The 144,179-nt window shown below is 40.1% G+C and overlaps 2 long non-coding RNA genes across 3 annotated transcripts; one reads left to right on the plus strand and one right to left on the minus strand.

Annotated features, from left to right (window-relative positions):
* Positions 1-1,241: 1,241 nt before the first annotated feature.
* LOC123289141 (uncharacterized) lies at positions 1,242-16,992 on the minus strand. 2 transcript variants are annotated; one of them, XR_011506542.1, is made up of 4 exons: positions 16,788-16,992; positions 15,987-16,088; positions 7,787-7,902; positions 1,242-2,718 (listed from the first exon to the last, which is right to left on the minus strand). It is a non-coding gene; the product is annotated as an uncharacterized lncRNA (long non-coding RNA). The 2 variants fall into 2 exon arrangements; XR_006532914.2 differs by having other exon boundaries at positions 1,242-4,470; positions 16,788-16,960.
* On the plus strand, positions 16,867-79,391 carry LOC139046448 (uncharacterized). Its single transcript, XR_011506543.1, has 4 exons — positions 16,867-16,997; positions 18,591-18,652; positions 20,588-20,685; positions 75,519-79,391. It is a non-coding gene; the product is annotated as an uncharacterized lncRNA (long non-coding RNA).
* The last annotated feature ends 64,788 nt before the right edge of the window (positions 79,392-144,179 follow it).

The following is a 144,179-nucleotide window of genomic DNA, read 5'->3' on the forward strand; positions in this document are numbered from 1 at the left end:
AAAGTTAGCTAACACATCCATCACCTCACACAGCTTCAATTTTTTTGTGTGTGGTGAAAACTTTTAAGATCTACTCTCTTAGCAACTTTCAAATATAAAATATAGTATTGTTAATTACAATCAGCATGCTGTACATTCCGCCCCCAGAACTTAATCACCTTATAACTGGAAGTTTGTACCTTTCGATGACCTTTACCCATTTCCCACCCCTCATCCCCAATACCCCCCGGCCCTGACAACCATCAATTTATTCTCTGTTTCTATGAGTTCATTTTTTTTAGGTTACACATATAAGTGAAATCAGACAGTATTTGTCTTTCTGGGGAAATCATAGCTCTAGGGGGCCCTCTCCATGCATTGCAGTGTCAGCCTTGGGGAGGGGTGATGTGGTCAGAGTGTATCTGCTCCTCCTGTCCTTCTCATGTGGTCTTTCTTGGTCTCTGTGGTCCAGGGGGTGCTTCCGCCTCATGCCGGGGTTCTGGGATTTTCTCAGTGGTGTCTTATCTATAAATAGATGCTAATTGGTCCTCTTATGAAGAGGCTGAAGTCAGAACAACCTATGTTACCATCTTGATGGTGCCACTCTCTGATTTTGGATTATTAAGAAAAATTTTGACGTTGCAGACTTCCCAGAAGGCTTTTGGGAGCCCAAGTTTTCTCCACACTATGCTTTAGAAACTTTTGTTTTAACCCACCATTTTGGTGTATTTGCTTGGAAGGTGTGCATCGAAAAGTGGAATTTTTAACATAGATGGTTTACCAATCCCAGCAGGTCTCCTTTGGAGATAGTAACAAATACCAAAATTCATACAGAAAGATAAAGAACTCAGAATAACCAAGGCCATCTTGAAAAAGAAGAATAAATTTGGAGACATTTACTCTTCATTTTAAGACCTTCTATAAAGCTATCATATAATCAGGACAGTGTGATTCAGGCATAAGGATATAATCTAGACACTAGATCTATGAAACTGAATAGAACCCATAAATAGGTCTGCATATATGCAGCAAAATTAATTTTGACAAATGTGACAAGGTAATTCAAAGGGGAAAGGAAATTCTTTTTAACAAGTGATTCCAGAACAACTGGATATCTGTATGCAAAAAACTGAACCTTGATCTACACCTAACGTGAAAATTGACAGATACTGTTACCGAGCAAGGGCTTGCCACCCAATGTGCACAGAAGCCAACGCCATGGCATACCAGCTTTTGAGGGAAAAAAGGCTTTATTTTGAGGCTTTGAGGGAATAAAGGCTTTATTTTGAGGTTGATTCACAAGGAGAGAGGAAGCCAGCTCTCAAATCTGTCTTGCCCGTCCAAAGTCCAAGGTATGGGGTAAAGTCTAAGGGATTATGGAGGGCCGTCTGGTATGCGGAAGCACTGGCAGGATGAGTCTTGATTGACAGGTCAAAATTTTCTCGTCTGCGCATGCTTCTGGCTGGCTCCTAGCCCCTGAAAAATAGCTTTAATATCCTGTTAAGATGGGGTCAGTTATGAGAAATTATTGGGAAAAGTACAGTAAACAAGGATAAAGTTGTCATGCAGATTTAAGTCATTGCCTTCTCCACTGATAAGAGTTTCTAGAGATTCAGAGTCATCCTCCTCTTCCTGGCACAGAGTGGGAGATGTTACAAATGGAGGTTTCTCCTGTAAATGTAAATTTCCCTTACAAAAGGGTAACTTCTACTAGGTTTTCAGAGGTTTTCCTGTTTCTGTTGTTTTTTACTCATCATCAGCTTAATATAGGTGTTGTGGCAAAGAGGCATGCTTTGGGGTGGTAAATTCTGTTCCTGGTCCTGTGGTTACAGCACTGATAGATTCCAGGCAAAATTTAAAAGGTAGAATTATAAAGCTTCCACAAAAAAAAAAGGAGAATATCTTTGTGACATGTGTAGTCAAATATTTCTTAGATTGCAAAAGCACTAACCATAACAGAAAAAGAGAAAAAAAGGTAAACTGTACTTCATCAAAATTAAAAGTTTCTACTCTTCAGAAGACTTTGTGGAAAAATAAAAAGGCAAGTCACCTTCTAGGAGAAATATTCACAACCAATATATACGACAAAGACTCAAATCCAAATTATAGAAAGAACTTTTATATATCAAAAGACAAGCAATCCAAGTAAAGATTGCCAAAATCTTGGAGACATACTTCACAAATGAGGATACAAGAATGGCCAATAAGAGACATGAAAAGATGTCACTGCACCAGAAGGGGGTTCTCTGCCTGATGCACATAAAAAACCGATAGTTATGCCACTGGCTTTTGAGAAAAGAGAAGGCTTTATTGCAAGATTGACCAGTGAAGAGACAGGAGGCAAGGGTCTCACATCTGTCTCCCTGATCCAGGGTTTGGGGCAAAATTGATGAGGTTAGGGGAACAGGCTGGTACACGGGAATGCTGGTGGGACAGGGTTCCACTGGAAGGCTTTCAACATTCATGGTAAGGTGTGGAAGGGGCGTTAACACCAGGTCTTCCTAGACAATGTACCCCTCACTTCTGATGACAGTCCAACTTTCAAGTTCCAGTCGAGTCCCAGTCCTTTGGTTCCATGGCAGGGGGGGACATCTTTGGTTCTGGGTGTCATTTCAAGTCAAGATTTTCTCCTTTCACATGCTCTGGCTGCACGACTTGCATTTTTTTGACTTGCCCCTGAAAAACAGCTTTAGCCTTCTGTTGAGAAGATGGGGTCAGTTTGAACTGGTCCTAGAGAGCCTGTGGTTACAGTGTTAGTTATCAGGGAAATGCAAACTAAAACCAGAATGAGATACCACGATACGGCCCCTAAAGGGCTTTAAATTTAAATGACTCCCAATAACAAGTGCTGGAGAAGATGCAGAGTGACAGGATTTATCTGATGCTTGCTGGTAGGAGTGTAAAATAGTACAACCAGTGTGGAAAATTGTTTGATAGCTTCTGATAAAAATTGAGTGTACACCTACCTTGTGATCCAGCAATTTCACTCCAAGGTATTTTTGCAGCAGAAATGAAAACATATTCCCACACAAATATTTGTAAAATAGTGTTTACTCTAGGTTTATTCATAATAGCCAGAATTTTAAACAATTCAAATGTCTATCAACAGGAGAATGAATAAACAATGTAGTATATTCCAACTATGCAATATTAGTAGTAGAAAGAAATGAGCAATTGATGTACAGCTGTGGATGAATGTCAAAAATATCATGTTGAGGGAAGGATGCCAGACATGGATATATACTGTATGTTCCCATTTTTATGAAGTTCAAGAACTATTTTGTGGGAATGTAACTCACGATGGTAGCTGTTCAGTGCTTGGGGAGAGAAACATAGTATTAAGAGACATGAAGGGACTTTCCAGGATGAAGGCAATACTCTATGTCCCGCTGGATGTTGGTTCTATGGGTACATATATTTTTAAAAATATCACAGAGTGCACTTAAGATCTGCGGATTTTAGTATATGTAATTATACCTCAATAAAAATATGAAAATGCATACCCTAATTATCACAACTGTTATGAATATTTTCTTGGTTTATTAAATGAGGCATTCAATCAAATATTCATTTTGATTGCATTATGAATATGAAACATGCTGATTACTAATTCATATTCCTTTGGAAACCTAGAGGCAGAAGCAAAAACTACTGTGTGTGACAGGAAGATGGACTCACTCATCCCTCAGCATTTTCAGTTTCAGTCTCTTGTCTATTAACATGGTAATTGCCTTTAATGACTTTGTTCTCCTCAATGTAATCAGACAGGAAACTTTAGATGGAAAAATGCATAAATTATTCTAACTCCTGCCAGGAAAAGAATCGAAGACTTTAATCAGCTTCTGTGCATTTTATTCTCCATGTTAGGAAGTTTTCTTTACCTTCATACTTAACTGGCAGGGCCTCTGTCTGGAAGGAGCAGTCTTTAGTTCACCCATCAAGAGGACAATGTTCCCAGCACGGGGGACAGATGGCATTCCTGTGCAAAGAGGGTCATCTGTGCTACAGAAGTTTGTGCAACTCATTTGCCTTTTTTCCTGAAGGCTTCCTAAACAGATCTTTCCTTACTTCTTGCAAAACCTCCACAGTCCACGTTCTCAGTATTTGGGGCGGCAAGGAGTCTGTGCATTTAACTCCTCCATCTAACCCAGTAATCCCAGCCAGGAAGCAGGCGGGAGAGCTAGGTGGAATCCACTCAAGAGTCAAGGTGGATAATAACAGTGCACGATTTTGGTGGGTCCTGCTTATGGTCCAGTCCAGGTGCCATGGAGAGAGAGGAATAAAGCAAACTGAACAGTCTTCCTTCCGGTTTTGAAACAGGCCGCCTCTTCTGCTGACGTGCAATTCAGCACTTACTGAGTGAAGGAAACACTGAGCAGAAGACATTTTGTTTGATTCTGAACTGCATCAATCGAAATGTTAGTTGCAAAGAGATCTCCTATGCAGAGCCGCTTCAGCGTTCAAATATTTCTGGAGGAACCCAGTGCACACCTACATTATAGGCAAAAAAGCAAGTCATCCAATGGTAAAATTTGTGGTGCAAAGACCTGTCACAGGTCTAGAATAGAAGTTTGGGTTTGGAAAATGTTTGGGGTCAGGAATGAGGATCCAGTTGTGAAGGCTAAAGCTGAAACAGATTCAGATCTGGAACGTGGGCATGTAACAGCCCCAAATCTCAGCTTCCTCATCTGTAAGATGAGGATAAAGATACCCTGTCCTATCTGCAACCCAGGAGAGCCTTTCTGTGAATTGGAAAATAAACAGAAAACACTTTTTGGAGAGGTAAGAGGTATATACACCAGAAGCTGTGGTTGCCGTGGCTACTAGCCGCTGTTCCTCAGCCTCCCTTTGAGGTTGATGATAGGTCTGGATTTCTTTTGGACTCATAGCTCGGCTCACTTTCATCCTCTTAAGTACCAGAGCCTTCTCATCATGAATTTGCTTAGAGAGCTATTGCCGACCTGTGCTCTTTTGGGCACTTCTATTTTATCTCATTCTTTTGAATGCCCCATTCGTACGTATGAATGCCCATTCTGGCAGGAATGGTATGTGTGTTTGTGTTTGATAATTGGAAAAGAGAAAATACATATCATTTCCTTCCCATAGAGGATTCTGAGTTGCACGTAAAACCTGAAGAGGAGATGTCTCGGTCCACTTAGCTGGAGTATAAGGGTCTCCACGACAGGACCCCAGACTCAGAGGACGTCACGGAGATCATCTCAGTCTTACTCTCCTTCTTTTCAGCTCTGCTTTCTTTGGCATTCACTTCATTTTCAGAAGAACTCAGGCTCTTCCCTAATGGTCTCAGAATGGCTGCTCTCAGCTCCAGGATGACAATCTATCTGTCTTAGTCAGTTCCGGCTGCCATAACAAAGTACCATAGACTGCGTGGCTTATAAACAACAGAAATTTCTTTCTCACAGTTCTGGAGGCTGGAAGACTGAGATCTGGGTGCCAGCACGTTAGAGTGAGGGCCCTCTTCCAGGTTGCAGACTTCTCCTATGACCTCACGTGGTGGAAAAGGCTAGGGATCTCTCTAGAGCCTCTTTTGTAAGGACATTAATTCCACTCACGAGGACTCCACCTTCATGACCTAATGACCTCCCAAAGGCCCCACTGCTAAATGCCATTATATTGGGCTTAGGGTTTCAACATGTGAATTCTGGGGAGACACAAACATTCAGTCCATTGCTCTATCTTATCAGCTGCCCAACAACAGAGAAAAGGTCTCTTTCCTGATGGCACAAATGAAAGTATGACGATTAAGTCTCATTGGCTTGGATGGTCTGCTGGCTACACCCTACACCAAGCATGGTGACCAGGGCCAATTCAGGACTCTGGTTGTCTCAGGTCTGGGTCACATGAACAGTAAGAGGAGCCTGAGTGGGTCTCAGGAAATAGCAGGGTGCTATCAACAGAAGAAGAATGCTGAGCACACAAGATTAACACATATCTGCTTCTCCAAGGCCTGGAGCTCACTACTGTCTTATTCATGTGTAGACTACCAGGCTGATATTGATGTTGTGTGTGGCCCTGTGAGTGCTCCATTGGGAGCAACATGGGGGCTTCCTTGCCCCTGTTAAAAGATGCTCCATCAATTATTCTCTTCTCCATCTAACATGAAGCCTCGGACTTGTGATCAAGAAGTAATTCCATATGGAAATTCCTCAAAAAGTTCTTTTCTTTGGCTATTCAATGAGAAGCATATTGCTTCAACAAAGATAGTCAAGCAGTAATTTGTTTTTCAGACTTTTGCATGTTTTAATTTTGATTGACGTATTAGTTTCCTATGGCTGCTGTCACAAATTACCACAGCCTCAGTAGCTTAAAACAACACAAATGTATTATCTCAGGGTTCTGGGGGGTCAGAAGTCTGACATGGGTCTCATTGGGTAAAACCACTGTGTTGGCAGGCTGCACTCCTTCTGCAGGCTCTAGGGGAGAATCCATTCCCTTGCCTATTCTAGCTTCCAAAAGCAACCTGCATTCATCGGTTCATGGGCTCTTCCTCCATCTTTAAAGCCACTTTGACAATCCTGCCTCCCTACTATAAAGACCTTGGGATTGCATTGAGGATAATTGAGGATAAAGTTCCCATTTCAATATGCTTAACTTAATCATATCTGCAAAGTCCCTTCTGTCATGTAAGATAACATAGTCATGGGTGCTGGGTGTTAGGACATGGACATCTTTTGTTTTTTTTTAAGGTATGCATTTTGGTGAGGAAGATTAACTCTGAGCTAACATCTATTGAGCTATTGCCAATCTTCCTCTTTTTTTTTTCTCCCTGAACTCCCAGTGCATAGTTGTATATCTTAGTTGTAAGTCCTTCTAGTTCTTCTATGTGGTACGCTGCCACAGCATGGTTTGACGACAGTGCATAGGTCCGTGCCCAGGATCTGAACAGGAGAACTCCAGGTCGCCAAAGTGAAGCATGTGAACTTAACCACTATGCCACTGGGCCAGCTCCACATGGACATCTCTGAGAAACTATTATTCTGCCTACCACAATTGGTTTCAGGTTCTTGGATTCCTACTTTTCATGAAAATGTCTTAGCATCCCCTACATTATTATTCTTTTTTCTCAAGGTCTATCTTCTAATTTTCATATCTTTCTTAGATCTTTGAAAACACATGCTTAACCCCTTTCTCAACTCCAGCTCAGGTGAAGTCTCTAATATTGCCACCGCATTTTGCCAAGTATAATTGAAAATAGAGAGTTTATTAAATTTGTTTAGACTTGCATTCTTTTAAGCCTAGGGTGCATAATAATTTGATAAGATAGAGGCTGACCACAGAAGCTATGTGTTGTAAAGTAATTTAATACATTTTTTCCCCCTCAAGCCAAACTATGAGTTCAAGTTCACAGGAAGAATTTAGTTTAATTATAAGTTGCAAAGAAGGAGCAAGAATGTTGAACTGGAAGATGTATGAGAGAGCTTACACTAATGAATGTGATATTTGTTCATATCTTCATTTTCAGTAGAATTCATTTGTTGCTGAAAAGAACGTGGTTATTTATTAGACACTGACTTTACACTTGTCTTTGACATGATAGGCTGAAGTTTTCTCAGGTTTACTTTATTCCCAATGACTGATGTGTCACATCTATCAAATGATGCCTATTCTCATACCTTTATTTTTTCTTTTGCTCTTGGAAGCTTTTCCAGGAATCCTTTTCAGGAAATGCTATTGGATTTGACTCTTAGCCTTGATTTCTTCCTTAGTACAATGCCTTTTCAACATTTAGAGATAAAGTGAGAGTGACATGTTTGCATTATAAAATAAAACCAAGCAAATTACTTACCTCTATTGAGGTAAAAGACATGCATTACTGTTTTCTCTTTATTTTATGTGGAAGACCTTCAAGTGCCTTAGAAAATGTCAAGGATGAAACATCCATAGATGCCAAGGTCAGAAGAGCTTGGAAAGAGAAGAGAAAGACAGAGTGAGCACCATAGCCCTAGACGATAAGCTAGGTCCTCAATTAACTAATCAATTGATCATTTATTTGAGCCTCCATCGAGTGAGAAGATATGTCTTGGTAGAGTAAAAATATATTTAAAGCTTGATAGTGAAATTGCAAGACCTCCTATAGTGTTGTCCTTCTACTTGTCCATTTTTCAGTGATTTTACCTTATTTAAAGTATTTTCACTAACTGAAGCCTAGGTATCTTTGCCACCAATATGGAAAATATTAAAACAGAAATAAATAGATTTAACCATTGTCACTTCTTTTATTATAAATTTCTCCCAAACTGCATAGTTAATATGATCTATAAGCACGAAAGTAGTGTGTTAAAAATTGCCTCAGCTCAGAGAACATATAAGGCAAAAACAAGGATTACGTAGCTTTCTACATAAAATTGTGTGATAGGAGGAGGAATTTGAGGAGGAAGTGTGAAAATTTGCTCTTTTTTCTTTTTTAGAGAAAACACCCAACAGATGCTTTGAGATTTTAAAAATGTTTTTCAGTTGCACAGGGAACAGAGTTTCTGCAGAAAGGTTGAATTTACAGAGCAGTACTCTAAAGTGGGCAACTTTGTGGCCAGGTTCAGCTGGTTCTGCAGGGCGTGAAGGTTTGTACAAGGGACATAAGCTTCTGACTCTAAAGGCAGACACAGTCTAGGATGCAATAAAACGCAGGCACATGCTTATTATGATGAAATAGTTTAAGAAGCAATAATTAATCTTGGGTGGCTCAAATACTTCTTTAAGGCAACATTGTAATGGATCAACAATTGGAACAGTGGTTCTTAATCCTTCAAATATGATGGTGACTGCCCCACCCTCTATCCACAGCTCTCCCCTCTTGTTTTGGTGGCTGGCACCGTGGATGGACCTTGGCCTCTGTCGTTCAGCAGCAGCCAGTAATTCCACCTCCATTTCCCACTCTTCCTCAAATTCCCACGTATGACCTTTCAAAGAACTGGTCACTCCTGGGCAAAGAATCTTGGTCCTAAGAATGCTCTTTGCTTCAGTATATATGGCATGGATCACTTCTTATTCTGGAGAATCATTTCTACATCTATCATGTAATGTAGTCATAGCTACAGTCGATATTTTCCCCTGGGTATTGGGAAATTTGTTCAAATTTTGGAGGATGGGCTGTACACAGACAACATTTTAGTATACTGCTGAGAGCCAAGAATAAATGCCTTAATACTTATGTCTGAGTCTAAGAACATCTACTTTAAAAGTTGCACATTTTCGTCATGTTAACTTATTTCCTAGTTCCTATAAGGTTGAATGAATTCCTGTCTCATATTCATGGTGAAATTTGTACAGAAGTAAAAGCCAACAGGATGAAAAATTTCATACTTGAAATAAATGATACCAATATACGCAATAAAATATCACAGAGGTTGTTGAGATGTCTTTTCTAGAGTGATGCAAGGGCTTTATTCTATCATTTCTTATTAAAAAAAAAAAACAGATGACATAATGCATGTGCTGGACAATGTCTTACTTGAGCAGTGGAATTCTGGACAGTTTCCAGTAGCCTGTGTTTATATTCTTTGGCAAGCCACTCAGGTTCAGTACTGTGGGTGGGATCTCCATTAGACATGTTTAGCAATATAGTAGTATCTTTTCACTTCCAAGCTATCTTCTCTGTCCTTTCCTTTCCATTTCTCCTTTTTTTGGTAATTGTATCAACCATACATTCTCTTAATTCTAAATTACACAGTGTGGCAATGATAATTATGTTGTTGACTACTTTTGCCAGAGAACAAAAACACCTCCCAAGAGTTCTGGTGATCATTCTCACAGTCTGCCTTAGGGTAATGTAAATTCGGAAATCATTCTTTGATGATGACTCTTGACTCACGCTCAAAAGCATTAGAATTTACATGTACAGTAGCCATTACCCACATCTGAAGATTTGAGAGAGAAGCATGCACAAAGTGTGTAGTTCTTACTGCCTTTATCACACTGCTCTCCTGCTGAAAGGCTTTCCTATTGCTTTTTGGCTCAAAGCTAAAATTCTCCAGTTCCGACATCCAGGTTATCATTAAACACATCTGACAACCAGCCAATCTCTCCTTTATGACTTCCCTTGATCCACTTTTAGTTCTAATCAAACTGGTCTCCTATTCCATTAGACGTCCTTCGAATCCCCAAACCCCAGCCTTGGCTGATCTCCCACTTCCAACATCCATTTTGGACGGCTGTCAACTGCTCTCCCTCTGCCAATTCACATCTTGCAGGTGCTTTTAAAGCCAGGCTGAACATTCCGACCGGATAAGCAGACTTGTTAAATTAACCTCGATTCAGGATCACCTTTCCCTTCCTTCGAACTCTTTCACCATCCACGCACACACTACGTGCCATGCTTGCTCTTCCTCATCTTTGTGTTGGCCTTTTCATTTCTATCTGGCTTTTTTGGTACATGTATTTGTTTCTCCAGGGGAAGATAATCTCATCTATTTCTTTTGACTCTCTCATAGCAGCTTGTGCGAATCTTTGGTACACTAGGAGTTCAGGGTATTCTCATTAATGGATTTTCTTTGTACAGTGAAAAATACTATCTGGTGAACGACATTTTATTAATCTCTTACAACTCCCCCAAACATAGCTTTCTACAGAATTTTTAGTACTAACTTGAAAATGAGCAAAATAATAAAGATGATTTATAAAAAGTAGTTTCTAGGAAACCACCTAGTGTTAGATTCTAGATACATTCCCCTCCCTTACTCCATCTGTACTTAGGTTCTCAGTGGAAAACCAATGTCCAGAAGTTAGTGCAAAGTCCTTATTCAGACGTGGTTACTCAGCAGCATCGATGAAAAGAAATGAACGCATTGAATAGAAATGTTTAACTATGATGGGGACAAAGAGGACCTTTCATTGCAAGCCTCTGTTATCTTAATCATTTTTTTGATCCAAACATCTACACATTGATAGATAGTTCAAATCAAAGGGGATTTTACTGGATAAAAATTTTATGAAGATTAAAATAACATTTAATTTGTATTTTTAGACATTACCACAAAGGAAATACAAACCTGCTTGAGAAAATCTTATAATAGTTAATTTAAAGATAATTTCATAGAATCACACTTCTTAACTATCTGTAGGCAAAGACCAAAAGTTTCATGTCCTACTGATCATGGAGTGAAGATTTTGTAAAATACAAAACCATGCCCATGGCTGCCACAGTAATGTTAAGTTTCTAGAAAACTTTCCAAATGCTTACCCTCACTTTCCGTACTTATCTTGTGGGTGGATAACTAGTGCTTCATGGGTGCCAACAATCTGTGGACCCCACTTTGAATAGCAATGTTATGGACTTCAGTAAAACAAAAGACTTAGGCCAGAAAAGGATTGCTATGCTTTCTTGCAAGAAGGAGAAAGGAAAACTTTAAAAAACCATATTCACGGGCTGGCCCAGTGGCACAGTGGTTGACTTCTCATGCTCTGCTTTGGTGGCCTGGAGTTCGCAGGTTTAGATCCCAAGTGCAAACATAGCACCACTCATCAAGCCAGGCTGTGGTGGCATCCCACACAAAATAGAGGAAGATTGGCACAGATGTTAGCTCAGGGCCAGTCTTCCTCACACAAAAAATAAATAAACAAAAAATAAAAACTCTATCCAGTAAAAATAAAGTTTTAGCAAGAAAGTACTTATAGATGAAGGTAGGATAGTTAGGAACCTGTGAAAGATATAGTGACTTGGTTGTATTCAATGCAAAATGTTCTAGGCAGCAGATTCAGTTCACTTTGAACAATGGTACCAATGCAAAATGAAATGGGCCAAGAAGTCTAGAAAAGTCTTCCAACTTTTCTTGTGAAAATTTGTTTTGCAGGAGAACAGATAAATGGACAAGATGAAGTTGATTGGTCAACAGGAGATAGAAGTCAAACATATGAGTGCGTAATTCTAAACATGCTTTGGTGGCTGCAGGAGGGTTAGGGCTCTGACTTTCTACAGTCTTTCATTTTCTTCTCCACTTCTCAGGATACACCTTGGGGCAGTGACTAAAAGGTACAAGAGGTGATGATAACTAGGGGACAGAGATGGGCTGAAGTCAGAGCAGACCTTCCAGGGTATCCAGCCTTGGAGGGTGGTCACTGTCCAGGGTCCGATCCTCAGATTTGCAGGTGCTGAAATCAATTTTCATGAGTGAACTTAGGGTTGGAGGGAACCAACAACCCTACAGCATTCAGACAGGACTGATGTGTAGACCAGAAGGCCAGGTCATTAACTAAAATTGGCACCAAAATAGCCAATAAATTGCCACTTTTCTGTTAGCAAGTGGGTGCATGTTCTCCCTGATGGAAATGCTATACAGGAAATCAGTAGAAATTGGAAGGTATTTTATGAGTGTGATATTAGAACATGAAGAAATGAATACTATTTGGATGACATTAATGTCCAGTGTCATCAACCAATAAAAATTTGATGCATCAATCTCTCTCTGTCTCTCTCAAGATACACCTATAATTGGTTTTGCTCTTCAGGTTGTTCTCCCCATTGGAAATGCCAGGGACATGCTCGTAAGCTTCAAGGCTTCCCTCTCTCTTTGGAATCCCACGCGAATAACCCCTTCTTCGGATTTGTTAATGACGTTGAGTTGGTTATATTTGTCTTTTACATTTAGTTAAAAGTTTACTAAGGATTCTGTTTTGACGTGAAAGATGTCCTGTCATTTAAGGGAACTGTGCAGTGACATAATCTCTACACTCTAAGTATGGATTTCACTAATTCACCTCTCAGTGGGCAATGTTGTTCCCAAGTTCTTTGCAGGCTTCAAAAATATTGATATGATGCACCAACAATCTTTTTTCCTTAAATAAATGTGTACATCTGTAGGTGTATGTATACCTATCCCCCTGTATCTTATGATCATAAATATTCCTATGATTTTCAGCGCAAAACATGAATCTTATATCTCACTGCTCATTGTCAGTTTGCTATCAGGTTGTATTATTCAACTTGATTTTGCTAAAAGAAAGAGAAATTCCATTTCTCTTATGTAAAATATGATTAATAGATACTCAGCTTAAGTTTCATATGTGTATAATTATATAGTTAAGAAAACTTATGCCTCAACTGCTAACCATTAATATTAGGACAGTAAAAAATAAGAAAGAAATAGTAACAGAGCAAATTTATAACATTGATGTTGAGTACAGGCAGAATAAATTATATCTAGCTTAGATTTTGCTACTCTAAGAATAACGTAGGAAAATTTATTTCTGACTATGGCAAATTATAAACCTTCAATTAATAACTTAAGGTGTGATGAGTTTTTACACTATTTAAGTAAGATACTGCAGAGTTTTGTCCTTTTGTAATATATATACACACACACTGTATGTTTATATGTATATATAGAGCCCCTGAATATATGTGTTTACATGTATGTGTGTATATATAGAGAGGCATGTGTGTGTGTCTTTACTTTCCAAACTCATGTAGCAATTAGTATATACAAGAAACTAAAAATTTAGAGTATGCTTATTCAAAGACCCAAAACAAAAAACAAAACTGAGTAGATTTCTTAAACTAAGTCTTAAAGCAATTTTAAAAATTCTCTTTTCATAGATTAATGGAACAGAATACAGAACCCAGAAATAGACACACACAAGCATAGTTAACTGACTTGACAAATGTGTGAAAATAATTCAGTGGAGGGGGAAGAGGGATGGACCTTTCAACAAATGGTGCTGGAGAAATTGGACATCCATGGATGAAAACTGGAACCTCAATTAAACCTCTCACCTTATACAAATTAACTCAAAACGAATCTTGGGCTTAAATGTAAACCCTAAAACTATAAAACTTTGGAATTAAGGCAAACAGTTTATAGACTTTCTGCCAAAACATAATCTATAAAAAGAAAAATTGCTAAATTACACTTCATCAAAATTAAAAACTTATTGTCTGAGAAAGGCCATAGGAAGAGGATCAAAAGAGAGACTACAGACTCAGAGAAAATACTTGCAACCAACAAAAGACTAATATCTAGAATATATAAAGAACTTTTAAACTCAACAGCAATAAAACAAACAATCCAAATAGAAAATGAGTAAGACACTAACAGACATTCTGCCAATCGGGATATATGAACGGCAAGTAAGTGCCTGGAAAGATGCTCAACCTCAGTAGCCATCAGAGAAATGCAAATTAAAACCACCATGAGCTATCACTGTGCACCTATTAGAGTGGCTAAAATAAAAAGTAGAGACAACATCAACTGCTGACACAGACGAGGAGAAACTGGATCACTCATGCGTTGCTGGTGAGGTGTAAAATGGTGCAGGCACTCTGGAAAGCAGTTTTGCATCTTCTTATAAAACAAAACATGTAAATGCAATACAACCTAGTGATTGTACCTGGGAGCATTTAGTCCAAAGAAACGAAAACGTGACACCAAAAACTATACACAAATGTTCGTCAGAGCTTTTTTCATAACAGCCCCAAACTGGAAACAGCCGAGATGTCCTTCAATAGATGAACGTTAAGCAAACTGTGGACTGTCACTCAGCAGTAGAAGGGAACAAACTGTCGATACACACAACAACTTGGATGAGCCATCAGGGAATATATTGAGTGAAAATAGTCAATCAAAAAGGTTACATACTTTGTGATTCTATTTACATAATATTTTTGAAATAACAATTTTGAAATGCAGCACTTATTAGTGGTTGCTAGGGGCTAGGTCCTGGGAGGGTAGAGAGGGTAGGCAAGCAGGTGGGTGTGGCTTTCAAAGGAAAGAAGAGAGATACAAAACTATTCTATCTAGATAGTGGTGGGGATACACGTGTGATAAAACTGTACAGAACTAAACACACACACACAGACTAACAAGTAAAACTGGGGAAATCTCAGTGATTGGTGGATTATACTGATGTCAATATCCTGATTGTGATATGGCACTGTAGTTTTCCAAAGGGTTACCATTGTGTGAAACTGGGTGAAGGGTATGCAGGATCTCTCTGTATTGTTACTTGCAAGTGCTCTGCATGCACAATTATCTCAATAAATATTTCAACTAAAAAAAAAAACGCTCTCTTTCCATTGATTTCCTTTAGATTTGCCATTTTGGGTTGCCCTTCCACTGAGTAGAAAGAAATGGTTGCCCTTGGTCAAGGCTGGCCCTAACCCATTGGTCAGTTTTACATGAGCTATGGGTCACAAGTGGACTGCAGCCTGCCCATTTAACAAAGCCCAGCCTTGATGACATCATCTTCTCAAAGCTAACCATCCACGTGACGTGTACAGATGTTTTTACAGCTCTCTTTTTCTGCTGGATTCTTAAAATAGATCCCGTGAGGAGCTACCTCTCCCCTGAGGTCATGTCCAAAGCTCTGGATGTCCCACCAGGGCCGTGTTCTTGGTTGGATTGCCCAGTGGTGCTTTCTCACTATTAAAAACAAGTTCCTTTTTAAAAGGATATGAAAGTTTGAATGTGTTTTCAAGAGTCCATGAGTGCTCAGGCACATTAATTTCACCCAGAATCAGAATGTACGTTTGTACTTTTACATCTATAACAAGTTCAAGGGCATTCTCAACACTTTCATGATTATAATAGTAGTAAAAAAAATCCTTGTCTTTGATCCTACAAATACAGGCTCTGAAACTTGTGGAAAAAAATTTCTTGCAGTAATAAATATAACTGCAGAGTAAGCCAGCCTGGAATAATGCAATTACTGTTTTAGTTACATATTTCTTCTACTCCACAACCCTCAGTTTTCCTCTCTTTTCTCTTATCTCATGAAGAAAAATAAGAAATAATATTCCCCTAAGTAATGTCCTATTCTTCCTATTTAAAAGCAGGAATATGACCATCCAACAGAGGTCCCTTCAGGGCTTCAAGGATATCAACTGATTCAGCAAGTAGGCAGGGTTTTCCGTGAGGGTTACTACATAGCGTTGAATGAGCCGTCCTCCATCGGGAGGGCTGAGGGTTAAATGAAGGGAGATACCAACAGCTCCTGACTTATCACAAACTCAAGTGGGGAGAATTAAGACACCCCACCGTTCACTGCTCAGCTGTTACCTTGCTCTGATGATCATCAGGAATCTTCCAGTCTCTCTCAATTTTGCTCTGCTTTGGCTCTTCTTTTCCTGAAGTTCAGATGCCTCAGCTTCCATCCTAAAACTTGGGGAAAAAAAGAAACTATAAATATCTTTAGTGCCTTGCAATTACTTTGTGAAGGTCTGATCTGGCCCCTGCTGGCTCTTGAATGAACCTTCCAGCAGGCATTCACTACTCTGCAGTAGCCAGCGTGAGCCTTCAAAGACTTGTAGTCTTACATAACCCCAGTAGGTTAGTGAACTCGAACAAAAATGCTGCATAAATGCTGCCTGCCTATTTTGTACCTGTAACACCTCTGCAATTTCTGTGAGGATGGGAGTGAATCTGGGAGCTCTCTAGTTCGTTAAACAGAATGTGTGCATACGAAGCTACCAGGAAGATATTTTATAAATGAATGTCAATATTTCCCCTTCCAATGTAATTAGATATTCTGTTTCAATTGAAGGTCCTTATTACATCCAGAAAGGAAGAATGGAGCTTTCAAACATGCTACAGCTGGGCAGAGTTCAGCATCTGCACGGAAGAAAAGCAGGCCCAGCCACCCTCCAGCTTCAGAAGGAGGCAGCACAGAAGATGAAATCTGACTCCTTGGGGAGGGAGAGGCTCTGAGGAACTCTCGGTCCAAAAAAGAAAGCAGGTAGTGTTAGCTGCTTGATGTCTAAAATTTAAACAGGCAAAGCAGGATTAAAATGAGGTGTAAATCAGAATAGGTGAGAAAATCCCCCTACTGCTTTAGGAAAAGAATCAACTAAATTCACGTACGGTTTTATCCACTTGTTTCCCATCTCCACAGACTTCACAAGATGTGCAGAGAATTTTGATTGCACAGTAGGAGAAAGATGTTGACACTCAGCTCCAAGGATGTTGGAACTGCCCGAACAGAGCGGAGCTGCTGGAAGGAGGGATCTATTCGGAATCCTGGAGGTCCTGGAGAGGCTCAAAGGCTGTTAATCTGACGCAATTTAAAGAGAGGTAATATACATGACAGGCAAGAAGATTATGCAAAAGCCGGGCTGTCCTTGAGGATGGGCTCCAGCTGCTCAGTGGGATGGGCAGTGGGGGCTGGGCTTCTTGGAGGGCAAGAGAGGCCGGGATGGGGCGATGCACACTCAGAACTGTAATCCCGACTCCCCACTTTGGCTGTGTAATATGGCCTAAATTATTCGACTACTCTGAGCATCTGTGCCCTTTCCTTAAAATGGGTATGAAACCTACTGAGCTAGGTTAATGCAGAATTTAAAGAAGAAGGTTGTATAAACTACCCAGCATGTGGTAGTGATCAATGAATATTAACCCCTGCTCCAGACTTGTTTCCTTGACACACCCGCCACCGTCTAAATCAGTGCGTCATTAATGTGTACATAAAGGACACGAGAAGCACTTTATATCTCAGGAAGAACTTAGTGTACATTTTATATTCTTTCGGTAATTGAGGAAGGGCTCTTTAGTAAAGTTAACCTAGATTTCCTGATGGATTTTGCATTAGAGACTTGACTGAAGGGAATGCACCAACCAGTCCCCTTTCTTTTTTTTTTTCTGCTTTATCTCCCCAACGCCCCCCTTCCCCCCCATACAGTTGTATATCTTAGCTGCAGGTCCTTCTAGTTGTGGGATCCCCTTTCTTATCTTTGGGTGCCCAGTGCTTTTTGTCCTCTGAGCCCTCAATTTAACTACTCAGCACAGAGCTCATAGGAGCCATGTGACTCCAGCCCTGGGTCAGCCAGCTTCCTGAAAGTAAGTAAGTAAGAATGAGGAGGATCATGCCTCTTCTCTATGTTCCACTCATCCAGGCTGGGGCAGTGGTCGGGGGCCGGTGAGGAGGCGGGTATGGATGAAGACGGGGTGCAACTGGCCTTCCTGTAGAGACTTATCCACTTCACACCTCGATTCTCTCTGTTAAGGAGTATACAGAAAAAAGTGTGTTTATAAGAATAGACATCTGAAAAACACAAGATTAATAATTTGCAAAATATCTGAAAAATAATAACATCAACATTTATCAACCGCTGGTTACATGCCAGGCACTGTTCTCAGCACTTTACACGGATTACGTCACACCATCTGCCAACAGCCCAGTGAAGGAGGTACTATCATTATTCTCATTTTAGGGCTTAGGAAACTCAGACCCGAGGGGGAGGGTCAGTGAATTGTTCAAGATTCCAGAGCCAATGGCAGGTGTCTGGATCCAAGGCAGACCAGCTCCTGGGTCTGGGCTCTTGACTGTTAATTTGTCTCATTGATTGATAACATATGGATCATTTGTAAATTTTCTTGCTCGGAGAAAAGCCCTTTCCTAATCCCAGGCTTAAACCCTTGGATTTATTTGTCACTGTTGGTGCAGGGCATTAAGTACCAAGAGTAGTCTCAGCAAAAAGCAATTATGACTTCATTTGAAATTCAAGTATATTAAGCGTTGTTGATTTTGTTTTCAAGTGAAATAACCTTTCAGTTGGGTTTATTGGTCATTATTTTTCAGCAATTTGTTCAACGGCAAATAAATCCCATTGATGTTAGTCATGTTGTGCAACAGGAAAAAATCTATTACTCTCATTAATTGTCTCCTAGGTTGGAAAAGCCTAACTGCAGAGCATTCCACAGATACCACCCAAGGGGAAAGAAACAGAGGGGTAAGCTTCGGGTGAAAGCAGAGCCCTTAGGTGCCCACTTAATTGTAATTTCAGGAGCACAGAGAAACAATAAGAGAACAACTATCATAAAAAGAAAATAATGCAAGTAATATCAATAGCCAGTGTTACTGGCGCTCACTGCATCCAAGCCTGTTGTCTGCCCTGACTTGGGGAGACTCATTCAACCGGGCCCCAGGAAGAAAGAAGGTCTGATTCATACCGCATATTATTGTGATCTTATAATCTTACAGAATTCTGGAATTTATGCCCATTTTACCCAAAGCAAAACACTTTTATGGTCATATGGCTTTGGTATAGGTCTGGATGTCACCAGTTACTAGTGGGATGACCGTGGACAAGTCAGTTCAGGTCTCTGAACCTCAGCTCCCCAGTTCCGGCTCCTGTAAATGGCAATACTGAGCCCCCGTGATGGTACGGTGGTTTCTCCTTATCTGAAGTTTTACTTAGTGTGGTTTCAGTTACTTGTGGTCAACTGCGGTCCGAAAATATTCAATGGAAAGTTCCAGAAATAAACAATTCATAAGTTTTATATTCTGAGTAGCGTGAAGAAACCTCCCAGCATCCTGCTCCAACCCAGCCAGAATGTGAATCATCCCTCTGTCCAGCGTATCCACGCTGTATCCACTACCTGCTGGCTAATCACTTAGCGGCCATCTCGGTTAACAGACCAACAGTCACAATATAATAGTGCTTGTGCCATGTCACCTTTACTTTCCTTAATAATGGCCCCAAAGTGCAAGAGTAGTGATTCTGGCAATTCAGATACGCCAATGAGAAGCCTTAAAGCACTTCCTTTAAGTGAAAATGTGAATGTTCTGTACTTAATAAGGAAAGAAAAAGAAATCGTATGCTCAGGTTGCTAAGATCTATAGTAACTTTTACCACAGGATATTGTATAATGGTTCTATTGTATTAATAGCTACGTTACAGCACAAAAAAGGAGTTCTCTGCACGATGTGCATTAAAAAAGCCAATTATTGCGCCACTAGCTTTTGAGAAAGGAAAAGGCTTTATTGTGAGGTCGACCGGCAAGGCGACAGTGGACAAAGTTTTCAAGTCCGTCTCCCACATTCAGGTTTTGGGGTAAAATTTAAGAGATTAGGGAGAACAGGCTGGTACATGGAAACTCTGGTGGGGCAGGTTTCTATCGAAGGGCTGTAAACGTTTATGGTAAAGCTTTGAACACTGATGGCGAGGTTTTAAACATTTATGGTAAGGTATGGAAGGGACTTTAACACGGATCTTCCTAGACAACAGACCCCGATTCTGGTAAGAGTCCCACTTTCAAGTTCCAGTTGTGTCTGGGCCCTTCGGTTTTGTGGGAGGAAGAATCTTTCATTCTGAGCGTTATTTCAGGTCAAGATTTTTCCCTCTGCATATGCCCTGGATACATGACTTGCATTTTGGCTTGCCCTGGAAAAACCTTATGTTGATGAGATGGGGTCGGATTGAACTGGCCCTAGTGGGCCTGTGGTTACAGTTATTGTTGTTAATATCTTACTGTGCCTAATTTGTAATTTAAACTTTATCATAGGTATGTATGTATAGGAAGAAACATAGTATATATAGGATTTGGAACTCTCCATGGTTTCAGGCATCCATTGTGGGTCGTGGAACATATCCTCTCAGATATGGGGGGGTTACTGTGCAAGGGTTCCATGAAATAACGCAGGGAATGTGCTCACACAGTTCCTGGCACAAAGTGGTCAATAAATGGGAGGCGTTATTATTGTTATCTGGAATGCCCTAAAAAGTGATCAAGCTGAGACAGTTATTTAAATTTTACCTGAAGCCAGATTTTTCCCCTGAGCAGCTTTTGGCAGTAAAAGCAGGGGCAGATGCTGTATTAGTCTCCTAGGGCTGCCCTATCTTAAACTGAGGGGCTTATAACAACAGATATTGATTCTCTCACAGTTCTGGAATCCAGAAGTCCCAAATCAAGGTGTTGGCAGCGTCATTCTTTCTCCGAAGGCTCTAGGAAAGGATCTTCCTCCAAGCTTCTGGTGTCTCTGGTAAGCCTTGGCGTTCCTTGGCTGGTGGCTGCGTCACTCCCATCTCTACCTCTCTCTTCACATGGCTTCTCCTTGTGTGTCTGTGTCTCTTCTCTACCTCTTATAGCGACACCAGTCATATTGGGTGTGAACCACTCTAATGACTTCATCTTAATTTGATTACATCTGCAAAGACCCTATTTCCAAAAAAGGTCACATTCATAGGTACCGGGGGTTGGGACTTGAACATATATCTTTGAGGGGCTCAATTCAACTCACAACAGCTGCCCTGAAGATTTGGCTAACACACCTGTCACTGATGCATTGGGAGATATAAATCTATGAACTAAATTGTTTCCTATTAGCTCTGTGGAGTGAAAACACCAGTTTGGGATGACTCCGTCTGCCAGTTCTTGCCTAGTTTATTTTTTCTGATTCAGATGTATTCTTTATCAAGAACTACAAAACCACAGCATAATTTTTGGAAATCTCAAGATTACATTGAGAAAAGAAAACATTGCTCAGTTATTAACTTTAAGGAATGCTCAAGGCTGAAGATAGCGCCATGAAAGCCAATAACAATAGAGAGCGTTCAGTCAATTCCACCCCAACCAACCTTCACATTTTGATGCGTTCCTATTTGTTCTTTGCCCGCCTACCAGGCAGCGCTTGACTGTGGCGTTTAGAACACCTGGATGCAATTAGCGCCAGTCTCAATCCACACACGCAGAGAAGAGAAAAATGAAGGCATTGAACAACTTTGATCTTTACTGGAATTTGTATAATTAGTCCACAGTAATTACTTTTTAAAAAAATCCAATGCTGAAAGCCTTTCCCCCCCTCCATTTTTACATTGATGATATTGTAGAACATCATTATTGATATCTAGGAAGCAAAGGGTTGAACGAAGTTCTGTCTACTTAAGAGATGGTCAGCACAACCCTTGGCAAGCTGCATCTTGTGGGCCATTCTATTTTGAGTGGGGGTTCATCTTCTCCAGCTCTTTACTGCTAAACCACAGTGCTCATTGCTGTTAGAAGGGAGAGAGTCCATCCTCTGGAAGCACAGGTGGGTCAGAGAGCTCCCCAAACATTCAATTTACTTATAGGGAAACCAAAGCCCAATCAGACAGCTGGAGTGATGACAGGTCTGAAACCAAGGTTTCCTGATGAATAGAAACCCCATTCCCCTCCTTAACTTCCCTTCTCTACCAGCTCTAAGGAGCCAGTCATTTGCTTTCTGTCCCTGTAGATTTAGCTATAGAGACAGGATCACCATGCCATTGATGGACAGTTCATATACATGGAATGGATGATTATATTCGAGGTTCTTTTTCCACTAGGGCTGTTCCCACATTTCATGTTATAGTCTGACCTTTCAACTAGTGTTTTCCAATTGACAGTCGGTAACATAAGACATTGCAGTTTGTATACCACTTTTATATTGCACCTGATGAATTCTGTTTCAGTTAGTAAGTATTACATGAGCTTCTCCCAGAGCCAGGCTCTCCACTCATCATAGAGACGTCACGATGTAGGAGATAGAGATGAGAGCTCCCACAAGAAGCTTAAGTTCTATGAGTGACACACATGATCGAGCGCTCATCATTGCAACATGGCACAGTGATTCACAAGCCTGTGTTTGATAGGTCATCCTGTGTGTGTCAAAATCCTGATAAAGGGATATTCAAGAAAGACATTTCAATGAAGATAAATTTGAATCATTATTCATTCTAATTAAATGAGTATTTTGTTTTGTTTTTAAAGACAGCACACAGGAAGAAAGTGGTGAAATAGAGCATACTTTTATTTTAGTGATTGTTAACTTTTGCCTTTAGTAAAAATAAAGGATAAGTGAGTGGAGTTTTCTTAGAACTTCTCCATCATTAATTCATTATGCAAATATTTATTAAATGCTTACCAGGTGAACCGTGCAGTCCACAGATCCCTGAACTTAGAAGGGCCCCATGCTCGACTTAATGCTCTGCTGTTACTGTCTTAAAATTCTTAATAATCTTGAACAAGGAGCCCTGCATTTCCATTTTGTACAAGGCCTTACAAATTATGGTGCAGGTTCTAGTCAGGCCCTCTCCTGGACCTGGAGGACTTCAGGGTTAGACACAGTTCCATCCATGAGAGACTCCATCTCTCCTCGGCTATCTTTGCTTTCCAATGGCCTCTGATGAACCCAAATTGCTTTCTTAAAAAAGAAACTTAGTTGCTTTTATTTAAAAGGACTTATGCTTTATAGATAAATAGATTTTGACTTGAAAATATTCAACAATGTAATTTTAGTAAAAAAAAGGGGAAGACAAAATATATGCTATATACGTAATCCCTTTTCTCTAATTATATAATGTATATTACACAATGCCTGAGTCCTGAGGGGTCATTCTCTTGTTTTTTTCCCTGAAAAATTTCTTAGAAGATGTTTTCTTCATCTTTGAGGTTCAAAAAAGTAACACAGGATCTGTCTAGACATGAATCTTTTCTTTCTTCACTATTTTCACTGGAATGTGGCGACCCCCTTTAACTACGCATGCATCGATCTTCAGTTCAGGGATGTCTTCTCTCTCTCTCTCTCTGTATTCACGCACACAGAATGTTGAGATGTAATTCACATACCACACAATTCACCCATTTACAGTGTAAAATTCAGAATTTTTAGCATATTCACAGAATTGTGCAACTGTGACCACTATCTAATTTTAGTACATTTTCATCACCCTAAAAAGAAATTTTGTACCCGTTAATAATCATTCTCTATTCCTCTTCTCTACCACCATGCCCCCCGCTCCCCCCAACTCCCAGACCTAGGCAACCACTAATCTACTTTCTGTAGATTTCTGTATATTTGCCTATTCTGGACATTACGTATAAATGGGATCATGCAATATGCATGGTCTTTTCGACTTTTGTGACTGGTCCTTTCGTTTGCCATATTTTCAAGGTTCATACATGTTGTAGCATTTATCAGTACTTTGTTCCTTTTTATTGCCAAATAATATTTTATTCTATGGATATATCATGTTTCCTTTATCCATTCACCAGCTGAGGGACTTTGGGTGGTTTCCATTTTTTAGCGATTATGAATCATACTGCTGTGAAAGTTTGTGTACAAGTTTTCATGTAGACATATACTTTCATTTCTCTCGGAAGTACACGTAGGAGTGAAATGCTGGGTCATGTAGGAACTCTGTGTTCGACATTCTGAGGAACTGCCAGACTGTTTCCCACAGCAGCTGCGCTGTTTTACACCTCCACCAGCAAGGCGCGAGCGTTCCAGTTTCTCCACATCCTCGCCAACACTTGTTACTATGTCTTTTTGACTATAGCCATCCTAATGGGTATGTAGTGGTATGTCATTGTGATTTTTTTTCTTTTAAAGAATGCACTCTCTTTTGGTGAAGAAGATTGGCCCTGAGCTAACATCTGTTGCCAGTCTTTTTTTTTTTTCTCCCCAAAGTCCCAGTACACAGTTGCATATGCTAGCTGTAGGTCACTCTAGCTTCTCCTTATGGGATACCGCCGCAGCATGGCTTGAGGAGCGCTGCGTAGGTCTGTGCCTTGGATCCAAACTGCGAAACCTGGGCCACCAAAGCAGAATGCGCCAACTTAATGACTCAGCCATGGGGCCATCCCCGCATTGTGGTTTTGATTTACGTTTTCCTAATAACTAATCCTGCTGAGACTCTTTTCATGCACTTACTGGTCATTTGTATATGAAATATATATTCAAGTCATTGCATATTTAGAAAATTGTGTTATTTGTCTTTTTTGTGATCCATATCATATTTTTAAAATTATAGCTTGTGTTTCACCTATTCTGCTGTTATCTTCAGCATCACCAGTATCTATGCCTTGACCTTCTATTTAGCATGTTGATGTTATTGGAGATGTTCTGCTGGACAGAGGAGTGGGCCGTTTTCAGAGGGAGGTCTTTCCACGTGGTGCTCTGTCATGGACCTCAATTCTGCAGGCAAGATTGTATTTGTTAACAGAAAGGGGACACTGGGCCCTGCTTTCTGTCTACAGAAGAAACATTATGATTCACAGCTCAAAGCTGTCACTGTGCACCTGTTTCCTGCTCCTTGTGGCTTCTCTCCTAGGCCAAGTGTCTGGTCATCTCAGCAGAGCCGTTCCTGTTGCCACTCCTGCCCACTGCCTTTGACTCTGGGTTCCTTGCTCTCTGCCTGGTTGGCCACTCTGATCACCTGCCAAGAGTGGGGCCTCCATGAGCTCCTGGTGGGTGCATCTGGCAGAGGTGGGAAAGGTCTCTAGGCTTTTCTAGGCATTCTCTGTTTCATGGAGTGAGGCGTGGGGCTACAGTGACATGAGGCCTTAAAGTTAATGTGATGTTGCCCAAGATTTGGCCATTAGGCTGTCTCTCTTCATTTTCCATGTTTTGGGACTTTTCCTCTTGTTATTAGTTTTCTGGTGTCTTTAAAGGTATTTGGGGAAAAGTTTTGAGAGGGTTGCTAGGTAGGGACCTATGAAATTCCAGTTCACAATGTAAAGCACATCTTGGTATTCTAGTAAGAAAAGAAATGGGCCCTCTAGTGCCCTAAAAAATTTATAACATGGTTTTTCACCCTATGGCTAAGCCAGGGCAGATGCCTTGATCATGAGGCTGTCCTCTGTACACTGGCACAGTCGTATGGGGTGAAGCGGTTTGTAATGAGGTCCTTCTGGGCCTTTGAGAACTAATCACCTTCAGTGAAGTAAAAGAAAGAGCTGCCACAGCTCTTTGGAAAATAATGTTATAATGACGCGCTAATCTTCAATCCTGTTTGCTAAGTACTGGGTGAAGGTTTTACGTCCTTGAAGCCACCCGGAGGAACAAGCCCAGAATTAGAAGTGGAGCTTCTTTAAATGTAAATGTCTTCAGAGCCATTTTCCAGCTCCGAAAAAATTGTACTGTCTGCTCCAAGAAGCTGCTCTCTCCTTATGGATAATTCTTGGGGTCATTTGCTGCCACCAGTAACTGAGCTGTTGAGCCCATCTCATTCGTCCACCAGCAGGCACATGGAGCGGTTACTGGGATGGATGGACGTTCCCTGTCTGACAGCGTGTGCTGTCCATTCGGCATAATTTTAGCGTAAGCTGTAGAGCCAGGCTCCAAGGAGCAGCTATTCATCAGCAGAGAAGGGAGCTGGAAGACATGTTGTCCGTTTTCTAGAGGAACTTTGATATATAGATTTCTTCTCTAGCACAGGCCCTCTGTCACCAATATCTCTCTCCCCACTCCCTGGATCCAAGGATTAGGACCTGGAGATCCTTGGAGGCCATCATTCAGCCTGACACACACCCTTAGTGCTTTGTCTTTTAAGACACATGGTAACTCGCCCATATTGGTCTGTGAGCTCCAGGAAGGCAGGCGAGCTCATCCGAGTTTTACCTTTAAGATGAGCAAATGTCATACACACATGGGATCTTCTAAAAACACTTACAACATTGAATCCACAGCTTATTATCCTTACTCCAAAGGAGGAACTCATATGAGGAGCTAGCAAGCTGACAAGGGCTCCTGTGGGAGAGAGGCTAAGATGAAGGATGCTTTTGCTCTTTGCAAATGTAGGAGAGTTGCTCGGGGCCATAGTAGTCTTTCCGTGCACTACACTGGATTCATGGCCAGTGACAACCCCACCTTCAGTGAGTCAGGGGGCTTTTTTGCATGAGGTTGAACCAGTGAACAAGTGTGAATTTGCAGGCTTTTTTTTTTTTTTTTTTGCTTACATGACTCCCTAATTCCACCTATAATTTTACACACCAAGGCACTAGTTTCTTGCTTTGCTCTGTGTCGGTACAAGGTAGGTCCGTAAAAAAAAATTTCTTTTTAATATTTAGGCCATTTTAATTGGCTCTTTCTTAATTTAAAACTTCAAAGACTGAAGCAGCTGCTTTGTCCTCTCTGATTTTAGCCAGAATCCCTGTCTTAGTGCTGTTTACACAGTGGACACTTACTAAGCAGTGAAAAAAGTAAATGAAAGAAAGAGTGAATCACTAAAAAAAATTCTTTCAAGAAGAAGCAGCAAAATAAATTTGACAAAGTAGTTTGGATCCTCCTGGTGACACAAGTGATTATGAATATTGGTTTTGGGCCCAAGAAGTAAACTCAAAGCAAACAATTGCTCAACTGACTGGTGCAGTGCAGGCAGCAGGAACCTGTGCACCAGGACCTGTTTCTCTCCTTGACACATCAGCCTTTAGGGCTATTGCTCTTCTGTCTGCTTTGAGGAGCACGTGTTCCACTGTGACGATGCAGGCTGACAAAGAAGAGGTCACTTGGTAGCTCCCAGCATTAGAAGCTGAGTTTACTCTTGTAAAGGCGTCTTGGCAAAGATGAGTTTTGACTCGAGCCTTGGGTTTGGGTAAGATTTGGACACCAGGACATCATATCTAAGCAGGGGCGCAGATGAGCCAAAGCCAGGGAGCTGAAGTGAGCCCAGAGTGGAGCAGGGGTCTGATGAGGAAGGAGCACCCGCAAGATGCTGTTCTGACCAGAACAGACAGCTCAGTTTAGGGTCTCTGAGGAAGAGGGGATTTCAGGTCACAGAGAACATGGGATTCTAGAATGAGGGATGTGCTTGCATCTGAGGTTTGCTTGCCTTGAACTCCATTTCCTTGGAGGACCTACGCTTCTCCTAGTGGGGAGTCCAGCTGAAGGATGGTTTGTTATGCTTGGATCCCAGGGCTGCAGGGAGGCCTATGACTGGGCTGGCCAGTCTTTTCAACCCATCCCCTTGACAAGTGTAGATTGTCCACAGCGGGCAAAGGACCTCAGTGGGGCCTATCAGAGTCTGTCCATGGGTAGCTTTATTGATATTGGGGGCAAGAAGGCCCTTTGCTACTGGGCTTGCTGAGTCAGGAACTGGAATCTGGATCTCTAGCTGATGCAACTTAGTATCTGGAGATTTTTCTATAAATTCTCTACAGTTCCACCCACAGGCCAGACAGAGCTGATTTCCTTCAAGTATATAACAACCTCCTGCTCCCATCCCACGTGCTGCTGCCAGTTCCACACTCTAGGGCCTGCCATTTACAACTCCCCATTTCCCAGCACCACAAGTATTTATCCTACCAGCATTTATTAAGTGTCCAGGGTCTACTAAGTGCAGGGCCCTGCAAAAGGTCTTATTAAGAAAGAAAATGTGTTGCTTCCTTGACGTTTGCAGGCTGGACAGGAAAGACAAGACAAACAACTTACCAAAGGAAAGAAGTTGAATCACACAAGAAAACTCAGCTTTGCCAAGAGAGATTTTAGATGCCAATGTGTCAGATACTTATCAAGCTGAATGCATTTTATCAAGCTGAATCCAATAGGTTATGGCCACTTCGAATATGCTTCTTCCAGGCATTCTGGGAGATGAACTCAGTGTCTGAGGCTAAAAGTAAAAAAAAAAAGCACACCACAAATTGCAAAGTAAAATACGGTTAGGAGAAAGAGGGGACAGGCGAGGAAGAAAGGGATAACTTGAGATAAGATACAGTTCATGAAATACTAATTGGTTTATAAAGCTTTATTCGAGTATTGTATCTTATAAAGTTAGCCTTAATGTGAACACGCATAAGAAGTTTTTCCCTCAGTTGAGAGAAATTCACGCTGAGTCCTGCAAAATCGGTAGCAGCCAGGATTATGCGATTCCGCGTTCTAGCTTCTCAGGCCTGTTTCCCACTGGGCTGCTTTCATTCGGTCGATCTTTTAGCTCACACGATGATATCTAGTTAAGCACCTAAGGCTAAGAACAGCTTCTGAAATAAGCAGCGACAACACATTGGCGGCTCTGTTCTCTCTCTGTCTCTGGAGGAAGTGTTGTGATAAAGCCCCCAGGAAACCAAGCACAATAACTTTGAAGATGAGCAGGCCTTATGCTTCATAATGAGGCCAGCCAGACTCATCAGAACAATAGTCTGAAGTTGCTTGTGTTCCATCACAGGGCAGCTTGAGTCTAGGGCTCACTCCAGGGCAGCCTGCATCCAAGGCAGGGCCCACAGAGAGCACTGCGGTGCTCGGGACACTTCAGCCCAGCAGAGAGAGAGTGCACACACTGTGGGGAATTCTGTGGAAATGAAGAAAAATGGCTTCAAATATTTAACAAATTGCCTCTTGTTTCTCCCATCAAAGAAAAGGCAACACCAAGACTGCATACTGGCCTCAGAGGGGAAAAAATAAAACACCACCAAATCTCAGGTTCAAATGAAATGCAAAACTTTTGGGAGAATAGAAGTCCGAAAAATATTGTTTACACTAAAATAGCAAGAAGAGGGGCTGGCCCAGTGGGGCAGCAGTTAAGTTTGCATGTCCTGCTTCGGCAGCCCAGGGTTTGATGGTTCTGATCCTGGGTGTGGATCTACACACCGCTTGTCAAGCCATGCTGTGGCAGGCGTCCCACATACAAAATAGAGGAAAATGGGCACAGATGTTAGCTCAGGGCCAGTCTTCCTCAGCAAAAAAAAAAAAAAAAAAAAAGAGGTGGATTGGCAGCAGATGTTAGCTCATGGCTAATCTTCCTCAAAAAAAATAGCAAGAACATTTGTACTGAAAGACCTAAAATCATAATAATTAGCCTGGTTTGGATATTTATAATGTTTTTGGAAACGCAATTGGAGAAAAAATAAAGAGAGAATTTAAGAAGAGTAGGAGTAGAAAACATTTTCCACTCTGAAAAATCGAAGAGAAATGTCCCGTGTTATAGCTTTTAATTTGACGGGTAATGTGTAAGTAAAATTCACATGTAGAAAATTATGATGTCTTCTGATACAAAAATACAGTGAAGAGTCAATACATTGTAGATTTTCTTGTATGAATTCATTTTAAGTGGGTTCTAAATTTCATGAATGTAGTGATTCAGTGGCATTTTTGCTTTATTTGAGCATGTTCTAAATTTGCACGGTGAGCAGGAGTGCTTCCTGAGAGTCCTCTGTGACCCAGTGCAAGGTCATGTTCATGCCTCGAACCCCTTGGAAAAGGACCTCTTGCCCTTAGAGAAGAGGAAGAGTAACTCCCAACACAGTTGGGAGAATTTCAAAACCTGTGGTTCACAGTCACGGTGGCCGTTCTGGGTGGGCCCTAACACCATTCCGGAGGACAGAGGTTGGCCACTAAACTGAGAACTCTATTCCCTTGGCTCCTTTGTCCCTCGGTTGTGCCAATTCCATGCCCTCAAGGGAGACTCTGAACTGGAATTGAGTTACATGGCGGGAGACAAGGTGCTAAGTCCCCATTTGTTGGTGTTAGGTGATGATAGAAGTGGCACGGACGTGTAGCCTGAAAATATAGCTGCAGCTTCTGAATTCAGTAGGTGGCTTCCAAATGCTTCAGCAGCAGTGGTAGGAATTTTCCTGATTTGGGCAGAATTGGTGCATTTCTACAATCGGCAGCGGCGCTAACAGTTACCTGATTTACTGCAGAAGGGAACAGTTCAGTGACTGCGAGTTGCTCCTGGGAGCACCCCTAGAGTCTGCTTCTCCAACCTGCCTAGTGATTTTGCCATCATCCTTGTCCCTTTTTACTTAAACCTACTAGAGTGGATAATGTTGGCAGCAACTAGACCCTAACTGGAGCATAAGTGAAGAGCTGGCCAGATATGAATCCCAAAAGACCGAAAGATATGCCATTCTTGCTGTACACACAAATTTCTTTATATAAAGAAGGTGGATTATGAGAAGCACAGACCTTGTTTAAAGGTACTAGGGCGCATCCGTTCATACACACTTAGTGAAACATAAGCCGTTATCATCACAGTTGAATAAGGATGGAAATCTCCAGGCTTCTCCATGAATAGGAGGAAGAGCCACTGATCTTTCTTCAGAAAGCTTGCTGCAGACCCAGCAGATCTCCATCCAGAGAAATATTCATGCCAGTGTCGTAACCTTGGGGTCTTTGTGGATTACAGAAGCTGGTTTAAAGATGCTGGAGTATTTCAGCTAGAAATTACATGTGAGCTATTAGTAGGATGTTCTTCACAAAGAAGCTTCTAGCCAGTTTAATGCTTCCAGCTACGAGGGCGGCCCAAAGTTGGGATCATGAATGCCCTCTTGAGAAGATAAAATGCACTTTCTAACTTTTAGAAAGTCAGAGCTTACTTATGGTAAGGTTCACTTTTCCACATATGAGATTAATGATGGTAGTTGCAACTAGTTGAAGCAGTATTCTAGAAATTGTTGTTTAATATATTTTTTTGCATAGAGATCAATTTCAAAGTACACAGGAATTTTAACTATCTAGGGCTTGTGTCACTCGCCTCATATATTGTGAAATAGGGGAGGTTGCATTGGATGAGAGGGCACCAGGCTTCTAGTTGTGGTTCTGAATCTAATTATCTTTCTGGTCTTGGGATAGCCACTCACCTGTGTAAGTCTCAAGATTTTTATTTGTAAGCTGTGTGATGTACAAAAGTGACAAGGCCTCTTTCACCTATAAAGTTCTAAGATTTGTCACATGTATACATTTGAAAAGTCCTTACTTTTTAAATATGCTTCTAAAACTTTTGATCTCTTAGGTGAAAAAAAACATAATGTCATCGAGTATGGAAAAATTGATCTTTTAGTGAAAAGAGAATTGGCACTTGACAGTATGACCTGAGGTCAAAACTTAGCTCCTCAATGAACTTGTTTTGTGAACTTGGGCAGGCTAATCAAATGCTTCAAGGCTCTTTTAAAAACAATAATAGTGATATCTGTTTCATGGGGTCATTGTGCTGAGTAAATATAACATGTATTGACAGTGCTGAAATTAATAAAGTTTATTAATTAAATGGGAAGGGGAGGATACAAGTTACATACTGGGAGAGAAAATTTACAACACACAATTGACAAAGCAAAAATATATAAAGAAGCAAATTAAAAAGAAAAGCAAAAAACAAAAAGAAGGAAAACAGAAAAAAGTAAATAAAAGAAAGGGAAGTAAAATCACCCAGTAGAAAAATGGGCAAAAGATGTGGAGCAGCATTTGACAGAGGAAGAAAGAGATGAAGAGATGTTAAACGTCATGAGTGACCAGGAAAATGTAAACCATGATGAGATGTCATTTGCATCCATTTGTTTGGCAATACTTTAAAAATCTGAAAATAGCAAGTGCTGAAGGAAATGTGGATCCACAAGATCGCCTACCTTAAGACTGGAAGGTCGAGCCAGCCTTGACGGCCTAGTGATTAAGTTTAGTGCACTCTGCTTTGGCAGCCCAGTTGAGTTCCCAGGCGCAGAACCACACCACTCATCTGTCAGTAGCCATGCTGTGGTGGTGGCTCACAGAGAAGAACTAGAAGGACCTACAACTGGAATATACAGCTATGCACTGGGGCTTTGGGGATGGAAGAACAGAAAAAAGAGGAAGATTGGTAACAGATATTAGCTCAGGGTGAATCTTTCCCAGCAAAAAAAAAAAAAGAAAGAAAAAAGGAGTGCAAGTGTACAGTGGTGCAAGCATTTGGAAAACAGTGCAGCAGTATCTCTAAAGTGGAACATCAACATACCCTATATCCCAACACACACAATTCCACTGCCCACGAGAACGCCCGTCACATGGACAAGAGAAGACATGTACAAAAGTGCTGCCCTGTTCACCATGCCAGAGACTGGAAACCTTAATAAAAGAATGGACGAATAAACTATGCACCGTGGGACACACTACCTCAGTCAGAATGAATGAGCTGCAGCTGCACACAACAACAGCCAGGGACGTTAGCCGTCTGATATGAAGTAAAAAAAGTAAGTACCAAAAGTTGACATAAAACATACCTTTTCATAAGGAGAAAACAGCTAAAATTATATATATATAAAATTTATATTATAAATATATTTGCAAATTAAATATAAATATATAAATTATATATATAAACTTTAAGAATACTTAAAATTGCCCTAAAACCACTAAAAGGTAATCAAGGGAAAATCAACCATAGGATTCAGGGGTATGGTTATTCTGAGTGGGAAACTGGGAGCCTATGGATGCCAGGTGAAGATTATTGTTAAGGTCTTAGGATTTTTAGTGGGTGGAAGTGGAATTGTGGGTGGATATGACATTGTTAAAATGAGTAACTAAATAAAAACTAAAAGCAAACCATGTATGGGCTAATGATAAGAGTGTGTCACGAGGCAAAAATTATGGTTAATCCAATTCTTGCACCTGGAATCCAAAAGAAGGAAATTCCTATGTAGCCTTTAATGGCACCTGCTCATATCAGTTGTTTGAAATCATTCCCATTGCCATCCGCCATGAAACTATGACTGCTTCAGACACATCCACAATTCTGCCAAACAGGTGAAGTTTAATTTTGTAAATGACTTCCTCTCTCTTCTGTTGAAGTGTATTTTGTCTGCACGCATATGACTTCAATTTTGTAAAAGCAGGCTTTGAGAATTGCTAAGTATGCATGTTCTGAGGCTCTTCTTAAGGGTCCACACACTCCAAGACTTTAGAGGTGAATTCAGACCAGACGCAGCTCCTGCAGCTAATTTTGGATAAGGAAGGACCCACCCTTAAAATCTGACCTGTGAGGGAACAGGGAGCAGATCAGAACCAACTCCTTACAGAAACTTGGATCACTACCTCCTTTTTGTCTTAAGACTTTCCTTTTTTTAAAGCACTTTTAGTTTACAACAAAATAGAGAGGGAGGTACAGAGATGTCCCATACACCCCCTGTCCTCACATGTGCGTGGCCTCCTCTATTATGAGCATCACTCACCAGAATGGTACGTATTTTACCAAAGATGAACCTACACTGGCATAGTTTATCTTAGGGTACCTTAGGGTACCACCTCCTTTTAAATCTCTGCTAGAACTAGAAGCACCCTTTCTCCACCCACTAGTGGAGATCCACCCACTATTTGAATCAGACTCCATTAGCTCATCTCCTCAATCACTGAGCTAGTTGGAGGATGCCCGGATGCACACTAAATGGTGCCCTGAACCTGAGGTCCCCTTATCACTATCTCATCCTTAAGACAATGGATCTCATGTATTCTTTCACTTTAACAATTATTTGAATGTAGGCCTTGTGCCTGCATCTAAGCATGGCACCACAGGACCTAAGAAATGAGTTTGCTCCTTCCTAAAGTGTGTGGTAGAGGGATGGAGACACACGTGGAGAGTGTAAATTGCAATAAGTGATCTTGAAACCCTTGGTCAGGAGGGCAGTGTGAGCTGTATGTAAGGCATCATGTTCCCATTGGGAAGACTTGTGACATAGGGATGAGCTACACTTAGACCCTGTCCCACAGAAGCAGGTTCAGTGGGGCTGGTGGCTCCTGAGCAAGTATCCCCGCCAGGGAGGTGGCCGGACCCAGGAGCACTGCCGAGGAACAGAGCCCCGGGGCAGCCTCAGGCCATCTCTGCATGGACTTCTCTGCAGTGCCTCACAAAGTTTCTTTTTATTTGTTTGGGTTTTTTGTTTGGATCATGTTCATTAAGGCATAATTTGCATAATAGTATCTTAATATTTACATGGAGTAAAATTTACTCCTTTAAGTGTACAATTCTATGAATTTTTGATAAAAGCTTACAATCACATAACCACCACCCAAAGCAAGACATAGAACAGTCCGGTCACTCCACAAAGGTCCCTTGTGTCCCTCTGTAGTCAGCAACTGATCTACTTCCTGCCTCTATAGGTTTGTCTTTTCCAGCATGTTATATAAATGGAGTCATACAGTGTGTAGCCTTCTGAGTCTGGCTTCTTTCACCTAATGTTACACATTTGAGGTTCATCCATGTGGTTGCCTGCATGAGTAGCTCATTCCTTTTTATGGCTGAGTCTTATTCCATTGCATGGAAGTACCAAAAATTTTTATCCATTCGCTGCTTCATGGGCATTTGGGTTTCTTCACAATAAACCTTTGGCAGCTGCAGGTTAACTACTGTCATTCCTTCACCTGAGATCTTGCATCTAATGTCAGAGAATAAGCTGTCACTTTTTGTCATCTGTCCAGGCCCTCATCCAATACATAGCTTAGAGTCAGGAGCACATGAATTGGAGACATTTCCTGTGAGCTGGACTCCGGGCTACGCACTTGTGTTGTCTTCTTTAGTCCCTACCGCATCCATATGAAGGAGGCACTTTTCTCCATTGCACAGATGAAAAATTGAAGCTCGAAGGTTAAGTGATTGCCCACATTCACCCAAACTCTGAGTGGACTTGCAAGGCCAACTTGAATATCTGACACCCTTGCATATATAATTAAAATGTTAACCCAAATGATCCCACGTAGGTCTGCTAACTTACCAAATGAGAGAGGGATTTCCAGCCATTGTTTCCTCTGAGCTTGCAGGAATCCTGCACATCATCTGGTCTCTGGGTTCTCAGTACCAGCTGGCCATGCCTTTTCTTGGGCACCATGATGAGTATCAGGGAACTCCATGAGTTTCACACTCTCCCAGGTTCCAGACACTGAGACATGGGTCTTCCCCCATCTCAGTTCCAAAATTGGTCTAGCAATTCTACAAAAAGTATTTTAGAGTGAATTATAGAGTTGGCCAGAAAGTAAGGATTCCACAGAGAATAAAAAAGAGTGAAAACAGAAAACCTTGGAGGTATGATCTGGGACACACTCTCAGCCAGCTTCTGCTCAATGGCATTGACAATCTGATGACTTTTGCTTGGGTGCCCAGCCACCTCATGTTCATACCTCAGATTCAGCTCATTTCCGCCAATCTCAGAACTGAATGACGTTAGGTTCATTTATGTGTGGGTACGTGATCTATCCTTGTGCAAATATACATTAATCCTAATTATGTTTTAATAGTTGGTTATCTGCAACAAGTTGACAAAGAGAATCTTGAATTTAAGTTTATCCCTAAAACTTAAATCCATGGAATTTCATCACTATCAATATTGACGTGGAAAGAGGAACAGATTTACTCCATGAAAACGTACTGAATGCCTGCACTAGTTCATACTTGATCCAGGAAAGAATGCTGAAATTCTTCTGATGCGTCTTGAGGTAAAATTTCGGACCCAGCCCAATTATTTTATCTTCCTTTTGTATAGGAAGTATTTGTCGCCTGCGGTGGAAGGTTATTTCCCACCCAACACTGCCAATGCTGTGATCTAGAATGGACAGATCACCACTATTTCCTCAGGCTTGATTATTCAATTATTTCTCCTAGTATTCTGATAGGGCTTCAAAGAGGAAAATAATGGCAAGGATAACATCCCTAATGTTGTGTCCATTATTCAGTGTACTAGAACATGGATTTGTTTTATGACATACAAAATAGCCATGTATAAGAATGTTGTTTTCTACCCAAGTTCTTAAAATAAAAGAAATATGCTCCCAAGGAAAAGAAAGCCAATAACCCATGCAAAAGATCCGAGGGCAGAATTTAAATTTAAGAGCTCCTTTTTTTTTTTTGGCTAAATCCATTCTATTTCTGGAGAAAATCTAGAGCACTCATGTGAAGATGGTTTAGATTTGATTTCAGATTTTCAGGACACTTTTTGTTACAGAAATTGTGCTACCGTTGTTTGGCAAAATAACCCAAGTTCACTGATGTATCCATTTGGTCCATAAACAGTAAATGTAATACTCCTGGAGTGGGAAATAAAAGTGCGGCAAACTGAGCTAAACGTAAAGGAAGTGATCTGGAGTAGGATGTTAAAGTTTACACCTTAGAAAGCCAGTCACAGACGCCAAAAGTGGAGTGTGTCGTCACAGGTACACAGTTGTACATTCGAAAAGTGTCTTCTTGTAAAAGTCATGTTACCAAGAAGTGAGAGCAGCTGTGTGTGTGGACACGTAGGGCTGCTGATGGCATTATCACAATATGTCCAACAAACAGGCCCAGGGTCTCTCAGCAAACTTCTGTCACAGGGCCAAGGCTTGTCACATGTTTTTTTCATTTTTGTTTTTTAGGTTGAAAACTCCCATCATCAGCTTTTTTTTTTTTTTTTTTTTTGAGGAAGATTGGCCCTGAGCTAACATCTGTTTCCAATCTTCCTCTGTTTTTTTTTCCTTCCCAAAGTCCCAGGACATAGTTGTATATCCTAGTTGTAGGTGATTCTAGTTCTTCTATGTGGGACACTGCCACAGCATGGGTGGGGTAGTTCCCCATGCAGGATCCAAACTGAGAAATCCTGGGCCTCCGAAGTGGAGCAGGCGAGCTTAACCACTCGACCATGGGGTGGACCCTGAAATATTGTTTTTAATCGCTCTACCTTCAGCTTCTTCTGTAGATCTGAGGAGTCTCTCTTTATTTTGATAGTTCTACTGCATTCACTTATTTTCCTAAGATAATCTGTTCTCCATATACTACTTAATGAGTTCCCTGAAAGCCTGTCTAAGGGGATAAATGCTATACTGCAGATGCTACGTGACTCTCACCCAAGCAACCTCATTCATAGCAAATTTGTGACTGGTCTGTTTCATAGTTCTAAGAGTTGTGAGGAAATGTGTGATTTCTCCGTCTTCATTACACCCTGACTACATCCTCAATCCTCGGGGGCAATCCATCATTTAGGAAAGGATGATGGGAGCCACTTGCCTATAATAAATGTGTCTCATCTGTAAGCTCGCTATAAATATCTGTTCTCAATTTACTTATTTAGAGTCACCCACGCACTGGGGCACTGAGTGTCATTTTCATCAGTCATTGTTGAGTCTTGTGATCCATGATGTTCCCATTTAATGTCAAACAATTACTTTTCCAAAATATCAATCTACATGTTTCTGATAACAACAAGAACAACCAAAAACTTTAATATACCACTATATTATCTACTGTTTTACGCATTAAAACGAATGCTATTTACGTTCATGGAAAGAAAGTTGTTTTTATTTAATTAAAAGATTTTTATTTCAGTTTGACAAAAAATGTTAATAGGAGTAGGAGAAATTTAAAAACTATGTAAGATACATATTCATCTCATGGTTTACGTAATATCTTAATACTTCAATTTTGTAAGTACAATAATTTCTGAATAGATAAATTTCAGTTCCTCTGTTAAGATTTCTTGACACCTATTTACATTTTGGACGGATAATTCTTTGGTGTGCGGGGCTCTTCTCTGCACTGTAGGACGTTTAGCCACATCCCTGCCCTCTACTCACTGGATTCCAGTAGCAAGCTCCAGCTGTGACAACAAAAACGTGTCCAAACGCTGCCATTGCTAAATGTCCCTTGGGGGACAAAGTCTCCCTTAGTTGACAACTGCTGATATATACACTTTATATATGATTGTTTTGACTTTGATATTTTTCAGGGATATAAAATTGTAGCTGGAAAAAAATACTCTTATTTAAGGTAAAAAAGAGCTGGCATTCTTAAATAAAATGACTACATACATATACACGAAAGTAACAAAGAACAAGACACTCCTTGATTTAGGAATAGCACTGAGTTGGTTTCTGCTGCTTAACAAATTATGCCAAAACTTAGCAACTTCAGCAATAAACATTTATTATCTCAGTTTCTTGAATCAGGAATTCAAGAGGTGGCACAGCTGGGTGGGTAGTTCTGGCTCTTAGGTTTCCACAAAGTCATAGTCAAAACGTCAGCCAGACTCCAGTCATCTCAAGGCTTGACTGGGGCTAAAGGTTTCTCTTCCAAGGCACTCATGTGGGTGTTGGCGAACTTCAACTTCTCTCAGGTTGTTGGACCACCTAGGACTCAGTACTTCACCAAGCCCTTAAGGCTTCTCTGTGGGGCTGTTCCCACAACATGGCATCTGGCTTCATCCAACATGAGTGATCTGAGAGCCAGAGAAAGCACACCCGAGATGGAAGCCACATACTTTTTATAATCTGATTTTGGAGAGATATCCTATCACTCCCTCCACATTCTGTTGCTTAGAACTGAATCAGTATGACCTACCCACACTTGGTGGGAGGGAAATACATCAGAGCACAAATATCAGGAGGAAGGGACAACAGGGAGCCATCGAAGAGGCTGCCAACCGTTGTCTCCTTCATATAAACGATTAACTTCTTTGCAAAATAAGGATAAAGACCCTCCTTTGCTTTGCTGATAACCAATTCCATAGCTTGGGACCCTTTTTCTCAGCTGAATCAGCATTCCCTCCGAGGGCCACCAGCTCATACTCAACTCTGTCAATGAATCTCTTGAGTCCTTTTTGAGTCAAAACGCCCTACCCCACCCAACTAATCTCTGTCAGAACTCCTCCTTGTCAGAACATCAAACGACTCATAGAAATCACTTTCAGCGACCTGGCAATGGCGGAAAATCCTCCTTCCTATTACTGAGGCAGTAGCCAGGGAGATGGTTCTTAACTCCCCTATTGAACTCTGGAGGCCTAGGTGGCAGGGAAATGTCCTTCAGTTGGCATCCCCATTTCCAATCCAAGCTCCACCTCCCACTGTGCCTCTTTGAGCTTGCTGTTCTGACCCTCACATTTTTCTTTGTAGGGTAGGACTGATACCACCCACCTCTAGGATTGTTGTGGAAACGAAATGAAGAAACATATAGCAAGTTCCCAGGACATGGTAGAATGTTTTGCATGAAGATTTTTTGATATTCAATGATTTCTATGAGGAAGCAATTGTTAATGGTGCTTCACAAGCAGGATCTATTTGTGTGGAATTACAACTAAGTATAGCTTATCAGTCCAGCCTGTGTTTGAACTAGGAGTGAAATTTGAGTTACTTTGGGAAAATTCTCTGAGTTTCGAAATGGCCTACTTGGAATGAACTTTTGAATAATGGCTTATTTTCATTCGAGGACAGCCTGTGAGCATTAGATTTGCTTCCTTGTACTTACTAACGATTTTAACTAGAATTCCTGACGGAAGCATCCTTTTAGTCAGAGTGTGGGAAAGATGCCTGGAAAAGGAAACAAGAATTCTGGAACCAGGCCTTGTACCAATTGTTGGGGTCATTTTGTGCAGGTGGCTTGATTTCAACTGGCCTCATTTCCCTGAGTTCACAATGAATGAAGCATATGGATGAGGTAATTTCCAAGGCCACATCTGATAAAATTCTATGCTCTTCATCTTGTTGTAAATTCTAATTTCATGAGGAAAATCATGTAATGAAGCAGAAAAGATTTTCTAAACTATGCCCATAACTTTTTCATGTCATTTAGAAAGGACTGCTAGTCTCTATGCTGAGACAGACATAAAAATGCATTGAACTCTTTGATTTTCCACTCCTTGCAAATCTCAATGGAAAGTCGTAAAAAGTCTTTCTTCAGTAGGAATTGGTAACTGTTGGAGGATGCTAGGGCAAACATTTTGAAACCAGGTAAGTAAAGTGGAAGAAACCAACATTTATTCTGTTTATCCTGGGTGAATGGTATCGCTAGCCAATCAAATAGTGGATGAAGACAAGTTTAACTTATAGTATTCCAGCTAATCAATGAGGAAGGTATGACAGAATTAGAATAGGACCATTTTGTAATCACAATGATTAGTGCATCTAGTCAATGAGCAGCAACAGCAGCTGGCATTGGAAAAAGAGAGACAGTCAGATCCCGTGAACCTCTTTCTAGAGGTCCACGATACCACCAAAGCAGCACTCTCGCTGTACAAATTGAACCTGAATCCGATCGAGCTCATCTAAATCCAATTATCTTCATAAAAGAAATACAGGAGGCAATGCAACACATACATAACAGCATGTGGATGCAAACGGCAAAATCCAATCTGTGGAAAACTCTGCAGGACAGATTGACCTGATTTCTTTTGCAAATATATTATAAGGAGAAAATGATTTGGAGAGAAAACTTTACTGATTAAAAGAGACAAGAGATTTATCAATCAGTTATACTGTGTGGATTGCAGCTAAATTCAAACTATAAAAAATATAAAGAAGAACATTTGTGATATTTGTGAGACAATTCAAGTTTTGAGTACTGGCTAGAGCAACTTGATATTAAGAAATTATAATTTTTTAAACGTTATAATGATATTGTAGTTATGTTAAAGGAGAGATTTCCATATCTTTTAGATACACTCTGACATATTTATAGATGAAATGATACATTTTCTTCAAAATAACGTTGGGGTAGGGAGTAATGTAGGGGGCACATAGATGCAAAAATGTTATAATGTGGAGGTGGGGAATAAAATTTGGGGGAGGGGGCGATAGATGAAACTAAAATGGCCAGGAATTGAAATAGTTGAAAGTAGATGACAGAAACAGGAAAATTTATTATGTAATTTTATACATATGTTTGGAATTTTTCACAATAAATAGTTAAAAAATAAGTAAATATGCACAATTGAAAAAATTAAAGAGGCCTCTATTTTCACATCCATTCCATATTTATAAAAGCAACTGAAAATTGAAGTTAGTTGAGTATTTAAGTGTAGTCTAAAATGGACTTATTTTATAAATATTCAACTTTATAGCCAATAATAAAATGCTAACTTTCTACCTAGCTTTAAGAGTGGGAAATGGCTGGCTCTAACACCAGTTTATATCCCATTTTGCAATTATTTTACTGTACTTTTCCATTGTCTATGCTCTTAGATTATTTCCATCTGTTGTGTGTATGTATGTGACAATGCTGTGTAATGTAGTGTGTCTCTCTGCAACCCCATTTTCAGTGGTATCTTGTTGGTTGCTTGAAACTGGCCATGATGAGAGTATCTACACCATGGAAATTGGCCAATATGACAAACCAGGGCTGTTTTGTTTCCCCTAAGAGCCAGTTGTTAATCATTTACCAGCACCTCACTGACATAAGGAATCATTCATTGGGTTCTAATATGAATAACATATGGTTATAGTACTTAAAATTTATTGGAGAAATACTAGAGAATTGAGTATCTCTCTCACTAAGGCTCTCATTCGTTTATACCTATGCATTTGTGTCTGTCTCCTCTACCCTTCTGTGAGCTCCCGGAGTGTAGTGATTGCACTTACTCATCCATCTATACCCAACACTAGCAGAGTGGCTGCCAGTTGGCTGGCTGAATGATGAATAAATGAATTTCCATTTCTTTAGCATCTTCAATTGTGCTCATTATTGTGCCAGATACTATGGAGATTCAGAAGGATAAATATTATCTTTCTCCTCAAAGTAGTTTTAGTCTAATTGGGATAACCTCCTGGTAGATTACACAATAGTATCAAGGATTACTGTTACATACTAATTTATTAGATAGAAACTATAAGTTCTAAAAGAGATCAATGGACAAGAAGTTCAGGGAGGGCAGGAGTATTCGGGGAAGTATTACTTATCCTGGATAGAGGCTCATCAATCTCAGTTCCTTGTTTAGGAATTTACCGTATACCAGGTACTATGCTAAATAATTTATATATAATTCATTTAAGAACTTTAGTGATACTCTGAAATAGACGTATTACCCCCATTTTATAGATGAGGAAACTGAGCTTGAAAAAGATTAAGTAGTTTTCAGTGGGAGATAAGGCTTAGATTTTATCTCAGTTTGTCTGCTTTCAAAGCTCAGGCTCTTAAGTGTTTCACATACTGTCTTAAAGAAGGGGAAGAACAGAATTAGTTCTTGAAAGACTGGTAAAATTTGAAAAGCAGAGAGAAAGAAAGGATATTTCACATAATAGGGAAAGAGGCATCATCAAGGCAAGATAGCAGGAAGAAAGAGGTATTTATGGGCCCGTGAGGAGTCCATCCTGGCCGAGCGGCTGACTCCTCCTTGAAAAGATTATGAACGTGTGGCTGGCCAGGAGGTCTGATTTTCCAGAAGGCGTTGAAGGCCAGGAAGAGAAATTTGGCTCTGAAATAGGGAGCCATCAATGTCTTTTGACTAGAGAGTGCTATAAAAATCACAGAATTCAAAAAACATTAGAAAATATACCAGACGGATTGAAAGAGTAAGAATGGAAACCAATGTTGCAGTAATAAATGTATAAAACAACGTTGAATTGGAATAGAATAATAGACGTTTTCTTTGGAGTTTGGGAAGTTTTTCCTAAATTATTGCTCATAACCAATGATAATGATGAAGCCACAAAACAAATTTCCATAATTGGACAAGTAATGACTTTTTTCTCCTGGTAGTCATAGTACAAATCCAATATCCTACCTTAAAGCAGGTTGACTATTCTAGCAGTCTCCAGTGTTCAGCGTAAAGGAGGTACTGTCAGCACATTTTGAGTGAAAGGGCTTGTTCTGCAGGGTGTTGAGCATCTTATGCTCCAGGACACTAAAAGCCAGTAGCAAACCCACTCATAGTGTTTGCCAGTGCTGCCCTGGCACATTTGCAAATGTAGGGGAGCCATTCCCAATGGACAGCCACACAGATAAGCAGACCATCTCTTGAATGCAGTTTAATCTTGTTTTTTTCCAGAAGCACCTTCTCCATTGAGAAGGTTTTATGTCAAACAACCTGTATTTTATTTCCAGGAAAGTTTAATTAGTCATCACATTGACCTTCCAAGTCTCTGACCAGATGAATTATTTGAACTCATTTGAAATGTGTCTCAACTACAAAAAAGAATTGCATACAAGGGCATGCATACCATCTCAGAAGACTAGGAAAAAATTATGAAAAATCATTCATAATAGTGAAATCACAGCTTATTCGGGTTGTCAAAGATTTGAGGTTAAGACCACTTTAGTATACATTCAATAAAGCAGAAGAAAAACAACAAAAGCGTAAATTCCTCTGATGAAAAAGAAAGATGAATGCAGGATTGAACAAGACTGGTAGGTTTTTAAATAGCTATTAAATCATTCAGTGAGAAACTGCTTTTATGCCTTTAGTCCATGGGGACTGATTAGATTTCCAAAGTCACATTCAAAATTTGAGTTTTGTGAAAATGAGTGGGTGGAGGTGTGTGGGTTTTATTGACCTCCTCTGGTCCATCTCATTGGCTGCTGTAGTTCTCAGGGAATTTCCCTGCAGCCCAGATCTGCCCCTTACAGCCTCTGAGTTCAATAGTTATGACAGTCAGGACTCTCAAGGGAGGTCTTCCTCCTTCCTACTGAAAGTTCCTCCCCTAATTCTCTCAGTGGGTCCTCAGTGGAATTACAAGCAATAATTTGGCAGGGGACAGGGATCAAAGACTGGGGAAAGAAAACCGTATCACACCAAGGGGTTTGGAGGGGGAGAGGCTGGAAGTCCCCAAGAGGAAAACCAGAGGTTGAGAGCCCCTGCGGGTGAAATGAGCTTCTGGAACCCACTTGTAGTGGGACTAAAGGGCAATTCCAGGGAGGTCAGGGAAGCTTCTGTGTAGATGGTGGACTCCAGTAGTGTAGACACAGTTCTGACATCACCAGGTAACTCTAATTAGTGCAATATTAGATTTTGTTTAGTATTTGAATACAGTCATGGGCCACATAATGACGTTTAAGTCAACAATGGACTGTATATATGACAGTGGTCCCATAAGATTAGTACCACTCAGCCTAGGTGTGTAGTAGGCTTTCCCATCTAGGTTTGTGTAAGTACACTCTATGATGTTTGCACAAAGATGAAATCACCTAAAGACACGTTTCTCAGAATGTATTCTCGTTGTTAAGCAACAATGACTGTGCATAAATTTGAAACACCTAATTCTATGAAAATATTTAATAATAATGGCAAGTTTTAGAGTGACCTGGAAATCTCCAGTTGAATCTATCTCCTAACTAGTTTTCCTGCACCCGCCCCCATTCTATTTTCAACGCAGCATCCTGTGATCCTCGTAAACGACAAGTCAGCCATAACTGCTCCCTTAGTCCCTCCAATGGCTTCACATGCCAGGGGGAGCAACAGCTAAAGTCCTTACAGTGGCCCCCAGGGTCCCGTGTGATGGGACCCCTGTACCTCTCGGATTTCATCCCTTCTACCTCCCCCTCACTCGGCACCACCCTCACTGGCCTGCTTGCTAATCTTCTCACATATCAGACACACATTCTCTCTAAGGTCTTGGCACAGACTGTTCCCTCGTCCTGGAACGCTCTTCCCCAGATAGCCACTTGGTCCCCTCCTCCACCTCCTGCAGGTGTTTGCCCAGGTGTCACCTTCTCAACTCCTCTCCCTTCTGCCCTCTATGGAAGAGCAGCTGAGAATTTCCCGTGCATTCTCAGCTCTCCTGTTCTGGATTTTCTATTTTTTCCCCCAGAGCACTCATCATCCCAACATAATATGAATTTATCATGTTCATTATTTACAGTCAGTTTGTACCTCCTAGGACAAAGAGATCTTTTTTTTTCCAATGAGGAAGATTCACTCTGAGCTAACATCTGTTGCCAATGTGCCTCCTTTTGTTTTTCGCTTGAGGAAGATCACTCTGAGCTAACGTCTGTGGCAATCTTCCTCTATTTCATATGTGAGGTGCCACCACAGCATGGCTGGATGAGTGGTGGAGGTCCATGCCCAGGATCTGAACCCCCAAACCTGGGTTGCTGAAGTGGAGGATGCTGGACTTAACCACTACAGGGGCTGGCACTCAAAGGGATATTTTCTGATGTGCATGATGTGAGATCAGTGCCACACACAAGTAGAAATGCAATACCTGTACATCAAATTAACTAATTCATTCATCTTCCCTTTGCATCTAATGGACATGATGATGATGTCGAAGGTTAAGATGTAGAGAATTGCAGTAGACTTTAGTCTGTGCAGGGCTACTTTTAATAATGATGACATCTTCTAGGAGACAACCTCCTTTTTTGCAGCTGAATATGAACATCATTAGAAACCTCTACTCTCAGGTTCTAATTACCTTTCTATTTTATCAGCTGCACTCTCTTCAGCAGCTCATCAATCGCTTACTCTCCCTTTCTCGCAGAATGTATAGTGCTGACCAAGCCCACTCTAACTTGCATCATATCTACAGTGTCTAATTTTTTTCTCAAATGATCACCTTAGCATGCATAGATTTCAGTCGTATTATCATACACAGCCTCCTTTGCTAACATGAGATTTGGAAGTGAAGAGGAAAAATGAGGTGCCCACCTGCCTTGGGCAAGCTACGGTAACATGTAACAGTGGCAGTGGGAATTGATTTTGTATGCAACAGTGTACATCATTTGGTTAGGGAGTGACTGCTACTTGCTTATCTGACTTGCCAGTACTCAGCACCACAGTCTTGACTGCAGCTAATTAGGCTTATTTGTTCAAGAACTTCTCCTTAAGAACTCCTTAAGAGGTTCTTGAGCATGTATAATAACGACAAAATGAATTACATTTCAGCAACTGAATGTAAAGATAGAATGAACTAATGGTAATTGAATGACATTATCCTTAACCCCACTGTAAATATCCAGCCATAAAAACAGAGTGATTCTGGTGTTTACCTGATTGTACTATCAAAATGAAACCCTGGTGAGGACAGGACTGGGTTTGTCTTGTTCATCATTAGGTCTCTGGGTGGTAGATAACAGGGGCTGAGTAACTATTGCCAAATGGGTAAATTGCGCTTCACTTGTGGGGAAAGCCCGTGTCCTTACTGGTTATGCACGTGGGCTCTGAAACCTTGTGGGCTCTTGTGCTTGGCTGTAAAGGTTATGGGGACATCAATATGGCAAGTTGATGAAATTAAGGCACCATAAGACTAAGGTAAGCCCTACTCTCCACTTATGCCTGCCAAAAGTGTGCTCTTCATGGTCCTGCAAGTCAAGCTCCATGTACATAGCCTGGGAGAATTGGTGTGTAAATTCAGGCACATCGTCTGTGCTCTTATGCCTCAGTTTCCTCACCTATGAATTATGGATAATACCGTTTCCTGTTTCACAAATGTGTTGTGAGGGCCAGATGTGTTATTGCATGTGGGACCACTCAGGACCATGTTCACTCTTGCTAATCAGGCATTATCACTGGGGCCACAGGGATCTTTTCAATATGCTTTTCAGAAGGCAGCCAACATGGGGCCATGAAGCAGCCTTCCACTCAGTGGAAAATTGCTAATTGGAGGCTTCCAAATGGTCAGAATAGGATTCCTTGCTAGTGTTTCAGTTTCCACAAAACTGGCCCTTGTTCCATTCATGGTGATTGGCCCCTTTCTATCTGATTGCCAATTGCGACTCATAAAAATGGCGCTCATGATGACACTGTTTATACCTTGGACTGTGTTGACCTTAGATTGTGATGGCTACTTTCTTCCCATCTGATGACACTGATTGGCCCTTGATTTCTCCTTGGCCATGCTCCTGTACCTTTGCCATGGTGCCATGCTGAGACCATGCTTCTTTATGTCACCTGTCATGGGTGGCCTTCCCCCAAGATCTCAGTGCTTCTCTTATTCCAGCATCTGGTCCTGCCATCTTTCCATCTGAGCTTCTCGCCAACGAGTGCTTCACACTATATTGTGCCAGGATGGCCTTTCCCATGTGATGTGGCTGATATAGCAACTGTAGTGCCTTCTTAGCTCCCTGGTCTAAAATTTATACTCTATTCAGACTTCAAATAAGCAGTTAACTCCAGTAGTATTTAGTGCAGCTAGTTCTGTTTCTAATTGTTACTTTGTAATTAGCACTGTCAGTTTTGACCTAGTAAAGAAAAAATTTCTGAGTTTGAGTATCTTTAACAAGAATGTCCCTTGCCATTCTGAAGCCGTTTACAAGAAACACAGTTCCAGGATCTGACTCTCCCAGGCTACATACATGGAGCTTGACTTGCAGGACCATGAAGAGCACACTTTTGGCAGGTGTAAGTGGAGAGTAGGGCTTACCTTGGTCTTATGGTGGCTTAATTTCATCAACTTGCCATAATGATGTCCCCATAACCTTTACAGTGTTATATGATATGAATTCAGAGAAAGCTTGCAAATCATATTAGTATTGGTAGGCATTTCCACCACTAGTATAACTGAACTTGTTAGTACAGGAGTACATGGAAATTGGAGTGACTAATATCTTCAGAAGCAACCAAAATTCTATTAATGACTCTTGAAATAATTGGCATTCGTTAGTTAAAAATACTTTGGGAAATTATGTGTGGTACTTTATGAATATTATAAATCGAGTATTTGTAAAAATATATTCTATTCCTAAGGTTAGAAAAGTCTTCCAAGTAATATATTCAAAGACTAACTGGTGGACGAAGATATATTAAGTGCTTATTCTTGAATAAATTGTATTAAAAATATCCACCTACAAAACAAAAATGTTTGGGGAACCAAGAGTAACATTAGCAATGAAGACTCCTACTATCAATAGCTTTTAAACTTCTTTCAAAAATTGAAAAATTGTCAAAAGTTCACAAATATATAGTATTTATTTGAAAATCAATTAAATTATTCATTATTAATTTTATAGGCTTTTAAGTGTCTATAATTTCAAGAAAAATATTTTATAAATAATATCTGACCTGTTAGCTAAAACTAATCATTTGCAGTTTGGAATCAATGCTTCTATTCTCTCAACATGAGATGTTCTGAAATCTAACACAACGACAACAACAAAAGATTAGATAAATGTATAGTTGGTTGAAGACTTATGTAAGAAATTTAATTTGAATTCTAGAGGGTTCTAACTTGGGTCCATCTTGAAGACAGAACGTAAATAATACAATTAACTTACTGTTTTGTGAGTTTCATTGTGTGTCGGGGGTGGGTAAAGGGGATTGATGCTCAAGGAGTAAGTCATTGAAGGATACAATAAGAATGAAAACCACATGTCAAAATGTGGAAATATTACTACAAACAAGCACAGTACTAACCATGACAGAATCTACATCTGCTCATAGCGGGCCATCACTCTCAAAAGCACTTCATAGGTGCTGACTCATTTAAGCACAGAAAGAAATGATCTTGCAAGAAGAAAGCAGAAAAATGCCTAGGAATAAGATAGTGCTTTGTAAAAAGAGAGATCAGGATCAGGGTAGCCACAAACAGAACCTTTGGGAATGGAAACCAGGATGCAGTGGCCCAACGGCAAGCCCTCCTCATGACAATACAGAATGTATTCCAAAAGAGGGTGTTCTTCTTGCAATCCTATTGTCCAGTAACATGATCATACATCTGGAGAGCTGGAGGTGGATCAGGATTCCACAGCTTAAGAATGACAAGAAACACTGGAAAGATTTTGATGGAGAGATCTAAAAATTATTCATGGATTTAGAGGAGAAAAGGAGTAGATTCCTGAAAGAGGAAAAAATTTAGCCTTAAGAAAAAAAGACGGAGGAGATAATAATGTACTCTTACTACATTATATATCTCTATCTCTATCTAGCGATCAATCTATCTATCGATCGATTTATCTGTTTGTCTATCACCTATTATATCTCTATCTATCTAATATATATGTATTATAGCCTTTATGTGCACAAAATAAATACAAACTGCATATATGTATTTTGTTTATATTGTATATATATCTTATATGTCTATATCTCTATATCAAGGTCAGGGGGTAAAAACCTCCTATTCTGAGAATGAGCAGACAGTACATTAATAAATTAAGCTGGCAAATGGTAGAATTTCTTCCTCTCCATCTGTGTCTTTAAAAACAGGACAAAATCCCATTTGTCTGCTGTAGATGTGGGTACACCCTGAGACAACAGAATGGCCAGGATGACCCTTTCACACCCTTTCTCTCTCTCTGAACTTGTACTTCTCGGGTATACATTCATTTTATTGGAACAAGTCAATAAATTGGCCATAAACAAAAGCAAGCGTCCTTCCCTGACTACTTTGGCTCAAGTGGGAAATATAACTGCAAACCTAACATTCTTCTTGGTTCCTTTTTTGGAATTAAAAAAAAAAAATCAATATCCAGAAGGATATTCTTTTGGCTAGCGTGAAACACCTCAACCAACTGTAGGAGAAAAACAACTTCCCCAATATAAGCTGTTTGAGAACACCCTGAAGGCTGGACGGTTTGGTGTGTGACAGTAGGATTCATTTTCTCCATTATTGCCAATGTTTAGGCATACAGATATCACTTCTATGGGTCAGAGGGGGAAGGAAAAGGAAACTCTCATTAATGGAGTCAATTCCTCGACTCTGTCAAGTGTCTAAAGGTCTATTTCCCACGCCGGCGCAAGGAGAGTGTTCTCATCGGAACGTGAGAAACCAAGGCACAGAGAATGAATGGGATTGGGTATTGAGTGCACCTGTTTCTGCCTCTGAAACTAACACTCTTTATACCACTGTGGCTTAAACCTACGGTGCTGGCTAGTTACACACAGGTTCTGCAAAACATATGGCACACTGATGACTCATCTGTGATTGCTTTATGCTCCAGGGAAAGCACTGGTGCATTATGATGGCTGCTTTGTCGTTTACCATGTCACCCAGGACACCTTAGCCTTTGCAGTTTGTTACTGTAGCCTGATCCCCGCCCCCCAAGTTATTGCCAGGTAACCCTTTAGGCTCTGGTGGTGAACTTACCTTCCTGTCTTCTCCAGAAGACTCTCCGATTTTACTGGGCTCCTTTAGCAGTCTTCCCACAATGTAAATGTGCTGAACCATTCATCTGAACATTGGTGGGAAGGACAATTCTATGGGATGTGAATTACTAACAATGTGCAGATTTCAAACTTCTATTTTCACCTCTTTGAGAATTCAATTTACTTCTGAATTAGTCTATTGAGAATTAGGTCTGTTACTGAACTAGAACCCTTCGCAAGAAGAATCACAGGTTGAAAAGATAGCTAATCAAGAAAAAAGAATGTATATCCACACTTGAGATGCAAGCGAAAATGCACATCACCCGGGGAAAAAAAAATCTCCAAAATAAGGTAACAATGAGTTATAGGTATAGCATAGACACAATTACAGGATTATAAAGTTAGGAATATAAACAATTCATTTTTTTCCTAAGAATTTTTGAATCATTGTGCTTTGTTTTCACCAAGATTCTATTTTACACAGTTTTTCCCTACTCTTTTACCTTAGACAGTGAATCTTTTTTTTTAGTTATTCACAAAATCAGCAGCAATTAAATACTCTCACTCCATTAAAAAAAAATTGTTGTCTATAGAATAGGATTTATTCCAAAATCATTAATACAAGAGAAAGCAATGAAGTTAATTTTTGTTTTCTATTGATTAAAGGTTGGAGTTTTAATTTTTCTCTTTACATGTTTTCTAAACCCTATTTATTGTTTTTAAAAAATCTGGGAGTCAATAAAAGCCAGCTTTCCCCTGGATCTGGGGGAAACATTTTTAGAGTCTGCAAATGTGCAGAAACCTGTAGTTTGCTCTTTTTCTGGGTCTTCGGGAAGTGGGCAGCAAGAGACAAAATAAAGTGCGACTTATTGCATCTGGTACCCAACAGAGAAAGCAACACTGCCCACTCCATCCTCCTGGATGAAAGGCCAGCCTCGGGATCAAGCAACATGTGGGTGTGGAGAGAGTAACTTGGTTTCTTACATAAGGAAAATTGACATAATTAAGGATGAACTTAAAACACCTGACCAATCTTAGGGGCGCAATTTGAAGGCAACGCGTACTACTCCCTTAGAGTCTTGGTGAGATACTATACACAAATAAGTAGTACAACTTTCCAATATTTATAATTAGTGCAGGGTCAAATTCTTCTATTTTTATTCAAATGAGGGAGAAAGAGACACTGGGATAGTGCAAAGCAAAGACTGGAGAATCAGAAGGAGAGAAATTTTGTTTGCAGAAATTTTGCTATTAAAATAATTTAATATCTACCATAGTTCCATCACTCTTCTCCCCTCTGATAAGTAAGACAGTTCAAATTCATTCTTTATTTAGGATTAATCCTCACAACATTTCTCAAAGGAGGTGTCATTATTCCCACTTTGCAGATGAGGTGGAGCTGGGACATGCCAGAGTCAGGATTTAGACCCAGACCTTCCAGAAAGTTCCAACTTCAGGAACTTTCCTCCAGTGCACCACAGTGTTTTACTTAAAGTGGGCATTTTCCAGCAATATATAAAATTAAGGTTTGTAATCTCTAATTTCTTTACATGGCAAAACCTAGTATTATCTCCAAAGTTCATACCAACTTATTTCATTTCAGAAATGTAGAATTTTAAAAATTTAGAGTTTATTGGGCAAGGACCAAGTTGAATGGTTCAATTACTAGCTGACGAAATTTTTAGTAGCATGAGGAATATCATGTGTATTATAGTAAATTGAATTATGTAATTATCTAGGACACATATTGTATATTATGTAATACAATATGTGGTAGTCCATATATGCATACCCTGTGGAAATTATAAAACAACATCCTTATATTAGTCATTAATCCTGTTAATAACATTTTGGAAAAGTACTTTATTTAAGAAGATCTACCATAACATTGTATGTGCTAACGTTTGGGGGTCATTTCTTACATCATTCTCTCATTCAGACTGGCCATTCATTCTTTAACTCTTCTTGTTAAGATTCTTAACATTATATATGATGCATACTTATTCTTCAAAAATAGTTTTTTTCTGATTAAAAGTAGCTCATGTTAATTATAAATATTATGGAAAATACAAAAAATTGTGAATAAGAATCAATCATATAAAAGAAAATAATCACCTGTAAATACATCATCAAAAAAACCCCCTTCTAATATATTTGGTGAAAATGATCCCAATACCAAGTCTTTTTTTCTGTTCCTAAATATACATATTTTTATTATATGTGTATTAATTAAGATGCTATAACAAACACATTGTCTTAGTGCCTTAAAAAAAATAACTTTATTTCAGTCTCATGGAACAATCCGGAAGTGGGTGCTCCAGGTTATCGGGCTGCTCGGTTCCACATAGCCTTTCAGGGATCCACACTGATAAAAGCCTTGCCATTCAATATGAGTTTTCCACATTTGCTCTATCTTTGGTATTTTAGCCCTCCATCTGGTAAGAAAGTGAAAAAGGAATGGAAGAGGCATGATGTGATCTTCATGTACTGTTCTAGAAAGGACATACATGCCTTATGCTCATATTCCATTGAATGAACACAAGGCCATGGCCACATTTTACTGTAGGGGAAATTTGGGAACCCTGCATAGCATAACTCATCTACAACTCTATTCCTATGGAACAGGAGCTGAGGAATTCTGACAGATGTTGAGGAGTTTCCACCATTAGAGACTTTGGTCATATTTTCACTGGTATGTAATGTTCTATAAACTTTCAAAGCCATTTCATTGAGTGAAGTGGAATCAGTGCAGTGTAAACAGAAAACATTTTATTTTACCAGAGTTTCTTTACCTCTTTCCAGTGTATCTGATTTTCTATCTTCATCCTGGCAAATCCCTTTCCAGCTGATAGAGGCTTCAAGTCACAGTCACAAATTTCAGGCACCATTGTCTCTTTTACAATGATGTTTGAAAGACAAGACTCATTTCACACAAAGCAAAACCGTCAATGTCACATTAAATTTAAGACTCTTTGGGGCCAGCCTGATGGCACAGCAGTTAAGTTTGCACATTTCACTTCAGTGGCCTGGGGTTTGCCAGTTCTCGGATCCCAGGTGCAGACCTGTGCACTGCTTGACAAGCCATGCTGTGGCAGGCATCTCACTTATAAAGTAGAGGAAGATGGACACAGATGTTAGCTCAGGGCCAGTCTTCCTCAGCAAAAAAGAGGAGGATTGGTGGCAGATGGTAGCTCAGGGTTAATCTTCCTCAAAAAAAAAAACTGAAAATAAGACTCTTTGACTTTCCTGTTTCTCTATCATTCTCTTTGAGCATATGTAACAAAGTTTTGTCTATTTTATTAGTCTCATATAAAGTTTTCCTTTATTGATCAAATATGTTGTTATTTTAATTTTTTCATTTTGTTAATTTCTGCTTTGTTTTCATTAATTTCTTCTGTTAGTTTTCTTAGTGATTATTTTATTGATCTTTTTTGACGTCTTGCCTTGAAAACATTTCATATGTTCTCATCCATATTAATTTTGTTATAAATGTATTCACAGCTATGAATTTTCCTCTGAACATATTAATTTCATCTCACCATTTCAGTAGGTTATTGTCGTTCAGTTCTAAGTAGCTTTTATTTTTCATTTTTATTTCTTTTTTAACACAAAAGTTATTTAGAAGCCTATTTCCCCCTCTAGGTAATTTGTGGGTTATATATTTTTTTCTTTAATTTCTTTTTTTTTTTCTTAAACATCCTCCCAATCCTTTTTTTTTTTTTTCTTTATTTTAGATTGGCACCTGGGCTAACAACTGTTGCCAATCTTTTTTTTTTTTTCTTTTTCTGCTTTATCTCCCCAAACCACCCCCTGTACACAGTTGTATATCTTAGTTGCAGGTCCTTCTAGTTGTGGAATGTGGGACACCAACTCAACGTGGCCTGATGAGCAGTGCCATGTCCACACCCAGGATCCGAACCCTGGGCCGCCGCAGCGGAGCAGGCGAACTTAACCACTCGGCCATGGAACTGGCCTCTTTAATTTCTGATTTTATTGTAGTTTGCTCAGTTAACATGGCATATACAAGACCATTTCTCTGGAATTTGTTATAATCAGTAAACATGGCTTGTATCATATCAGTAACTGTGAACTTTGAATTCTCAGATATCTGAAAATTTCTATATTCCACGGTTACACAAAAATTTTTAATTGGAGTATAACATGCTAATCCCAGTTATTCCTCCAGTTCAGGATATTTTTCATTGTCTTCTTATATTTTTTGTTGAGTGTAAGACTTTTAATGTTGATTTGATACCTTTTATATTATTGCATTTTGTCATTTTTGTCTAGATGTTGAAAGGATTTGAATTCTATCCTTGTTTTTCTTTCATTTGGTGTGTCTAGGTGCTAATTTTTTTTAAGGTAGTTCTGGGTAAACTCTGAGGTCCTTTGAAATTGTCTCATCCTCCCTGCTGGAGACACTTCTCTACTAATTTTCTTCATCCTGCCTCCCTTATCCTCCTTCTGTCCTTGCCACTAAAGTCAAACTGGAATGACGTTAGAATCTCTGTATCTATTCACTATGTCTCTCAACTTTCTTTCTTACTTTAATTCTCTTCATCCTATTGTGTTACCTTCTGGAAGAATTCCTCATCCTAATCTTCTGGTTGGCTAATCTGTTCTTCAATTGTGCCTATAATGTTATTTAGCTGATCTGTGGAAATTTTTATTTACATGAACAAGTTTTGAATTTTCATGTTTTTTTCTATTCTTGCAAGATCCTCTTTCATCTCTCCGAAGGTTTAACATATCAAACTTCTTACAAGTTGCAATCCAATTGGTCATTTAACTCCATTTCATTGGGTAAATGCCCTTTCCTTAGCTGGAATGGTTCATTCTCAATTTGCCCAGCAGTTTAGAATTTCATTCTCATACTTGTACCTGCGAAACCCTGTTGTATCCATTTGTAAGGTCCGTAGGAGAGGGGAGGGTGCTGCTGGGCCCTGTTCGCCCAGCTTTTCTGTAAGACTGGAGAGGGCCCTGGTGTATTGCTGGCTGTGGCACTTGGCAACTTGCCTTCTGCCCTTCCATCCTAGGCCCCTGTAACCATATGGTTCACTTTCCTGCTTTTTCACTCAAGCTTCCACACTATCCAGATGGTTTCTTTATAGCCAACTGGCCAAGGTATGCAGCAAGCCGTTGAGCAGGGGCAGGACCACCTGGGTGTTCAGAAGCAGTCACCCTGCTGATTTCCCAGACCCAGCCTGCCTTCATATCCACCAACCTTTAATCATGGGATGTATTTAGTGCTTTTCCCACAATTTCATGAATTTTCTGTTGAGATTTTCTATTTCAAAACAATTCATGTCTGTTTTTATACCTTTTAAGGATTTCTCATACTTTTAGAGATGATGTATGCTTTCTTGTTTTCCATCATTGTTTTGGACTTTAAAAAAAACTTCAATCATTTTTAGAAATTTGGAGTATGAGAAGCTCTGTCTTGGTGTGGAGAGCCACCTCTCTTTGTGTCTTTCAAATGAAAGGAACTTTAACAAGTAAAAGAGAGAAGGGATAAAGAGAGAAACTTGAGGAGTGCACGCATACTTTGACCTTCTTTATATGTAGATATTTTAACTTTGGGGACATAGCTATTTTTCACATGAAAAGAAAAGATTGAGATTGGCCAAAGATGATTTAAAATTTTGTATCTCAAATGTTTAGCAAATTTATGACAAAAAGAATATTCAGGGCCAATGCAGTTCCAACTGACAAGGACTAATCAGTGAGGTGATCAAGAAGATTCCATCTCCATCTCCCACGTCTGGGCTGACAATCCATCAGCACATATTCGCCAAATATCTATATGTGCATAACATGCTAACTCAGGTGTAACAAACAGGAAGTGAAATGTGTAATGGCTTAAATATATGGGACATTGGTTTTTTTAATCTCTCCTTTGTCATATAATAGCCCAATGCTGTTATTTCTAGGCTACAGAGGCCACCTATCTAAATGTTGTTCTCCAAGAAAGCAAGCTGACAAACACCACCATTTTCAGCTCATGGCCTCCAAGTGATCATTTTCATTTCCCAGATCCTCAGAAGGGGGAAGGAGCATGAGCAAGAGGTTCTAATGGTCTATGCTGAACGGGATATACAGCTCACATTCCATTGCCAAGAACTCAATCACGGGGTCACATCTAACTTCAAAGGAGGCTAGGAAATAGCTATGTGCTTTGTAGCTATGTGCTCAAAAGAAGAGAAGATGGATTTTGATGAACAGCTAGCATTCTGTACCAGAGTTTACCTTGATGGCTACCAACCATCACTTTGTACCTTCCACCTAGGTAGACTGTGTTATCTCCCCAATGGGACACAACCCAAATTTCATTTAGTCACTGAATTCATATCAAATTGCAGCAACCCAGGGTTATGTTCACTTGTCTCCACCAGGTTTGGATGTGGAGCTTTCTTTTATATTACACTCTGATGTGGGTGTGGGTAACATCCCCTCCTTGGCAGACACTGACTCTCACAAGCTGCTTCCTGCTGGTGCAAATTTGAGGTCCTGAGTAGTGTGTCACAGTTGTAGGCTTTTTTTCAGCCAGGCCAGTGGTTTCTTTGGCAATATCATTCTCTAAATAACTTCTTAATATCGTTTTGATCTAGTTACAGTTCAAGTCATATGTCAATAAGTGCACCCAAAAAGATTCTTCCAAGATTTATTTTTTAAAAAAATCTTCACCATATCTTTAATTTCTATCTCTCTTCAACCAATGGCTGCTCCTTTGACATCATCTGAAACAAATAAGCTTGGTGGAAGGTTAGACAATTTACTTTTTGCATCTCTGTCTTTCAAAACCTTTTTCAGACTTATTTCCTACTGATTGAGGTCAAGAAGCAATTGGCCCATTAGTCTCCATAAAGGTCCAAATTCCTAAACTCCAGGACTTTCAACTTCTTCTTTCAAACAAACCAACTCTTTGCCAACTGTTTCTCTCTTCTTCTTGAAATATACTAAAGCAGCAAGTAGCATCGACACACACTAACATTCTGGCTTTTTCCAAGCTCTTCTCTGTAGGCCCAATAAGTGCTTGGTTTGACTGTCAAGTTATCATACTCAATGGTTTTAACAAATCTTTTGCTGCAGCATAATTGGGCTCTTTAGCTCCTCCCAGACTCCTCTATTTTTTTTGTTGTTTGTTTCCTTGTCACCCTCAGCCAATTCACTAAACTAATGCCATACATTTCAACTTTGCATTGGTTCAGCACCCTACTCCAAGACAGCAACTACTGCTTTGGCTAGGGTGCTGCCAGCTGGTCTAACAATAGCCTCAAACATGTGCAATGCTCGATCATGATAAGAGTTTATTTGTCACTCATACGATGTCCAAAGCAGGTATTCTTGGTCAGCGAGGATGGTTCTTCCGTGTGGTCCTATCAGGATCTCACATGATGGAGCCCTGCCATATTGCACATATGACTCCTAAGTGATTTCATTGTCTCCATCCCAATCAGTTAGCAAGGTACAGAGCACGACTAACACAGGTGTGAGGTTCCTGTGGGACAGGACTGGAAATGGCACACATCACTCTGTTTCAACTCGGTTGTCTAGAACCCTGTTGCCAGGCCAAACCAACTGCGAGGGAGGCTGAGAGACGTAGCCTAAATGTGTTCTCCACAAAAGAGGATAGCACAGGTTCTGTGAACATCAAGAGGAAATACGCAATAAGGTTGTCTCAAGGATAAGCTGAAGTGTGTTAGACAACAGTGCCAAGAAAATAAAATAGGCATAAATCTAGATGATTGGATCTAGGAGGAAGCCTATTACCCAGCTTGAACGCCAAAACGTGGCTCTCGCCTTTAAGCCTATCCCAACTTCTCCGAAGAACCTCTCTCCTTGAAGTCATCAGGCCCCCAGGCAAGTCTAAGATGACGGGAAATTGAACGTGCGGGTCTGTATTAGTTTCCCACTGTTGCCATGGCAAAGTGCCGTGAACCAGGCGGCTTAAGAAAAATTAAAATTATAAATAAAGAAAATAAAAATTATTCTCTCACAGTTCTGGAGGCAAGAAGTCCAAAATCAAGGTGCTGCAAGGAACAGCTTCCCTCCGAAGGTTCTCAGGGAGGATCCTTCCTTGCCTGTTTTTGCTCTGGTGGCCCAGGCAGCATTACTCCCATCTCTACTGCCGTTTGCACCTGGCTGTCTTATCTGTGTGACTGTGTCTTCACATCATATTCTTCTCTGTGTGTGTTCAAATGTCCCTCTTCTTCTAAGGCCATCAGTCACATTGGTGTGTAGTCTACCCCAACAGCCTCATCTCAACTTGACTATATCTACAAAGATCCTATTTCCAAATAAGATTATCTTCACGGGTCTTGGAGATTAGATCTTCAACATATCTTTTTGGGGGACATAGCTCATCCCCTGACAGAGAGCCAGCAAAGGGAACTCTGCTTTTACCATGCAAAACTGTTGGGAATGTATCTGAAACCTTTTCACCTTGCGTAGGTACCCACCAATGACCTAGAATCCATTAGCTGAATGGAAGATAAAGCTACGTCAGAGGAAATCTGCCTCCGTGAGCCTCACAGGACCTGCTGTCTTAATTTTGTCTCTGAGTTTGCCATCAGACTGGACAAATATTCTTTTAAGGAGTCTCCTTGCTGACTTACTACTCTGCATTATCAATAAATGTGCTTTTATGGAGAGAAGGTACAAAGCACAATCTCTTTTCCCCTAGGAGCTTTCTTCCTTCCTTCGTCCTTGTCACCAAATTGCACCACTAGATCTTCAGCTTTTGACTCAGTGTGGCTGGCAAATTCTGTTCTCTGCTATCCCAGCAACAGCGGCCTCTGCCTCAAAATCTACCGAGTCAAACAACAACTGCAGCGACCAACCCGTGTGTGGGTTCAGAGTTAATGGGAAGGGACATCACGGGAAGTTGAGCAGTGGCCAGAGAAGGAATTATCATGGTTCACCATTTTATCTGTAGAACGTTTAGTTTTTCTGATGGACATCATCAGATTTACCTTCTCATGCTTAACTTTTCAGGAGAGAGCCACTTCTGATCTGAGATTTTTTTTCTTCAAGCCATGTGGTAAAAAGGGAGAAGCTACATTATCTTTACAGACCCTGACATGCAGGCAGCAGCAAGTGGCTGGGATGGATTGTTGAGGGAACGTGGCTAGTCTGACTTCTGCACCTTCAACATTGTGGTGGAGCATGGGACTCAGCTCTGTGTCCAGCGGGGAGGGGCATTTGCGAGAATTTCATCACACTCTTTTACTTCAGTTTTACTAGTATATTTACATGCCAAGTGATATTGGCTTTCCGTTTTTGGTGGTGACATAAAATTTCATTGAGACAAGTATTCATTAAAACAAGACAGTCAAGTAAATAAGAGGCATAGTAAGAGTGACTGGGCTTTGGAAAACACAATTCTGGAGAATTATTAACTCAATTTCTTTTTATAGGTCTATTTACATCTTAAAATCTTTCCTGAGTCACTTTTGGTAGTTTGTGTCTTTCTTGTAATTTGTCCATTTCATCTAGTCAATCTAATTTGTTAGGATTCAGTTGATCATGGTTTTTCCTTCCAGATCTTTTTATTTCTGTAAGGTTTGTAGCAAATTCCCTTCTGTCAATTTGATTTTAGTGTTTGAATCTTGTCTCTGTTTTTCCTAGTCATTCTCACTGAAAGCTTGTTAATTTGTTGATTTTTTTCAAAGAACCAACTTTTTCTTTTATTAATTTTGCTTGTTTTATATTCTCTATTTCACTAATTTTAACTCTAATCTGTAATATTTCCTTCCCATTGCTTGCTTTAGGTATAGTTTCTCTTCTTTTTCCAGTGTCATAAGGTGGAACATGTGTTATTGATCTGAGATTGTTCTTCTTTTCTAAAATATAGGGGTTTCCAGCAATAAATTTCTTTTGAGCACCACTTCAGCAGCACTTCATACATTTTGATATGTTGTGTCTTATTTTTCATTCATATTAAAGTGTTTTCTAATTTCTTTTGGGATTTCTTCTTTGATCCAGTGGTTATTGAACTGTGTGTTGTTTGAATTTCCATGTAATTATAAGTTTCCCAAATATCTTTCTGTTATTGATTTCTAATATCATTCAATTGTGGCTGGAGAATATACTTTGGATGACTTCAATCTTACATCTTTTAAATTTATTTAGCTTGTCTTATGGCTTAAAAGTAGTTTATTCTGGAGCATTTTCCATTTGCCCTTGAAAAAATGCATATTTTACTATGTTTAGGAGAAATGTTCTATACACATTTGTTAGATCTATTTGGTTTAGAGTGTTGCTCTTCTATTTCCTTATTGATCTTCTGCTTATTTTTTTCTATCCATCATTGAAAGTGAAGTATTAACATTTCCTGCTATTATTGTTGGACTGTCTATTTCTCCCTTCAACTTTGTCAGTTTTGCTTCATGGCTTTAAGTTATGTGCACATACGTTTACCATGGTTATATTTTTGTGATGGGTTTGACTCTTTTATTATTATAGGATGTCCTTCTTTATATCTAGTAACATTTTTTTGTTTGTTTTAATGTTGATTTCATCTGATATTCCAGATTGCTGTTTGTGTGGTTTGTCTTTTCCATCCTTTTGCTTTAAACCTATTTGTATCTTTGAATGAAAGTGTGTCCCCTGTAGACAGCATGTAGTTGGTCCTTCTGTTTTATCCAGTATAATATTAGAGTCTCTGCCTTTTGCTTTGATTGCTTCATCCATTCACGTTTAATGTTATCATTAATAATGTTGGATTTATGTTTGTCATTTTACTTTTCATTTTCTCTATGTTGTCTTTTTTTGTCCCTCTGTTCCTGCTTTACTACTTTCTTTTGAATTAAGTGAATATTTTTAGGGAAATGATTTAATTCCTTTAATAATTTAACTATTTTTTTTTGTTGTTATTTTCTTGGTGATTTCTCTAGGACTTATTTATCAGACTCTACTTCAGCCTTATACTAACTCTACCTTAATTCCAGGAAGATATATATATAAGATATACATATATATATATATACATATATCTTCTTCCATTTTTTGTGTGTGTTATGACTAATATACATACATTACATCTGTAGGTATTATAAACCTGACAGTACATTGTTATAATTTCTACTGTATAATTTTCTGCCTTTTAAAGAAACAGAGGGAAGAAAAAAGGTAAAGGACATATTTATAAGGTTTTTAAATAAATGAGCTAAAGATGGCCTGCATGTAGTGGCCCGATGTGGTTTAGCTCTTCTGGTAGACTGGGACAGCTAGCTCAAAAGCTCTTTGGTGCCAAACTCAAAAGTCACAGGGATAATATTAAAGTATAACTCATTAAATGTTTTTACTGAGGTGGTCTTTTAAAGAATTCCAGGTATATTATTTTCTGATTCTTTAAATCAATATAGGAATAAAGCCTGACAATCTAAAGTTATTGATATTCGACAGTTCTCCTAGATGCTCGCTCCCTATTTGTTTGCTTATATTTTTGCTAAAAGTATATGAGAAAGATACAAAGTGTCAATTCAGAATTAACCACCCTAGCATACTTGAAATGCAGATGACTTCTTGGTAGATACCCCAGGATTTTGCAGCATGGAGTGATCTTTATATCTAGAAACTTTACGGTCAACTGTTATCTGTCAGAGGCATTAGCTTGATAAATCATATCGGCACTTCTTATCATTCTGATAAATGCATATTACAAATATAGATATCTGCCCTGAAGAAATAAAGTCTGTTATGTAAGCACGTGTAACAAAGAATCACAACATGGTGGGACAGCATGTCAAGGATGGCTTATCTGAAGAGTGAAATATAGGAGTTAAGTGAGCAGCAAGACTAGTGCCTTGGGACCAAAATGTGTATGCATGTCTGGTGACAGGAAACAGTGATGCTTTTTTTGAGGAGCTGAGCAAGGACCTGTGTGGAGAAGCCCAGAGGGAAAGTAATAGGCTGTGATACTGCAGAGGTCTGCAGAGAGCAGACCACCGGGGACTTGAGGCCACACTGAGAGTTTTGGTTGATATTCCACAGGAGCAACGAGTGGAATATTTTGTATGTTTTAAGCAGAGAGATAACATCTTCCTATTTGCATTAGAAAATGATGATTCTGGTTTTTGTGTGGAGAATTAAATGGGAAGGGACACAATAGTAGTTATTAACTGCTCTAAAAGACAGGGGGAGAATAGCATAAGCTGGGTTTGTGTGATTACAGGAAACAAAATCCATGCAGATGGAGAAAATGTTTTGGACAATGAGAATAAAATGAGAAGTGTGGAATAGACAGAAAGCCAGGAAAAAAGCAGTAACGTTTGCATCACATTTAATCTTTAAAAGTCCTGGTTAGAATACCTCCCCTTCAGGGACCTGGGCTGTTTCAAGAAAATATGGTGATACACAATAGAGATTGTAAATACTTGCACATTAAGCTCAAAAGCCACAGAAATAAAATCTTGTTGAGCCTAAGTCAGTGCTACAATTGAAAGAATTTTTGCTTTGCTTTTCTATCTCATTTTCCGTCCAAGAGCTCGAGCGTTGTGCTGGGTGAGGGACACGCCTCCCTCAGCCTCTACTCATCATGTACTCTCAGGAAGTGATTTTCTCTCAGCCTCACTTCGATAAGCTGCCTTCATGGGCTTACTTTCCCTTTTAGAAATCCACTCCTTTTCACCATTACTATTAACTACCCTCCAACTCCACTGGATGGATCAGGGTAGATTAAATCGGTGAGCAATTTCCGGAAGTTGTGACTGCTCAAGACCAGCATGTGTCATAAGTTTCGTGCCATTGCAAGGACATGAACAACTCTCTGTAGATGCGAACAAAGTTTAGCTTCTCAGCCTATTGATATTCTGGACGAGTCCATTCTTGGTTGTGGGAGTCTGTCCTGTGCATTGTCAATGTTTAACAGCATCCGTGGCCTCTGCTCCTTAGATGAAGTGAAACCCCTCCAGTTGTGACAATCAAAACTGTTTCTAGTCATTCCCAAAGGCCCCCTGGAAATCAAAATTGTCCCTAGTCAAGAATCATTGGTTTGGATTTTAAAATTAGGTTTTTATCATTTTTTCAGTCTTTGTTATGATTGTTTTTGAGAATTTTGACAAAGGAGACTGTTAGTTTTATGTTTAATTATTAAAAATACACCCTTGACTCTCTCTAATCAACAGTTTTAGTTTGGGTGGTTTGAGTATTTGATACTATCATAGCAAAAATTTAGTCTTTTGAAATAAGAAATTGGTTAAAAAATGTGCTATGTGCATATGATGAGTTTCAAAATGATGATTATAAATATTACGAGAAAAAGACATGTTGACATGGAAAAATACTCCTGAAAAATTGCAAAGGGAGAACAAAGCAGCTACAAAGGGATACGTGAAGTCAGACAGCAAAAATATATGTGTATCTATATTTATAGACTCTGGAGAGATATATACCACAATATTAAGAGAGATTATCTTTGGTTGGTAGCGTTATATATGATTTTTGTCATTTCTGTTTCCTTTGAGCCTCTCTGTGTTTTCCACCTTTCTTGCATTACAAGTGTATTTCATTGGTAATGAGAAAAAAGCAAACCATAAATGTTGTTCTTTAAAATGATCACATTTGTAGAACTTCTTGCATTTTGTTTTCAATACCTACTTACTTCTGAAATCATGTGACTGAAATCACGATTATATTCCTACAAATCACACCCAACCTGCACACACTTCAAAGGATTTTCCTTGTAAAGGCATGTGTCAACTTAATCACACCAATAACTCAAAAGTAATAATTTAAAGTAAAGAGACGTTTTGAACTCTTAGATTTTATATCATGGGACTACCATCTTTGTATGCGATTAAGAGGAAAAACACAGTTACTAAATTGACTAGGAAAAAAACCTGCTATTGTTCCATGCCTGTAAAAGCAACAGATAATTACAGGGAAAAACACATTAAAATAAGGAGAGAAATGGGCAAGTTTTAACAGCACTATTTCCTGGAAATGAGACTTTGAAATATATATTATTTTTCTGGCTTGATAGTGTTGCTTGAATGTTCTTTTTACAAAAGAGGTTTTGTCTAAGGAAGTTCAATAACAATGACATAATGGACTATTCACTACAAAGAAAATAGAGACACAACGCTATATCCAAAAACAGTACAACCAGGGCTTATTTGAAATATTTGCAGGAAATGCTCATTTTAAAGCATTCAAGTTGCACCAAAAAGATATACTATAGTTTAATAATTCTACGCTGTTACAATATATTACTAATGTGCCCACTCCAGTGACCAGGAAATTTATAATTAAGAAGATTTTGTTGTCTTCTTAGAATTTTTCAGTCCATTTTAGAATGATTTGAATAGTGCCAAACTTAAAAATATGTCCAAAGAAGTGTACTTCTGGTTTATTTCAATATCTTCCAGAATAGATAGAGAGGCACATGGTATCATTCTGCTGACCTCAGAAATTTTCTCAAAGTACCATTAAAAAATCCTAAAGGCTAGCATTTTAAAGGGATTATCCAATCTGGTCTGCTCAGCTAGCGTATTAGGGAATTAAATAAGATAAGAGCTTATCTCAGTTTTATTTGAAAATGATTTTCACTTTCGGTTAGGGAGTAGAAACGTGGCTGAATACTTCTCCCACCATGACTAAAATAAAACATATACATTACAAATATCATATAAATATATCTTGAAAAACATTTGTATAATTGGAATCCCAGAAAACAAGGCTGGGAAAAATGGAGCAGAAGCAATATTTGAAGAAATAAAGATGTGAATTATGAAAAACTGTTGAAAGACATCAATCCACGCATTCGAAGACCTCAGAAAAACCCAGGGAAGATAAATACAAAGAAAACCTCACAGGGCACAGCACAGACAAACAGATAAAAAACAAAACTAAAGGGAAAATCATAAAAAGAATCAGAGGAAACAATTCACATCACTCTCAGGGAAACAAGAATCTGAATGATAGATGCATTTTCAACAGAGATTGTGGAAGTCAGAAAGCAGCTTTAAAGCTTAAGAAAAAGGCGTCGACACTTCTGTACCTTGAGAAAATATCCTGAGACATGAAAACAAAAAAAAGACACTATCAGATGAACTAAAGCCGAGAGACGTTGCCATCAGCAGGCCGACACTCTAAGAAACAGGAAAGAAGACCCTACGAGCTGGAAGAAGCGGGTGATACAGACGCACAGGACCTGGGAGAGGAATGAAAAGCACTAAAACGTACATATGTGTCTCCAAAAAAGAGTAAGAGGTTTACTAATGATCCACTAATAACAATGCATACTACATATTTAAAACATAACATAGAAATTAAAAATATGACACTACTTGCAATCAATGCAGGAGTGGTGAATAGAATTATACTTCTGTAAGTTTTCCATGGCTGTCAACAGGTAAAATGCTAATTCAAGAAAGGTGTGATGAGTTAAGGGGAAGTATTGTCACCTCTAAGGTATCCACTAAAATAATAATATAAAAATTATAGCTAAAAGGTAAAAGAAGAGATAAAATGGAATTAAAAAAGTACTTTATTAATGGGAAAGAAAAAATCAAAAGAACAAAGAAGAGATGAGACAATTAGAAAACAAATAGAAAGTAAATAGTGATAACTGAAGGTTTTAACCTATTCTTTCAGATATATTTACACATGTCTCTGTAACTAAACAAAAATCAATAAAGATAAGATTTTTTGAAAGAACTTTAATGAGACAGTTGGCATACAACAAACTGCACATATTTAAAGTGTATCTTCTGATAAATGTCGACACCCATGAAACCATCACTACAATGAATACAATGAACATATCCATTGCTCCGGGTTTCCTCAGGCCCTTTTGTAATTCCTCCTCATGTCCTTCCTCTCCAGCCTGCACCCTCGGGCAACCACTGATCAGCTTTCTGCCACTGTACGGTGGTGTCTCAGTCCAGGTGGGTGGCTATAACAAAACACCACAGACTGGGTAGTGTGCAGAACAGAAATTTATTACTCACAGTTCTGGAGGAGGTCTGAGATCAGGGTACCAGTGTGGCCAGGTGAAGGCCCTCTTCTAGGCTGCGGACTTCTTGTTGCATCCTCACACAGTGGAAAGAGCAAGCTGGCTCTCTGGGATCTCTTTTAAAGGACACTAACCCCATTCCTGAGGACTCCACCCTCGTGACCTAATCACCTCCCAAAGGCCCAGCTCCTAATACCGTCACTTGGGCTTTAGGCTTTCTACATAAGAATTTTGGGGGGAGCCACAAACATTTAGACCTTAGTAACTGGTTTGCATTTTCTAAAAGTTTATACAAATTGAAAGATGCACTATGTAATTTTTTGTCTACATCTTTCACTAAGGATAATTATTGTGAGATTCATCCATATTGTTACATGTATCAATAGTCGATCTTTAAAATTTGATGAATAGTATCCATTTGATGATATGGATAAAGCATAATCTGTTTATCCCCTCACCTGTTGATGGATATTTTGATTGCTTACAATTTGGGGTTATTACAGACAAAGCTGCTATAAGCATTCATGGATAAATCTTTCATGAGCACGTGCTTTCTTTTCCTTTGGACAAATACCTAGGAATGGAATTTCCAGATCAAATGATAAGTGTGGGGCCGGCCTGGTGGCACAGTGGTTAAGTGCTCACATTCCAATTCGGCAGCCCAGGGTTTGCCATTTCGGGTACCAGGAAGGAGGAAGATTAAGCCTGAGCTAACATCTGCTGCCAATCCTCCTCTTTGTGCTGAGGAAGACTGGCCCTGAGCTAACATCGTGCCCGTCTTCCTCTACTTTACATGTAGGACGCCTACCACAGCATGGCGTGCCAAGTAGTGCCATGTCTGCACCCAGGATCCGAATTGGCTGGTGAACCCTGGGCTGCCAAGGTGGAACATGCGCACTTAGCCGCTGCGCCACAGGGCCGGCCCCTTTTTCAGTCTGATTTTTGTATTTTATTTCTCTTAAGAATGCCTTTCAAGGAGCAAAAGTTATTAATTCTTGCACACTTTTTGAAGATCAAAAGTGTATATTTTATACACCTAAAATGTATTTTATGTATATATTATGCATGTATATATATTGTTCTATTTCTGTACTCTATTCTGTTCGATTGATCTATTTCTCAATATTTACACAGATACTGTATCATTCTGGTTACCTTAGCTTTATCATAAGACTTGAAGTCAGGTAGTTCAAGGTCTCTAACTTTGTTCTTTTGTCCCATTTGTTGTGACTATTGTAAGTCTTCTGCATCTCCATATGTATTTTATCATCAGCTTGACAATTTCCACAATAATCCTGTTGGAATTTTGATAGAGATTGTGATGAATCTATAGAATAACTTGGGAGAATACACATCTTCATCCTATTGAGTTTTCGTTATATAAATAAGCCAAAGTTGACCTCTGAGTATTGGCCCCCAGGTTATTTATTTCTCCACTGCAAGCTAAGACCTGTTAGCTCAAAAACCCTCCAGCACCAAGCTCAAATTTGTACACAACCTGTTATTTTTCAAAATAGCCCAAACAACCCCCTAGGTTGTTTATTTCTTCACTGTAGGCTGAGACCTGTTAGCTCAAGAGCCCGCCAGCACCAAACTCAAATTGGTATACAACCTATTATTTTTTAAAACAGCGCAAACAGGCCCCCAGGTTGTTTATTTCTTCACTGCAGGCTGAGGCCTGTTAGCTCAAAAGCCTGCCAACACCAATCTCAAATTTTTACACAGCCTATTATTTGAAAATAGCCCCAAATAGCAGACAAGCCATTTAGAGCCTGACTGTTTTGCATAGCCGATGAAACCTCACCTCCTATCTGTTGGCCATCGACAAGACAAGACCCCAAGCACCTAGTGTCCTTTGAGCTCTCTACCCAGAAACCCCCTGCTGGGCTGCTGGGTGATACCACCCACACAAGTTAGTCACTGCTCTAATCCCTCTCTTCTGGATGGTGGTCCCTGCATCCTTAAGCCTGTGGCTGGTCTCATGCTGGGAGGGACTTCTCCCCATACAACCGTGTCCAAACACACATGATAAAGCCCCTTGGTGTTACTACCCACCCTCTCATGGGCATATCTTTCACTTTGATTGGGTCCCACATCCCTCAAAAACCTACACTCGTCCACCCAAGCATATGGTAGATCTCTTCTTTTATTTAGGATTTTTCACTTCTCTCAGCAACATTTTGCAGTTCTCACTGCATAAGTCTTATGCAACTTTAGTCATATTTATCCGTAGGTATTTCATATTTTTAACACTATTGTAAATAGTATTTCAAATTTTCTTTTATTTACATATTTTCTTTGCTAGTGTATAGAAATACTATTGATTTTGTGCATTCATTTTTCTATTCTGCTACCTTGCTGAACTCACACAGTAACTCTCATAATTTTATCTGTAGATCCCATAAGACTTTCCATATTTTCTAAATCTTTTGTAGATTTCACCAGTGATGCCATCTGGACTAGAATTTTCTTTTGGAGAAGGTTTTTAAGCAAAAATTCATTTTTTTCCAAAAGGTGTAGGACTACTCAGATTATTTGCTTCTTCTCAAGTAAACTTCTGCATTTTATCCTCCAAGGAACTTGTTCATTTTATCTAAGTTGATGAAATTGTAGGCAGAAGATGTTTATTCTGTCATTTTAACATTCGTAGAATCTGTCATCATGTCGTCTTCCTGGTTCCTGATATTGGTAATTTGTATTTGCCTCCCGTCTGTCTCGCTCACTCTCTCTCTCTTCCTCCCCATCTGTCTGGCTAGAGGTTTATCACCTTTATTGAACTTTTCAAAGAACCACCTTCTGGTCTCATTTATTTAGTTATTGCCTCCCCCATTTCTTTGATTTTTCCCTATTTCATTAATTTTTTCACTTCCATCTACACTGTTCTGTTAAGTTGGGTTCAATTTATTCTTCTAATTTCTTAAAGTGGAAGCTAGGATCATTTATTTGAGACTTTATTATTTTTTCTAATATGGGCATTTATTTCTATAAATGTCCCTCTTACTGCTGCTTCAGTGGCATCTCACAAATTTTGGTATGTTGTGTTTTTCTTCTCATTCAGACTAAAATACTTCTAATTTCCCTTTTGACTTCTTCTTTGAACCATCTTAAAATGTGTTGTTTAGATTTCCAATATTTTGGAAATTTTTCCATCTATCCTTCTGTTGTTAATTATTAATTTGTTTCTATTGTGGTCAGAGAACATTTTGTATGACTTGGATCTTTTTAAATGTATTGAGATTTGTTTTACAGTCAGGAATCTAGTCCATCTTCATAATCTCATATTCAGTTGAGAAGAATGTGTATTCGGCTGTTGTTATTGCTCTATAGAAATTAATTAGATCTAGTTGGTTCATCACCTTCTTCAAAACTATCATAAGAAGAAATAAAAAATCTGTACATTTCTATAGCTGTGTTGCTTCTATAATTTAAAAATGCTTAGGAAGAAAGCTGTAGGTATGTACAAATGGCTTCACTGTGTATTCTAACAAATATTTAAGGAACAAATCATACCAAATTTAAATAAAATTTTCTGATAATAGAAAAGTATGAACCATTTCCTAGCTTCTTCCATAATGCAAGATTAACCTTCATACCAGAATCTGGCGAGGACATTACAAGTAAAGAAAGTTACAGATCCATATCCTGTGAATAGATGCAAAAATCCTTAATGAAATATTAACAAATCAAATATCCACATAAATTAAAAGGATAATACTTTATAGTCAAGGAGGGCTTAGTCCATGAATAGAAGGCTGGTTTCACATTTGAAATTCAGTCAACATAATTTATCCCATGATCAGATAAGGAAGAATTTCCACATATTTTTCTCAATAGACATAGAAAAAGAAGTAGATAGAATCTAATATCCAATCATAATAAAAGCTCTCAGAAAAAATAGGAATAAGAAAAGAAATTCCTCAATCTGATAAAGGTTATGTTCAATAAATCTAGAGCTAACATCACAGTTAATGATGCAATATTCAATAATTTCCCCTTGGTTGTCGAAAAGATGAGGGTGTTCATTATCATTGAGTTTCTTCAACATTGTATGGGAAGTCTTAGCCAGTACAATAAAACATGAAAAAATGAACCTTTATAAATATTAGAAAGAAGTAAAGTTCCTTTTATGTTCAGTTGACTTGACTGAGTTCATAGAAATCCAAAATAATCTAAAAACAAAACTAGAACTAATAAGCAAATTTAACAAGGTCATAGGATACAGGGTCAATATACAAAAATAATATATATTTTGAGGTTCAGCAATAAACAATTGAAAAGCCAATAAACATTTTAAATTTCAAATAACATTGTAATAGTATCAAAAAATTCAGGGGGCCGGCCCCATGGCTGAGTGGTTAAGTTCACATGCTCCGCTTCTGCGGCCCAGGGTTTCACCAGTTTGGATCTTGAGCACAGACCTAGCACCACTCATGGAGCCGTGCTGTGATGATGTCTCACATAGCATAACCAGATGGTCCTACAACTAGGATATACCACTATGTACCAGGGGGTTTTGGGGAGAAGAAGAAGAAGAAGATAAAAAGGAAGATTGCAACAGACAATAGCTCAGGTGCCAATCCTTGAAAAAAAAATAAATAAAGAATTCAAAACCTTTGGAACTAATTTAACAAGTATGCAAGATCTCTTTACTGAAAACTGCAGAATACTACTGGGAAAATTAAAGGACACCTAAATAAATGAAGGGATAAATAAAAGGAAAAGGTGTCTGGCATTAATACTCATTAGGGAAATGCAGACTAAAGTCACGGGAGTCACAACCCCACAGCCACCAGGAGGCCACGATTACAAGGACAAGCGTTGGCAAGAATATGGTGCATGTGAGAACTCACCAGTGCCACTGGAAGTGAGAAAGGCACAAGCTCTTTAGAAGACCCGGTTTGGCAGTTTCCATTAAAAATGTGTTAAAATTAATTTGCCCAGGAACCCTATTCTTAAATATATATGAATGTACATATAGTCTAAAGGAATTTACTAAAATGTTCATAGCAGCTCTATTCATAACAGTCAAAAAGTGGAAAAAACTCAGATACTCACCAGTAGGTGAGTGGATAAAAATTAATACACAATTGAATATTATGCAACCACAAAAAGACAAACTATTGGTACATGCAAAAATGTGGAAAGCTCTCAAATATATTAGTTGAGTGAAAGGGACTAGATATACAAAAGAGCATATTCTATGACTCCATTTATATGAAGTAAAAACAAAATCAATGCAAAACAAACAAAAAATCAAGATAAATTGATATTTATGGAAGTCAAAATAGTGGTTACCCTTGGGAGTACAGAATTGAAATACATACAAGGAGATGCCACAGTGTGCTGGAAATCTATTTCTTTATACTTAAAATTACGGCGTCATACATATATTGTATATATCTCATAAAAACTTTAAAAAGCACTTATGAAAGGATTTTTAAAATCTGGAATTGCATAAAAGCAACAAAAAATTTGTTGAGAAAAACTGATCTTCAGATTAAAATACAGTTCACAACAGTAGCTAATCTAACATTTTTAGCACCATGAAGAGGCCGCTGCAGTGTGGGGAGAAGACTTTCTCTCTGCCCTGAGTTAACTAGCAGAGTCCATGAGGAAGAAAACATGAGCCACAGATGTAATTTGAACTTTTCTAGCAACCACATTCAGAAATTAAAAAAAGAATCAGGTGAAATTAATTTAATAATATATTTTATTTAACCTTATCTATCTAAAATATCATCTCAACATGTAACCACAATAAAAAAATTAAAATGATAATAGATTGTTTATTCACACTGAGTCTTTGAAATCTGGAGTGAGTTTTACATACAGCACATCTTAATTTGGATCAGCCACATTTCAAGGGTTCCATCACCTTACGTGGCTAGTGGTGACCGTGCAGGATTGGCCAAGAGGAGGAAGGAAGTTTCCATCTTAGTTTTGTGATTACTTTTTTCTTGATGGGGGTTGGGGCATGGGAGAAGCGTCCGGGTGAAAAGCACAGAAGTCAAACGCACGTCCTTATATTTGCACATGTTAATCAACATTAACAGACTAGCGACTTCAGCTAGTCTTCACGAGCTTTGAACCTGCGTATATTTCTTGATTTCGTCCACACTATGAGAGGCTTAAAAAAAATCCAGATGAGTGACGCCTCTGGTGTTTACTTTATATGTCAGTAGGATACCTTTTTAAAGAAAACATGAGATTTCTTTATTGTGAGCTCTTCTTAAGTGCCATGCTGATTTTTGGTAATCATTTAGTACATATTTTTAGTAAAACCTTCTAGAATTTATTGTGGGAAATTTTAAGTTTCTGGTTTCCAGTTGGCAGGAATCTGTTTTTTCTTCTATTGAAAAAATGGGACCGGGGTCCAGCCCGGTGGTGCAGCAGTTAAGTTCACACATTCTGCTTCGGTGGCCCGAGGTTCGCCGGTTTGGATCCCAGGTGTGATGCCTACGCACCACTTGTCAAGCCATGCTGTGGCAGGCATCCCACATACAAAGTAGAGGGAGACGGGCATGGATATTAGCTCAGGGCCAGTCTTCCTCAGCAAAAAGAGGAGGATTGGCAGAGGATGTTAGGTCAGGGCTAATCTTCCTCAAAAAAAAAAAAGGGGGGGGGACCATATTTACTCATCTCTAGCACTCTAGGGCCCTTTACAATTCCCACAACTTCTGAAGGACTGTAGTTTCTAAGTCCACACCTGCATCTTGCGCTCCTGTGGAGAAGCAAGGAGTCTTCTCCCATTTTCTCCCTCACCAGGACTTCTTGCCTCTTATTCGTTTTTCCTCTGCTCTGTTATGCTCCTTGATGGAAAAGATGGAAAAGCAGACCCAGTTGCTAAATAGTCCTGGTACCTCCTTTCCTATCATCTGATAAAATTAAATCGTCGGCCACAAATTATGCTTTCATCTCCATTTTCCTCTTATTTTACCCCAAATACACAGAAGAACCAGGCTTATTATTTTAATATGTTTCACAAAGCCTTTTATCATGTTGAGAATTAACCCTCCCGGAAGATGGGTCATGATCATTTACCTGTGTTCTTGGATCTCTACAGCATCTTTAATCTTTGCTGTTGATTCCGTGAAAATCGGAGGGGAGCAGACGCTTCCTAGCGAAGCCATGTTCGCTTATAGCGAAACAAAACTGGGGTACCAAAAAGTCTGTGCTCAAGAACATGGCAGGCTCCAAATGAACCTTTTTTGATCAAACAGTTTAGATTGTCAGGGGCAGAATATCACTGGCTTCGTAGTTCTGTTTTAACTTTGTTATTGTTTAAAATACCATGTCTCCTAGGTCCCACACTGGGATTTAGCTCCAACTTATGCTAGATGTCTGTCCGAAATTCATCCCTCCTCTCTGGTGAGAGGAGCTCGGCCGGGCAAGGGCAGGTCTGTCGATGCAGGTGCAGAAGGACCTCAAAGTCTAAGCAGTAAAACCATTCCAGGGGCTTTTTATTTTAAAAGCTGAAGTCAGAAAAAAACATTACAAGAACACAATCCTTTTTTGTGTTTAATGAGCACAGAAATCCTGTTCTGCATAAAATTACTTCAAAAGGTTGTTTGTAAAAGCTCATTTGGGATATCTGGATTTCGGAGCTTTAAGAGACATCTTGTAGAATTACAATATTTAATTTCTTAAAGTTTTTGTCAGAATTGGTCACCACGGATAACAATATTCAAATTGATGTCCTCAGCTCTGAAAGATGGATAAATCATCCACTTTTTAAAATTAGACCTACGGGTCTTAGACCATAGTGTTTTCTTCTCCCTTATTCTTTAAAGTAACTATGCCAGTGACTCTGGTAGATTCCTTAGTTTAAAACACCGTGCACCAAAAGTTTATTCTGTCCATTTGGGACCTGCCCTCAGACGGCCGCAGCCAAGGGCAGAGAGGAGAGGGGTGAGCGTGTGCTGCGCCCTATGGTCTGCACCAAACCTGAGCATCTCCTTTGTCTCTCTCAGGAGTTTGCTGCCTTGTGGCAAAGTCTCTAGCTACAGACAAAACTGCAGTGAAGAAATATTTTCAGGGTCTGCAGAGCTGCAGAAAGGAAGTTAGAAAAATATAAGTATCCATACAAATATTTTCTCTCCGGGTGGATTCACCAGGTTGAAAGCAGCCTTGGTGAATTTCTTTTTTCTTTTTCTTTACGGTACAAATAACTTTTCATGGATTTCAAAATTTGATGAGACACAAGCAAACTGAAGAATAAACTCCCCAGCTATGAAGAGAGGGAATTTCTCAGCCACTAAGAAGCCAAATAGAAGGCTAAGGTCTTTAAGAGCAAAACCATCACAATCTCAAATTCAATCATTTTCTTTCTGACAACAATCCCATCTCGTTCCATCTCACTCCCTCTGTTATCCCAATGATAGTAACACTTCAACCCACTGGGAGAGTCAATCTAGACTCCACTGCCATGCCCATTGTCTTTCACCACCGACTGATAATTGGTGGTAAGAAAAAAAAATGGCCCAGACATGCACAGAAGGTAAGGAACCCGTATTTTCCCTCTTTTGATTCATTATTAGTTTTCTTACCCTGACAAATGAGGATATCAGATATCATAGGACTAAAGAATCAGATCAAACACATTATTAGTCCAAATAGGCAGATTTTTCTCTTAGCTTATGGTCTCTCCCCGTTTCCTTTCATTCTTTTGTGAGAACCATTAGAGGGATATGATATGACAGCATCACTTCAGGAGATCCCAGTCTTCTCATAACTTTTGGGGAAACCATTGAAGCACTGAAAAGATTGTAGCGTTGGTCTCTGCTCATTTTTGAAATAAAGATACAAGTTTTCATAGCATATAGAGAGCCATCCTTTATAATACCATAAACTCATTTCTATATATGATAAGTAAAAAATTTAGAAAAATTCCCGAGGTTTATAGTAAGAGAATTACAAAATATAAAAAGTCCTTTTAATTTTGGAATTAATTTTGGAATTTTGTAATGGACTGCTGATTTTTCTCCTTCTTGTCCCCTTTGAATATTCTGTAAGTGAATGCCCCACAATTGTAGTGTAAAGATGTTCATTTCATTTAATTAACAGAGCTGAGTCTTTCGGGAATCTTCCCATTAAATCTGAACAGTTCTGTAAATGGAGAAGTAGTTTCCAGAGGGGAGGCCAACATAACCACCCACTGACACTTTTATAGAAATAACTCCATGTGGAAGAGAGAGTCCCAGGGTAATGCTAGAGCAGTTTTAATCATAGCTTCTAATTATGAACAATAAGTCACTTCAACAATTTCTTGTGTCTTAGAAATAATAAAAGGAATAATTAGCAGTTGGCCATAATTTTCAGGCTGGTAAGAGTTACACAGCCAAGGAGTCTGAATCTCGTACTTCAATAAAGTAAAATACTTTGCAGAATGTTCCACTACCTGGCTTGTTATTAAAGATCATTTTCCGAAGAGCAGATCCTCCTAAAAGCTCTCAGGGTATTACCCACCAACTGCTGGGAGGTTATTAAGGCTCACAGATGATGTGCTAAGAGAGCTCGCTCTTAGTAATAGACAGTAACTGTTGGTTTAGGATTCTAGTGCAGATTATTGCAACCCACCCAGGAGTAGCCCCCTGTGCTCTGCATACTTGAAGCAAATACTACCCAATATTACTAGTGACTATACTGATAATGTTCCTATGGATGATTTTAATTTTCTTCCTTATACTTTTATTATTTTCCAGATTCTGTACGATGAGTTGGTATTCCTTTATAAGCAGAAGACAATTAATGTATCAAGAACCCTGAGAGGCACTCAACCTTCCCCACATCCTTCAAGCTGCAATTCCTGTGGATTTTCCCTCCTCGGGGGTTTTCAAACCTGCTTGCTCTCCAGCCCACTTGCCCCAAATGGTCCCCCTCGCACCCTCCCTTGCGTCTGCTGGCTCTCTTCACTCGCCTTCAGCACTGGTGTTACCGAACCAAAGTGGGCTCCCTCCTGGCGAGTTCAGTCCGACTCTCCACCAGTAGTAGTTGTCTCACAAAGTAAAGTGTATTTACGGCAAATAGGAGACCACGAGGAATCATTTCCAGAGTCATGGCGTCCCCAAACAAAGGGAAGCAGGGACATTTGTTTGGGATGGGGAGTGAACATTCAAAAGGGAGAGGTGGGTATTGGCTTGTGCAGGCTCAGTTGGAAAATATGCTTCCACATACACTACAGGTTATGGTAGGAAGGCCTGAGCTCCTCCTGGAGAGACCTCAGCATTGGAAATAAGGCAAAGGTCATAGGCACAGCTCTCAGGGCGAGTTCTCTGGGTGGTTGGTGATTGCATCTCCTTAACATAACAAAAGGAAAAAGAACAATTTGGAAAAACAGTTCAAATATCCAAACCCACCCTTGAGTTCCTTGGGGTCACTAGTCAGTGACACTGGCAGAGCAGGCTATTAAGAATGCAGTATCTCACTGTTCCTGTAAAACCTTGTAAAACCCTTCTTCCAGCCCCTTCGTTTCACTTACAAGATAAAAATAATCAAGCTCCTAAGCCACCCTTCAGATCTGGCCCTTGGTTACCTTCCCAGCCACATCTCTTCTCCCTCAAAGGCACTTTGCACTCAGGTAGCATCAAACAGCTTGTGGTTCCCCACACAGCCTGTGCCGGTGTCAGCTCAGTGTGTCTACTTAGAGCCTCTCTTCCTGAACCCCATCATCTTCCTGGTTAACTCTTACGCGTCCTTTAAAACTCTCAGTTCAGGAGATACGTCCTATAAGAGACCCTCTCTTGCTCTCCAGGCTCCCATCCCTGCTGGCTACAGTGCTACTTCTCTGCATTTGCCTCAGTCACTGACACTTGTCACTGCCATTTTATTTCACTCTAGTGACAATTTTATGTGGCTGTCATCCTTGCCAGGTATGTGGGTTCCTATAGGGCAGGAAATAAGCCTGTTTGCTTACTTGTACCTGGGGCCTTGATATGCATATGATTAAAAGTCAATAAATGTTTGTTGAATGAATGAATGGATGTTATTGATGAGCCTGCCGGCAGTATTAAAAATTTCTTTCTTTCAATAATTTTTGATGGTAAAAGTTAGTTAAAAGAATTTTTTCCAATATTTTTAGAATCGTATACCAGAGAAGCAAAGCAGAGCTGGCAAAGTTTGCACCGTAATAGCTTAGTGGAAGACCACGGTGTAATCAATGTTTGTGTGTGGTATATGCCATAATATAATGTTGCAATATGGTAACACGGTGTGGGACTAAGACCCAATACCACAGTGCAATGTAACAGTGTAATACTCCAGTACGTTGAATATCACAGTGTAATATCAGTTATCTGTGGTAGATTTGTAGTATCAAACCACAGTTGCTTGGGTCCTGAGAGGACAGGCAACACAGCACTAAGAACATGAGAAATCTCCATAGCATAACGCAGTTTTGCTCCTGCTCTGCTTTGGCGGAGGTCAGGCAGCCTCCTCTACCTGTGTAAATCAGCCATCCTGCTTCTCCTGCTCCTTTGTAATCATGGTTTTCTTGACTTGCAGCCATGTAAACAGTGAAAGAGAAGAGGATTGCTGGGGGAAAGGGGAGTGGTCACACCTAGGGGTGCTCCAGAGCAAGACCCGAGAGGAATTCCATAATGAACGCCCCAGCGCTCCCCTGTGGCCCATGGACTGAGCTCTGCTTTACTGATCTCTGCTGATGTGGGATCCATTCCCAGCATATCACATTGGAGAGGCCATTATTCCTCCTGGAAACTCAATATCCAGAATACCTAATGAACAGCCCAATTCCATTCTTACTTTAGACTACAAGGGCATCTATGCAGAGCCCCAGAGTAAATCTGCAAACTCTCAGTTGCACTAGATATTTTTCTATTCCCAGTATTTCAAATAGCATTCCTTCCCCTGCACTCTGCCGTAATTGAGTTTATTAGGAATTGATGTCTTTCTTCTTCTTCTGTGAGAGGAAAGATTTGACAGTGTGAGTTTATCAGAAATTACTCAAACAATGGCATTTTACTTCTGCTGAATTAACTTATTGCCATATCCAAATGGCTGCCTATTAGAAATAGGGTCAAAACTGTACAGCACAGCAAATTTCAATGCCACTGAGCTGGAAGATCCTACTTCAAGGACGCAGCAAATACCCACATCTCTGCTCAGTCTTTTCTGACACACTCTTTCTCTTCTCTTAGGCCACACAGAATACATCCTCTAGAATGCTGACTCATGAGATTGTTTTTTGAGCATATGATTCTATGCAGGAATTAATCTGCACTATAAGAAAATTTACAGTTGAAGCAGGCTAGGGACTTAAGTTAGTATTTGTGCCATGACTCAGTAGAAAAATCAGTCATGAACACTTGTAGCTTTTAAAACAATTGTCCGAGTATCTTAAATGCACCTTAAAATGGAACTTCAGTTTGAATTTATTTGAATACTCCTAAGTTTGATAATTATGTAAATTGTGAATTGTGAAACAATTGTGTAAATATATCATATAAATAAGTTCATGATTCATTAAAAACTTTAATAGTCTGCAAAATCACTTCACGTGTGGCAGAAACAGAGCACAATTGCCAAGACAGGGTAGCAGCCTGAGTGAGGCGCAGAGCATCTTCTGCTCAGCCTGTCTCCACTCAGACAGCTCCTCATCTGGAAGGTGCTCTTGGACCCATCTTCAAGTGTGCACCCCCCAGTGCTGTACTTATGACCTTGTTTGATAATCTGTTCCCATCTGTTGCATCTGGCAGACTGGAAACCTATTTAAGGCAGGGGGCAGGGCTGGTGGACATCAGTAAATGCCTGTTGACGGGAAGCACCAGCTATAGTAACTGCAACTCAGGGGAGCTCTGGAGTCCTGTGGAAGTTCCCGCTGTTTGTGCCTGCCACGCATCTTCGAGCTCATTCCATGGGCTCAGGGTGGAGCCAACTTTACTCCCAGATCTGGAGGGAACGGGAGAAGAAGTGGACGGGGGACTCGGTTAGTCAATCCCAGCAGCACATTCTCCTAGCTAGTTGTGCTGAATGAGGGAAGCTCAGCAGTGTAATCAGGGGAAAAGAGACTCCTTCCGGACTTTGGGGGAACTTTAAGGAAAACAGAGTCTATTTTCATGCTGAGATTGCAAGCAGAAAAAAATGACATAAAGTCACAAACTTGTAGCTTCTGGAGCCCACATGTGGGGCCTAAGAATCTGGAGCTAAGGTATAGAATAGTGAGACGGGGCTCTGATGGTGTGAGGCCCGGATCCGGTCCAGCTCAGCTCCTGACTTTTCAGACACTTGACTTTGGTTTTTGTTTGTTTTCTGTTTTGTTTTGTTTTGTTTTGTTTTTTGCTCTGACCAGAGTGAGTTGGGTTGCTGTCACTTATAGCTGAAAGAACAGACGAATACCAAGTGATTTAACTTGCATAACCTTGCCAGACAAGAATAAAAAACAAGAATCATAGATGTTTAATCAGGGGTATGTTAGAAAAGATCTTGTACTTGAAGAATTTATAACAAGAATTCCTTGATAAAATGACTGAACCACACTTATTTTTGTATAAAATAATAGACTTCCTTATTTGTCATGATATTTGAGGTATTTTATTATTTTATCAGATGTTGCATTTGAATTGATAGCTAAAAATATTGTGTTTCATTAAAATACATTGAATTCCAGCATTGGCCAAGTTTTCATGTTTCTTCAGCAATTTGGGAGGTGAATAACTTGAGGTTTTTAATTGAACCTCTATAAAATATATTCTTGTCTTAAGCATATTTCCAAATGTAGTGTAAATGATACTCATCTTACCAAATGCAAATTCTAAACAGTAACTGTGTAAATAATATTCTAATGATACCCTGTAACATTTTGTAACCCTCCCCAACACTTCCATCTATATACTGATGGAAGAACAGACCCAGGGTCCTCCTCTAAGTACACAGGCCTCTAGCAAGTCCATGAGCAGGTTTCCTATGGGTCTGTGGCCCCTCTGAGATTCTGTGTATAGGGAGGTGTGTGTGTCGGGTATGCGTGTGCGTGTGCACATACATGCATCTTTCAGTGGAGGCTGTTCATGGAGTTTTATCATATCTAAGTGTTGAGCTGACCTCTCCACTTGCATATGCCACACACATCTCAAAGTTATAATTTCCTAAAACGAACTTAGACACCCTGGGTTGACACCTGGCTCTGCTGCTCATTGGCTGTGTGATTTGAGGCAAATCGCTTATCCCATTAGGCCTCAGTTTTCTCGTTTGTAAAGTGGAGGTGGCAATGAGGTGGGAGGAAGATAACACATGTCGAGCGCTTAGAGCTGTCCTGACCAGCAGATCTTAATCGAGACGCTGGTGATTTCCAGTATCGTCATTATTCAGGTCTCCTGCCTCAACTTTCTCCTTTTCCAGACTTCTCCTGCTCAGCAAATGGCACCCCCAGCTCGGGCTCCACACCCACAACCGCCCCTACCCTCTGATGTGCAATACTGAGATCTGCCAACTGTCTCCAAAATATGTGTTCAATGTACTGGCTTGCCTCCTCTCCATCACTCTCTCCCATCTTGCCTGCATTGCTATGAGCATCCAGGGTACCCCCTTCCATTCTTGCCCTCCGCTGATCCACTGGAGTGGATGTTTAAAAATGTAAACTGGACCATGCCATTCCCAGCTTCTAAGTATTCAGCAGCTTCCTGTGCCTCAAAGGAGTGCCCCACATTGTTACCTTCCACGACTTCCAGCTCTTTCTCTTAATCACACTCTTCACAGTTACTACCCTCTATCTCATGCACTAGACTGTATGATCCAAAAAGGCAGAGCAGCATGCTCCCTTTCTCCATCTTTTCCAGTGATTGACCTGTAATGGGTGCTCAGGAAATGTATTTGAAGTAAAGATAGAAAACTTTTGCTATCAAATTAATCCTGACCCTCGGGTCTCCTTTGGTGATTACATCTCAAAGTTGCTGAATCAAGCTGCCTTTTCTTATTGTCCCTCTTCATGGCTGGGTTCTCCCGGTTCTTGGCCCTCTGGTGACTTTATCTCAGCTGGAGTCATTATTGAAGCTTTCTTTTCCCTGCTCTTTCCATCCAGTACTGCCAAGGCCTATTGTTTCATCTTTCAGAACACATTCAAAATCAGATAAAAATGCCACTCCTCCATCAGACTCTTTCTGAGCTTTGTCCATCACGTATTGTTCTGCCTCCCATGAACGCTCTACCATCTTGTACTTGCCTTTTGCTACTGACTTCTGCTTTGTTTGTACATGTATTTGTGTATGTCTGCCTGACTCCAACGAGGGCTTGTTTCCCCCGGTCCAGGCTGGTTCTGCTTGACACATATGAATTTAATACCCTCCTTTGGTTGTAGTTCTATGCTGGGGAGTTCAGAAACCAAAATTCATGACACCATGCTGGTCCGGAGGGAATCACAATGCCAGGACACAGAAATGGTCCAGCCCACCTACAAGTCTTTCATGACACTGTTCCAAAACCTATGCTGTGGTGTGGGCATAGCTCCAGGATAAGTTGGTTTGCCTAAAAAACATTCATCTTATATTTGAAGTGCTGATGTGATATGTGGTCATAAGTTTCTAATTAAGAAATCCAGAAGAATGTGTGTGCAATGCCTGAATAATGAAGAGGTACTATTTTATAATATGCTATAAAATAACATTTTCAAGTTAGAAGGCATCTAAATATGTCTGAGTTGTCTGGGAAAATGATGCTTTATATATCTCCCAATTTAATATAGTCTAGCTTTGAACCTGACAACAGACACACAGACACACACACACACACACATGGTCATGCACAGTGCATTTTGAGCAACTATATTTTTTCAGAACTCAGTATTTCCTAAAGTAGCAGGAAATTGAGGAAAAGAGGCTGTGATAATAGACAGTTAAACAATTCACTTTAAATTTAAATTTCTTTTAAATCTTAAAAATTATATCCTATCCAGCATTGGCCACAACAATGGTTATAGAAACATGTATTTTCTGGGATCTGGTTGCCTGGTGGTTAGGATTTGGCACTCTCCCTGCAGTGGCCTGGGTTCATTTCCTGGTGAAGGAACCACCCTACCTGTCTGTCAGTTGTTATGCTGTGGTGGGTGCATGTTACTGTGAAACTGAAAACTATCCCACTTGGTATTTCAAATACCAGCCAGGCCCCCCTGGTGGACAGGTTTCTGGGGAGCTTCCAGACTAAGACAGACGAAGAAGGACTTGGCTACCTACTTCCAAAAAACCTTGGCCATGCAAACCCTGTGAACAGCAGCGGAGCAGTGTGTGATACAGCACTGGAAGGTGAGAGGATGGTGCGAAAAGATGGGGCAAGGTTCCCCTCTGCTGAACACAGGGTCACCAGGAGTGGGGATGGCCATGACGGCGCTAACAACAAAAATCTTCTGGGATATTGCATGATCATCAATTATAAAAGACAGTATTGGAATATATTAATAAGAATTTGTTTTATCCTGGGTGATAGAGAATTTACTCAATAATAGTGTTTTCAGGCTTCCCTATTATGCTTTTTCTTCCTTTCAGTGCCATAGGTTGGTAATGAATGTTTTTACTCTTCTCTGGTCCTCTGCGGTAAGTCTCCAATTGCTTTATGTGTCATAGATCTTCAGTGATGGAATCATTTCTTTTGTTTCATAAAATCTCTGTCAGGACTCAAGAAATCACAACCATCAGGAACAGACTATAACACAAAGAAGCCCATTTCTATTATTTCTAACTAAGCTTATTTGGCTTAAAATATAGTGTCTCATCTGAGTGGGTCACTGATTGAATGATTGCTCTGTGAATGTCTAAATATTTGAATTTAAAATGTCATTCATACCGTGTTCATAATCTTGAACACGATATAAATGTTCTATCACAGGTCAGGTCTTCCTGTGAACTCAGAGAGCATAAACGTTGACTTAGCTAAGGTCCCTGCTGTCAAAATGTGGAGGTGAATGACCTTTAGCTTCCAATTAAGTGTGTGTTTTTGAACTATGTGCATACTAATAATTCAGGTGGGTATGAGGGAGGGAGGGGAAGGAAGCAGGATAGTAACAGTTAGAGAAGACAAGTAAATGGAGTGTAAATTACACCTGCATCTATCCAGAGCTGCTATTTAAAGTGCTTTCGAGATTAAAGCTAAAGATAGAGAGGGAGGTGACAGAGAAATGGATGGATAGAGCAATAGATGGATCGATAGGAATATAGAGAGACGGTTGGAGATAGATATATAAATAGATGATAGATAGATAGATGATAGACAGATAGATGGATAGATGCCCATACAGAACTCATAGCTCAAAATTATCTCACTTTAAAGCCCAAGCCATCATATCTAGAACAAGTACTAATCATTGTGGACATTCAGGCCAGAGAATTGATGCTTTGATATTCTGTTACAGTTTTGATTTAATAATCTTAGATTTATAGAGGTTTGATGACTGTTTCCAACAAGTTGCTAACTTTGATTAAAAAATAAGCAGTAAGATATATGCAAACACATACAGGCTCTGGATGTTGAAAATTACAAAATGCTGATGAAGAAATCAAAGGCCTAAATAAATGGAGCGACATAGTGTGTTAGCGGATTGGAAGATCCGAGATAGTAAAGATCTGAATTCTCCCCAAGCTCATCTACAGGTTTAATGCAAAAGTAAAATCCTTTCCTGTTCCTCTGTAGTAAGTCTCCGATTGCTTCATTTTTAAAAAGTAAATATAGACAAGCTTTTAAATATAGACAAGATTATTTTAAATTTTATACAGAAACGCAATGCCCTAGAATAGCTAAAATAATTTTGGAAAAGCGAAATAAAGTGGGAGGCATTATTTTAGCTGACATTAAGGCTTCCTGTGGAGCTACAGAAAACAAAACAGCCTGGTGTTGGCGGAAGGAAGCCCCGCGGAAGGGAACTCCGACGATGCTCACGTCCCTTATATAAAATGGCACGGTATTTGAGTATAACCTACGCAGGTGCTCCCATAGACTTTAGCTCATCTCTAGATGACCTATAATACCTAATACAATGTCCATAGTTGTGATACAGTATTGTTTAGGGAATAGTAACAAGAAAAAAAGTCTGTACATGTTCAGCACAGACGCAGCCATCAAAGGCCTTTTGATCTGTGGTTCACTGAATCCTCGGATGGGGAACCCAGAGCAGCAGAGAGCGACTCTATGCCTGCTTGAGTTTTAACAAATACGCGAAAGCAATCTAACAGAGGAAGGAGTCTTTTCAACAAATGGCGCTGGACAAGTGGACATCCTTGGATGTCAAGGACAAATCCACGGTTCCCATCACAGCGGGGCTCCACCCACTCTTGGAAGGTCATCCTGGTGATACCCCGCTTCACTCCTCCCCTCCTTCCCACCGCCACTCAGAAGGAAGTAAGACTAGCCGGTAAACGCTGTCTCTTTCTCGTGCAAACCTATCTAAGCTTTTCCCCTGCTTGCTCCTCTTTCTCTGGTGACTCTGAGGCAGGTGTGGCCTTATCCCTTTGCAAGTCTTCCAGCTCTGCCCTAAACACCAACCGCTCCTTTCTGCCTGGGCTCGCTTGCAGTCATCAGCAGTCTTCCTTCTGCCTCCAAGTGCCCCCTTCGTCTTACACACGTGGAAACTCCACTTGAAACGAGAGATCTTATCCCTCAGCTCCGTCTTCTGAGTGCCGATCTACTTTCCTATCCCTTGTCTTCCCTCCTCTGCTTCACTTCCTGACAGGGGTCTCTTCTCACCTCCCCAGGTCACCTCCATCCCCTCATTCCTCCGCTCTGGGCCTTCTGCCTGTCACACTCCATGGAAGAACTTCAGCAGTGTCCCTCTTCCCTTACGAATTCTGATCCTGTTTGAATCCTACAAGATACTTGACTTTGCTTCTGTTTCTTTTCTCCATGTAGATATCCAGTTATTCCAGCACCATTTGCTCAAAATACATGAATTTTTCTCATTAAGTTGCTTTGACACCTTTATGAGAAATCAATTGATCATATAGGTGAAAGTCTATTTCTGGACTTTTTATTCATTTCATTGATCTTTTTCTCCTTATGCTGACACCACACTCTCTTGATTACTACAGCATTTTAGTAACTTGAAGTCAGCAATTACAAATCTCCCAATTTTCTTCTTTTTCAAGATTATTTTGGCCATTCTAAGCTGTTTATATTTCCATATAAACTTTAAAGTTAGCTTGTCAGTTTCCAAAGAAAATCTTCTGTTGATTATCATTACGGTTGACTTGAATCTATAATCCATTTGGGAAGAATTGACATCTTTACAATACTGAGTTTTCTGATCCACAAACAAGGTTTATCTGTTTACTTACATCTTTGTTTTCCAAAATTCGGAATGGCAGCAGTTACCCACTATTACCTGACTCTGGGTGACCTCACCATCCTGTTTGATTACTTACATCTTCCATTATCACATGTGTAACCAAATATCTATATTATGATATGTTTGAAAGAACCGTTTCTAGCTGAATTCTAAATGGTCCACCATGGAACCTTCTCTTTCCATCTCTTTCTACAAATATGTAGCCAGATAATTCCAAATATGGGTGTCCAGTGTATCCTTCTGCTTTGATACATGGCAGATAATGGCCAATCCATACCCAGGTGTTGACTATGCTCTTGGTGACCCTCATTTTAAAATGAAAGTATTAGGAGAAAATGGAGAAATCATGTAAACATCCATGATGTTGAAAATAAGCACACACAAACCAAGAAGCATGTGTGAGCCACCCTACGAGAGAATCATGAAAGGTCTTCTAGAAGAAGAGAACGCTAGAAGTGTGCTGAAGCTGCTGCTTTATCGGCACAATTTCGAAGTCTCCTGCAGTCCAGCAAGTCAGTGACATCTCATTGTCCCAGCGCCTGCAGGGCAGCACTTACAGAAACCCAGTTTCTTCCGTAGAGACTGCCGTCCAAGGACCCGCACTCCAGTTTGATTTTCCACACTCACAAGTAGTTTTTAAAAGGCAATTTCCATTTTCATGTTTCCCTTTTGGGAAACTGTCTTGATATTGAAAATATAGTGCTGTAAGAATCTGACAAGATGACAGTTTTGCCAGAGTTGTTCTTTCTCCTGAAGCAGCAGACCAAGGACTCCGTGTCCTGCCCCCATCAAAGGTGATTATGGAGAGTGTGAATGTCACTGCGTGTATTTGACAGCCATTGAATAAAGCATGTGCCACCACGAGTTTTGATAATGCAGAGGAGTTGTAAAACCTTCCTTAAAATAAAAGATGCTATTATGGAACACTCAGACATCTAATTTTTGTTTCCTTCTTTCCTGATTATAAAGGTGAAAGATGTTTACTTTGTAAAGTTTAGAATAAACAGAAAATATAAGGGTAAAATTAAAAGTACATAATCTCATTACCCAGAAGCAATTACTATGACCATTTTGGTATTTTTCTAACCAATAATTTCTAGGAAACTTTTTTTTTCTGCTTTATCTCCCCAACCCCCGCCCCCCCCACCCCCCACACACATAGTTGTATATCTTAGTTGCAGATCCTTCTAGTTGTGGGATGTGGGACGCCGCCTCAGCGTGGCCTGATGAGCGGTGCCATGTCCGTGCCCAGGATCCAAACCCTGAGCCGCCGCGGTGGAGCACACGAACTTAACCACTCGGCCACGGAGCCGGCCCCTCTAGGAACTTTTTTAAAAAGATGATACATATCAACTTTTGTACCTTCTTTTTGACATTTAACATAGCAGGACCATTTGTATTTTCTAAGTATTTACAAATGTTATTTGAATTTTCACATTTTGTTTTACGCTATGTTCTATTGTTGAAGCTGAATAGGTTATGTATAATATTTAACTTTAATGCAACTTTGCTAAGACCACTCATATCAAGAGATTGAGATCCTTTCTCAACTGTAATCTTACATGTTGTGTCTTCAGGAATTCAGATTACTGGTTCAAAGGAAAAAACATTTTAGAGGTTCTTGCCACATATTTCCAAGTAATTTTAAAGAAGTAAGTGCCATTTTTCACTGCCAAAATGTGTGCATCTTGCATTATTAGTATTAATCTGTTTAGATAGTATTTAGTTTTTATTTTATCTTTTTAAATTTCAGCTTTATTAAGGTGTAATTGACAAAATTGTAAGATATTTAAAGTGTATAATCACGGTGATTTGATATGTGTACACATTGTAAAAGGACTTTCATCATAGAGTTAATTAACACATCCATCATCTCACACATGCACCTTGTGTGTGTGTGAGAGCAGTTCTACTCTCTTAGCAAATTTCAGTTATACAATACAGAGTTATCAGCTATAGTCACCATGTTCTGCATTAGATCCTCAGACTTTGTTCATCTTTCAGCTGAGAATGTATACCCTTTGACCAGCCTCTCCCTAATTCCCCCACCCCCCTGCCCCAGCAACCACTTTTCTACTTTCTGTTTCTGTGAGTTTGACTTTTTTTAGATCCCACATATAAGTGATATCATGCAGGACTTGTCTTTGTCTGCCTGGCTTACCTCACTTGGCATAACGCTCTCTAGGTCCATCCATGTTGTCACAAATGGCTGGTTCCCTTCTTTCTCATGGCTGAATAATATTCCAGCATATGTAGATGCCACAATTTCTTTGTCCATTTATCCACTGACTGACACTCAGGTTTTTCCATATCTCAGCTGTCGTGAATGGTGTTGCAGTGAACCTAGGGGTGCAGATATCTCTTCAGTGCCCTGTCTTCACTTCCCCTGGATGTATATGCAGAAATGGGATTGCTGGATCCTATGGTAGATCAGACGATTATCTTGAATTGTATGTCTTTGCTCAGTAGTGTGGGAAAATATTTTAAGCTCTTTTTAGTAGTTACATTTTTTATTGCTTTTTTGTCTTTTATATTCTTTGCTTTCCCCCCTCAAATGGGTCCTGAATTAATTTTTCATTGCAACCTTTAAATATTTAGCATATCAATTCTTTATCGTATTTTTTCAAATATTTTTGCAATGTTTTGATATGGCCTAGGCTAACTTTTTGAAAAATTGATATTTTAAATTTTTATGAAGAGAAAATGACATTTTCCTTCGTAACAGACACTAAAAACAAAAATGATGCAATGTTCTGAAGTGCATATTCCTCATCAAGATATCTTATTCCTTCTCAAGATATTTTACCTTAATATTATAATTTCTTATAATTTTCCTGTATTTCCTGTATGATATTTTAGGATTTTTCTCAAAAATGCCTCTTCTAATCATAGAGTGTTAACATAAAAATGAAGCAATATTCTTACAGAATATCCCAGTGATTTTTGTTTTGTTTTGTTTTTCTTATTTTCCAGGAGATCTCCATGGCCCTAAATTCCCTATGATCTGGCCCACGAACTATTATGTAATGTTGCCCAGGCTGAGGCTTAAAATTATGTGAAACTGCATGAATATTATGACTATAAGTATAGTTTAAAGTAAAATTTGCAAGAGATATATATATTCTTAAAAACATTTTTAAAAGACGTATTAAAACATTCCTTCATTTCAGAAGTAGAATATTTCACCTGAGTTAACACTGTTTATTAGAATCACGGTTCCTAGCAGGGTTTTTTTTAAGATCAGGGACTTCTTTGAGGTACCGATATAAGCTAGAGAACACATTCCAGAATTATTCACTTACACTGAATTTTGTATATTATTTTATAGGTTTTACAGAGACCTACCTAAGAATCTCTATTCTTTCATCTCCTCACAAAATTAAATTATAATTCAAAATATTTGGCAAAAATTATTTTCAGTCATATATGATGTACTGAATGCATGCATTTATCTCTGCTTCCTCCTCAAACTCCACTATTGTATGTATATGTGCACACACTCACACTTTTATTATATACACATACACACACCCTCACACACCCATCAAGGTCAAGTACAGAAGGAGAGGAAATAACAAAAGGTGAGAAGCTGAGCTGATGTTGAATGATGGAAATCCCTGACTGAGCAGAGCACAGCGAGCTCCCCTAAGTGCCTGCCGAGGAAGAAGACGGCAGGAGCAAACACCCAGGACTGAGCCCCAGAAGAATCAGTAACTCCAGGCTCCAGTTACCATAGTCACAGTGTGAGATGGTAGAGTTAAAAAAAAGATAAGAGGGGAATTATTTAAAAGGCAGTTTAAGGAGTTTAACAGCCCAATGATCATCTTTCTTTTACAGCTGGGGAAACCAAGGCCCAGAGGTGTTAAGAAAATTGCCCCGGATCATATGACTAGTAAGTGGCTGGGCTGAGATTCACATCTTTGCGTGCTAGCTTGAGAAGCCATGCTCTTAAACACTTTATTGTCTCTCAGACAAGAGGACTTAAGAGCTTTCAGGTGGGGAAGATGCCTGAATTGAGAATCTGACTTCAACAGTAACACTGGGAAGTAGATTTCAATGGAGAAATGGCTTGAGAATAGCCAAGTATGCTTGCTTGTTAATTGCGTAGTTGCTCATGGGATTGTTAATTCAGCTGCTGTAACAAAGATCCCAAACTAAGAATTTACTTTTCTTATTTAAAAGTCTGGGTAAGTAGTCCTGGAAAGGTCTGGAAGCCTACGCAATCCTCAGGAATCCCAAATTCCTGTTCTTCCACTCTCTGCCTTTCTCAGCACATGGCTCCCACCTAAGGGTCCAAGATGGCTGCTCCATCACACTTTCACTTCAGTCAGGTGCAGGAGGAGAGCAGATGGAGGGTGCACCCCTTCTCTTTGAGAACAGGACCTGGAAGGAGCAGCACATGCTCCTTCCTCTCACATCCCATGGGTAGCTCTTGTGTCCATACTAACGGGCAAGGGAAGCCAGGAAAGCAGTCTCTATTCTGAGCCCACTAGAGGCCCACTACAATTATTAAAGAGAGAAAAGGTCAATGGGTGTTGGTGGGAAAGTAGCTTTTAACCCTTGTGGTCTCTAAAACGTGAGCTTGCCTTGCCACTTTCCTCATGCATTAGTGAATGATGGGCTCCACTGAAGAGAGGGTGAAAAAGAAAAAGATATGGGATCTAAGAAGTAGGTGATCCAACAGAGGAAAGAGGTAGAGAGAATTCCCACAAAGTTGGAGAAGGGAGGGCCAGTGGAGAATCTGTACAGAAAGCTTAGGAGTCAACAGCACTGGTGAGAGCAATAAAGACACCTGAGTCATCAAGAAGAAAAACGGCTCTGAACGATTTCCTTATGTGCTGACTGAATGGACAGTAAGTTCTCTCAGAAAATTCAGGGATAAATGTATAGATATGTAGAAAATTAAGTGGATGAATCAAGCCAGGTAATTATTAACTCTGGGGGGAAATAGGGAGCCATTTCATCATAGCATAGCATGTAAATAAGCTGTGATTGATGTTCTAGAAATATCAAGCAGACAGTAAATATTGGTGTTGCAGGTTGAATTTTGTCTCCCCCGAATTTATATGTTGAAATCTTAACCCCTAGTATGTGACCTTATTTGGAGATAGAGTCTTTGCAGAAGTGACCAAGATAAGATGAGCTCATGGGTGGGGGAGGGGGCTAATCCAATATGACTGGTTTCCTTTAAAAAGGGGAAATTTGGACATAACCACAGACACAGGGAGAATGCCATGTGAAGATGGAGGCAGAGATTGGGGTGATGCTTCTACAAGCCAAGGAACCCCAAAGATTGCTAGCAAACCACCAGCAGCTAGAAAGCAGAATCTCAGAAGGAACCAACCCTGCCAACACCTTGACCTCAGACTTCTCTCCCCAGAACGGTGAGACAGTAAGTGTCTAGTGTTTAGCTCCCAGTCTGTGGGACTTTGTTACAGCAGCCCTAGTAGACTAGTATAATTGGTTTAAGCAAAAATTATTATACAAATTTGGTGGGAGAAAGGGTAGAGGGGTAAGGGTGAAATGTACATTCTTATTTTCCATGAAAAGCCTAAGATTGCAAAATCAAGATTCCCCAATAAGTGTGTGACATAGAAATAGTGAAGTCAATTGCAAGAGAAACAACTGGAAGTGATGAGCTGCTTGCCTTTGAGGAGCGTGGAGAACCGGGGAAGAATGAGGACTGCTGCTGCCTCCTGACCCCCTAAAATACGTACAGGAGACGTACGCACATGTTACTTCCATAGGCTGAAAACGAACAGCTTTAAGATGCTTCAGCTCACACGGGATGATGCTAGGGGCACTCCATGCGAGATGCTCTTCAGCAAACTTTCTCCTCACTGCATCTTTGGCTCTCTCCGCTACCTCTGTCTCTCTTCCCAGTCATTCCACGACAGGGCTTCTGACACCTGAGAATTTTCTGGACCCATGCAGCACATGCCACAACTTCAGGAACTTTGCTCCCCTCCTACTCCTGTCTGTATATGTGTAAACTTTAATAGCGCTAATCTGAAGTGTTCTGTTTAATTGGCATAAAGTCTGGTTTTCCAAACCCTAGACCTGGCAGTTGTGTACCTTCTCAAATTCCTTCAACTGATCAAAGCCCCAAGTTACTGCCTTATCCCCAACCTCAACTCTGACAGGTTCAGTCCCTAGATGACTTCAACTGAGTCACAGCTTTACCGTTTGGACACCAACCTCGACTTTTGTGACATTTCAAATAAAAATGACACACTTAAATCTGTTCAATAGCCATCCTCCCAGGCCTCCTAAAGATGAACTCTTAAACATCTGCACACCTCACGGAGGAGAAGCTTTTCATGGTCATTCTCTTTGAGGTTCTCCTCTCAGGTTCTTGGAATGTAAGAATCTTCCCTAGAAACTTTCTGAAATAGGCAGATTTTGGATGTGGTGTTCCCTCCGTTGTCCCAGCCTGGTTCGCACCCCACCCCATTCATGCTCCCTCCACCAACACTCTTCCCGGGCACCTCATTCTCTAGCACCTCCTCTCCCGGGTACATGCCCTTCTGGTTGTCTCCTGATGCCTGGAAGCCTAACTAGAACTTGTTTCTAAGGCCCCAAGACATCCCGAGGATGGCCTCTCACTCACTATGAAATCCACCTGTGTTTATTCTCATGCTCCCTGGACCAGGAATTTCAGAGGACCAGGGGACTGGGTAACAGTGAATATGTAGGTCCCCTTAGCACCAGCTGAGACCTGCCCATGGCCGTGTCCTCTCCACAAATGCCACCCAGGTGCAGTGTCCAAGCTCTTTCTCCAACATACAGGGATGGCTTATAAATGGAGCGCAACAGTGTGGCGTTGTGGATGATGTATTCAGACAGGTCTGAGACATTCTGGGGACAGCCTGCGCCTCTATACCTGTCGTACTCTTCCTGTGCACAAGAATAACACCATAGGGAAGAAGAGTCATGGCATGACAGTCTGCAGCTCCGGGCTCTGCAGTGCCAGCAGCCCTTTCTGATGTGTTCCTGCACCACCAGGAGGTGTGGCAATTAGTGTCCTGTGACTTTGGGGAACATCACTTCTCCATACGGCCCTCTGCAGATGCAGAGAGATTGCTACCATCACCGGGAATCAGCGCAATTCTTCATCCCCATCCACTTAACCTCGAAATGAGAAAACCAGACAGAAGAATCAGACAGAGATATCTGACTGTAGAAGCAAGAAAACAATTTTCTTACAGAAGCCATGGTTTCAGAAATACAGGCAGGAAATGGTGATGACTTTAAGCTGAGACTTGTGAAAAAAAGGGAGGAAAAGAAGAGTTGATTCTGTAAGTTAATTAGTAAGAATCTGTGTCAGGTAGTACTTTGTCTCTTTTTAATTGTCTTTATCTCGCATTTCATAAGACCAGCTGAGCGTCTCAGGATCCCTTGTATCTAGAAGACAACAGAAGCAAGAAACGATCTAGGGGCTGCCTACGGTTGGACTGTGAGTTACTGAGAAAGCGGGACTAGAGCCCACATCTCTCCACTGTCTGGTCTGAGTTTTCAGAGTCTTTTTGCAGTGATGCCTGCATGCTCGCCAAGTCCAGCCGGCCTCAGATAACATGGGGTGCAGCTAAGCTGGGACATGGGGGCAAGGGGTGAGAGGAGGAAAGAGAGTGGCTCCCAGTAAGGCCCTGCTCCAGGCAGAGCTGCCTTGGAAGCAGATCTTCATGCGTGTGCAGGGACTTCTCCAAATCCCACTTTGGTGGAGGGAAGAGCTTAGGAAGCAGGGGTCACATTGAGTGTGCGGGGCGTGTAAGTACAGCTTCAGGTTGGTGCTATTAAAGCTTACACGTATGTCCAGACACAAGTAGGAGAGGAGCAGAGTTTCTGAAGTTGTGCCATGTGGCGATGCATCCAGAAAACTCTCAGGTGTCAGAAGTGCCTGTGATGGAATGACTGGGAAGCAGACAGAGGTAAGGATGCAGCGAGGAGAAAGCTTCCTTAACAGCATCTCGCACGGAGTGTGCCTAGCATCACTCCATCGGGGTCGAAATATCTTAAAGATGTTCCTTTTTTGTTCCTTAGTTTTATCAAAGTAATGCATGCATGTGTTTTTGTGTTTTAAATGAGGCTGAGTTTTCAAGAAAGAGCTGTAGGTACTCAGGCCCAGAAGCGCAGTGTGGCAGAGAGGCAGAGGGGTAGTCCTGAGCTGGCTCAGCAGCTGTGCTCGGGTTGTGCCTGCGTCATGAAGGGGCAAGCATGTTTAAAGCCCGCACGTAAAACAGCGACTCCCAGAGGACTTCAAACCCAGAGGAAGAGAGACCGATACATTCTTCTCATCAGGAGAGGGGAACAGCTTAGGTCTGCCTTGTCTCTGGGGAAATATCTTCTAGGAGAAATTGCAGCTACAGACCAGAATCTTGCCTGAGTTAGGAGCCCAGATTTATTCTACACATGACGTGTCAGAAATCTAATTAGAGGGGTCAATATAAAAATTGGTCCTAGTCCAATGATATTGCTGATCCATCTGGAAGAATTAAGTGGAAAGCCAAAACTAAATGGAGGGACACTCCACCCATGGCGGCTTTGTGGATTGACACACAAATCAGAACAATTTCAAAATTTAAAAACACACATGGGAAAGTCCTCTGTGAAAATCCTCCAGAAAATCCAGCAAGTAGGAATACTATCACCAGAGGAATGTGAAATTGTAAAACACCAAATTGAAAAATTTTAAATAGGCTTCAAACCATTAAAAAGATGAATGTAAGTTATATAAACCATAGAAAAAGATCTAGTTTAAAAAAAGAGAAAAGAATTGGACTAAGAAAAAATAAGTTAGCTATAGGGAGAAAAAAATAAAATGAGCTCTCTCCCTCACACAATAACTTAACAACGAAATTCCAGATGGATAAAAGATCTCATTGTAAATGTGAAACTTTAAAAACTTGAGAGTCCTGGTTTCTACTTGGGAATGTAGAGAGCTGGAAAAAGCGTTTCTCATACGGTTACAACAACACAAGTTCTGGAGAGCTGAGGTCACAGAGCAAATAAGAAATTCCAAATCTGGGGAGAGACCAGCACCTACAGGAAGAGATGAGACCAGTGCTTGTTAACCTGAGTCAAATGCAGCTGTACCCCAGTAGGTAGAATTCTGTTGGAATAGTTGATAAATTGGTGAAGGGCAAGTGCAAGCTGGTGGAACAGTGTGCAGTCCCTGAGAGAAGCAGATACTGGGGGCAGGAGGTGATTGCGTGTTTTTGAAAGCCTCTTTATCATGCACCCTATGTCATGCACCCCACCAGATGCTAAAGGGAAGATTGGGGAGTCCTAAGAAAGCTGTGGGAGGGGCACAAGAGTTCACCTGGATACTGCTTCCCTATCTTCTCTATATAATAAAAGTCTCAATCTGTTGAGGGTGGGGTAGGCAACAAAACTGTCTTGCACCTGCAACAAGGGAACAAAAGAAAGACGTCTAGCCCTGGAGGAGGAGCAGAATACAAATCGTCCCCAGAACTATAGCTGTAGGATGGACAGGAGCACTTGTGGAGCCCCTGTCCCTGAGACCCAGGGACATGAACCCATCAAAGACTGAGGATTAACCAGAACAGCAGAGAGCTCCATCCACTCCAAACCAGGTAACAAGCATCAATGAAAATGAGTTGTGAAAAACTGTTGGGAAAGATGCAAGAGACAGACTCTCCCTGAAGATGAGAGAAAGGAAAGACTTAAAGCTAATGGTAAGGCAGCAATGAGGAGAAACCCCTGGAGAACCAGCTCCATAGGAAACAAGCTATTGCCAGGAGAATTTGAAGCCTGTGGGGCACTGAAGATAATAACAACATCCTCAAACCCAGTCCAACTCCTAAGTAGACGAAGGGCAAACAAACCACAGCCCACGAGTGAGGTCTAGACCACTGCATGCTGGGTGAATCAAGTTTTGCTGAGGCAGAGCCACTCCCACTTGGTTACTTATTATTGGAGGCTACTTTCGTGCTACAATGGCAGAATGGTAGGGACCTTATGGCTCACAAGTCCTAAAATATTTATTACTTGGCCCTTTACAAAAACATTTGGCTGATTTTTTGACTATGTTAACACAAAATTTCACAGGAAAAGATGAGCAAAAGGAAAGGTGACTATTTCCAAGCATAGAACTATTTTCTCAGTTTCTATAGTATTATGGGCATTTTTCAACAAAAAACAACAAAGTGTACAAAGGAAAAAAAGAGCAACAAGCTACCAAGAAAAAAAATAAACAAACAGGTGTAACTATCTGATTAGGAATTGAAAATTACTATTATTGATATATTGATGTTGAATGCTACAATGAAAAAGATATATAATGTGAAAGATCAGGTGAGTGATATCAGCAGAGAGATGGAAACTGTAAGAAAAAATCAAGTAGGAATGTTAGAAATGAAAAATTCAATATCAAAGATATAGAATGCTTTTAATGGGCTCATAATACAGCTGAGGAAAGAACCAGTGTACTTGACATGTACAGTATGTCAATGAAAGTTACCCAACTGAAACACAAAGAGGAAAAGATTGAAAAGTAAAATGAACATCCAATAATAAAAAAAAATAGATATATCAAATGCTCGGAAAATATTGCATAAGAATACAGTGCAGAAGAAAAATTTTCTGAAAGAATGACAGAATTTTCCAAAATGATTTACAGACACCAAACCACAGATCCATGACATTCAGAAACATTAGGCAGGATATATACTAAAAACAAAAACAAACAAAAAAGCACCAAACATTGAAGCATATTCTATTCTAACTGGTGTAAATAAAAGACAAAGAGAAAATCATGAGGTTATCCAGAGTAAAAAAAGATACGTCGAATAAAGAGGAACAAAGATGAGAATTTCAGCAGAATTCCTATCGGAAACCATGTAGGAACATAATGCATCAACAACTTTAAAGTCCTGAAAGAAAACAAAATCTGTCAATCCAGCATTTAATACTCTGTGAAAATATTCTTCAAAAATAAGAGATAAAAAAACACTTTCTGAGACAAACAAAAACTGAGGGAATTCATTGCCAGTAGATCAGCTCTACAAAAAGTGTTAAACTATGCTCTTCAAGGCAGAAGGAATATAATACAGGACAAAACATGAATTTACACAGTGAGAAAAAAAAAGAGTGAAAAATGTAATAAAGGAAAGTAATATAAAGTTCCTCTTCCTTTTCTTATTTATTGCTCTAAATGATAATTAACTGTATAAGCAAAAATTGAAACACATCATGGTGTGATTATATTGTATGTGAAAGTAAACCCTATGTCAACAATATCACAAATAGGAGGGGAGAATTTGGAATATACAGTCGTAAGGTCCTTACATTACATAGGAAGAGCTATAATATTAATTGAATATAGATTCTGATTAAGTAAACATGTACCCTGTAAACCCTAGGGCAACTATCAAAAAAATTTTTAAAAGAGGTATAAATAGTAGGTCAACAATAGAAATGAAAGTAGAATCACAGAAGTTGCTCAAACAACCCAAGGGAAGACAGGAAAATATGAAAAAAGAAAGAAAGAAAAAATGAAACAAGTGTAAAACTATTAACAAAGTGGTGTGTTTTAATCCAAAAATATCAATAATTATGTTTAAGGTACATGGTCTAAACACACCAAGAGAAAATACTGTTAGTTTGGATAAAACCAAGACTCATCTATATACTGTAAACAAGAAACTCACTTACAAAGACATAGATAAATGAAAATGAAAAGGATGGGAGAAGATGTTCTATGCAGAAACTGATCAAAAGAAAGCTGGAGTAGCTATACTGATTTCATGCAAAGTAGACTTCAAAATAAAGAATATTATCAGAGTTAAAAAGAGCCAGCACACAACAATAAGGAGATCAGTTCTCTAAGAAGACAGAACAGTAATAAATGGGTGTGTACCTAACAAAAGGACTTCAAAATATATGAAGCAAAACTGATGGAGCTGAAAGGGGAAGTAGACAAATCCAAAATTAGAATTGGAGTCTTCAATACTCCTCTCTCTGTACTTAAAAGAAAAATAGGAGACCTGACTGAACAACTTAGCTAAATTGACACTTCATCGGGCTACAGCAGAATGCACTTTTTTTTTTAAGTGTACATGGAACACTTATCAAGATAGACCACATTCTGAGCCATAAAACACACTTTAACAAATTTAACAGAATAAAAAGCATACAAACTATCTTCTTAAGTCTTGAATTAAAATTACAAATCAATAACAGAATAATATTTGGAAAAACTGCAAGTATCTGGAAATTTACCAGTACACTTCATAATAATGCATGGATCAAAGAGGAAGTGCATACTAAAATTAAAAATATTTTAAACCGAAAGAAAATTATGAAAATACCATATATCAAAATTTGTAGGATACAGCTAAAGCAGTGCTTAGAGGGAAATTTATGGTAAAATCTACTCATATTAGAAAAAAAAGATGATCTCAAATTTGCAATCTAAGTTTCCACTAAACAAATAGGAAAAAAAAAGAAAAAGTTAAATACTGCATTCCAGTTAGTAATTTGGTTTCTCACAAGGATATTGGTTAGCAATTCTGAAATAAACAAAAATCAAATGAAGGGAAATTCTCTAAAAACAAAACTGACCAATGTTCTTCAAAAGTCTCAAGTTCATGGAAAACAGGGGAAGACTGAGAACCTGCCAAAGTTTGAAGAAGACTAAGGAAATATGACAACTCAATGTTAATGTTCGTCCTTGCACTGGATCTTGGGGTGGAAAAGGGACATAAAATTAAAAAACAGGTGAAATCCAAGTAAAGTCTGTGGAGTAATCTCTATTGGTAAGTGTTGCTTAGTTTATTCATTTTCTCTTCTTTTTGGTATTCTGCTGCATGCGTGTTTCATACATTATCAAGTGTCACAGAGAAAAAAAGTTAAAAAAATTATAGAATATCTTAATAGTGGTCTTTATATATCTATATATGTATATATAAATATATGTATGTATATAATCTCATATTCATATTATAGATGTAATCACTTTCATATATATAAAAAATTATAAAAACACGCATGGAAATGATATGTCTCAACCTCAGGAGAGTAATTATGTGTGGGAAGGAAGAGGATTTTAATGAATATGTAGCAATTTATTTCTTTTAAGAAAACTCATAGGTATATAACATTATTTTCCAAATTTTAAGACCTATTAAATATGATCACTTGGGTTGTAGGTGACTATTTTGTTCTGTACTTGAAATAGTGCATGATTTAAAAACAAAAATGAAAGGTCATTTCCAGCAGTGTGGTGAGAAGACTGGACAGAAGTTACGTTGGATGGGGCGTGGCTGTTCCGAAAGTGACGTCAGTAACCAGGCTGAGGGATGCTTTCGCAACTTTCATTTTGCTATGCTGTATTGGTTTTTGAGAGTTCACCAATTCTGGTTGTCAAATTAGGTTACTTTTTCAGTCCCTGTTTCATGCAAGGGGACACTAGTAGATGCATGGGAAGGAAATCTTTGGTCCTAGCTAAAAAAGGAGGAGAACCAAAATCTGAGAGTTAAAATAAGATTTTTCCTTGTTAAATTACCCAGCCTTTTATTTAAAAGATATGGCCACTTACCCCAACAGCAAAGAGATGGAGTCTGCTGTCTCCCAGTGCTGGTCGTCTTTTTACAGCTCCAGACCTCTGTGTACTTAGATGGTCAGTTACAGTGGAGGGATATGGTCAGCTGTCATCCTTCTCAGAGATACATTAGAGTGTCCTTAAGCCTAGAACATATGCAAGTAAGACAACGAAATGATACCCCTAACATCTTTTGTCTTTTTCCTAAGAAGATTTTGCTCAGACAGGAAAACCACTTGTCAATATTTTAATGTGAACTAATTCCTCCAATTTTTGCATTTCCACTTAAATATCTTAAATTGCTTTTTTGTACCAGACTCCTACAGTCATGTTAAAAATTCCAGCATTATAACTCAAATTGAACTACCAGCTGAGCACTATTTATATAAAAATCCTATAATTAGAGGGAACAATGACACCCAGTCTTAGTAGCATGTGTGGCTGTGAAATAGAAGGACCCAGGATGTGTTCACAGAAGTAAAGCTCATTCCTGCAGAGTATTATACTTAAATGAGATCTTCTTCCAGGCTGTCTTTGTTGCCATGATCTCTAAACCTCTTTCTGCATTCATATGTCAGTGGTCCAGTCATAACCGTTGCCTACATGCCTGGTCAAGAGGCACTTTGTTCTCCTCGCACCCTTGGAGTGCCTCCTTTCGCTTGATTTCTGCTCCTGTTGAGGAGAATGAGCAGAGGGACGCCTTTGAAAATGTTTCGGTGTATTATAGAACAGATTATGTCAGAAATTCTCTCGTTGTCCAACTAAAAGTAAATTGGGTTTCATTCCTCACTTCTATACAGCCTTTGTGGCTAGGGTTGAGTTTAATCGTTAAATTCCAGGAATGCCTTTCTAATTCATCATCTACTGACCACTAATTGAGTGCCAGAGATTCTGCCAGGTGCTGGGGATGCACAGACATGACACTCCCTGTCCGTGACAGCTCTCAGATCACTAGAGGTCACAGATAAGTCAGTGAGAGGATTACAGGAGCCAGGAGAGAAGAGGGGTGTGGAAGCATGAGGGAGGGAGGGTAGGGGAGGCCTCCTGGAGGACATGCAGCTTGCTCCATGTCTCAGGTTCTGGAGGAGATGAGAGATTGCAAGGAAGGGGGAGAAAAGCATTTCAGGCTGAGGAAACCGCCAAAGCACAGAGGTGATAAAGCAGAATCTTGTGCTCACAGCTCCTCATGGCCAGAATGTTGGATTAGGATCAGGGAAGAGGCTTGTGTGGGAGTCCACAGGCAGTGTGACATCCTGCAGAAGAACACAGGGGTCTTATGTTGGAGAGTTAATGGATTTCAAGCTGCAGATGAGAGTACTGTCAGAACAAGATTTGTCTTTGACAATAATCTGCCTTGATCTTTTGGGGTCTGTCTGTCTTCTGTTACAATGCCATGTTCCTCTCCCTGAAATCCGTCGTGCAAAAAATTTGAGGCACAGCAGTGAACACACTTCGTTGGCTCGTGGGCTCCTAGATTGTCTACTATCCAGGGCTGACTCTCACTCACGGCCTCTCGCAGACTCCGTGGCGTTCGTGTTTATAACAGAGCGAGGGGACCTCATTCAGGCTTTTATTTTGGGCATTAGAACTTCAGAGGTTTACCACTGTACTATCACTCTCTTGCAGGGAATTTATTTGAAGATAAAATATTGAAGTCCCTTAAATGCAGAGGATTCCTTTCTAAGGAGCTTTAGATAAACTCTTGTTTCTGAACAAATTCTGAGAAATGAGCAAATTAGTAGTAAACTGGCAGACTTTATAGAAATATCTAAGTGCTGGTTAGTTGAAAATAGATTATCACAGTGCCCTGGCTTATCTAATCAGAAAATAGAGCATATCCACAGGTAAGCTTAGGAATGAAATGGGGACCCATCATCTTTGAGGCATAGGAGAGAGTAAACGCTTAAGCAAGTCCTATGGTCACTGCCAGTGATGTCCCCAGGATCTGCTCCATGCCCTGCCGTTGCCCACGGCTACCCACCCATCCAGAACTTACTCCTGATTGAACTAAACCAGTGAGCATAGTCCTATCCTCATGCAACTAAAATAAATAGAAAGAAGTTCAGAATATTTTTGGGTGAGTTAGAAAAGGGGAAACATGAGGCTTGGAACTAGTGCTGTAACGGGGACTTGTGAATTGGGGTGAATCAAGTCCTCTTCCTGATACCCTGCAATTACTCAGTGCTTTCAAGATTACTACAAAGACAACCCTCAAATCCATGCTCGGTCTTTAAGCGCTGCTATGGACCGAGTTGTGTCTTCTTAAAATTCATATGTTGAAGCCCTAATGCCCCATGTGACTGTATTTGGAGATGGAGTTTTCAAGGAGATAATTAAGGTTAAATGAGGTTATAAGGGTGGGATCCTAATCCAGTAGGACTAGCATCCTTATGAGAAGCAGAGGAGACGTCAGGGATGCACACACAGAGGAAAGGCCATGTGAGGACACAGCAAGAAGGTGCCATCTGCAAGCCATGGAGAGAGGTCTCAGGAGAAACCAGATCTGCTGGCACCTTGATCTTGGACTTGCAGCCTCCAGAACTGTGAGAGAAAAGTTTCTGTTGTTTAAGCTGCCCAGTGTGTGATATTTTGTAATGGCAGTCCAGGCTGACTAATACACGTGCCATATTCCAAACATCAGAAACTTGGAGGGAAAAGGTAAAACTTGGGACATTCCCTTCTCCTCCTCTCCCAGGCTGGGACTAAGAAGTGGGGAGGGGAGCAGAGGGAGTGCAGATGGAGAAGTGGTGTTCTTCTGCTCGTGTTCCCTGCTTCTCTGGTTAACCCAGACTGGCATTGAGGCCTTCTTTACACCAGCATTTGCATGCTTGCTTTCATGTGGCACAATGTGATTTGTTTCCAGAGACCCTTCGAGAGGCCTTGTTGTACATTTCCCTGATTTGGGAGATTGTACTTGACTTGCCTTCTTCCCATGACCCTTAGCTCTGGTTCCCCTGGCCTCCTGCAAGTGGTCCTCTGGGTGGAGTCGAAGCCAGTCCATTTCCCCCTGGGGCCACTTGATCCAGGGGCAACCCAATCATCCCTGGGCCATGAAAGAGTGGGAGTGCAGCCTTCTCCACTGCCGCTGCCCACCAGCCCTGCAATCTCCCTCCATCCTGTGCCCACCCCTGCTGAAATAAGGAGGATGACAAGGTGAACTGCAGACCCAGAGGGAATGAGACACCAGCCTCCCTTTCCTGGCTCCATCTTCAATCTTTACAAGCTTAGTCTGTTGATACCCTTTTCATTGGGCTGGAAGACTCCTGGCTGTGGGCTAGGAACATAAGCCCTAGCCCTCTCCACTAGCCCCATGAGTCTTGACTCAGTGGTTCTCGCTCTCTGTGCACTGTCGCATCATGGGCTGAAATGACAGCCCTGGGTGGCAGGGATGGCTCTACATCTTCCTAATAAGGTTTCAAGGAATTGTCTGGCTCCTTTCCCCTGGGCCTACTTATATTATATCTTACATTTCTTAATGAAAAGAAATCAATGAACCCAGGTTGAAAAATTTAATTTGGAGAAATAATACTGAAATCAATCTAAAATATGTTTTTCTATATGCTGGATATATATTCAAAGTGAATATCCTATTGGCAAATGAAAAAGGGAACAGATTGGAAATATATACTCTTAACAATCGCCACGTAGGAGTGATGCCAGAGGTGCTGGTGAAGGGGCTTAGAATAAGCAGTCAGAAAACAAGAATTGTGCGTTATTGTAGAGAAGAGGGGAAAAGGTAAGGCGCCCTGGAAAACAGAATATCCTTTGAATCAGAAAGAAAGCCTGACAAAGGCTAGATGATGAGATGATGTTAATGATGGTGATGGTGATGCTGCTGCTGATGGTGATGAAGATGATGATGATCATGATGGTGATGATGAAGATGTTGATAATATTTAGAGAGCAGGTACTCTGAGCTAGGATGCCAGCTTCACTTTTACTGACCCATTGGTCCTCACAGCCACTCTATGAGGTAAGTACTGTTTTCCTACACATTATACAGATGAGAAAGGTGAGATAACTCCACGTCAGGATTCTATAGGAATTGCTTTATGGAAAACTTTTGTCTTTTGTGATCTCAGTACTCTTCAGTGGTAACTCATGAGCATGCTCTGCGTGTGTCTATAAATAGCCCCCGAGCCACTCAAGTCTTTGAAGCCATGATCAAAAGCAAAGGGAAAAGCAATCTGTTTTCCTCCCAAATACTAAAGAACACAGACTTGATAACACAAGGCTCCAAGATGTGATACGTTTTTGAAGCTGAAAATACCTCTAACACTAAAGTTGGAAGCAGCTTTTACTTCTGGAAAGTTAACTGCATTTATCTTGCAAACTCACACATTCCTTACCTCTCCAGCTATCAAAGACATGATAGTAAAAGCCAGTGTTTGTGATGTGCTCAGCCTGGGAATGTGGGTAACTTCAAGTCATGCAGCTGGTCTACGGTGGAGCGGAATTCGAACACAGCGAGTCTGGGGTCAGAGTTCATAAACTTAACTTTATGCCATGGCTACATCTCGTGAAAGCCAATTTCTCTATCCCATCAGAAATCATCAAGGTGACTGAGAGGCTTCAAAAATGATGTAGTGGATCCCAGTTATTCTCTTAAATAGTCCCTTTTCATTCAAGTTCACATAGGTTATTCTTTCAGGAGAAATGCTCATATTCAAAAACATGTGGAAATGAGTGAGGTTTCTAACCTTTGAGAGGAAGGTTTGGAAGGGGTATAGAGATGTTGCACAGAAAAACAGATGAAAGCGTAAATCAGAAAGGATTGTGTGAAGAAAAGACCTAAATACAAGAGTATTTCATAGCAAAAGTTAAATGATCCTAGAATTATGAGAATGACGTCTTGTTTTTTTTCAAAACAAAACAGCTTTACTGAGTTATAATTTATATACAAAAGACCCTGCACATATTTAATATATACAATTTGATGAGTTTGGACATATGCATACACCTGTGATATAGCCAAAATCAAGGTAATAAACATACATCACCTCCAAAAGTTTCCTTGTGCGTTTGTGTGTGTGTGTGTGTGTGTGTGCACGTTAAGAACACTTAAGAGAGGGGCCAGCCCAGTAGGGTAGTGGTTAAGTTCACTTACTCCACTTCAGCACACAGGGTTCAGGGGTTTAGATCCCGGGTGCAAACCTACACACTGCTCATCAGGTCATGTTGTGGAGGCATCCCCCATACAAAATAGGGGAAGATTGGTACAGATGTTAGCTCAGGGACAATCTTCCTCACTGAAAAAAAAAAAAACCACACTTAAGAGAGCCAGCCACTATGGCCTAGTGGTTAAAGTCAGTGCTCACCAATTCAGCTGCCTGAGTTCCCTTCCCAGTCACGGAACCACACCACCCATCTGTCAGTTGCCACGCTGTGATGGCAGCTCACACAGAAGGAATAGAAGGACTTACAACTAAGATATAAAACTATGTACTGGGGCTTTGGAGAGGAGAAAAAAAAGAGGAATATTGGCAACGGATGTTAGTTCAGGGTGAGTTTTTCCCTGGAGAAAAAAAAAAGAACACTTGAGAAATCTATCCTCTTAAATTTTTAAATGCACAACAGAAGTATTGTTAACGATGGGCACTATATTGCTTGGTAGATCTCTAGAACTTAACTTTTAAGTAACTTAATGAGCTTGAAATATGGTGACAGGAGAGAAATTCTGTTTATATTGAATATCACTGTTATGGATATCAGAATTGTATTGACGATGACACAAGTGTGGAAGTCATCTGTCCCTTAGAAGAAATCATTAGGTAACTTTTCCAATTGTCCCTTCTGAAGGAAAAAAGTTAATAAATTTGTGCTGCTGTAAGCTACTAAGTTTGTGGTAATCTGTTATATAGCAGTAGGAAACTAACACAGTGGTGAACTGAGAAACGGTTTCTTTACCGCACCTCATTTTAGTTTCTACTCTTGAATAAGCCTTTGCGATTTGGGTCTTGGGTATCTGAATCAGCCTTGGAAGGAACTTAAGAAAAATCGATGTTACCAAAGTCATCAGCCTGCAAACGTGGCAAGGGTCCTGCTCTCCTCAGTCACGTGCCCGGAGGCCCTCTCCACATTCTCCCTCCCTGTCTGCACAGATTTCCTTCGCGTGCATCCTCTAGCCTGCAGATATTACCCCATGGAGACTCGGGTGGCAGCCTCCTTAGTCTGGCTGGTTAGTGGATGGAATTGACTACAGCCATGCGTCATTTAATGACAGGGATAAGTTCTGAGAAACGCATTTTGAAATGCATTAGGCGAGTTCGTCGTTGTGCGAACATCATAGAGTATACGTGCACAAGCCTAGATTGCCTAGCCTACTGCACACCTAGGCTATATAGTACTCATCTTACGGGACCACTGTTGTATATGTGGTTGGCCACTGACCAAAACATCATTATGTGGCACATGACTGTGTAAATAAATTCTTTGAAACCAATCAAATTTTAAGTCTTAGGATTGAATGAATGATCCTTTTATTCTTAAAATTCAATGACTGATATTAAATACCTTTCATTAAGAATTCTTGGGGCTGTCCCGGTGGCGCAGCAGTTAAGTTCGCACGTTCTGCTTCTCGGCGCCCTGGGGTCTGCCGGTTTGGGTCCTGGGTGTGGACGTGGCACCGCTTGGCTCATCATGCTGTGGTAGGCATCCTGTGCATAAAGTAGAGGAAGATGGGCACGGATGTTACCTCAGGGCCAGGCTTACTCAGCAAAAAAAAAAAAGAGGAGGACTGGCAGTAGTTAGCTCAGGGCTAATCTTCCTCAAAAAAAAAAAAAAAAAAAAGGAATTCTTAAAAATTTTACAAATATAGTGATAAATACTAAATCTTATTTAGTTATGGAAACGGTGACTTAGCTGCTAGATTGTTTGCAAATCTTAATTTTAAGGAGTACCATCTTATAGTAAAACAGGGAATGACAAACTTTTGATTCCTTGTTCTTAGAACATAGTTTGAACACAAAGTATCTTTTGAAAGTGATGGTAACAGATCACAGATCACAGGATTTGAATTGTCTCAAAACCTCCCTGCAGATTTGTAACCTGATGACGACATCCACACTCAGTAGAGACCTGTCCAGCAAGCCAGATGGAGTGCATAGAGGTGAGAAAAAAACATCCCGTACCGTTAAAAACACAACAGTAGGTCATTACAACTTAATAATGATGAAAATGTCAAATTGCATGTTTTTCAAGTTAAGAAGAAAAAAGTCACTAAGCATTTTAGTAGGTATTTATAAAATATGCCTGCTTTGGGAGTGCTTTGGCAATTTTAAGGAAGATCACCGTTGTTTCCTTCCAAGAAAATTATAGAAATTTACAGTGTTATAGTGGTTTGAATAGTGTCTCCCCAAAATCCATGTCTGCCTGAAACCTAGGAATGTGACCTTATTTGGATATGGGGACTTTGCAGATGTAATTAATGAAGTTAAAATGAGGTTGTACGGCATTAGGTTGGACCCCAAATCCAATGACTGGTGTCCTTCTAAAAAGAGGAGAGGACACATAGATACACACAGGGAAGAAGGCCAAGTGTGGATGAAGACAGAGGCTGGAGTGATGCAGCCACAAGCCAAGGACACCAAGGCCTGCTGGCCACACCAGAAGCTGGAAGAGGCTGGGAGGGGTTCTTCCGTAGAGACTTCAGAGAGCGTGGCTCTGCCGACACCTTGATTTTAGACTTTTAGACTCCAGAACTGTGAGAGAATAAATGTCTGTTTTTTCAAGCCACCAAGTTTGTGGTAATTTGTTACAGCAGCCCAGGCACCAACACAGGTATGAAGTTGGATGAGGAAATAGAAATGAGGAAGGAAGACTATGCACACTGAGCCCTGCTATGACTGTGCACTTCACGTACTTTATTCAATTTAATCCTTACAATTGCCCTATGAGGTAACTGTCGTTATCTTCATTCTGCAAGATGAATAGCTGAGTTTCAGAGAAGTTACGGGACTTGCTTATGATCATACAGCTGGTAAGTGGTGGATGAGGCTGGAAATCAAGAAGAATCTCATGCTTCCCCTACCACTGCCATCCAAGGGAGCAGGGGACTTGGTCAAATATCTAAAGATATGGCTAGTGGAGGGAGGCAACTCGGTTTCAGTTGTGGGAGGAGATGGGCAGTGACTCAGAGGAGAAGGTAGTGGACATGGGGCTCACTCCAGGTGGGAGGTGGTGGACACGAGTGGTCCCTCGAGGCAGTAATTGGAGGACACAAGTGGTCACTCCACACAGGAGGTAGTGGACGCGAGCGGTCACTCCAGGCAGGAGGTGGTGCCTCGCCCGAGCAGCCGCACCAGCTTCACGAGGTTTTGCAGCTTGTTGCCTCAGACAGCAGGAGGCAATCTAAAGGCAGCTTGAGTCCTGTTGTTCTCTGAGAGGAAGTTCCCAAGCATTGTCCCTGAGGGGAACGGTCAGTCTACGTGAAGTGGGCACGTGTAGAAAACGGAACTGCTTGATGACATGTTCACAGAGGCTGAGGAGTTCTGTGTGTTCCAGATCGTGCCTATTTTGATCCGCAATATGCTTTCCCTATACCACTCTTCCAGTGGCCTGGCACTACAAGGATCACACAGATGAATAAAATTTCCTTCTAACTCTGTAGCATGAAGTGGAGGATAAGTCACACATAGACACAGACACTCATTTATTCTCACCCTCCCCATCATGCAGAAAAATTTAGGAGTGTCCCCCTCTGTTTTCAAATGGACCAGCTCTGTGACTTGACCATGTGACTTCTGGGTATACTGGACATCAATGCTCATGTGCCAACAATCATAATGCGCGTGGTCCCCACGTTGCCCTTTTTAATGCGCGGCTCACTTTATAAAATAGATAGCTGCTCAAAATTTGCCAGGGAAGTGCATATCTACGTATTGAACAATTTTTCCATTTGATTGCCTAATGAAATCAGAACACTAGAGTACTGAGATTAAATAAGATTACCTTCCAAAATTGCAGATCTTGGACCTATTATTGAAAAGGAAAGAGGCATCCCATGCTCTTGATTAGGTTTAAGGGGTGATAAATCTGCTAAAAGGCAGGCACTTCTTCCAACTCCTCAGGAACGTGGTGGTCCATTAGGTTGCCTTTGTTCCCAGGTCCTTTGTGTCTGTGTTTCACTTCTTGTGGTGTCTGAACACCATGGATCAGGTTTCCGAATCTCTGTAGTTGCTGGCACTGAGCAGTATTAATTAACCCAGGCCACTCATCCTTACTGAAACATTAACCAAAGCCGGGCAAGGATGATGAGAAAGCAAAGGATCCATAGACGGACATACACCCTGTGACCAAAGGCCTGCCCACGCTACTTTATCTTGATCATAACTTCTATTAACAAAGTGAAGTCTATACTATTCCAGACGATTTCTCCATAAAATTGAGTAGAGTATAAGGACTGCTTTTGGAAACTGGATGTTTTCATAACTTCTAAAATCAGTGAAAAACAGGAATGGATCCCTGAGGAAAAATCTTGCCTTGTATGTTCAAGAGGAAAGTGTTAGTAAAACGTCCCTGAAAAACGGCAATTATTTCCCCAGCTTTGTCTGCTCTGGGAGCAATTCTGAAATCTCAGCCACTTCATTCACCACTTGCTAGGTACATCCCCCCAACCCAAGTGCTGGATAATGGCCTTAATTATTAGTGCACTTAGGCTCCAAAATGAGGCAAAGAAGGAAACACTGCTTGGTTCCAGCTTATTGGTCAAAGCCAATTTTAAGCGATTTGTTTTGTCTAAGAAATGGCAGTTCCATGTGGCGAGAGAAGATCAAATAACTTTGTGTTTGTCAGGAAAAGGACACTTAGTCCCAGGAATTCCATCTGGAACAGGAAGCCGATGAGGTTCCCCGGGGGTTTGTCAGCCACTGTCAGAATCAGATGTGGTCCATGGAGCAGGGAGCGGGTGCCGACAAGGGGCAGACAGAGCCCTGCTCACCTGGACACATGCTCCTTAATAAGTAACTCAAATCTAAAAATAGGGCGGGGGAGAGGAAAGTCGCTGTTATTCATTCTCCTTTTCCTACCGACTGTCATTCAGGCATTTACTCCTATAAATCTCTCTTGTTGTCCCCTAAAAAGAAGGCTTCCTCTGCTCTCTGATGAGCAAAACTAGGTGCAGTAGGGTTCTGACTGTGTGTCCTGGGCCTCCCTCCACTCAGGGTTGAGGAACCACGGCTGTGGTGAGATCGCACATGAACTTGGGGAAGGGAGCACACACAGGACCCCTACCCCAGAGATGTTGCAGACGGATCAACAAGTCCGGCCACCTGTCATGGACTGGCCCCGTTCTCTCCATCAGTGGGAGGAGAGTGAACACAGGGGCCCAGGATGAGCGAGGCAGTGAGCTCCAGTCACCTGGAGGTGAGCTGGCTCTGCATGCAGCCCGGAGATCTTGCCCGGGGAAGGCATGTGAGTTACTGTGGGTGTTAGAACAAATTTTTCATGCTTTATTTGGAGCCAGAGAGACCTGAGCTGAAAGCCCTCCCACTTAGTAACTGTTTGGCCCAGGGGAAATTAACCACTTGAAGCTTCAGTTTTCTCATCTACAGCGTGAAAGTGAATGACTCCGAATGCTCAAGGCTGCTGTGAAGATCAAATATTAAAACGTGCTTGCTGGTGCGGTGTCAGCTGAAAGAAATGCATTTTCCTGCGTTTTGTATTGGGCTTCTGCGTAGCGTTTCGTTTGAAGGTAGGGTGAACTACTGAAGAGAAACAAGGAAGGCGGAAATTCTCAGCTTTAATCCATAACGTGTGTCTCAATGGTGAGAATTTCTGGGTCAGTGGTAGATGTTAGAAAAGAACATTGAAGGACAGGGTTTCTCCCCACACCCACAGCTCTTTAGATTACATATTTCCAATTATCTCTGTAAATGGATACTCAATGGAACAATCACTCAGAATCAAATAATTATAACCACACCTGCCAAGGGTTACAGACATCTTTCTCATTATCATATATCTGTATCCAAAACTTGAGCTTTGAGCTCCATCAGGACAAGGGCATGGAGGACCCTAGCCTCTGGGTACCTACGGATCTACTATGGTTGTTGAATCCTAAGTGCCTTGGTTTAACTACAGCCAAGGAGCCAGAAATGGATATGTGGACAGGAGTTCCTCCTGAGCACAGCTGCCTAATGTTGTTGTGCGAAAAAGGGAGGGAATATCTGCTTAGAACACAAACCCTGATCACTGTCTGGTGACAACATGCAGTCTAAGGTTAGCAAAACACAAAAACCCAAAACTGACCATGGCAATAATAAAAATCTGGTTACCTGTAACTCCTGCTTCTAAAGTGTAAATAATCAGCAGCTCTTTTCTGACTCACGTCTCACAGACCTCCTCTCCATTACACTCTGAGTTGGAATTTAATAGGCACTAAAGTGAAGGTTTCAGTGTGGCCTCCAGGATTCACAGAATTTAACATGCTTCTTATTCCCATCCTTCCCATGCTTCTTGTTGACCCAGTCCACAGAAGAGAGGGTGCCCAGAGCACCCCAAGTTCTTGGTTAACTTCTCTACCCACTGCATGGCACTGTCCTCATCCCCTGATAGGACGTCATTACTCCCAGGACACCCCCATACCCTCCACTGCAAACCGTCTAAGAGATCATTCTATAAGAGGATTGATTACCTATCCCCAACTAGCAGACCATTGGAGCATCCCACCCAGCCTTACACTCATCCTCGTTTGCCTCAGTTGAGACTCAAGTCATCCATCAGCATCACCCAGGCTGCCATCCCCATATGACTCTGGACATCCTCCAATCTCCCACCCTTCCTAGTTCATCAGCCCAGCCCCAGCTCTACCATGTGCCTTCGTGGGATGTCAACTGAGGAGTCTTGTGTATCTTTAAAGGCTTCTCTCAAGTTTAATTTCATGATTAACTGAAACCTGCCTTTGCCCCAAGGACCCTGCTTCCCCTGCAGGCTTCTCAAAAAGTGCCCTCATTTCTGCTCCCCAAATCTCACCCACAACTGGATGGCAGAGGCATGCTCCTTGTTCCTCATTGCATCTAGCCAACCATATCTTCTTTGTCTTCCTTTCTCAAAACCTCGGCTCCCCTGAAGTCCGTGCCATCAGACTGTCTCATTGGCTCCCTCTGTGGAGGCTGCCCATCCTCGTCACAGTTGTATAAAAAGTGCCCCGTCTATCCTCATTAGTCACTGCATATTTCAGCACCCGACTCGCTCTCTCTCTCTCCTTCACTATTTCTGTCTTCATTCTTCATAAATTCAGCATCCATCAAGATGATCCACTCTCAGCCTTGGACTTTCAGTTTCTTGTCTGTTCCTAACGGCCCTCCTAGGCCTCTTCCCCCATGGCCATGGTCATTCCCTGTACTTCCCCATTGCCAGCGATCAGATCACTGCCTGCTTCTCACTGTAAAGGCTTCAGTTCTCAAACAATGACCTCCAACCTCACAGCTCGCTTTCTCTTGGGCTAGGGTCTCCAGACTGAACACAGGATGCCCAGTTCAATTTGCATTTCAGACAAACAATTTCAGAAAATTTTTAAAAACAAGTATGTCCATACAACATTGGGGGAGTACTTATACTAAAATATTATTTATTTTTATTCTGAAATTCAAATTAACTGAGCACCTTGTATTATTATTTGCCAAATCTAGCAACCCTACCTTGGACCCCAATTTTAATAGTCTCTGACTGCACTGGGATCTTCAAGTCTTTGGTCTGACTTTTTACGGGGCCAGCATTTCTATGTCCTCCTCTCAGGACTTAGAGTCTGTGGTGCCCTCTTGTCATTACTTCCATATTTTCCTGGCAGAGCCCCAACACTAGTTAAATCCAATTCTCTGTCTACTTTGTGCCTGCACCCAAAAAGCTTAGTGTAGATTGAGAAAAATATGTCACTGGTCTTTATTTTTAATTTACGACCACAAATTTTAAATAGATCCTTAGCACTCCTAATAATCCTGCTATATTTCCCTTGCAAATTGTTTTCATACTGCTAGATGAACTGGTTCAGTCCTTCTGATTTTCCTTAAACCTCTTAACACCAACTTCCTTGCTTTCAGCTGACACTCTTGCTTCTTATTTCACCGAGAAAACAGAAAAAAGAGAGCGACTCCATCTCCCATCACCAGATAGGCCAAACTGCCTGCAGCGAGGCCTGCGGGCTGCCTTCCCTGCTGCTTCTGTCTGAGCCACCTCTCCACTTGGACGCTGGATCCCGCCTATCTTTGCCCATCTTAGGTCACTGGTTTTGCAGTGATCTACTTTGTCCCTCATAATTAAAGGTTTCCATCTCTAACAGATCACTATAATCAACACACAAATATGTGGTATTAGGTTCTACTGTTTTGTTTTTTTTTTGAGGAAGATTAGCCCTGAACTAACATCTGCCGCCAATCCTCCTCTTTTTGCTGAGGAAGACAGGCCCTGAGCTAACATCCATGCCCATCTTCCTCTACTTTATATGTGGGACACCTACCACAGCATGGCTTGCCAAGTGGTGCATATGTCCGCACCCAGGATCCGATCCAGCGAACCCCAGGCTGCCGAAGCAGAACGTGTTAACTTAACCGCTGCGGCACTGGGCTGATCCCTAGGTCCTACTTTTAAAAAGTCCTTTATCCCATATCCTCCTTTGCTATAATAGACAGCAGCTCAGTTTCTCTACTCACCTTTGTTGCAAAAGTCCTCAGCCGAGTTGCTGAACCAATGCTTCTCGAACTTGCACAGAAATCACCTAGATACTTTGTTAAAGCTCAGGTGCTGATTCAGTCAGTCTAGATAGAGCCTGAGATTCTGAATATTGAACAAGCCCACAGGCAATGCCAATGCTTCTAGACCAGGGGCCGTGCTTGGAGGAGCAAGGGTCTGTAGATACTTCCTGTTCTCTTTTAAAACGCTCCCACCAGGAGTCTGTTTCCATCACTGCACTCTCTCACTCTCAGGGTGACTGTGGACTGTGATCTGGCCAATTTTACTGTCATTTCTCAGTCCTTCTTGACAGATCTCCTTCCCTCGTCCTCTAGGCAGACCCTGCCTGTTCTCCTGCTCCTCACTGACTGTTCTTTTTGCCTCCTTGGTTGGCTCCTCCTAGTCTTTCCACAGTCCACACAATGGAGCTTCCAGGTTGGAGACTTCCTCTCTCCTCCAGCTACATTCCACTTCTCTCTGTGATCAGGCTCAGCTCATGGCTTCACATCTCTCTAAAGGCTGACAACTCCCACCTGAGCGTCTCCATCTCTAAGATCTCCCCTGGGATCCTAATGCAGATGCACGTGTTTCTTTGACACTTCCACCTGGATATCTAAGGAGTCTCAAACTTATGATTTACAAAACAGAATTTTTGAATTCTCCCCCCACCCACCACACACTTCCCTCCTCTCAGGAAATGATACCATAATTCACCCAACTTCCCAGACCAGGAACCCAGGGTTCATCTTTGTGTCCTCTCTTTCCTTCACTCACCACATCTAGTCCATCAGCAATACTGTCAGCTCAGCTCTCAAAATATATCCCCATCCTGAGACCACTTTCCAGGATGCTACAACTTACTCAAGCCTTTATCCTTCCTCCTGCACTAACTTCATAACAAGGCTGTTCTGCTCCCACTCTGGTAAGATGTGTGTCCACCGTATGAAACGATCTTCAAAGAGATCTTTGACATAAAGAGGCTGACAAGACTTAAAGTCTCCTTAAGGAATTTCCTGAATGATATTGGTAAATATTCAGCGTACCCACCATCAAGCTATTTATATGTGTATTGTATCTATGTGTTTTAGATATTCTAGAATCATTATACATGATATTCCCAAGCTATCAGGGACCCCATTATAAGAAGAAAAAGTACTATATTTTCTCTTCAATCCACTAATTCAAAAAATTGTGCCTTCATTTTTAAAATGTCGTTTTCAAGGACAAGGCAGTTAATTTTACTTCCAAGTGTTTTCTGAGACTAGTCCTCATAAACTGTTATTCAGAGGAGCAGATGAGGCGGGATGTAACTTGGGAACCTGACCTTCTCAGTGTTTCTCAGTTCATGTTACAAATACTACTGTGAAACCAGAAAGTCAGGGAAAACCAAATTTTGTCCCGACACCCTTGAGGCTGACCAACCTCATTGCATATTCCTGCCTTGACAAGCGCTTAGGGTAAGTCGTAATGGATGGGAGTCAGATTCAAGGTATTTTATTAATTTTAAGGTTATATTTTCGTAAACTTAAACTCACTCATAGCTAAGTTTATTTCTTGCTCTTTTTGTTTTTTTCTCTTAAGAGAAGATAAATTTCCAATAACACGCTGAAGCTGTTAGTGCAAGGGTCAGAAACTATGGCCTGTATGCCAAGACTGGCTTTTATATTTTAAAATGGTTTCATTTTAAGTGGCTACGTGAGTACCTACATAACATCCTGGATTTTGCCTCTTGGCCTACAAAGCCTAAAATATTTGTTATTGGGTCCTTTAAGGAAAGGTTTGCTGAATCATGTACTGAACGCTCCCCGAGGTTATTTCTGGAGTTCGACTGTCAGGGATCCAAAGAGGAACAGGAAGTCCAGTAAGCTTTATGTAGATTTCATACCTTCCTTCCCTAAAAAGACCATTTTTGTTTATTGCTTTAGTTTTTGGTTTTCTCCTATGATTTATTGCTGAGAGAGAAATTAAAGTCAGTTGCTTACCTCCCCAAAGCTTTGTCTACAGAATCCAGTCTGGTTTCAGCTACAGTTGCCTGTCTCCTCCTCAGGCTCTGACTGTCCCTTCCCCGTGGTCTCCCAAGAAGGAAGGGCACTGAGAGATGTATGTCAGGTTAAAGGACACTCACTGGATTATGGCTCCCAGAAGTGGGTATTATGGCATGACAGTTGAAGAAGCTGAAGTGGGAGGAGTCCTATGTTGACATGCCTTTCAACTTCTGGTCAGCTGCAGCAGAGGTAGTTAGGAAAGTGCATTTGTGTTCTCCACTGATGTATCTCTCTTGGGAATATCAAAAGGTATGGAGAGTGTTGAGACAGCGAAGGGCAAATTCAGAGATGGAGTGTGGGTTCTCTGCCAAATACTGTCAGAGACACAGCTCACAAAAATGGATTCAAGTGGGTTCAACTGGATCTGAAGATGTGCCCAAGTCTAAGGTGCTGTGCCTAATACCTCCTCCACTCCAGGGCTGGGGTTAGTACTTTTTCCCCTCTGGGGTTGGGGTTAGTACTTCCTCCCCTCTAGGCCTGGCGTTAGTACTTTTTCCCCTCTGGGGTTGGTAGTTAGTACTTCTTCCTCTCTACCTTTGGTGGTTAGTACTTCTTTCCCTCTAAGATTGGTGGTTAGTACTTCTTCTGGTCTAGGGTTGGCAATCCTAGAGCCCTACCACACTGACTTTTTATCTACTGCATATGCTCAGTGATAGTCTGTACCTCCTGTTCTCGAATGCTCTGTTGACACCTGAAATCCACATATTTTTGTTATTTAGGTTATAGACCAAAGATACACCCTTGGCGCCAAGGTCCTTTACTGTTTGTTTCAGGTTGCTAAACAGTATACTATGTCAAGAGTTATGAGACAAGCTTCTCTGGTGAAAGTTCAAGTGGCACGTAACACCCCAATAGCAAACCTGGTTGTTATGGTGATGGACAAGGGCTGAAATTCAGAGAATCCCAAAACATTGTAATAAGAGAAGGGTTATTTTATTTTCCTGTCAGTTGTATGCTTTTCTCAAAGCATGCCATTTTGAAATAAGTATTTTATTTTTTTGTCCTATGGGTTAAGAAGCATAAAATTGAAAAGGATTTCTATTGTAGACAGATCAATCCAAGAGATTCTCCTACTGGTGACAGTAATAATCACTCAAACCTGTTTAGCCTAACTGATTAATGATGCATCATTGGATAAGGACCCATCAGGCTGCAACTCTGAAGAAAGAAAGAACTTTTGGGGCCAGCTCTGTGGCCTAGCGTTTAAGTTCAGCACCCTCTGCTTTGGTCGCCTGGGTTCAGTTCCTGGGTGTGGGCCTACACCACTTGTCACTGACCATGCTGTGGCAGTGGCCTGCATACAAAATAGAGGAAAGTTGGCACAGATGTTAACTCAGGGACAATCTTCCTCAAGCAAAAAGAGGAAGATTGGCAACACATGTTAGCTCAGGGCCAATCTTCCTCAGCAAAATAAAGAAAAAGAAAAAGAAAGAAACTTAAGAACATAAATAGTGGTTCCTTATCCTTAAAATGACCAAACTTCCAAGAAAAAAACTGTGCTTTTAAAATTTGTTTTTATTGAGATGAGAAGCCAGTCTGCTGAAATTGCCTGCCAGGAAAATATTGTTGGTCAGTATTGGTGCCAATAAACACATGGCCTCGCGTAGAGGAGGCAGATGACATCTATGGCCTCACTCTACCTTTTGAAAACAAAGCAACAGCAGTAAATTAATTTTAATTTATATTTTTCAATGTCACATATGTGTTTACGGTTTCCTGCCCCTCTCCCCTTCCTCCTGAAACATAGGTAGGAAACATCATGTTAAGAGTTTTTGGAAAATCCAGCAGATATACTATTATTTATTTACCCCATGCTAAGCCTCTCCTCCTAACTCTAACATATTCAACAATAATAATGTCCCTATGTATTCAGTATCTACCACATCCTAGGTGTTCTCATAAGCATGGAGGACACAGGAGTGAAGAAGACACACCATATCTTTGTTCTCACGTGGTTTCAATTATATGAACTACTTATGTAAGGAGAGTATGATGGACCTTAATTGTGTCTCCCTACCAATTTCATATGCTGAAGTCCTAATCCCCAGGACCTCAGAATGAGATTGTATTTAGAAATAGGGTCTTTAAAGAAGTAATTAAGTTAAAATGAAGTCATTAGGGTGAGATCTAATCTAATATGACTGGTGTTCTTATAAGAAGAGGAGATTAGGACACAGACATGCACAAAGGGAAGACATGTGAAGACACAGAGAGAAGATGACCATCTACAAGCCAAGGAGAGAGGCCTCAAAAGGAACCAATCCTGAGGGCACCTCGATCTCAGACTTTTGGCCTCCATAACTGTGAGAAAATAAACTTATTTTGTGTAAGCCACCCAATACTTTGTTAAGGCAGCCCTAGCAAACTAATACATGGAGAAAACACAATTACAGCTTCTTCCTGAAGGATACAGATAACTGGAAATCTCTGTATTCTTCAGAGCATCTTGATGGGTTAGCGTATGCAAGTCTGGGATGAGGACTAGATTCTGAATAATTGAGAGAAAATAAAAAAGTGTTCATAGAGTCATCTTGGAAGGAGAGCTGAGGAGTTGGGACAGGTGAATGAGAAAGGAGAAGCCAGCAAGGCTGTGGAAAGCCACCACATCTACACTGTGAGCTTCTTCCAAAGTCCCAAAGTTGATCAAAGTCTTAGCAAACTCATAAAGTCAACGGCATAAGAGGGTTTCTTCTGAAAACGGATGAAGGTACTTCAGATGGATCTAGATTGACGAGAGAAAAAGCAGTGGACAAAAACTAGGAGTAGGGGGATCTTGAGAATGTAGACCCAATGACTCGGCAGACAGTGCAGAGAGGATCAGGATCAGGCAATGGAAGTGAGGCTATCCATCAAGCCATCAAGTTTAACCAGAGTTTTTTGACTCCTCTCTTCAGATGCCATCTGATTATACTTAGAAACACACAAAAAGGGCAGTATGTGTAATTAAATCCAACTTGCTTTTGTATTTTAAATCATTCAATGCAAGTTGACTCAAGTTCATGTGGGTATACATGTGTGTATGCGTATGTAGCTACAAAAGAACAAAGAGTACATCTCATATTTGACTATGTTACATCATCCCACATCCATGATGGGGATGCTCTGGAGGACAGAGTGTTGTGGGAGTTGGGGAGGGCAGGAGGAATAAAACCAAAATAACAAGTCTATGTTCTGAAGGAGGAAGTCCAGGTTCAGTCCTGTGAACCCCAACTTGTAAAACTAACCACAATCTTTTCTCTTTCTCTTAATAATAGTAACATTTGGCAAAAAATCTTAATGTATAGGGAGCTCGAAAGAACACCAGGGGTGATTGGGCAGTGCCTCAAAGGAAACATAATTCTGAACTCCAACTATCATCCAGAAAATATAGATAAGTGTGATATTTAAACTAACATAAGAATATCAAGATGAAGCTTTATAGAAAGGTTTTAGAGCTTGGTACTTCTTGGCACTGTATAAAAAGGAGACATTTTGAAGTTTCTGGAATAACTATGTGACACTGAATCTCTCTACTAAATCTCAAGAGAGCAAATTTTCTTCATGTGTTGATGCCAGGTTTTTAACGCACTTGCATATTAAACAAAGAGCATCTTGCTTTGCAAAGTTTATCACAAACGATCACACTGGCTATAAAGTTTGCACAATGTTTCCAAGTGTGCTTGGGGACATCACAGAAACGTGCATATATGGAGACTGGATATATCACACTCACTTGTCACAGTGTGCAAAACAGCTGTCAGAGTTACGTGAGTGGGGGTTCTGATTACCCAACTAGCTCAGCTTCAAAGCCTGTCAATTCAGTGTTTTGATGAGCAAGAATTATAACCACTTGTATTCCATACGAGACTACCCAGCCAGCTTAATGATATTTGTCAACCCTAGCGGAATGTAGAAACTGGCCAACGTTTTATCCTAAGTAAGCAGGAAATGGCAAATATGATTTTCTCTGTAACAAGCAAATGTGGGTTGGCTTGTAGTCTCAGACATGAAGGATTTCGATTCTTCAAAGCCCTGGGCTGACCTGCCAGATGTCTGATCATCTTACATCAGACTTTAAAATGGGTCAGAGAATAGGCACTCATCTAATGATGAAACGCTAAAAGTTTTGTTTTTTCTTTCACAAGAATTGATAGCAGCTAAATGCCAAAACTCCATATACAGAGAGTTATCCAGAATGTGGGGTGGGCACACATATTCTGTGTAAAGCGGGTCAATTGGGTCTTCAAACTGTGATGTTGGGACCTGAGAAAAGTTCTGGAGCCACCTTTCTCGAACTGTCTGGCTCTTTAGACTCAGAGCAGGAGGCAGTATTTATCTCCGTGCTGTGAGACTTCCTGAGGAGCATCCCCGTGCCCCTAGCTTGTGCCCTTGGATCAGCTGCCCTTCCCTTGTCAGGGAAGCAAGGATGTTACTCTGGGAAGGAAGCCACTCTCAGGTAGCTTCACCCATTCCCGGCTGTGTGACCTTGCACAAGTCACTGTACTTAGTTTGATTTCCTCATCTTAAAATGGGAATAATTACAGTGCCTGACACACAGGATTTTCATGAGGATTAAGTGAAACCATGCTTGGAAAACACTTGGCACAGAGCCTGGACATTGTACATTTTCTGTAAGTGGTTACCTTATCTTTATTATTGTTGTTAGCAATATTGTCATTCCAGTTGTCTCTTCTCCCTTTTAGTCCAGTTCAGCAAACATTTATTAAAAACCAGCTTTCTACCATTTAACAGGTTAGCTTTTGTTTCATTAGCATATGTGACACCTGTCTGCTTAATTTCTCCCTTGAGTTCTAGCCACTAATCCATGGGGTCCTACAAGTCCTACAAACCCTTGGGACAGGCAGGATGTAGAATTCCTTACTACATGCTCTTCACCTTCATTTCAGCTCTATTCTTACCATCACTCATCTCTGGAGGTTTCAAATCCAAAGTTCAATTGTCAGTGCTCAAAAATTGTAATTGCTTAAGACTTGGGAACAGTATCTCACTCAGTAATTACCCATGAATGTTCAGTAGTATAAAGGCATGTTATGAGAAAGGGGAAAAAGAAAGTTCTTAAAAGCCCAGGTGTCTCTTTGGATCAATAACAGCTGTGAGATATTTTGTATGTATTTCTGTGCGTGTATAATTGCCATAATACATTTGAAAGGAAAAAGACTTATGACCACCCATACCACCTTGCTCAAGCTCTGTCTGAAATGTCTCTACGATCTGGGCTACAGGAGTCCCCAGCACATTATTTATCTCTCTTTTATGTTTTATATGGGTTCCTGAAAGAGTTCATCTAACCTCCTAAGTAGATCATAGCACGAGCATTTGGAAAAGTTGAAGTGGCTCATTTCATCACTCAGATCAATCCTTAAGTTTCATTGATGGAAAAGCTACGTGAAAAACATAAGGCAAATACAAATGAAGGGTTTTCTACGAAATACATGAGCAGCACTGTCAAGGTCACCAAGTCAAGGGGTCTGAGACACTGTCAGGACCAGGAGGAGCCTAAGGAGACGTGATAACTAAATGTAACGTGGGATCCTGGATGTGATCCTGGAACAGAAAAGGGGCATCAGATAAAAACTAAGGAAACCTGAATATAGTATGACCTTTAGTTAATAATAATATATCAATATTGGCACATAAATTGTGACAAATGTACCTCACTAATGTAAGATGTTAATACTAGAGGAAACTAAACGTGAGGTACATGAGAATTCTCTGTACTACTTCCACAGTTTTCCTGCAAATCTAAAACTCTTCTGAAATAAAAAGTTTACTTTAAGAAATCTATACGATTAAATGAAAACAAGTGGATTAGCTCGTAGAATTAAAGAAAAACACGTTCACGAACATTTTCTATCTAAAGCCTACACTAACACTTTAATGTCGGGATTCTCACAGGTTATAATGACATTTGTGGCCTGGGGTACTAGGAATACTGTGAGTTTGTTTTCATAGTTGTGTATCTCTCTGAATTTCATTGTGTTCGCTTGTCAAACTGTGATAATAATCACTACCTCATAGCTTGTCTGTGAGGATTTAATTCAATGTTGTCAACCTCTGTGCAGTATCTGACAAGAGTCGATACTCAGCATAAATCTCCTTTTTATTCCCCTTAACTTTCTTTCCAATGCAGAATTAATTAGATTCTTTTTTTTTCCTTTAGATTATAAGTACTTGATCAATGATTACAAATAATTTTGGCCATGCCAAGCATGATTGCCCCATAAGAAATAAGTTCTCTAATGTTCAATTCACATGATTTTTAATCATCTGTGAATTGTCTGATCTCAAAGGTAGAAGCTCTAAAAATAAAATAAAATAAAGATGCAAAAGAACCTGTTTGAGATGTTGCTATTGTTCCATGTTTTGCAGGAAAAAAAATTAGGTGGAGCCTGAAGGAACTGTGTGTTTAAAAAAAGAAACTACTCTGTAGAAATGAGTTTATCTACCTGCACTTACCATTTTTCTACAGTAGGAAAAATGAGGAGAGAATGGAAAGAAACAAGTCTATTCTGATAATCCGTGGCTCTCTCTTAAGGAGCATGAATGATTCAAATGGAAGTTTACACACTCATTCAAACAACTAGCCTTTAAGAAACTGCTAGATGTGAATTTCTGTACTTGATACTGGCGATGGAGGTAAAGGATAGTCTCAGCTATAAAGTTGCTCAAAATCTGGTTGAAAAGGTTCCATAGGGTAAGACTTGACCCTTAGCCAGGGTTAGGGGTTAAGAGAGTGTCTCAGAGTACGCAGTTCTGCTGAGTTTAAAAGGCTGTCCAGAGGAAAATGAGCATATGGAGGTGCATACAGGCCTAAGTTTGAAGTCATGCCCCAAATTGCCACAAATTGCAAACTTCTGCAAAGACAGAAGTGTAGCAGATGTAAAAGGAAGGTTGGTAGATGAGACAAAAGAGCAGGCAGTGGCCAGGTCCTCTGCTCACACTTGCTCATATCAGGAGTTAAGAGGTGAGCTATCTGTCTAGGTTTCCACTGTAGACAGACCTCTGTGATCACAGGGTAGGGAAAAACTAAAGTGGGCTGAGATTGGAAGCAAAGTATGAAGACTCTTGATAAAATTCAGGCAAGAAGTGATGAGAAATTAAATAAAATAGTGGCCAAAAAAAATGAAAATCAAGCCATGTGAGTTGGCATTGATGAGTTGTTGACCAAGTGATTATGGAACTTAAACTCTTGGATAACTCCCAGGGTTCTGGCTCAGATCACTGAGACCATCACAGGGGATTCACCAAAGTGGGAAACAGAGGTGGAGGAACAGGTGTGGAGGGGAGGATGAAGATGGTAGCTTCCAATAGGAAAATACCGAGCTTGAAAAACCGATGGGCTTTCCAAGATACAATTGAATATAAGACTAAGAAGAAAGCAGTAATTCTCAGCAAGACAGAGATAGTGATGACAATAAACCCCATGGGGATTGGGGGAAAATGATCATGAAAGGTGCTGGTAGCAAAAAGTTTATTTATTATGGGTTTTTTTTTCTGAAATAGAAATGAATTTCAATAAAATATTGACTTTAAGAATTAACAGAAAGTCGATTGGCAAAGGATTGTTTAAGAAAAGTTGAGAAACAAAGAACATGGGATCACTAGGGAAGAGGTGGTGTTGAAGTCGTGGGTAGGAATTAGTTTGCTCATAGAAAGCACATCAGGTTAACGGACAAATAATTACTATGGATTTTCGGCCTGAAGCACTGCCATGCCTTTGAAAATGTATAGAACTGGTTTTCTGAGAATTTGCCTCAGCCCACAGAGTAAAGGTACAATGCAGAAACCAGACTGAGAAGGTGCTGAGATGTCAAGGTTCTTCCTCTTCCTCTTCCTCTTCGGTAATCCCCTCCCTGCAAGCTGCCGTGTACTGAGCACTGATGACGGACAGCGGGAAACAAGCCTTGCAGAAGTCGCCTGCTGAAGCTCTCTACCACACAACGTAGTTGATGCTTGGGTTTCTTAGGGCACATCAACAGTGATTGTTGCAAGAGCAACATCTCACAATTCATTTTTAGGAAACACAAAACTAAGAACATATCAATAAAATAAAATGCTGTGTTAACTCAGCTGTTAGATAACTTTATAAACATATTCTGGAAAAATATATTTGTTTAACCTTGAGTGACAGAAAACCCAAAATCACAGTGGCTTATTCGGGTTGGGGTTTTATTTATTGCTAGCATAAGAGAAGTCTCAGATAGGCATTCTGGGGCTGGTACTAGCACCCTGGTTTCAGGATCCCAGACCCCATCTTTGGTGTTGCTCCACTGTCTTCAACACGTGGCTTCTATGTTGTGGCTTCTGGCTTCCCAGCCATCTCACACGCATCCCAATCAGCAGGAAGGAGGCAAGTGTGCCTGCCTGAACTTGGACGGGAGATTCCCTTTCCACCCACTGGTCGGAACCCAGCCACACGGCCATGCCTAGCTACCGGGGAGAGGGAGAAAGGCAGACTTTCTTCTAAATGGCCACACACTCAGATAAATACTAAGGGTCATATTATCAGCAAGGAATTGGGAGAACGAGGAGCAGGGGCAATGATAAGTCCCTAGCACACCATACCCTTAAGATTTGGATGGTTAGATTTGAGAAAATATTGATTTTTACAGTTATATATTTACTCCATCCAAATAGTACATATTTGGCCCCTATGATGTGATAGGCACTTTTATAGGCAATAAGAAAACAACAGTGAACAAAACAGAACAAAAAATCCCTGTCCTTACAGAGCTAAATTCTAACAAGAGATTGCTATGTTGTTACTCTCAGGATCAGGCCAACATTTAATTAGAACTGGACAAAGGGTGGACCAGCTATGTTCTTGTGTGATTAAAATAAGGGGTGGATGCACTGTGCCTTGGCTTAACAATCCCACGGCCAATCGGAATATATTGCCCTCTGACATGTGCAGCTTCATAAGCAGAAAAATACTATTGTTCAAAGAAAAGTAAAGATGATCCTCCCTAATCCTAGCATTGAATGCCTTCAAATTCTATATCTGTTCAACTTTCAGCAACACAACAAAGAGATGACAACATTAAGAATCTCCCTGGTGGCCTCCTCTATCATGATAGTAGAGATCATATGGACCATTGCGTTCCTTGGTCTTGTGTGCTGGGAAATTATCCAGGGTGGAAATGACACTTTGGGATTTTCCATGTAACTCAGAGTTATCATTTTGTGCCACCTGTCTACTTATGACACGTAGGGTACGATGTAACGCTGTGCCACTCTGGGAAGAAGAGGGACGGCCGTGGCTTTAGACATAATATCAGGAACCATCTGGCCCTCCTGTGCTTATCACTAATTATAAGTCCATGAACTATCCATTCTTCAGCCTCGAATTCATGAGAGGTAATGTAGTATAATGGAAATGTGGATTTACCACTTTGGCTATATGTTTGTGAACCTATTATGTGCTTCATTTGCACTACAATTTTGTTACCTATAATAAAACAAGAAAAGTAATATTACCTATCTCCAAATGCCTTTTTAAAAACAAATAAGGCTACATAGATACATACAGTTTCTACTCTGTAAAACATTAATAAAAATATCATTAGTCTATTAATATTATTGTCAAAATGTAAATTCCTTGGGCAAGCTTATTAAACAGACTAAGATATTTTATAATCACTATGTGCTTTGATTTACATTATCCTTTAGAAAAAATAAGCATTCAAAAATTTTTTGTTTGTAGTGGGTGTTTAGATTAGCTTAGTTGACCTTTTCCCAAATCTTGACAATTAGTGGGTGGAACAGGATCTGCCCTGTGAGGAGAATACATGGTGTACTTTACTGCCTTGATGAGACAAACAGGAAACTCAATACCAAATAGGATGCTGTGAAGGCAATTAAACTTTGTCAAAGGTGTCAGTCCAACGTTCCACCAAGCAGACATAACAATCTTTGTAGTGAGTGGTACTTTGATTTGCCACGAATCCTTTTATTTTTACCAGTAAAAGAGCTGAATTTGTTTTCACTGGATGTATTTCATATTTCTCCAGAACAAAGTTTATTTTTGAATTGGGTTTTCCAAAATCATCGGGTTGGGCTGGCGTTTAATACTTTTGGAGTGTTCTGGTAGCTGTAATGGCTCAGCTAGAAAAGATTTTGTTTGAGATGTGCGTTGTGTTTTTATGGATGCAGTTGGCTCTTGCCATCACGTGAAGGGTGGAATGGGGAAAGGGAATGAAATGTTGGTGGATGGGCAGCAGATAGACCATCCAGAGGGAATGACCAGGAGAAAACGACGGTCTCTAACAATACAAAGTTGTTCAAGCTAGAGACACAATGTTCCTAACCTGATTTTATAAGGCACAGGGCTGGCCTTTGTCAGTTGCTTCTTTGATGTTTTCTTTTAAAGGGGTGACACCACTTGCTCTTAAGACATGGGTGACAGTTCTGTTTATCTAATCACATTATACTGATTTCTTCTGTAAGAAAAATTAAAAATTTGGTTTGGCAAGATGACTTTAGAAAATGTTTCCTGCTTATGGTGTCACCAAGAGATAGGAGTCCTAGAAACCTCAGGAATAACCCTTGGAAGATGGAAGAATTGTATGCCAAGAGAGAAAGAATTTAGAAACACCTGCTCTGAAAAGGTAAGGGACAGGCCTGTATGATTTACCAAATGTCCTTAATTTAAGATTTCAGGACCTAAGAAAGGTGTCTCAGGGAGAAAATTAGACCATAAGAGACAGGAGTTGAGCACTGGGACATCCTGCAGATGCCTGGCAAACATTTGGGAACTCTGGAAGCCTGGTTTCTCCAAACCCAGAGTTGGGATCCCTCCAAGGATATTGTTCTATCCCAATCAGCACTCCAGCCACTCTGGAGAACCTCTGGTGGCTCTGTGGTCGGTGTGCTGCCTGGTCCTTAGTGGCTCTCCCAGGGAAGATCTACTGGAGCACCCCCTCACCTTTCCCCTAACTGGACCCCACCTCTCAGGGCTCTAGAACTGCCCTCACTGCATGTGAAAGGAGAGTCCACATTGGTGAGTTTGGCCCCAGAGCACAACTCAAGGGAGTTAAATCTTCCCCCATTACATAATTAAATTTCTGCATTTGGTGGAGATGATTCTGCCTTTTGTTAGATTACAATGTTCTGAAGTCTAAAGAGCCCATTGATCAGGATGCCTTGTTATCAAGGAAGGAAATGCTGGCCAGAGATAAATTAATTTAAAAGTAATTATCCTTACTATTAGATGTGCCAGAAGAAGGCAATGGGAGGTGGGCAGATAGGAGATTAGAGGGACTTGAGCATTAACTTAAGCTCACCAGACTTTATACTTTTTAAATGTCTTCAAGCCTGATTACAAAGGGAAATACAAAATTGCCCTGGGCTGTCCTTTTAAGATTTTGTCCTTGGTGTACCAAGTCTCTGATATAGCTCTTAAGACGCCTGCAACTTGTCATTGAAGCCCTTCTATTGTCAACATCTAACATATTCGCCATGCTTTGTTTCTTACACCAAATACTGTTGATGATACTGTGTTCCCAGATTCACTATTTCCTGTGCTCAGGAACAGATGCTGATAGCGTTCTGCTTACCCAAGAGTTAACCTAGTTTCAGTCATCTCACATCATGAGCTAAGTCATTTTCTCTGAATTTGTGGTAAAGTTAAATGAATCCGTAAGATAAAGAGAACATGTATTCAAGTAGTTTTGAGAAGTCACTCAATGTGATTTTTATTAGAATAACCTAGCCCTTAAAATTCAATACTATGGGTAGATTTAAATCAATTTATTCCCACTAAATGCTACTATGAGTATTTTATTTTTTTTTTTAAAGATTGGCAGCTGAGCTAACATCTGTTGCCAATGTTCTCTTTTTTTTTCTTCTTCTCCCCAAAGCCCCCTGTACATAGTTGCATATTTTAGTTGCAGGTCCTTCTGGTTGTGCTATGTGGGATGCCACCTAAGCACGGCTTGGTGAGTGGCACCATGCCCGCACCCCGGATCTGAACCAGCGAAACCCTGGGCTGCAGAAGGGGAGCGCGCAAACTTAACCACGCGGCCACATGACCGGCCCTCTACTATGACTATTTTAAAACAAGTTTTTGTACTTTAGTGATTCCTATTTCAAGAAAAGGGCATGTTTAAAGATGGAGAACGAAGTGGTATCAAATAACAGTGGAGTTGTGGCCTCATGGGGTACCTTGAGTTTTTAAGTATTCTCAGTATGACTTTTTATTGTTTCATCAAGTGAAATGTGTTTGGAAGCACATTAAGTTATGCTAATTCTCCTGTTATTAGCCTATCAAAGTCTATCGAGACTCAGCGACTTAGGAGAGAAGGTAAAGACTGGGGAACCTTGAATCAGATGCTTGAGAGGCAAGGCATATTTTTCCTTCACTTGTTCCAAGCTTGTTCTCATAATGAAGTGGGCCCAGCACTGGCCCAAAGTATTGATTTTCTCATCTCCTGTTTCTGTCAATCACCCAGTGGAAAATCGTTGCTGCAGGCACCTGCCACAGAGATAGTCCACATGACTTTAATCGGTGGCGTTTTTTCTTTCCCATGCAGCATAACAAGAGGACTTGGAGCTTACCTCTGTCTTTTCAGAGCCTAGCATTTTGCTCATGTCTGAGCAAGCTTTAGATTAGTATTACAGGCAAACAATATGAAATGAGGTTTTTGCTATTAACTTCAGGATATTAATTTTCTCTCTTTATTCCTCCCTTATAGCAGTTACTAATAGTAAACAGGAGAAACTCAGGCAGATGGAAGGAGATAACCAAACATTTTGCTAGTTGAGGCAAAAATGAGCCTCCTTAGGCAAACGTGTTTCCTTTTCATGCATAGGTGTGGATAGTAACCAGTTGTGCGGTGGCACATGACCACATTGTGTTGTTTTCTGTAGCGCTAACTTTCTATATCTAAGGGACAGAGAAGGACATAAATGAAAATGATGGTTACTTCATTCCCATTGGCTTTAGGTCCACATAATCATGGAGAAACAATAAGAAAGTGGGAAGCTAGATGAGTATCATTTTTATTTGCTAATGGGATAATATAATTAACTAAATTATATAATGCCATAAGAAAGATTAAAATTTAGATTGAATGTCAGGAAATGTTTCCTGAGAATAGGAAACATGGCTCTCAGGAGGGTGGATAGAAGTTCTACCCCTTGGAGCATTTCAGATTGGATCAAAGCCAGAAAATGGAAGCTGGGCTTTTGTTTATATCTACGTATCTCTTAGGTTTTCTTATCCATGAGTGAGAATATTCTATTTTAACTCTGGACAACACCGTATAGTAAGCAATTTGTTGACAGCAAAGTCCTTTCAATATTAATTGCACTTTCCAATTCCTGAACAAAAGTCATCTTTGCAACACAATTTGAAAGGAATGGTTTTGCTCAATTTGGGACTGTAGGACTGACAAATGTACTCTGTAGCTTAAGATTTCTTCTTATGCATTTTACATTTGTTATTCACAGCTTTGAAGTCAACCCATGAGTCAAGATTTCTGCTTTTCAGTAAGGACTGTAAGCTCCTGGAGGTGTACAGGTAGTCACTTAAAAAATTTAAAAAGCTGTCACCTACTGAACACATCTGATGTGAGGCATTTATGCTGTGATGTATGGTTCTTTATATACAAAGGCTCATTGGATCATGGCACCCCACTCAGTGAGATGGATAGGATGCCCTATTTGTTTCACCTTTCATTTTAATCACATGCAAGTTATTGAATATATTCTTATGTTTGAAGAGCTAAACAATACAGAAATACAAAATAAAAGGTTAAAGTCCCCTCTCTCTCGCTTATCACCCGCACTCAAGATGGGTAGGTATCATTTCAGAACCTATTGTTTCACTAATTTATGCACATATGTACACACACAACATATTTTTAACTTAAATAGAATCACTCTATTTTTATTGTTCTGTTACATCCTGTTTTCAGTTAACACTGTATCTTGGGAAATTTTTGCAGATTAAAACATATGGATCTATGTAATTCTTTTAAAAAACAGTATAGTATTTATGGTATTGGTATTATTTATATAATGGTTCTTAAATTAATAAACTGTAGAGGAGAAAGAAATATTCCCCTAACCTTCTAGTTTCGTCTTGCTGGTCTAAGAATTAAATCAACATGAGACAGAATGACAAGAGAAAATCAACAAGTTTAATAATATACGTACATGGGAGAAACCTGGGGAAACTGAACAACTTGTCAAAATAGCCAAAGATGCCACCTTAAATACCACCATCAGCTAAAGAGAAAAGAGGACATGGGGGGTAGTGGTTTGGGATTTCAAAGGGGAGGAAGGCAATTCACATGGCAATGGAAAAGCAAATGTTTGGCAAACAAATGTTTGCCATGCCTTGCAGAGACAATGGGACATGGAGAGGACTTTGATCAAATGGGCCTTGCCAGATTCCTCCCTGTCTACCACACCTAGTTCATTTTATACTATAGTTATCTATGGTATTATCTCCTTCCTGGGCCAGGCCTTCTATCTTAAATTCTGTTAGGCATTTAGGGGGAAGGTCAAAGTTTTTTCCTGAGTCATTTGTTCTTAAAAATAGTCAAGCCAAAGAGACACATTCTGCTCTGCTGTAGAACATTAGGTTATTTCTAATATTTCACTTCTACAAAAAATGTTATAACAGATATTCTTTTTTACATATCTTGTGCATGAGTATGAACACTTAATAAAATTATAAGCATTTCTTATATGTCAGTCATTATTATTCACACTTTGCAAATAGCATTTCATTTAATCCTCACAACATCTTTATGAGGCAGATGCTATCATCCTCATTTAAAGGTGAGCAAGCTGAAGTGGTGAGTATTTGATGCTCCTGAAATTTGGACCATTTTTCCTACTATATTTTCTAATTGGTTATTACTGGTTCATTAAAAAACTATTGATTTTCACATATCAAACTTTTAACTAATCTTTCTCTTAAGTTTACTCACAGGATTTAATAGTTTAATTGATTATGTTGACTTTTTTAACAGCTTTATTGAGGTATAATTTATGTAACATAAAATCCACTCATTTTAAGTGTACAATTGATGATTTTTAATGAATTTACCAAGGTGTACAACTGGTACCATAAACCAGTTTTAGAAAATTTTCATCAGTCCAAGAAGATCCCTCATACCTATTTAGACTTAACCCCCACCCCTACTTCCAGCTCCAAGCAAACACCAAAGTACTTTCTGTCTTTGTAGATTTGCCTTTTTTGAAGTATATAACATGCGATCTTTTGTGTCTGGCTTCTTTTCTTTGGTTTCATATTTTTAAGGTTGACCCATGTCACAGCATGTGTATTTTGTTCCCTTTTATTATTGAATGTTATTCCATTGCATGGGTAAACTGTACTTTATTTACTCATTCACCAGATTATTTCCTTTTAGGGTTTTCTGCATTTTGGTTATTGTGAATGATGCTATGAACATTAGCATGCAGCTCTTTGTGTGGACACACAGTTTCATTACTCTTGGGTAGATGACTAGGAGTGAAAGTACTAGGTCATACAGTAAATTTATGTTTAATTTCTTAAGATATGGCCAAACTATTTTCCAAAGGGCTATGCTCTTTTACATTTCCACTAACAGTGTATAAGGGTTTGATTGCATTGATTTTCTAGATAAATGATTCATTTTCATTTTATGGATGAGAAAAATCAAGGTTTAAAAAAGTTGAGCGAGAAAGAGGTTGGTAAGAGGATACAAACTTTCAGCTATAAAGTAAATAAGGTCTGATGATATAATGTATAACATGGTGACTACAGTTGATAACACTGTGTTGTATAATTGAGATTTGCTAAGAGATAGAACTTAAATGTTCTCACGAAAAAGAAGAAGAAGAGGAGGAAGAGGAGGTGGAGAAGGAAGAGAAGAAGGAAAAAGAAGTCGAGTGACTTTTCTATGGTCCTAGCTGTAAATGACAGAGTTAAGAATCACACTAAGATCTTTCTGACTCCAAACCTCAAACTCTTAACTATGAAGAAATCAATGTCTTCAAGATAATTATCAACTATTCTCTTGGTGGCAAAATCAATGTTCCTAAATATCTCTTTTATCAAAAAATTCTTAAATTATATATGTGTGAAGTTGTTAGCATTCTTTTCTTTAGTTAGTGGAGGGCAGATAAAACGTTAGAAGGAAAGAAAAAATGAGGAAAGACATTGGTGGAAAGAACCCAGGCAATGAAGGCAGGTCGAACCCCTCCTTCCAAAGTTCCTACTGATTCTGCTGCCTGAATCATCACACTCCCACTTCCCTCCTTTCGTTTGGGTAAGTCATGTTTTTCCCTCAAGACTTACCCATGAACAAGAGGATGGCAGAATAAATGATCGCCCATCCATTGTTGATATGAGCAGGTTTGGAACTCTCTAGGTGGTGTTATATAACCTAAAATCAAGTAACAAAATCCTCTGTTCTTTACCTTGAAACATTCCTCTGGACACAGTTGTCATCCATCGGCCACTGGCCTAGTGCTCTCCTTCCCAACACAGCAGCATGTCCTGGCCACAAGGATGCCAGAGAATGCTCCAGACCACTCTCCAGATGCTGTTATCACTGTAGCTGTGCATATCCCCGGGATCTACACAGGTGATTGATCTTGCAGGTGACCATAACATAGATGTTCCTTTGCTGTAGACCGTGATGTGCAGGGCTAACAGAACAAATCAGGGAAATTGTGAGACTGTCCCTGCCATGAGACCCTTCTCAGCTGCTAAGGCTTACCTGGCTTATGTGCACTCTCAGAGACAAAACAGAGACCACTTCTCCTCATCTCACTAAATAGACCCAACTTTGTTCCAACACTCCCAATATGCTTCTATTTTCTCCTCCTTTAGAAGCTACAGAATAGTTAGTAGATCAATTCAGAAATGGGTTGACATCAACTTAAATTGAAGTTTCGCCTTATATATTAAGTTGAACCATGTTAAATCAGTGCTATATCGGACAAAAACAGGCAAATAGCAGGTGTAGGGGATCAGAATTGGCCACCCCAAAATGTGTCTCTTTGGCATGAGGATTATTTGGGGCTGGTTACTTTTAAAAACTATAGAAAGGGAAGAAGCTCTGGAAAGTAGAAGTTAAAGGGTAACTTTGCAAGAGACATTTACATTTGTAAGGAAAATCTCCATCTGTAAAGATAGTTCCCGCTCTCTATCAAGAAGAGGAGGAAGGACCTTATCTCTAGAGACTCTTATTAATGCGGAAGGAAAGGACTTAAATCGGCATAATAACCTTACTCTTGTTTACTGTGCTTTTCTGGTAATCTCCCATAATTAACTCCCCCCACCCCCAACTTCTTCCTTTGTCTTCAGCTGAAGATGGTATTTAAGATGAGAGCCTCCACCGTTTTCTCAAGTTACCCAGTTTCCTGGGTTTCTCTCATGTGTACTTGTTATTAAACTTGTCTGATTTTCCCCAGTTACTCTGTCTCATGTGAATTTAATTTATAGCCCAGCCAGAAGGACCTAGAGGGTAGAGGAATTCTCTTCTTCCCCTACAGTTAGGTGAGTTGGACTGCACAAAACTTAACTGGCTGGGCTATGCTTGTTTCTGGACTACTGCAGCCGAGAGATCCTGGACCCCTGACGAGAGGGCATTTGAGGTAAGAGTTCTTACCACATCAGTCCCCCAGATCTCTGCCTGCAAGGTCCAATGGAAGTGAGAATGTTGAAGTTTTTTTGCTTTTATGAATTTACAATAACAGGAGAAACTAGTATTGAAGCTAGCTTCTCGGACTCAGCATCTCTAGAATTTGGTCTGAGTACTCATTTGTTAATTGATCCTTTTTCCTTCCAGAGATAATCACCATTTTTCCTTGTCTCTGTCTTTTTTTTCTCATTTGTCATGAGATGCAGGCATCCCTATAAGCCTGTCTGGGCATATGTGCATGAGGTGAAAGCTGTTGCTAAGGGCAATTTACCAAAAAGGCAGTAAATTTGGTGGGCATGAGTTGAGCAGTTAAGAGCCATTATGGCACTTGCCACCTCAAGAAGTCTCCCACAGAAAGATAAGTTGGGTCATGGAACAGGGTAGATGACACATGTCCCCCTGCTAACTTCAAGAAAATGTCTGTGCAACGAGTTACTCTGCAAAGCACACGTGATCCCCCACCATGGCACCTCCCTCCTAGGTATTAACTTGGTTCTGAGAGACCCAAGGTTTAGCTAAAGCTGTTAATGTGCATATAAGATGAGGTCTCTTTCTTTTATCTTGTTCTGTGTCTTGAGAGCTCGGCTTTGTGAACTTTCTGGTCTCCACCATCTGGAGGATGCGATACCGGTACACATCTCGGTGGCCAGCTGAGTAGACTGGGGTTCCGAGACACATTCTCTTTGTCTAACTGTGTCAACTTTGTGGGGAGTTTGTCATAAGGGGTCCCAATTACTTTCATTAGGGGATTTTGTTGTCTCAACCTTCGTTGCTTGTTGTGCAATGATGGCCTTTGTTCTCTTAGACTATTTTTGGGAGAGAACTTTCTGGATCTCTTGGGGATGCCACTTACATCCATGGTTAAGCTTATTCATTTGAGTCACTGTTAAGAGCCTACTCGTCAATGTGGCCAGAAGATGGATCATTGAAATTGGGAAAACTTCTAAATTGGGGAAAAAATTGTGAGACCTTTCATCATAATTGTTTTATTGGTACCTATGAAAAGACCAAATGAAAAAAGGAAGTAAAAAAATAATAATGGCTAGCCTTAAGACTATAAAGATCAAAAAGGTTGGAATGTTTGAGTTAATTTTACATAAAGAGATTATATCAGTATATTATATATTACCTGAGTGTGTTTTAAAATGTCTAACTCAGAATGCTTCCCCTATCCAAAATTATAAGACCAAGACCTATTGATAATGTCCTAATGAAAGCTATGATCACAGGTATAAGAGTTGATTAAATTCAGATGAAATTTTGTAGAACAATTGATATATTTATGGGCTTTATGTGAAGTGATTGTATCTCTTTTTGCCTGATTGTATTGTGGGGATAGACAGTGTGACTCATTGGGGAACGCTTCCCCTGCCTGACTGTAAGACAGCATATAAATCTGCCCCTCAGACAGTGTTAATTAAACTTAGAAAAGGGAAGTCAACAGGGTTGCCTGAGCCCACATAGTGTGAGGTAAAAACTAGAGACTAATATCAGGTGTAAATAAAAAACATCATAAAAGGTCCTCCCCACCCCCAAGGTAAACTGATCTATCTGGCAAGTGCAAGGAATCTTAACATATTGGGGAGCTTCAAGAGAAGAAACAAATTCACCCAAATCTATACGTATTGCAGACAAAGTCTGATGACAAACTTCTAGGCTTCTTGGTTTGGCTTTTCTGGCCTCAAGAGGACCTTAAAGTTCAACCTGAGTTTCCTTATGAAAAGTTCCAGTAAAGCAGGTTTAAAAGAGCCTATGTGATCAATGGCTATTCTTGCTGTACTTACGTAAATAATTGCACCAAATTTGTTGAAACTAGACTTGTTTTACAAATCAATTAGTCTTAATTTGGCTATCTTTGGTAAAAATTAGGGTGATTTTACAGAGAAAAAATATGTTTCAGTAAAAACTATGATACACATTTGTGGATATTAGATTCTAGTCCTGTTACCTGTCTTTGAGGTTTTTGTTTTCTACCTGTAAACCAGACTGCATCCTGAATTCTTCTAGTCTCCTGAGTATCTGGTTACAAATCTCCAAAACAACACTTCCAATTTTTTTCCCATCATTTTTATTTGAAATCATTGAGAATTGAAACCACCCTTGTTCCTAAAGCCCCCCAACTGAAGCTGGACAGCTTGATATAAAATATAAACTTGAAAGATCACCATGATAGCTTGCCTGTTGCTGTGTAAGCCACTCAAAAGGATGCCTGAGCACTCGATGACATCATCAAAGACATTTCCAGGTGCAAAAGATGCTTCAACCCTGATGTCTAAAAATTGTCTTGACTGGCTATCTCCAGGGCTCAGAAACTGGTTTATAATTTGCTGCAACCATTAACCTTGTTTTTCTTTTTACTTTCATAGAAATGCTTCTTATTAAATACCTGATTACTTGCTTCCACAATATAGGCCTAACTTTGGGAGCCCACCTGCATCACCGCCTTCTAAAATGAATTTAACTGAACCGATCTATTATCGGGACTAAGACATATGTTCAAGGAGATGGAGCTATCTCCCACTTAGCTTCTGGACTATGAAACTTCTTGAAGTTCCCAAGGACTGCGAAACTTCGTAAAATTTCCAAGGTGGGACTTGGTGTTTAGTTGCAGATGGTATTTAAGATGAAAGCCTCCACCATTTTGTTGAGTTACTCAGTTTCCTGGGTTTCTTCCATGTATACATGTTATTAAACTTGTTTGATTTTCTTCTGGTATTCTGTCTCATGTGAATTTAATTCATAGCCCAGCCAGAAGGACCTAGAGGGTAGAAGAATTCTTTTCCTCCCCTACACAAGAATTTCATATGATTTCAACCTAATGACTGAACTCATTATCCTAACCTACATGTAATTCTAGGTGTATCACGTATTCTGTTTGGAGTCAATATTGATATAGAATTATCTTTCTCAATCCCAGCAGTATCCAACATACTTAACATACTTACATTAATTTTCCAAATCCACAAAACAATTCAAATATTCCCAAATCCTTTTAAACAATAGCTCAAAGTTTGAAAGCTACTCATAACATAATGCTGTCCCAAGTCTGTAACATGCTGTGCTGACATAGCATGATAGAATAGCTAAGTGGGGAATTACAGTAAGTCTGTTTCTAAAGAGCTAAAGTATCTGGTCCAGTCCATCTGATTATCCTAAGCATTGATTTATTAACATCTCTGGGTTAAACACCAGCTTCATAAAGGGTTTCTATAAGACGTGCTTTACTTTAAACAGGTTTAGAAGAATCCATTTGTGCAAATATATAGAGTGGGAGAATAAAATGGATTTGCTAACAAGAACATGGATCATTTACTTAAACTCTGACTCTTAGCTAAACAAACAATTTTCAGCAGCTTATTCAAAATATATATTACTTTTCTCTGAATCCCTTGGAATTTTAGCAAAAATGCCAAAGATACCCTCAAGGAAAGTACCTGTCAGGTGCAGAGGAGTTGAAAGGAGACAGAATGGCTTTTAAAACAGAATGGCTTCACATGTCTGTTCCTCAGAAGTTTAGAAAGAAAGCAAATGATGTTAAATAAACCAAATGAATGTTCAGGGAGAAATCAGAGAAGGCAGTTGGAGATATATTGCATTTTTCTGTCAGTTTCCACGTTCCACTGGAGAAACAATATGTAGCTGTTGGAAGGCAGCTCCGGAGAGCTCTGTGGTTTCTGGTATTGTTTCAACAATGTTCTCTTTGGCTCTTACCTGACATTCCTTGGTGAAATTTTAGGAAATATCTTCTTTTCAGTCACCTATATTTTATTCATATTTGGATAAGAAATATGTTTGGGTTGAAACTCCCATTTTGATCTCAAAAAGTAACTTGTTTTCCCTTACTAAGAAATGGGCAATAAAAGACACTTTCATTAGAAAAGAATCCCTAAACAAAAGATTCGGGTGTAACTCCGTAACTATGCCGTAATTCATTCTTTTAATGGGTTTGAAGTTGATGAAAATAGCTATGTTAAAGGAACTATTGGTGCTTTTGGGGAAAAAACCCTTTAAACCTGTACCCATCATAATTAATATTAATGTTCAAAATTCATTTGAATTCCATTAACTTTTGTGTAAAATGTTGAATGAACTTCTGATAATATATAGAATAAGAGGTATTAAAATATTTAAGAGATTTAATATCTAGTTGTTTTACAGAAAACCATACTGAAACAGTGTTTGTCATTCTATATCCTGTAGTCAAAATGTTGTGAATAGGTTTTCAGTTTTAAAAGCTCTATGAGCATCTTTTGAAGAGCCCAAGTATTTCTCTTTCCAAAGGATCCCTTCATAAAAGACAATTATTGACATACAAATGGAGTCAAATGTGCAATTTGGGAGAGAATGGTATGTAAGGGGGTTAGAAGAACAACAAGCTTAAAAACCTTCCAGAGGAAAATCAGGAGTCGAATGTGGCAGAATCAGAAAGATAACAATATGAGTCTGACTTATGTCTTGTCTTGTATCAGCTTCCCTCTAAAGGTTATGCTGTTACTCTCCAAGCCTTGAAAATGCTGAGAAGATCTATCAGGGCGTTTATCACCACTACTGCTGCCAGCAGCAAACAACCACCTTGAGTAAGGGCACACAGTGAAAGTGCACAATTTTCTCATTAAGTAAAGAAATATGTGATACACATATAAACATATTGTTTAAATATACAAACTAACATATTTACATTTTTAAATTTAGGATATTCCCCGTGGAGTGGGTTACAAGCAGCCACTAACTTCGTGATTCTATGAAGTCCTATTTTTGGTGCAATATATATACCAAGTTGTGGAAAACATACCAAATTAACCCCTCTGCCTAGTGGAAAGAACAACTTCTCTGCATTTAAAGAAGATCCTTTTTAACTCTGCATATTCTGTGTATGTATATTCTATAATCTATACAGAGTCCTTACGATGCAGTAAATTTAAGAAACGGCCACTCTCTGTAACAATAATTGCAGAAAGCAGTATTTTAAATATGGGCCCGGTTATCTGCAGAGCATGCTGCTCGAAGGGATTATTTCTACGTGTAACCAATGGGGCTTAGACGTTTATCAAATCTCCATCAGGAGTCCAGGAGAGTGTTCTCAGGAAACACAGATAGAATGTAATAGTGCGATTCATCTTGTGGCACTGAAAATCAGTTCTCAATTGATGATATGTCTCCAGCAATGTCAAGAAGAGTGTCTGGAAAAAGAGAAATATCATATAATGTCACTCATATTGGAATTTAAAACAGCCAAACTTATAGAAACAAAGAATAGGATGGTGGTTACCAGGGGCCGGGGGGAGGGGTAAATGGAGAGATGTTGGTCAAAGGGTCCAAACTTCCAGTTAGAAGATGAATACTTTCTGGGGATCTAATGTACAGCATGGTGATTGTAGTTAATACTGTGTTATACACTTGCAAGTTACTGAAAGAGTAGATATTAAATGTTCTCACCAAACACAAAAAAGTGGTAACTATGTGACATGATGCGGGAGTTAGCTAGTGCGTGGTGGTACTCTGATTGAAGAGTGCACGTGTGTTATGACGGTGGTGTTTGAGGAACAGAAGAGCACGGACCCTCTCACCTTTAGATGAGCCATCTTCATAGATCTTGGTGCTGCTAAAACATATTGAAATCTTCTTCCTAAGCAAATGGCCCAAGGAGGCAGATGCCATTGGTTGATATCTTAGAGGGAGGTGGTACATCACAATACAACAATTTGCCTTTAAGATGATCTAACCACTTATTTGCCTCAATTTCTGGCTCACCAAATGGTGTCAGCTTGATTCTCTTACGGACATGTTAGCTTGGGAGAGAATGCACAGATCCCTTGATAATAATAGTTTGGTCAATATTTCCCATGGTAACTTAACAGGTGGGCATTTTACTTATCAGGTAGGCTACTTGGATGCAGATGTCTTGTGCTTGAACCCACTTTGTATGAATTTGATTAATGTTTTTGAACTTGTGAAGCTGAAGTCCAACCCCTAGACAAAGGTTTGCAAACTCACATTCCTACAGGAGCAGACAGATAAGTGAATGGACAAGGGGGCAGGATGGGGACTACAGCAAAATGAAACTGGCTTGAGCCATTGGCCACTGTGTGGGAATGTGAGACCACCTGTGGTAAGATCCTCTGATTTTCAAGAGGAGATAACTATCCAGATTCTTGCAGGAATACTACTGATATTTAAATATTAGCACAAACATTCTAAAATAACCAGCTGGGATTAAAAAAGAAAGTGCTTGGAAGTGGGATCTGCCCTGTGGACAACCAGGAGGTGACTTCTGCCCCAGGTTTTATTCTAAAAGGAGGTAGTCCTGTTTGGAGTTCTGCAACTCTTCTTCACTAACCACCACTGTGTGTCTCACCTGGAAATGACTGAGGAGTCTCGTGAATTCAGGAGAAATTGGACAGTTCAGTTAGGTCCACATCTTTCATCTTAGGTAAGTCACCCGAAGGCATCAAAACAAATAAGTAGGATATTGTATTACGGTAAGAATTACGTATGTAATGTAATTTTGGTAAGTATTACAAATAACACTCTTTCTACATACATATGTAATGTTATAATTACACAGTCACACACACACACACACACACACACACATACACACCTTCAGAGTCAATTTATCCCAAGGAATATAAGTCATTCCTCCTGCTTTGCCATTTCTAATTAGAAATCCTAAGCTACAAAGGTCTGCAGTGACTTTTCCACGGACAAAGATTCTCCCCAGTGCATATGATTAGACCTAATATTTCCAGACCTCCTGCAAGGTCACCTTTCTTTACCACAACACATAGAAAGGCAGAAGAATTCAGTTCTTTGCATAAATTAAATGGGTGTTTTCAAAAGAAAATGTATGGCAATGCCTTTGTTATGCTCTCAAAAGCTCATTGTTTCTTGTAATCTGCGAAGTTTTTCATTGATCTTATCCATTAACCTCTCCATGGGTGTATGTTCTCGCTGATCTGTTTGATCTGGAATAATAGTTATGCTTTTATCTATTGCCTAGACCAATCATTACCTCTTTTGTGCTTTCTGCCTTAACTCACGTCCAAATACTGGGTTCTTTTTTACTTTATCTATAATAAAAACATAGAGAAAAAATCAATAAAATCAGGATCTTACCAAATTCACAAAATGAAGCAGAATGAGGGGATTCTACTTAACTTTTAATTCAATGACGAATCTTAAAGGCATTGCCACATTCGGTCTTACCAATGATGAAAGTTAGTTCATGTGGTGGTGTTTATAAGGCTGTGCTGACAAGTTGGAAAAAAACAAGTCAAATCTGAGGGCTTTACTTCCACTCTCCTGCTCTATACAGAGTGGAGTGGAGGAGGGAGATGAGAGAAGGTGAGAGAAGGATGGGTTCCTAACCTCTCTCAGTCTCAATTTCTTCCTACCTGCCACAGTTGAGAAGGGAATAAACCCCAACTTTTTTACTATATTTCTTTCTCTTTTCCCTTGACAACAATGTCCCTTTTGTTCTTAAGCAGCCAACGTGTTCAGGCTCTTTTGACACTTGCTGCCATAAATTGAAGGATGTACGAAAGAACTCATGCTGAAGTATTGGTAATTTAGTGGGCTAATCAACCCAGAACTTGTATTTTAAGAGCATGGAATGGGGAATTGCATAATTTAGTGGAATTAGTGCCTAATGGTCATATGTCTGCCACTATGATTCTTAGATGACAAAGGAGACAGAGAGAGAGAGAAAGCGCTTGGGAGTAGCCTTTATTAGCATGTTGAAAATCACACCATGCTGTACAGTAGCTCTCCAGAATTTATGTTCTATAATTGAAACTCTGTACTCTTTGACCATCTACTATATAGCATAGTGCCTATAGATAACAGTTCTGTATTGTACACTTCAAATTTGCTAAGAAGGTAGATCTTATGTATCTTACCACACACACAAAATAGTACGTTAAAGGAGAGGGAGGAAACTTTCAGAGGAGATGGATGTGTTTATGGCCATGATGGTGGTGATGGTTTCAAGGGTTAATATCTATCCCCAAACTCGTTGAGTTATATACATTATATATGTACAGCTTTTTACACATCAATTATACCTCAATAAAGTGGTTTAATAAAATGGCACCATGAAAGTAGCTACTTTCTGCATAATGCACAGCAAAAGAACAAATGATAAAATACTTGACCATATTTTATCAGGCCAGTGAGGTTGTGTCTTTGTTAAATGGTATGTCAATAAACAAATGCAGTGGCATTAAAGACCCTACATTAACCAGTTATCCAGACACTGATATTAATCTGGGGTTGCTTAACCCAGGGAGACACTGGACTTGAGTTGTCTTATTCAATGGTGCCTCCAAGACCCAATGCAGTGCATTCAAGATATATTTACTGAATGAATGAATTCAAGATTGAGTACAGGAAAAGACTGCAACAGGGTCCTACAGAAAGCCATGAGAATGATCGTTCAGATAAGAAGTGAAATCTTATGCAGGGGAACTTCCTTACACATAAATCAGTATTTCAAAATATCTGCAAATCAGAGAGATGATTCTACATGAAGTGCAAAATCCATGATGTGATTGAAATTATGGCACGGCCAACTTTAATTTCCCTCTTCACTCAGTTGCATGGTAGCTGTGTGACTTTGGGCAGATGAATCAATTTCTCCGAACCTGTATGCTCTTCTCTACAATGCAAATGGTGCTTACGTCAAGGGAGGCTGTGAATATTAACTGAGCGAAAGTGATACGAAACACGACCAAACTCTTCACTCAATTATTATTTCCCTTTCCTTCCCACTTCCTTTTTTTCTTGCAGCATTTCCTTTTCTTCTTCCCAATACATGGATTGTGAAACATTTTCATTATTACTGCAATTGTCAAACCATGTGCTCCATTGCCTGCCCTACCACTCAACTGTCATGTGACCTTGAACAAGTTACTTAGTTTCTCTAGGCGGTTTCTTTGTCTTTAAAATGGGAGAAATGATACTACTCATATCAGAGGGTAGTTTTGAGGATGAAATGAGCTAATTAACTGTTCAGAAGAGTTTCAGGCATTTAGTAGACACTGTATAAACCTCAGCTATTGTTATTAAGATCAAATATACTTGTAAGGAAGGTGAGTATTTTGTTAAAGGTAATTTGGGGAAGCTCCAGATTGCTGATAAACAAGGACTGGGAATTGCCATATTTTATATTAATGCTTTTCTGTTTCTCAGGTCTAAGAGGAAGCACAAAACTCATCTGACCAAAAGCATCTTTCTAAGCATTCATCACTACTGATTCTTCTTGGAACAATCCAGGATCTGTCTAGTCATTGAACTTTGATAAATTCAATTCCCAATCAACAACAAGCATCCTTATTTTGACGTAATTTGCAGCATTATTTATTAGCTGGGTGAGTTTGGAAACATTATTTTACCTCTTTGAACCTCTTCATAAAATTGAGATGCAGATGTTTGACATCATAGATTGATAGTGTCATGCAAGTGGTACAGTCCATAAACACCACCTATCCGCTTCTGGTGGCATGAATGTTGACTTCTTCACTGTGCAGTCCTGATCTGGACTCTCAGTCTTGAAGAAGTAGGTTGTATAACTGCCCTGCCAAGTTAGTGAGATAGTGAGGAGCAATGGGAAGCCTTCACATTAAAAGTGCATTCATTAGAACCCATTGTCAGTCTCATTCTTCTTTCTTTCCTTTGGGAGATTATGGTTGCTGTGTTTGTCTTGGTCCAAGCAGGAAAATAGAAACCACTCTAAATATGTACAACAGAAGGAATTTAATTCAGGAGATTGGTAGCTCGATGATGGAAGAAGTTGTGAAAGCAGCAGGAGACTGTGGGGAACACAGTGATTAGCAACAGCAGGAAGCAGGCAGACCAGAAGCAGAGGTGATGTTACCTGAGGCCAGGGACAGGAGTGGAGCACCAAGGCCTGTCTGGTGGCAGCTGGCTGAGACAGAGGAGGAGAAAATACCCTAGCTGTTCCGCTTCCCACCTTTTTGTCTCCTGCTGTGGACTGTAAGGTCAGGAACCAGCTGAGCTGGGAAATGCATCCCCAAGGGTGGAAGCCCACCATACAGAGAAAGCAGGGAAGAGCAAGAGTGGAGCCAAGGGACAAAATGCGTGCAGGGGTGGGAGGATTGCCTGAATACAGCATTCAAATCCAGCACACGCTACTGACCATCACAAAGGCCACATCTGGAAACAAAAAATTCAAGTCAGTAGATAGAGATGCACAGAATAGATGTAACAGGGGTAAAAAATGTTGTCACATGTGGCAGCAAAAGACTATTGGGATTTTGTGCCTGATCGCTCAGCTCAATTTGGATTTTGCCAAATGTTTACAACATGTGCAACTTTAAAGAACCACAAAAATATTCTCTTCTGACTCCTAAAATGACATCAACTAAATATTCATTCAGTCTTTATTTCATAAGGGTAGTTAGCTTGAAGAGAAAGTATATAAAAAATGGTTTTCTAGTGGCTTATAGTGTTTCTCCAGTAGTTTCTAGCATAGTATTTTCAAGCAGTTTCACTTATTCCATAAGAAGCATAGGTAGGTCTAGATTTGTGCGAAGTCAACTCTTTCCAAAACCTAGTTTTGCACTGTCTTGTAAATTCTTGTAATCTGCTCTTCCTTTGCAACCACCCGTGCCTTTATTAATCCCATGTTTATTGTCTTTAGCTTTGTGTGATGTACAAACATGAGTAAGACAGTCACTTCCTTAAAGAGTGTATGCTTCATTTGGAAAGGAAGGTGGGACAAGAGAATATAATTATGACAAAATATAGCAAGAGAGAAATTCTGTGCTGTAGGGGAGGGGATCTGGAACGTAGGTTGGTTTTTTGTCTTTGCTTTTGTTTTCACCTTTTCGAGCTGACAGCACTGGGACGTGGATGTCTTCGGCAGGGGTGATTATTCTGCATACTGCAGTTACCATGCAAGAGTTTAGTCTGCTGTGTACAGCATTAGATTAAAATCACTCTTAAAAAATTCTTTCAGTGCCTTCCTAAAATTCCAAATTAAAGACTTCTCTCCAGCAATCACACTCCCCCCACCACAGACACACAGCACCTGCCCAGGACCTCTCCACACTGGTGTCAGAGTAATTGAACCAGGTAGTAAGATCATCCTCGCAGAACCTACCTTGACAAGTGCTGGGTTTTCCCTCAGGATGGGAGAAGGCAGAATTGCAAAGCCATTGGCTGCTAAAACATCAATGTCCACGAGCACCTCATCTGCAAACTTCTTGCTCGCCTGTTTTTCATTCCTAAATAGTTACACCAAGTTTGGACTGTATTTTCTTTCATTTGCATTTGTTCTGTAACTTCTTTTCATGGGTTTCTTATGTTACAGCTTCACCAGGAGGTTAAAATAATTGAGAACCAGAACTGGGTGTCCTAGTTCCATCTTCCTCTTCAATCTTGCATAGCACTGGGTATAATGCTGGATTTGTGCACAGTGGCGCATGCAGATGAAGGAATAAGTGCATGAAAGAAGGAATGAGAGAGTCAGCAGCACAACAAAACAACTGGAAAGAGCTTAGGCTTTGGAACAGTGGAAATTTGTATTCCAACCCACCATCTTCTCACTGTGTGGTTTAGGACAAGTCACACAACATCTCTAAGCCTTTCTGCATGAATTATTATGACAATTAATGATAAAGAATATAAAGCATCTACAGGAGGCAATGATACCACTAGAAATTCTTAAAAGATGAAAAGTTTTATTTTATAAAGATGGGAATTTTTAGTGTTTGTTTTGTATGGGACAAAAGAAAACCAAGAAAGCTTTGGGTTTTCCAAATGTATTATAAAATAATAACTGGTTCTTGATGCACGATCAGCTAAAGATATTCAAATGTGGTCACAGGAATTTCCCGGCAATTCCCTTCCCAGACCTGGATGGAGCGTAAAGCTATGAAGGACAATTACTGCCACTCCTCTTGGCATGAAATGGGAACATTTCTCTTGGCGTCAGAACAGGAAAGCTTTGTGCTGAGAAACTGGGTCCTTAGCATTAGGTGGACCTGAAAAATCCGTGCCACTGTTTTATGGAACTCTAGAGGCTACAATTCTGGAAACAAATATATTTTTCCTGAAGGAAGTGTCCCCAAGTAGCCTGGGTCAGTCCTCCTGTGATCTCTCGAAGACAACTTGGGTGGCTTCCAATCACTGCTGGTTCCACTCCAGCACTA

This window comes from Equus asinus, chromosome 10 (assembly GCF_041296235.1).
Source record: "Equus asinus isolate D_3611 breed Donkey chromosome 10, EquAss-T2T_v2, whole genome shotgun sequence".
In the NCBI taxonomy this organism is placed as follows: Eukaryota; Metazoa; Chordata; class Mammalia; order Perissodactyla; family Equidae; genus Equus; species Equus asinus.